This window comes from Eleginops maclovinus, chromosome 13 (assembly GCF_036324505.1).
Source record: "Eleginops maclovinus isolate JMC-PN-2008 ecotype Puerto Natales chromosome 13, JC_Emac_rtc_rv5, whole genome shotgun sequence".
In the NCBI taxonomy this organism is placed as follows: domain Eukaryota; kingdom Metazoa; phylum Chordata; class Actinopteri; order Perciformes; family Eleginopidae; genus Eleginops; species Eleginops maclovinus.
The window spans coordinates 2,557,961-2,674,366 of NC_086361.1; the positions used below are offsets into that span (position 1 = coordinate 2,557,961).

At 41.1% G+C, this 116,406-nt stretch overlaps 7 protein-coding genes, 1 long non-coding RNA gene and 4 other non-coding genes across 17 annotated transcripts in view; 10 read left to right on the forward strand and 2 right to left on the reverse strand.

The window, feature by feature from the left end:
- Nucleotides 1-4,327: 4,327 nt before the first annotated feature.
- sacm1la (SAC1 like phosphatidylinositide phosphatase a) lies at nt 4,328-33,024 on the reverse strand. The gene is made up of 20 exons (XM_063898630.1): nt 32,862-33,024; nt 27,777-27,874; nt 24,031-24,105; nt 23,821-23,948; nt 20,153-20,302; nt 19,152-19,211; nt 19,045-19,078; nt 18,840-18,941; nt 17,240-17,325; nt 17,053-17,139; nt 16,902-16,970; nt 16,399-16,478; nt 15,517-15,615; nt 14,277-14,415; nt 13,426-13,495; nt 13,004-13,076; nt 12,817-12,910; nt 11,691-11,783; nt 11,554-11,611; nt 4,328-7,926 (listed from the first exon to the last, which is right to left on the reverse strand). Exons 1-20 carry the CDS (start codon nt 32,888-32,890, stop codon nt 7,790-7,792), a joined length of 1,761 nt encoding a protein of 586 aa, XP_063754700.1. The 5' UTR covers nt 32,891-33,024; the 3' UTR covers nt 4,328-7,789.
- Nucleotides 31,882-36,971, forward strand: LOC134874579 (uncharacterized). Of its 2 annotated transcripts, XR_010167088.1 has the most exons (9): nt 31,882-31,896; nt 33,508-33,674; nt 34,374-34,468; nt 34,663-34,693; nt 35,085-35,170; nt 35,483-35,571; nt 35,765-35,795; nt 36,436-36,524; nt 36,745-36,971. It is a non-coding gene; the product is annotated as an uncharacterized LOC134874579 (long non-coding RNA). The 2 variants fall into 2 exon arrangements; XR_010167089.1 differs by lacking the exon at nt 31,882-31,896 and having other exon boundaries at nt 33,570-33,674; nt 34,322-34,468.
- LOC134875561 (small nucleolar RNA SNORD52) lies at nt 34,523-34,590 on the forward strand. Its single transcript, XR_010167227.1, has one exon. It is a non-coding gene; the product is annotated as a small nucleolar RNA SNORD52 (small nucleolar RNA).
- LOC134875559 (small nucleolar RNA SNORD52) lies at nt 34,731-34,798 on the forward strand. Its single transcript, XR_010167225.1, has one exon. It is a non-coding gene; the product is annotated as a small nucleolar RNA SNORD52 (small nucleolar RNA).
- Nucleotides 35,625-35,692, forward strand: LOC134875562 (small nucleolar RNA SNORD52). Its single transcript, XR_010167228.1, has one exon. It is a non-coding gene; the product is annotated as a small nucleolar RNA SNORD52 (small nucleolar RNA).
- On the forward strand, nt 35,834-35,901 carry LOC134875560 (small nucleolar RNA SNORD52). The gene has a single exon (XR_010167226.1). It is a non-coding gene; the product is annotated as a small nucleolar RNA SNORD52 (small nucleolar RNA).
- A 1,115-nt stretch (nt 36,972-38,086) lies between the features above and the next one.
- On the forward strand, nt 38,087-44,924 carry c13h6orf47 (chromosome 13 C6orf47 homolog). The gene is made up of 3 exons (XM_063899482.1): nt 38,087-38,359; nt 39,161-40,508; nt 41,724-44,924. Exon 2 carries the CDS (start codon nt 39,611-39,613, stop codon nt 40,499-40,501), a length of 891 nt encoding a protein of 296 aa, XP_063755552.1. The 5' UTR covers nt 38,087-38,359; nt 39,161-39,610; the 3' UTR covers nt 40,502-40,508; nt 41,724-44,924.
- A 1,237-nt stretch (nt 44,925-46,161) lies between these two features.
- Nucleotides 46,162-52,400, reverse strand: ppp1r11 (protein phosphatase 1, regulatory (inhibitor) subunit 11). Its single transcript, XM_063898979.1, has 3 exons — nt 52,083-52,400; nt 50,546-50,654; nt 46,162-49,627 (listed from the first exon to the last, which is right to left on the reverse strand). The coding sequence occupies exons 1-3, from the start codon at nt 52,158-52,160 to the stop codon at nt 49,443-49,445; spliced, it is 372 nt and encodes a 123-aa protein (XP_063755049.1). The 5' UTR covers nt 52,161-52,400; the 3' UTR covers nt 46,162-49,442.
- Nucleotides 52,401-52,622: 222 nt separating this feature from the next.
- vars2 (valyl-tRNA synthetase 2, mitochondrial) lies at nt 52,623-89,009 on the forward strand. The gene is made up of 30 exons (XM_063898978.1): nt 52,623-52,863; nt 52,981-53,167; nt 55,115-55,196; nt 55,274-55,374; nt 59,038-59,159; nt 59,236-59,302; nt 61,997-62,094; nt 62,180-62,261; nt 63,380-63,499; nt 64,129-64,237; nt 64,316-64,404; nt 66,142-66,232; nt 69,722-69,849; nt 69,945-70,048; nt 71,786-71,867; nt 73,246-73,322; nt 73,472-73,559; nt 74,126-74,219; nt 75,274-75,344; nt 75,421-75,546; nt 77,108-77,212; nt 80,742-80,810; nt 80,894-80,972; nt 83,343-83,473; nt 84,179-84,331; nt 85,103-85,345; nt 85,646-85,757; nt 85,858-86,060; nt 87,443-87,592; nt 88,682-89,009. The coding sequence occupies exons 1-30, from the start codon at nt 52,856-52,858 to the stop codon at nt 88,757-88,759; spliced, it is 3,249 nt and encodes a 1,082-aa protein (XP_063755048.1). The 5' UTR covers nt 52,623-52,855; the 3' UTR covers nt 88,760-89,009.
- Nucleotides 89,010-91,695: 2,686 nt separating this feature from the next.
- Nucleotides 91,696-104,731, forward strand: mgat1b (alpha-1,3-mannosyl-glycoprotein 2-beta-N-acetylglucosaminyltransferase b). Of its 4 annotated transcripts, XM_063898750.1 has the most exons (4): nt 91,696-92,191; nt 93,319-93,524; nt 96,017-97,275; nt 101,606-104,731. In XM_063898750.1, exons 3-4 carry the CDS (start codon nt 96,418-96,420, stop codon nt 102,305-102,307), a joined length of 1,560 nt encoding a protein of 519 aa, XP_063754820.1. In that variant the 5' UTR covers nt 91,696-92,191; nt 93,319-93,524; nt 96,017-96,417; the 3' UTR covers nt 102,308-104,731. The 4 variants fall into 4 exon arrangements, with proteins under 4 accessions (XP_063754820.1, XP_063754819.1, XP_063754822.1 ...); XM_063898749.1 differs by lacking the exon at nt 93,319-93,524; XM_063898752.1 differs by lacking the exon at nt 93,319-93,524 and having other exon boundaries at nt 91,696-92,070.
- A 2,621-nt stretch (nt 104,732-107,352) lies between these two features.
- On the forward strand, nt 107,353-112,925 carry polr1h (RNA polymerase I subunit H). The gene is made up of 5 exons (XM_063898756.1): nt 107,353-107,635; nt 107,876-108,018; nt 111,275-111,378; nt 112,244-112,353; nt 112,437-112,925. The coding sequence occupies exons 2-5, from the start codon at nt 107,901-107,903 to the stop codon at nt 112,459-112,461; spliced, it is 357 nt and encodes a 118-aa protein (XP_063754826.1). The 5' UTR covers nt 107,353-107,635; nt 107,876-107,900; the 3' UTR covers nt 112,462-112,925.
- A 1,174-nt stretch (nt 112,926-114,099) lies between these two features.
- Nucleotides 114,100-116,406, forward strand: part of gtf2h4 (general transcription factor IIH, polypeptide 4) — a 13,882-nt gene continuing 11,575 nt past the window's right edge. Inside the window, exons 1-3 of one of the 2 annotated variants that reach the window (XM_063898754.1) lie at nt 114,100-114,249; nt 114,605-114,723; nt 114,829-114,933. In XM_063898754.1, the coding sequence (XP_063754824.1) occupies nt 114,608-114,723; nt 114,829-114,933 (221 nt within the window). In that variant the 5' untranslated portion in view covers nt 114,100-114,249; nt 114,605-114,607. The remainder of the gene's footprint in view (nt 114,250-114,604; nt 114,724-114,828; nt 114,934-116,406) is intronic. The other variant, XM_063898755.1, reaches the window with a different exon arrangement.

Sequence of the window (116,406 nt, forward strand, 5' to 3'; positions counted from 1 at the left end):
TCAAATTGTTGATGATGTTTGCATATAAATGCCTTTTTCATCGTGTTTGCAACACAATATTCATTTTTATTCCTAAAATGATAACATGGTTAGATTTATCTGTATTGTTGTGTGTGCTTAATGTTTATTGTTCAATGTTAAAAGGAAAGAAAGAAAAGTTAGTTGAGCCCCGGTGGCAGAAAAAATATGGAGATTTCCTGCTTCTCAACATTAAGATGAAGCTCCTGTTCATCGATTCATTTATAAAGTAACAGAAATATAAACTCTCCTCTCTTTAATGACACACTCTTATACTCTCGCTTGAGATATTATGGCACCATGACAATATATTTTATACAGCATTATGGAAATATTTAACAACTCTAAAGACTAATGAGTTGTTGCCTTGTGTGCGCCTGTCTCCTTTAATTTAGCGTGCAACTAGTTTTGTACATATAATAAATACGCACATATCTGATTGGGAAATTCCCGATCCATCCATCCATCCATCTTCTCCCGCTTATCCGTCAGGGTCGCGGTGGTAACAGCTCCAGCAGAGAGCCCCAAACTTCTCTTTCCCTGGCCACATCAACCAGCTCTGACTGGGGGATTCCAAAGCGCTCCCAGGCCAGCGAAGAGATATAATCCCTCCACCTGGTCCTAGGTCTACCCCTCGGTCTCTTCCCAGCTGGACGTGCCTGGAACACCTCCCTAGGGAGGCGCCCAGGTGGCATCCTCACTAGGTGTCCGAACCACCTCAACTGGCTCTTTTCAATGCGAATGAGCTGCAGTTCTACTCCGAGTCCCTCCCTGATGACTGAACTTCTCACCTTATCCCTAAGGGAGATACCAGCCACCCTGCGGAGAAATCCCATTTCGGCCGCTTGTATCCGCAATCTCGTTCTTTCGGTCATCACCCATAGGTGAGGGTAGGAACGAAGATGGCCCGGTAGACAGAGAGCTTTGCCTTCTGGCTCAGCTCTCTTTTCGTCACAACGGTGCGGTAAAGCGACTGCAGTACCGCTCCTGCTGCTCCGATTCTCCGGCCCATCTCACGCTCCATTGTTCCCTCACTCGAGAACAAGACCCCGAGATACTTGAACTCCTTCACTTGGAGTAAGGTCTCATTCCCTACCTGGAGTGGACAGTCCATTGGTTTCCTGCTGAGAACCATGGCCTCAGATTTGGAGGTGCTGATCCTCATCCCAGCCGCTTCACACTCAGCCACGAACCGATCCATTGAGTGCTGCAGGTCACAGACCGATGAAGCCATTAGGACCACATCATCTGCAAAAAGCAGTGGTGCAATCCTTAGCCCACCGAACTTCAGACCCCCTCCCCCACGACTACGCCTCGAAATCCTGTCCATGAATATCACAAACAGGATTGGTGACAAAGCGCAGCCCTGGCGGAGGCCAACCCTCACCAGAAATCGGTCCGACGTGCTACCGAGGACCCGGACACAGCTCTCGCTTTGGGAGTACAGGGATTGGATGGCCATGAGTAGAGACCCGCTCACCCCATACTCCCACAGCACCTCCCACAGTATCTCCCCGGTCATACGCCTTCTCCAAATCCACAAAGCACATGTAGACCGGATGAGCGTACTCCCAGGGCCCCTCCAGGATTATTGCGAGAGTAAAAAGCTGGTCCGTCGTTCCACGACCAGGACGAAAACCGCATTGTTCCTCCTCAATCTGAGGTTCGACAATCGGCCAGACCCTCCTTTCCAGCACCTTAGAGTAAACTTTCCCGGGGAGGCTGAGTAATGTGATGCCTCTGTAATTGGCACAAACCCTCTGATCCCCCTTTTTAATAAGGGGAACCACCACCCCGGTCTGCCACTCCTTCGGTACTGTTTCCGACTTCCACGCAATGTTGATGAGACGTGTCAACCATGAGGGTCCTTCAACACCCAGAGCCTTCAGCATTTCTGGGCGGTTCTCATCCACCCCCGGGGCTTTGCCACTGTGGAGTTGTTTGACCACATCAGTGACTTCCCCCCGTGAGATTGGAGTTGATCCCCCTTCATACTCCAGCTCCGCCTCTAACATAGAGTGCGGAGTTGTCAGATTCAGGAGTTCCTCAAAGTGTTCCTTCCACCGCCCTAACACACTATCAGTTGAGGTCAACAGCATCCCTTCCTTACTGTACACAGCTTGGATGGTTCCCTGCTTCCCCCTCCTGAGGTGTCGGACGGTTTTCCAGAACAACTTTGGTGCCGACCGAAAGTCCTTCTCCATGGCTTCTCCGAACTTCTCCCACACCCGCTGCTTTGCCTCGACCACAGCTTAGGCTGCTGCCCTTTGGGCCCGTCGATACCTTGCAACTGCGTCAGGAGTACCCAGGGATAACATATCCCAGAAGGCCTCCTTCTTCAGTCGGACGGCTTCCCTGACCACCGGTGTCCACCAGGAGGTTCGGGGGTTAGCGCCCCTTGATTCCCGATCCTTCACGTTATATCATGGACTCATGAGCCTACAAAGAATCAGAATCAGAATCAGAAGTACTTTATTTATCCCAAACTGGGAAATGTTTTTGTTGCAGCAGCGAAATACAAAAAGGAGCAAAACAAATACAAATAATTAGAACTAAAAAATGAAAATGAATAAAAATGAGAAATATACAAATGTACTAAAGGGCAATAATGTGAATCAGTATAATGTAAATATACAATGTTAAGTGTGAAGGAGTGAATGTTAAGTCCAGTTTACAGAGAGGCTATGGAGCAGTGAGTTGTCTGCAGCCAGAGGGGAATTATTGTACAGAGTTATTGCAGTGGGTAGGAATGTTCTCCTGTACAGCCTCAAAAGGGTCCAGTTAGATGCCGATGACTGAGCCAGCTTTCCTGATCTGTTTATTGATTCTGCTGGTGTCAACGGCTCTGATGCTGCCCCCCCCAGCAGACGGCAGCAAAGAAGAGCACACAAGTAATAACAGACTGGTAGAAGATCTCCAACATCTTGCTGCACACGTTGAAGGATCTCAGCCTCCTCAGGAAATAGAGTCGGCTCATCCCTTCTTGTACACAGCGTCAGTGTTGGCCCTACAGTTCAGTCCATTGTCGAGGTGCACTCCCAAATACTTGTAATCCTCCACCACAGCCACATCCTCTCCCAGAATGCACAGGGGCAGTGGAGACGTCCTCTTCTTCCTGAAGTCAATGACCATCTCTCCGGTCTTGGCGACATTCATAAGCAGATGAATGCACAGTCTCCTGTGGGGCTTCTGTACTACCAACCACCACATCAGACAGGACACTGCCTAGCCAGACATACTATGGCCTGTCTGTGAGGTAGTTGGTAATCCAGGAGATGGTGGACGTGTCTACCCTCATAGCCTGCAGCTTGTAACTCAGTAGCCGTGGCTGGATCGTGTTGAATGCACCGGAGAAATCAAAGAATGTGATTCTCACAGTGCATCCCGACCCCTCCAGGTATGAGTGAGCACGCTGCAGCAGGTAAATAATGGCATCGTCCACCCCCAGGAGAGGCTGGTAGGCAAATTGCAGAGGGTCTAGAAATGATCTCACCTGCGGTCTGAGATGGGACAGGACCAGTCTCTCCAGCACCTTCATCACATGAGATGTGAGAGCTATTGGCGATAGTCATTGAGCGCAGAAGGAGTCGTTTTTTCAGGGACAGCAACAATGCAGGACGTCTTCCACAGCACCGGGATGGTCTCCAGGTGCAGGCTCAGGTTTGAACAGGTGTTGAAGAACTGGAGACAGCTGGCTGGCGCAGGTCTTCAGAACCCTGGGGCTGATGCCTTCTGGGCATGCAGATTTGCCTTGGTGTAGTTTCTCCAGCTGTGTCTTCACCTGGCCTGTGGTTACAGTGAGGCGGAGGAGGGGGTTTGATGTCTCGGGAGCAGGGAGGAACACCAGAGGTGAAGAAGTAGAGTTTAGAGTGCTCAACAGGGTTGATAGTGGCATGGTATGCATTCTTGGTAATAGCATATAAAAGGTCCAGAGTGTTGTTGTCTCTGGTGGGGCATTTTACATACACTTTTCAGTATCACACAATACATTTGAGCATCAAATAAAAAGAAGGCACAGAGTAAAGGTGACATGGAGGTAATGTATGTTTTAACTGGAGTTTATTGACAGTTACAGAAACCAAGGGAAGAAGTGCGTTCTGGAAGCAGATCACTGAAGAGCAGAAACAATAAATCATTTACATGTTGTGACAGAAAGTAAATCAGTGACTCTGATAGCTTTAAAATGATGATTTACAGATATACATCCATGTTCCTTCAGACAGCTGTTCTGCAACACCAACTGTAAGAAATCTGTTAGTGTGAAATATACTTTAAACCTATTCAATAATGATAGAAAGTACGACAGATATTTAAGTTGTTGCAGTTCAAACTGAATATTTTATTTCATTATTTCCTTACATGGAGAACAAACTCCCCAAACATTGCTAAAGATAATCCCAGAAAAAAAACAGAAAGTCACATTAGTGTCCCCTGGTTCCAAATGAATACAACGTGTTGTAGTAATGTTTGCCAGTCATCTCATAAAACACCTTCATGAAGCAGGTTTTATGTCATTGGCCCCATTATATTGTTTACAACATATACAAACCCACAGCAGAAATATAATGATCACATCCAAAAAAACAAATCAATAACATGTGGAACCATCGAAACCTGCAGTAGTGTGATGGACACAAATTCATCGTTAATTTTACCTCATATAATGAAACATGTCCAAACACACTTTATATGTCCAGATAAAACTTTAAATGTACCGGTATTACAAAGATATGCCATGACAGTTTTACCCACACTGCACACGTTACACAGGTTTCAGATCAAGATTAGATGAACTCTTTAAAAGCTAACATGAAGAGTAAATTAAACATTTGACTAGATTAACAATAGTCTGAAGATCACCGTGTAGAGACATAATGTTTGGATCTTAAACATAATCACAAACTAACACCACACAGCTTCTATGTGAAATCATACACAGACTATAAAGGCATGGTGATCAATTCTCTAACTATACAGTCAATCCAGAATGCAAAATATACTGTCTGTCCACTGGCTTGAGATATTTTAATTTTCAAATTGTTTTTTGCCTGTTGAGTGACGCTAATCTGCTAGCCACTTGCATATTTTACCAATATTTGGATGGTAAAGGAAGTTAAAGTAACACCAGAAGCCAAATTGTATTTCTAGAACTCAATTCAAATGTCTTTCCACTGATGGGCAGGTGTGTAAGGCTGGATTTGGGAAACTGAAAAATGAAAACATTAACAAACAAGTGGAGAGCCATGTTGTTGCTAATACGGTTTTAAGTCTGAGATACCAACTTCATTTCTTTTAGCTCGACATAATTAAACATTGAAGTCTCGTTGACAACACTACATCTGATATCTGGAGATAACATTAAAGCCACAAGGTGAAGAATGTTATGTTGCACAGTGATGCATGAGCCATAGATCAACCCAACAACACAGATGAACAGCGAAAGATATTCCACTAAAAACTGCCGCAGTCTCATTTGTTTCCATTAACAAATGAACCTGGTTCCAGACCTTTGACTGACTGCTCACATCAGCCATTTGTTATGACACGCAAACAGGTCTGGTGTGGTCCAGGAATGAGTCCTTAAACCCGGAAATTAGTCAGCATTTTAGCACTTCTACTTGCATCATCTCAAAGTCAATTTTGTTGGATGCATTTTTTGTTACATACCTAAAATAAGGTGTGTGGTTAACACAGGGTGAAGAGATGTTCATGTTTTGTTCCATGACATAAAATACATCAGTAAATACCCCACTGGTGAATTGCTGAAGCTGGACATTAGCCACCTTCAGCGTAGCGGTGTCATATAATTCATTGCTTAGCATTAGCTTTTTTACTTCTGTTGATTTCATGAACATTTTTCAAAAACTACATTTGTGTTAATATGTGGAGATTATCCTGCTTAACAAAACGTGTTGGTATCGTAAATGTGTTTGCTACAGATATACATTTTTGCAATACAAACACTGGTTGTTAACAAGTCTCCAAATGAAGCTACTAAATGTTACAAGGCCAAATATTAGCCGCCTTTAGCTTAGCCTTGGTGATGCGCTGCCACACCACCTTGATTTAGTTTGTTTATAGCCTTAAGTTAGCCATTTACTTCTGGCAATCACATTCACAATTCAAAAATCATAAAGTGGTGATTATCCTGCTGTAACAGGTCTGGCCTACAAAAATACCCCACTGGTGAATTGCTGAAGCTGGACATTAGCTGCCTTTAGCATAGCGATGTCATATTGTTTATTGCTTAGCATTAGCTTTTTAAGTTATGGAGATTTCGTTCCAAAAACTAAATTAGTGTTAATATGTAGATATTATCCTGCTTAACAAAGCGTGTTAGTATCATAAACATGTGTATGCCAAAGCTATACATTTTTACAATCTTCCGAAATCCAATGCTAGGTAGCTTTTGCGATGCTATGTTCTGGTCACCACTGCATTGACAACACTGTATTTAAATGTTTGTGAGTGTCTGGTGGATGTTTTGACATAGCTCTATGCTTCCATAAACACATTGTTGACTGTAATGCGCCTGTGCAGCTGTAGGAAGGCCTCTATAAGCCTCATTCTTAATTTTGCAGAGAGCTATTAAACTGTTTATGCCCCAGTAACAAAAACACCTAAACAAGGACAACACCAGACCTGATTCCATCCTAGAATAAATGGAAAATGTGTGCTGAGATGCAGGCGTCTGGAACAACAACACACATGGAGTACATGTCAAAAGTGCAACATCACGATAAATACTCTCCCAGGTTAGCCTTACAGGAAGACTTATGGTTCACCCCCAGTAACACACATAGTAGCCACACGTTTATACTTCATATGCAAGTTGCTAAGGCTTGTTACATTCAAAACTCTAACAGGCATTCTGGATAGACTCATCAGTTACAAACAACATATACTTTTCAATATGTGCTCAGAGAGGAACTGATTGGGGTTAATTCACATTCATAAATCATTATTGGAGGTCCGTTTTTAGTATCTTTAAAGCACTAATCAATATTAAAGTTGGATCAAATGTGTAATGTGAATTTGTGGTAATGAACACAGAAACTGCAGAGCTTTTTACATTTTTTGTGTCACACTGTTTTAGTTCTATGGTCCAAAACTACGATCTTAATCAACCAATTTCCATGAAACACCTGATATCGGCCCAACACATCATAACAGTGACCGTTCACATGTATTCCAACTTGAATAAACCACTTCTCAGTAACGAGGACAAATTGCTCGGGGGGGGGGGCCATCAGATAACCTGCATCATATTCATTAGCATGTAGAGTTTGCAGACGTTATGTAATTCCAGCATAGCTCAACACACCACTGTACATGTATTTAGAATCACTAAAACACTAACAATGGGTGTCATTATGCAGGATACAAAATGCTTAGTAAGACATTTGTACAGATTTAAACCGAAGAAACGTAAACAAATAGGAAAATTGTGATTAGTGTAAGAAATCATTTGTTTTGGAGTGGACCTGAAGACAGAACTGAAAACCTACGAAAAACAACGTAAAGATCCAGTATGAGGAATGTGAGAGATGTGAGCCGAGTGACGGAGAGAGTCATGTCCGACTGCAGGAGGTGAAACAGGTTGTAGACAAATGGCAGAGAAAGGTTTCTCAAGGAGAAAGTCTGGAGGGCAGTAAGGAGGCAGCAGATCAGGAGACGGTGGAGATTGAGAGCTATGTGAACCTGCTGGGCCCAGATACTCCCCTCACACACACACACACACGCACACACACATGCACACACACATGCACACTCAGTCCAGCTTCTCCTTGTGAACCAGTTTGGGAGAGTCCACAAAGTCTTGGCCATTAAACAGGATGATGGTGGCTGTGATGGCGCTGGCAGCCCCCCAGAACATCACGTAGGCCAGGGTCTCTGTCCATGTGTCACCTAGGAGACAAATAACTCAGTTAGCCTGCTTACCAAAACCACAGAAACTGTCCACTGCATTTCTTAAGATAAAGGCTTTGCTGCAAGACCCTTGGAGGCAATTTTTCATAGAGACCAAAGTGAGCTACTTTGACGGGTGCCTGACTCCAACGCTGTTTCCAGGTCTCTTTATAAACCCATGGTACCGACACTAAAGGTGTTCAAGCATTTTTTAAAATTAAAATAGCTATCCACGCCACATTTAACTTGCTTTTACACGTGTAGCTGTAAGCAGAAGCATCATTTTAGGCACCACCTTCAGTCCTTTTTCTTTTCTTTGACACTCACAACTATAGCAGTGGTCTGTTATGGTGCATTCACACCAGACGCAATTTGATTTTTGGGTACGTCGCAATTACATGTGAAGTCAATATAAAGACGCGAAGTGAAGCCAATTCGCTCAGCCTCCGTCAATCGCGCAAGATAGTTTTTTCAACTTGAGTGTCAAATTCACAGGGCCTGTTCTCGCATTAACAGCGGTGAGGGTCTCAGCCTGCCGTCAGAAAACCAAAACATCAGTCGTTAGCACACAGAGCCCCCAGCTCCTCATATCTGTTCACTAACTGGAGAAAAGTTATACATGTACAAACCACAGACGGTGTATGGCATGGTGAATTCAGTCTGCTTTATTTCTGTCTGCATGATGTTGTTATGAGTGTGGAGGAGCAGCTACAACGTTAGCCTAGCCTGATCGGTGAACTCTCCATCGACTTAAGCTGCACCTGACAATTTCAAATGTATTCAATTCTCACAGGACGCTCCAAAGAGCACATGCGCAGTTTAGCATGTGCTCTTGTAGCTGTGCATCTAATTTTAGCACTACATAAACATGTGCACTTAACTTGTTTCAGTAAATATTTGGTCTGCAGCACATTTTATTCAACATTTAATTAATTCAAGGGTTTTTATTGTCATGTGCACAGTAGCTACAGTAATGAAATAAAAATCTTAGGTCCTGAACGCCTCCAACAACAAAACAAAACAAAACAATATATATATACATATATACATACACATATATATATATATATATGTATATGTATACATATATACATATACATATATATATGTATATGTATATACACACATATATATATATATACACACATATATATATATATATATATGTGTGTATATATATATATACATATACATATACAGTGGGGCAAAAAAGTATTTAGTCAGCCACCAATTGTGCAAGTTCTCCCATTTAAAAAGATGAGAGAGGCCTGTAATTTTTATCATAGGTATACCTCAACTATGAGAGACAGAATGGGGGAAACAATCCAGGAAATCACATTGTAGGATTTTTAATGAATTTATTTCAAATGATTGTGGAAAATAAGTATTTGGTCAATAACAAAAGTTCATCTCAATACTTTGTTATATACCCTTTGTTGGCAATGACAGAGGTCAAACGTTTTCTGTAAGTCTTCACAAGGTTTTCACACACTGTTGCTGGTATTTTGGCCCATTCCTCCATGCAGATCTCCTCTAAAGCAGTGATGTTTTGGGGCTGTCACTGGGCAACACGGACTTTCAACTCCCTCCAAAGATTTTCTATGGGGTTGAGATCTGGAGACTGGCTAGGCCACTCCAGGACCTTGAAATGCTTCTTACGAAGCCACTCCTTCGTTGCCCTGGCGGTGTGTTTGGGATCATTGTCATGCTGAAAGACCCAGCCACGCTTCATCTTCAGTGCCCTTGCTGATGGAAGGAGGTTTTCACTCAAAATCTCACGATACATGGCCCCATTCATTCTTTCCTTTACACGGATCAGTCGTCCTGGTCCCTTTGCAGAAAAACAGCCCCAAAGCATGATGTTTCCACCCCCATGCTTCACAGTAGGTATGGTGTTCTTTGGATGCAACTCTGCATTCTTTCTCCTCCAAACACGACGAGTTGAGTTTTTACCAAAAAGTTCTATTTTGGTTTCATCTGACCATATGACATTCTCCCAATCCTCTTCTGGATCATCCAAATGCCCTCTAGCAAACTTCAGACGGGCCTGGACATGTACTGGCTTAAGCAGGGGGACACGTCTGGAACTGCAGGATTTAAGTCCCTGGCGGCGTAGTGTGTTACTGATGGGAGCCTCTGTTACTTTGGTCCCAGCTCTCTGCAGGTCATTCACTAGGTCCCCCCGTGTGGTTCTGGGATTTTTGCTCACCGTTCTTGTGATCATTTTGACCCCACGGGGTGAGATCTTGCGTGGAGCCCCAGATGGAGGGAGATTAGCAGTGGTCTTGTATGTCTTCCATTTTCTAATAATTGCTCCCACAGTTGATTTCTTCACACCAAGCTGCTTACCTATTGCAGATTCAGTTTTCCCAGCCTGGTGCAGGCGTACCATTTTGTCTCTGGTCTCCTTTGACAGCTCTTTGGTCTTGGCCATAGTGGAGTTTGGAGTATGACTGTTTGAGGTTGTGGTCAGGTGTCTTTTATACTGATAACGAGTTCAAAAAGGTGCCATTAATACAGGTAACGAGTGGAGGACAGAGGAGCCTCTTTAAGAAGAAGTTACAGGTCTGTGAGAGCCAGAAATCTTGCTTGTTTGTAGGTGACCAAATCCTTATTTTACCGAGGAATTTACCAATGAATTCATTAAAAATCCTACAATGTAATTTCCTGGATTTTTTTTTCTCATTCTGTCTCTCATAGTTGAAGTGTACCTATGATGAAAATTACAGACCTCTCTAATCTTTTTAAATGGGAGAACTTGCACAATTGGTGGCTGACTAAATACTTTTTTGCCCCACTGTATATATATACACATTCATATATATATATACATATTCATATATATATATATGAATATGTATATATATATATATGAATATGTATACATATATATGAATCTGGCCCCCGGGCTTTACATGCGCCACTGAGCAACTCTGTCGCTGTATCCACTTCCAGTTCTCCATGCATGGTACTACCATGTAAAAAAATTGCCAAGGCCAGGTTGTAAAGCAATCCACATTCACTAGTTATTTTTGCACAAAGACTTTGACCTGCATCTGTATACATAACTGGAAATATATTTAATGATCCAGACACAAAATATATGTTCATTTAAATCCTTAAGTCCTTTTTTGTTTTAACAGCTACTTACCTGTACATCATTTTAATTTGAATGTAATCTTATTTCATTATCCTGTGGGAAACCACACTGTCCTGTTTTTCCTTCTCACTCTGTTGCTGCTATAACTCCTGAATTTCCCCACAGGGATTAATAAAAAGGTACATCTTATCTTAAGTTACAGTTTTAGTATGTGTGGACACAGGGAGTGTGTTGTAGGAGAGAGAATGAAGGTGGATGTGCTCCAGAGTAGTTGCTTAGTGGTAGTTAATGTAGAAGGGAAGTTTCAGTTTGCCCAGGGATAAAAGCTGAGGCAGAAATGGTTATGATATTCACAGTTTGCATTTTGTGTGATTTATTACCTAGATTGAGATTAATCTGTGAGATTGATATTTAGGTGAATAAATTAATGTTCACTGCAGGCCTTGAAGTTAAAAATACTAATATTCTACTGTCCTTTCTTTAAAAATAACAGACTTCCTGTAGCTCTATTGAGTGAGAGAACTTACCCGCCATGAGCAGACAGACAATGCACATGGAGAAGGCCACCAGCATGACGATGGGCAGCTGTAAGAGAGAAGGGATCAGAGGATCAGAGTCACAGTCACATTTACTGCTGGAGACAGAGACACTCTGGTATACTGACCGTGAGGAACTTCCAGTCCTTCTGCACACGGAGAGGAGTGGGTCCATCAGACTCATCCACAGCAAAGTTACCCAGAAACAGGTCAATGGAGTCCTGGAAGCAAAAACACCATGATGAGAGGACTGATCAACACACCAGCTTCATCGAAATGTCAGAGGGGTAACGCTTGCTATGTGTGTGTTCGAGCTCTTCGTGGGGTAGGAACAGAACATGGAGAAGCACTGAAGGGTTCTGTTGAACTCTATGCGCATCTTAATTTACACCAAACTACAATGGAACATCTCACCACAATCTTGTTAAAGAGTCTACATGTGTTTAGTTTATTAAAGAGGCTCTGTTATGCTTTTTAGGATTTTCCATTTCCTGCAGTGTAGTTTTCTTTACATGTCTGGTCTGCAAAGGTTACAATCCCAAATTCACTGACTGACCCAGAGCAGACTGGGCTCTGGTATCAGACAGAAGGTGAAAATAAAAAGCTTTTTGAACATTAAAGCATGGAGACATGTCACAGTAGAGACACAGAATACAAATATAAAACCTGAAAATGAGCAGAATATCTCCCGTAATTAAATGGATAACATTTCTATTGTGCTTTCCCTGTCTTTACCACATTTATACAGAGGCAGAGACTGCGATACAAGGTACCACCTGCTCAAGAGACTAACATTCACACAGTATCTTGGCCAAGGAAACATGTTGACTGCAAGCTCCGGAGCCACAGCTAGCCCATAGTGTGCAGTTATTATATTACACATTTATTGAAACTGTTTATTATTATGACTCTACCATTATATATATATATTATATTATACTACACCAGTATATGTGTATTTATATGTTTCTAGTTATTGTGCTTCTTATCTTGTTTTTAATCATTGTTTTATTATTTAACTTGTAGCTTGTACAGCACTTTATTCAACTGAGGTTGTTTTAAAATGCGCTATATAGATAAATAAAGACTGAAATACTGTAGATATGTATGTATGTATTGTTTATAGTTTTTTATTTGATAAACTTTATTAATTTGAGTATTTCCACTTATTCCCACATATTAGTTTGGTGTACTCCCTGCTGTGTGTGGCTGGACTTTATGATTCCATCAGTTGAGCTTTCATAGACTTCACACCTGTCTGAATCCATCAGAGAAGTTGTTCTTGTAGTAGCGGATCATGGAGTTCCAGCCGTCCATCAGCAGCCCCAGCCTGGTCCTCTTCCCCGTCCTGATGGGAGAAATTACATTAGATTCAGCCGCAGTCATGACAGGCTGGTGTCCCCCCCCACATGTTAGTGAGCAGCTGCAGGAGGTACTGTACCTGGTGAAGTCTGTTTTCAAAGCTCCGGTCCCTGCGTACTGTACAGCGCATGCATTGGCATTGTCAGCCCATGCTGGTTAGAGAGCACATACACAGAGAACAGTGAGGACACACTCATCAGGCTTCAGATCCATCCACACACACACACACACACACACACACACACACACACACACACACACACACACACACACACACACACACACACACACACACACACACACACACACACACACACACACACACACACACACACACACACACACACACACACACACACACACACACACACACACACACACACACACACACACACACACACACACACACACACACACACACACACACACACACACACACACACACACACACACACACACACACACACACACACACACACACACACACACACAAGAAATTACCGTTCTTGTAGATCTTCTCAAACTCAGCCTGCTCCTCAATCCGCTGACCCACATTCAGGACGCCCATCCTCTGCACACATACACAAAACACACACGGGTCAATACAAACCATCTTACCAAAATGACATGAGTGTGTATATGGAAAGAGGTACATTTACCCCCAGATTTAAACTTATATAAAATCTGTACAATATGACTAATACAGGCTCGTGTTCCATAATCAGGAAACAAAAAAAGCAATGGTATTCTCTTGCAGATACATAAAAAATATGTTATCAGATTACTTTTACATTTCTAGAAATTGTGGATTACTCGCAGGATTACAGAATTAGTAAAACCTAAAAAGATCATCTAGTGTTTTTTGTTGTAAAGGATCAGATGTTCTGTCTCCTCTGTCAACTGTTCTGTTCTGCAGGCTAATACTGTAAGAGTAAATCTATACCTCTACTGCCTGAATCTGCTTCATGGTTTCTCTTTCTTTGGTTCATTAGTTCTGTTTTTAATTCAGCAGGAGAGCCTACAGACAGTAATCAGGTTACATTACTTTTATATTGGTATACTCAGATTAGATTTTTTTCAGTAACTGTAATGGATTCCACTTTTAAGTCCCCCTCCCAACCCTGACTGGTACTTAATTTTTCCCATTGTGTATATATCTTTTTATTCCCTTTTAACCCGTGTCTGCCTTTTAATAAAATATTTAAATCTACTCTTCCTACTTCTTTCTGCACTGTACCTTGACTTTCTGCTGTAATGTTGTAAACTTCCCCAACAGCGGGACAAATAAAGCATTTCTGATTGTGATTCTGAATAATTGAGTTGATTATCTATCAGTGTGGGGGAAGACCCACCTGCAGCTGGGACTGCAGCGAACGGCGGGCCAGCAGACTCTGGATCACGTTGGTCCGGTCCAGGCAGTCCATGCAGTTACTGCGAAACACTCCCCTCTGCTGCGCCACCGTCTTCCCCTCCGAGGTCACCATGAAGTAACTGCGCACATACACAGTGGAATATAACTACGCAGTATACGAGAAGAATCATCGGGCCGGAGCTGCTGCTGTGCAGCTACACCAACATGCAATAATACAATAAACGAGACTGTAGGCCGATTATCCAGAACAGAAGGTTCAAAAGCCACTTAGCCTGCGAGGCGAGTGCTTTATTCCAAAGTTCCATTAACCCACTACAGTCTTGCAACTTTTGCACTGCATTTAAAGGTCCCCTATTATGCAAAATGCACTTTTTGATGTCTTTTATACATCAATATGTGTCCCCGGTGTGTAAGGAGACTCACAAAGTGTCAGAAAATACAACCCTCTCTCTTTAACTCCTTACCCACATCTCTAAAAACGGGGGTACAAACAACCTGTTCCAGATTTGACGTCATAACCAAAATATGTACTGGCTTTACGTTAAACTCCTGGCAATGTCCTGCCCACGAGACACTTATCAACCTATCATCCGCAATATAGTTGGGAGCTGAATCCCCTCCGCAGCACCTCTGTGTGTGTGTATGTGTGTGTATTCAGCAGGATGTCTACAGGAGGGACTTAGAGTTGTTGTTTATATAATACATATAATGTCTCTGTTCTAGTGGTAAACTCTGAGAAGTGTTTCAGAAATAATGCTGGATGTGGTTTGGAACATAATATGGGGTTTAATCACAGCAGCGTTTAGCTGAGTTTCTCGTTAGAAACTTCTCTCTTCAGACAGAGAGCTGCATGATGCTCCAAAGAGGCGTGGCCAGCTTCAGCTCAGCTCAAATTTAAAGCGACAGTCACAGAATATACAAATACAAACAAAGAACAACAGGCATGCGGACGTGTGCGGTCAAAGACTACTAGTTCAAAAACAGACTTCCTGCTGTGTCACACTGGCAGCATCATTTATACTATCACACCACTGTTGTGCAATAACACGTATGTGCAATTTGTAGACTAGTAGAATCTACTTCAAATGTAACTTGTAGTAATAACTTTATTTATTTGTTATTGTTTGTGCATTCCCTTTTATCTAATAGTGTTTGTGGGTTTTTGTCTCTATCTTCACTTTAGCCGCAACAGTGTTAATATATTCTGATTCAAATCCTACCTGTATTCATCTTGCGTCTCAGCGACGAGGTCCACTAGGATCTGCAGACGCTCCCACCTCATGGCGCTGCACTCCTTGTGGAAGTCGAAGGCTATGTAGCTGAGGACAGAGGAGAGAGGGTCAGAGTGCTGTCTTCAGGTCAGAACCGGACGTCTAAACAGACTGTGTTTGATCAAAGTTACAGAGGTGGCAGAAATAGATGCAGTTCCCAAGCAGAGCTAAATGTTGATAGAGACATTTTTTAATTGTGCATAACATGATTAATATTGTTAAGATTATTTGTCTTACGTTTTAACATTATTATTACATATGTGTATGACAATTTGATACTATGTATTTAAGTCTTTCTGCTGTCAACAATATGCACTGTGGCTTCAATGAGGCAGGATATGACATGGGGACACAGCAGATGATGGATGGGAAGCGGTAACGTTTTTTGACCCCAAGCTCTTGTGGTTACTTTTTGAAAGGAGAACATTTATGTTGATCCTTTATGTTTGTATGCAGCCCTTCTGGATCGCAACATTTTATTTTAGAAAAGGACAAAGTGCCACAACAGATTTAAAATGAAATGTCTACAAAAGGAACTGCTTTTCAGACAGCTCTCTGCACTGACTTCTGTCCTCAGGGGGAATTACCAGTGAAAAAGGCGGATGAAAGGAGACATAAGTCAATGGAATTAAAACTGAAACAAACACAAAGTTGCCTCCCAAATAATCTTAATAAGTCTGATAAGATTTAGTATTGTTAAATGTATAGAGGAAAGGATCTGCTGTCCGTGAGTGTCAGCACAAAGAAGAACAGCAGTACAAAGTGCACTTCCTGACCTGCTGCATGTATATACAGATACACAGGACATAATAACTTACTGGTGACACTTACTTGAGCATACCGTTGTTCATGCCAGACACCATCTTATCGAAAGCCTGTTCTAGTGGCTTCTCTGAGCCCTTCTGATTCACCTGCAAAAAACAAGGAAGCACAAATTGGCATTCATTTGAAACCGCACAATAATGTTATGCCAGCTTGTCACAAAGAAGGCTGAATATCGCAAGGTATTAGCGTGGGAACCAAGCCCCCAGGAAGTGCTCCGGACTCTGAGGAAAATATTTGTAGTGGCCAAACGGCGGTACTACAATGATAAGAGCGGCTGTGGGCTCTACGATAATTATAGCCTCATGACATTTTACAGCCACAAACTACAGCCTGCAGGCATTCAGGGGATGTGAAGGTTTTACTAGATTTGACGACAAAAAGGGTTTTCAGAACCGAAGTTCTCACTACAGCATGTGACTTTCTTTTATTCTACTAGAGATCTGTAATGAAGAGGGATGGAGTCAAGCGCTTGAACAAAAAATGAATAGAGGTTAATAAGGTAACCTCACCAGGTTCAGAAGGGTTTGCTTCCCATAGATGAGCAGCTGAGAGTCGAAATGCCTCTGGAAACCATCCATCTGTACAAAGTGTTCAAGAGGTTAGGATTGGTTTTTCCCGCCCCACCATTTAGAAAGCACACATGGAAACGGCTGCTCTTACGTGATTGGTGGTTTTGCTGATTATAGGTTTAGGTTTGTATTTCAGGTTGGGCCTCTGACTCCAGTAGAAGGGCATGGAGCCTCGAGTCTGGAGAGGAAGAAACAATGTTAGCGATGAAAGTCATTCTGAAATCTTGTCCACTTTAAATATTTAAACAACCGCTGCACAGCAGCATGTGTGTACTTGCCTGTATAAATGAAGCCTTTGCTCCCTCATACAAAACGATTTGCTCCGTCTCCACAAAGTTAGCAGCGTGGCCCTCAGAGTCGATGCCTGTGAGAGCAGCATAGAAAACCTCCATGAGCAGGCAGTAGTCTCAGTACTGTGAGGTGTGTAGCCTTACCTTATATATATCTCAATTCCAATCCAGCCCCTACACCCTCTCCTGTCTCCCTATTACTATGTTTACACATTAGGTTCCATTCAAAACAAACTAGTGGGGCAGTGGGAGTTATTACAAAACCCTCAAACCCCCAGGGAGAGGTTAATAAACTCTCCAACAGGAAGTTATAAAATCCTCCATCAGGAAGTAAGTAAACCCTCCGACAAGAAGTTAGTAAACCGTCAAACCCCCCAATATGGAAGTTAATAAGCTATCCAACAGGAAGTTATAACACCCTCCAACAGGAAGTTAATAAGTCTAACAGGAAGTTATAACACCCTCCAACAGGAAGTAAGTAAATCCTCCAACATGAAGTTAATAAACCCTACAGGAAGTTATTAAACCCTACAGGAAGTTATTGACCCTACATCAGGAAGTTATTAAACCCTACAGGAAGTTATTGACCCTACATCAGGAAGTTATTAAACCCTACAGGAAGTTATTAAACCCTACAACAGGAAGTTATTAAACCCTACAGGAAGTTATTGACCCTACAACAGGAAGTTATTAAACCCAACAGGAAGTTATTAAACCCAACAGGAAGTTATTAAACCCAGCAGGAAGTTATTAAACCCAACAACAGGAAGTTATTAAACCCTACAACAGGAAGTTATTAAACCCAACAGGAAGTTATTAAGCCCAACAGGAAGTTATTAAACCCAGCAGGAAGTTATTAAACCCTACAGGAAGTTATTAAACCCAACAGGAAGTTATTAAACCCAACAGGAAGTTATTAAACCCAACAGGAAGTTATTAAACCCTACAGGAAGTCTGCATTGGTCCTGACTTAACCAGTAGAAAATGGTAGACGTTTATTGTAGTAAGTTTTCTACATTTACAGGAACTGTTGCAAACAAGACGCAGCTCATAAACATCAGATTTAAGAACGAGTAGAGGTATACATCAAAAAGAAACGGCACTTAAGATTAAATTATTAAATTTCATCCGAGAAACGCTGATTTAAAATTACGGGTATGAAAATATATCACCGTATCTGTTTCCTTGTGGCTGTATTACACCCTCCATCTTAAAGAAGGGGCTTCATGCAGCTGAGAATGAGACTAAGGACTGAGATGACCCTCAGGATGGATTGGAGGCCCCGGCTGTGGCGCAACTGGCTGGGGCACCTGCACCGTACGCCGGCAACCCGGGTTCGATTCCCGACCCGTGGTCATTTCCGAATCCCACCCCGACTCTCTCTCGCACTTTCCTGTCACTCTCCACTGTCCTATTCGATTAAAGGCAGAAAGCCCCCAAAAAATATCTTAAAAAAAAAAAAAGGATGGATTGGAACTGGGCTTGTGCCTTCATACTGCTAATGAAATTGTGTTGGCAGCTGTTACTTTGCACTCTATAATGGTCAATAAGTAAGGCCACAACGCTTGGTGCAGACAGACATGTTCACCTCTGACGTAGTATCTGACGCCGGCCCGGAAGCAGCTTCTCCTGGATATGAGGATCCACTCGAAGATCTTCCCATTGATGCGACACGGCTTCATGACAATGACTGGAGCAGGAGGGTTAAGGAAAGGCTTGGCTCAGGAATGTGTCTGATCTTATCTGCAGTCACGCTCTATCAGAACATGTTCAACGCTCAGTGAAAAGGATACATCCATGGACAACAGGAAGTGCAAACTTGTGAAGCTGTGGAGAAGTGGGTATGATTATTATCATTGCATTGAACGAGTACAAAAACAGTGATAGTGTAATGTGGTACCTCAGGCTGCGCAGCCAGCTCTCTCAGGAGGTTCCCGTTCCACACAAACCTCTGATCTGCCTGAGAAACACAACATCATCAATTAGCTGCAAGAATGTAAAATCCTTTATATAATTCAATACTATATATAACAAATATATTTTCCCATATATTTTTCTAAAACATTCCTCCTCAATATGACCTTCTACAATTGTTCTAAACTAAAAAAACATTATTCCATCATATCGCTAGAAAATACAAAAAAAACAAGTTAGACAATTGTGAAATATTTTTCTCATTTAATCTTTAATGCAAAATTAGCACAACAGTTTCAAGTGAAATTAAAGATAAGAATTACTGAGTAATAACATTAAGAGAATATTTTATTTTAAAGGGCCCTTTATGCTTATCTTCAGGTTCATATTTTTATTTATTCTCTCTCCTGGGACATGTCTCCATGCTTTAATGTTCAGAAAGCTCTTTATTTTTCTCATACTGTCTGTGCTGCAGCACCTCTTTTCACCCTCTGTCTGAAACCAGAGCCCAGTCTGCTCTGATTGGTTAGCTGGCTGGCTCTGTTGTGATTGGTCAACCACTTAGAGGTGTCCCGCCCCTTATTCTATCACGTACAATATGTTGGAGCGCTAACCAATAGAAGCGGGAATGCTCCAAAGTGATGTACTATGTTCTGGAAGTAAACAAAGGAGGTTGATTGGGAGAGAAACTCCCTCAGGACGGAAAAACAGGGATTTTAGCCTTTGCAGACCATTTACATGCACAAAAACCTATAGAACACACTACAGGGAAGGGGAAAATCCTAAAAGTATAATAGCGACCCTTTAACTGGAGTCCATCCTGTTAATGCCATTGAGGTGAGAGGTCATGTACAGTCAATAATAGAAAGGAACTAAAGTACATATACTCAAGTATAATACCAAGTCCTTTTTTAAAATATAGGTCTTTGTGACTTATTTCATGAATATAGTGTTGTTGTCTGTGAGGGGGCGTGTTGTGTGTCTCACCCTCTCCAGCAGACTCATCTCCTGGAAGTCAGGGCTGGTGTTGGAGAGCCTCTGGAGTGTGTGTGTCAGGTCGTAGTCGGTGCAGAAGTAGAAGCCGTCTGTAGTCAGCACATTGTTAATCATGGACAGGAAGGTCTTGTTCTCCTGAGACTGGAGGAGGAAAAGGAAACAGACTTTTAGCTTTCAGGAAAACTGCTGCTGTGTGTCCCAGCACCTCTAGCCAAGGCCGATACCAGCTTTCTCTTTTACGCACAATAAAATTTGTAGACCTCAATGCATTGGACCAGCTGCAGCAGTTAACAGGAAGCCTAGGACTGCGTGGCACAATAATAATAATAATAATAATAATAATAATAATAATAATAATAATAATATACATTTTATTTCTATAGTACACTTTAAAAACAACGTCATCTCAAGGTGCTTCACAATGCTATGAGGAAGAAAAACTAACATGAAATGAAATGTTACAATGGAACAAAAACTTGGGAGCTGAGTTTTAAAAAGATAAAAGAAAAAGGTTAAGAGCATAATAGCTTCAAATATAAAGTAAAGGACAGTCAGTAAAACGCGCTGAGGAACAGGTGGGTCTGGAAGCTTTTATTAAAACCTGTAGTGATAAATAACCTGATTACTGACAGATAAAACATAACGTACTGTAGAGGGATGAACCTGTAAAGTGTGGGTGCCACTAGAAGAGAAGCCATGAGTTTGTCAGAATGGGTAGCAGCCTGAGCAGAGGGAATTTTCTCAGCAAACATGAGCTTATGCAAAGTGTGCAGTGATTGTCAGGCATAAAGCAACCAAGGCCAGATGTTGATGTGAAAATGCAAAACATGATATGCATAAGTTCCACACCTATTTCAGAACAAAATTAAACACATTCATATTTACTTTTCTGTCAGTGCCTCTTGTCAGCAGTGGAGTAGCTATGCTTCATACAGTAAGATGATATTTGGCTTCAGTGACTATTAGTAGACGAGGTAGAGATAAACAGATTCTTTTTTTACATGGACACAAAATCATTGTGGTATATTTATTTTTAAGTATTTTCTTCTGCTGCTGATTCACTCGCATCGTGTATCTCTCAATGGACACAGACTTCAGTAGTCATAATTCTGACAGTTCAAAGGAAGCGATACAGCTCCTCAGGGGTTGTCCATCAGCACACTTTTTTTTCACGTTTAAAAATGTATAAGTATGACTCGACTGGAAACGTTAAGAAGTAAGCTGGAAACTCTTTATATCCTTTATTATTCTCCCATATCTTTATCATTTTCTGTTATTTATTATGTTACTCAAAGTGAATTTGCTGTATTCCTGTTATTTGTGATTTTAGGTATATTTATTTTATTGCTATCATTTTTATTTTATTTATTTTATCATCTATTTATTTGTATGTTGTATTGCTTCCTATATACTGTGACCAAGACCTAATGTGGTAGGGGTGGGGGATAGGGGATTGGGTTTTTTAATTTTCTGTTAACAGACAAATTGTTCTATACTTTGTTTAATGTGCTGAAAGTGCCATGTCTGCAAAAAGACAAAGAAAAAAAAATTGAAAAAGAAAAAAGTTGCAGCTGACATCCAGCGACTGGTTTCGACACAGAGGCAGGTTGGCAATTAGAAAGGAGAAGCTGCTGTTGACCGCCGTGTCAAATCAAAGTACAGTTGTTTCAAATATACCAAAATTCAGCATATTACCACTGCGTTTATTTTAGATACCTGCGTTTAAAGAGGTTCCAAGTTGTTCTAAAACATAAAATACTTCAGTTAATACCCCACTGGTGAACGTCTGAACCTTCTATGAGTCATAACAATAGTGGATAAATGAGACGACCAAACCTTTAGCTGAGCAGAGTGTAATTTATAGCTTAACGTTGACTTTTTACTTCTGGAGAAGCGTTTAATTTGTAAGTATCACAGCATTTTGTTTGATACAGATCTTATTTTCAGCATCCTCCAAAATCCAATATAGAAATCCTGTTGCTTTTTGTCGGGGGAGCCCTTGTGATGCTAACTTACAAAAGCAGCTCCTCACTGCACCACTCTGTTAGATTGGAGATCAGACCGGGGCAGCAGCGAGGGGCTCAGTGAGGGTTCACTCAGGTGTTCTATTACAATTTTAAACTATTGATGGATCGTGCTCCTGGGGAGGCTCCAGCGTAACCCCCCCACAGTCCCACTCATAAAGAGAAGGCGCATCAGAGCTGACTTTTATTCTTTTCTAGCTTTCTGCATCTCTGCCTGGCTAATAGGATTCAACTAAGCCAGTTAGCACGTCTCCCTCCCCCTGCTTCCATACATTCCTCTCACCAGAGCAGCTGTTATACAGTGATTTATACTAGTTTGAACTTGCTACTTTAATCTACTACCACCAACAGCCCAGTGTTTGCCATTATGAGCTTTACACTGCATACAGGGTTTTATCGGGAGAGCTAGAAAGCTTTCAATAAACCAAGATTAGAAGCAGCAGCAGATTAATAATGCACTGACATACGATAGCACAGTGTGAGTCCAGACAGCAAAGAATAACCTGGAACACAAGGTCTCACAGAGAGAGTCTGAGAGAGGCTATTCCACTATCAAACAGTACCTGTAACAGTGATGATGTCATACAGTCACAGGATATAGTTAGGTTGTTTAAGAACCAGTATGGTCACTAAATAGCAATTTCTAAATCTGTCAGAAAAGAGTCAGAAGAGCAAAGTATAGGCATCGGTTTTAGCTTTAGATTCAGGTTAAGCTACATATGTATTAGCATTGGCTTTCAAAAAATAGCTGAAAGTAATGTGCGATGTAGCGAGGCAACCCAGTCCCACAGCATTTCGTGTGATAGTTCACCAACGCAATTTTCCCATATTTTCCGCGTCACACAGAATGTTTTTGAAAACAATGTATTTCTATTGGTAGTATGTTTTGTGCCTGCTCCACGTCTTTTAGTCCGGTCGGGTCTTAGGAGACCGGAAGCTGTGTGGTTTATCGATGTTTGTATTCCTCGATATCAAGCCACAATTATTATTTTAAATTGTATAATGTCAGACTTCTTTCCCATCACTGAGGAAAAGAAATAGGGCTCAGAATACTGAAATCTGTATTTTTTTCCCCCTCCTAACGACACATCTAGTGGGTGACTAATCACAACAAAGGCATCCAGCTCACCAATCAGAGCAGCTCTGGTTTCAGACAGAGGGTGAAAAGAGGTGCTGCAGCACAGGCAGTATGAGAAAAATAAAGAGCTTTTTGAACATTGAAGCATGGAGACATGTCTTACTCAATATCAAGCCACAATTATTGTTTTTCATTTTAAATGTTATAATGTCGACCCGTCCGTGAGGAAAAAATATATGGGGCTCAGAATACTGAAATCCATATATTTTTTCTCTTCCTAATTTGTTATTATTTTCTAAACCACACACTGTTATTTACTCAACAATAACACACTGTGGGAAAATCCTGTTGGTGAACACGAATCACTAGATTACATTTTGTGTCTATACCATGAAATGCCGTGAGACTGGGTTGAGTGAGGTTAATGTGCTCATTTACATATATAGAGAATGTTTCCTATCAGTAAAGCTCAAAACCAACATTAAATCCAAAGGGAATGTGAGCTAACGTCTTTTCTAAAGGATAGTTGTGAGGTGCTGGGGGACAGTCCTGCTGACCTGGATCTCTGAGAGATGCAGCACCGTCTTCTTATAGGAGATCACGTCAAAGTCCACAGCCTTCCACACAGCGTGGCCCAGCAGGCTGCCCACATTCTTCTTCCTGGTGATGACGATCAGATACATCCCTGGTGGAGGGGAGGGGTGGGTCACTGGTTAGCTGTTCCGGCTTCAGAATCAACACAAATGCTGCATCACTGTGGTACCTACCTGCTACCAGACGGATGGTTCCCATGATGCCACATATAGGCCGGGTGACCGCAGAAGGGGGGACATCCTTTTTACCTGGGAAAGCAGCACAGTGGGAGGAAAGTTAGATGGCTTTTATTATATTCTCAAAGAGGCCATATTCTACTTTTTGGTGGTTTTTAATGCATGTAAATGGTCTGCAGAGGCTAATATCCCTGTGTTCCCTCCAGAGGGAGTTTCTCTCCCACATACTAGCATGAAACGCTTCCACTGGACTCCTTTGTTTACTTCCATAACATAATGACATCATCACGTAACAATTGCAAATGGGCTAGTGCTCCAGCACATTGTATGTGATAGGCTATAAGCGGTTGACCAATCACAACAGAGCCGGCCAGCTAACCAATCAGAGCAGACTGGGCTCTGGTTTCAGACAGAGGGTGAAAACAGGCAGTAGGAGAAAAATAAAGAGCTTTCTGAACATTAAAGCATGGAGACATGTCCCAGTGGAGGTACTAAGTAAAAATATGAACCTGGAAATTAGCAGAATATGTCCTCTTTAACTACAAGGACATACTTCCAGAGCCAGAGAGAATTCAGGCTGAATCCGAGTATTTCAAAAGGTTTTACATGTCCTCTCTAACTTCCTGGTATGTGGTCCTGGTACACTTCCTTTGTTTTTTTGTTTATGTTCATAAATAGTTAGAAATCTTTTGGTTGAATCTACGGTCAAGCTTCATGAAAATATTGAATAAAAGAAGCTGCTCAAAGATCCTATTTCACAAATAGCAAATATCTACTGAAGTTCCCAGCAGCCCGCTGACATGACTGGGCCAGAGCCTATGACTGCACGATGACAGGCTGATGTTGAGTTGTCCTCTAAAAACACCCGGGGACAGATACGCCAGGACAGGATACTGATATGTTGAGGTTTTGCAGAATAGAGCTATTTTCTGGATTAACACATTAGTTTTATAAAGTGTTTTCTCTCCTCAAACTTTATGATTGGTCCAAGACTCCAAGATATTCATTTGACTGTCCAACCAGAAACCAGAAGATAAAGATATTTTAAATGACTTGCTCTTAAAGAATTACTCAAACTGATTTATTGATTATCAAAATAATAGTTTGAGATTCTTTTAGGAGTTAACAAAGAATCTCTCTCGAGTATAATTCTGTTTTTGATCAATCAGCTTTGTTTCCTTTCAGACTACCAGCTAACATGTTGACAGTACTAAGCCTCAGCGTGTCCCATCAGTCTGGTTCTTAAGTCCCTGACACTACTCTGTACTCACACACATATTCCCTACTCAGTGGCGTCAAACTCATTTTAGTTCAGGGGCCACATACAGCCTGATTGGATCTCAAGTGGGCCAGACCAATCAAATCACAGCATAATAAGCTATAAATAACAAACTCCAAATTGTTCCCTTTGTTTAAGTACTTTCTTAAAATGTTCACATTGAATTAACTTTCTTTTTAACAAAACATTATGAACAACCTGAAATTTCTTAGGAAAAATAAGTGCAATTTCAAGAATTTTACGCCTGAGTTTATCATTTACACATGTGCATTACACCCTACAGATCACAGTGTGTCTACAAAAACATTTAGTGACTTGTCTGGAAGTGAACAATACAGTATTTTACTTTTTGATCAAAACAAATTCAGAATCAGAAGTCAACATCTGTGTAGTAATCCTGAAACACCACAGTACAAACTAAATTGAGGTTATTAAGGAAGAAGGTAAAGTTATCCCCCTGCCTTGTAAATAAAATGTTTACATAAAAAATACGTCAAAGTTGTGGCAGTGTTTGAGCAATAGGGTTCCACCAAACAAACTCTTGGACTCAAGCTGCCGACTTACATTTTATTGCACAATTACATTTTAACACTTTGCGAAGTCCTCCCGCGGGCCGGTATTGGGCCCCGGGCCTATGTTTGACCTACAAAAAAGTATTTAGTCAGCCACCAATTGTGCAAGTTCTCCCATTTAAAAAGATGAGAGATGCCTGTAATTTTCATCATAGGTATACCTCAACTACGAGAGACAGAATGAGAAAACAAAATCCAGGAAATCACATTGTAGGATTTTTAATGAATTAATTGGTAAATTCCTCGGTAAAATAAGTATTTGGTCACCTACAAACAAGCAAGATTTCTGGCTCTCACAGACCTGTAACTTCTTCTTTAAGAGGCTCCTCTGTCCTCCACTCGTTACCTGTATTAATGGCACCTTTTTGAACTCGTTATCAGTATAAAAGACACCTGTCCACAACCTCAAACAGTCATACTCCAAACTCCACTATGGCCAAGACCAAAGAGCTGTCAAAGGAGACCAGAGACAAAATTGTAGACCTGCACCAGGCTGGGAAAACTGAATCTGCAATAGGTAAGCAGCTTGGTGTGAAGAAATCAACTGTGGGAGCAATTATTAGAAAATGGAAGACATACAAGACCACTGCTAATCTCCCTCCATCTGGGGCTCCACGCAAGATCTCACCCCGTGGGGTCAAAATGATCACAAGAACGGTGAGCAAAAATCCCAGAACCAAACGGGGGGACCTAATGAATGACCTGCAGAGAGCTGGGACCAAAGTAACAGAGGCTACCATCAGTAACACACTACGCCGCCAGGGACTTCAATCCTGCAGTTCCAGACGTGTCCCCCTGCTTAAGCCAGTACATGTCCAGGCCCGTCTGAAGTTTGCTAGAGGGCATTTGGATGATCCAGAAGAGGATTGGGAGAATGTCATATGGTCAGATGAAACCAAAATAGAACTTTTTGGTAAAAACTCAACTCGTCGTGTTTGGAGGAGAAAGAATGCAGAGTTGCATCCAAAGAACACCATACCTACTGTGAAGCATGGGGGAGGAAACATCATGCTTTGGGGCTGTTTTTCTGCAAAGGGACCCGGACGACTGATCCGTGTAAAGGAAAGAATGAATGGGGCCATGTATCGTGAGCTTTTGAGTGAAAACCTCCTTCCATCAGCAAGGGCACTGAAGATGAAGCGTGGCTGGGTCTTTCAGCATGACAATGATCCCAAACACACCGCCAGGGCAACGAAGGAGTGGCTTCATAAGAAGCATTTCAAGGTCCTGGAGTGGCCTAGCCAGTCTCCAGATCTCAACCCCATAGAAAATCTTGGAGGGAGTTGAAAGTCCGTGTTGCCCAGCGACAGCCCCAAAACATCACTGCTTTAGAGGAGATCTGCATGGAGGAATGGGCCAAAATACCAGCAACAGTGTGTGAAACCTTGTGAAGACTTACAGAAAACGTTTGACCTCTGTCATTGCCAACAAAGGGTATATAACAAAGTATTGAGAGGAACTTTTGTTATTGACCAAATACTTATTTTCCACAATCATTTGAAAATAAATTCTTTAAAAATCCTACAATGTGATTTTCTGGATTTTTTTTCTCATTCTGTCTCTCATAGTTGAGGTATACCTATGATAAAAATTACAGGCCTCTCTCATCTTTTTAAATGGGAGAACTTGCACAATTGGTGGCTGACTAAATACTTTTTTGCCCCACTGTATCTGTGGAAAACCTCAATTTGAAACTTCCAAATTAGTACAAAAAAGGTACAATTTTCTGATGTATTTTTGAGAAAAACTAAAAACTATGGCATGCCTAGCAAACACGTTTAGAGAGAGAAAACCAACAGCCTCAAAAGGTGGCGAGAGCTCTGAATCTCTGCTCGTGTTTCAGCATTTTTGTGTTTGTAGTGACAGTAAAGCACGATCATTAAACGTCCAACCTGTGAGGGTCATCTCATTGGAGACCCTGTCGATGGCCAGCACAGCGTCAGCCCCCTCATCACAGGCCTCGATGAAGAACTTCTCTGGGGTCGTGTGCCTGGGAGAGAGTGGGAGAGAAAAGTTTAGGTTTTTCCTCCCCAGAGGTGATACTGCAGCCGGTCAGGTTCACCAGCAGCAGATAAAGCTCTAGGGCGCTAATGTACTCGTGCTTCAAAACAGATGAAAGACGCATGACTCTTCTGCATTAATAAATATGAAATCAAAGACCAGAATGTCCTGGGAAATGTCTTACAGAAGAGGCCGATTCGAACATCGTGGTTTTAAAACTCAAGTGCAGAAGGAACTTTCTTTAATTTTCACGTTCTTACACTCGCTCATAGCTTTCCTATTTTCTTCTTTTACTTTGTCTTAATACATGTGTATGCTTTGATGGTACAAAAACAGAGACAGATTATTTATAACTCTGATAAAAATAAAAATCTTTAAAAAAAAAAATTATATTTCAAATTATTATGTCAAATATCAGTACCAAGGTGTTTATTTGACAGTAACTTAGCAGTAGTAAAAATACACATGCCAAGCGGAATTGAATAAACATGACTAATTATGACTATTTTCTGATATGAATTGAGTACAGGTATTTCTACTTTATTAATCACAAGCCTATGGTTCACAAATGTTAGGGAGGCAGTGAGTGAAGGAGCAGAGACTGCTGTGAACAACAGGATTAACCTCCATCCTCCTACATCACATCCACCGAGCTGAGATGGTGTGGAGCATGGAACTGAGTAGTTTTTTTTTTTTAAAGGAAGGAAGGATCCTAACAGAGGGAAGTTAATTGGAAACAAGGTGTTTCCATCAAGGTCAAGTAGTATGAAATTATAAGTTATATTATTTTTGGGAAAATTGGATACCGTCTGAATTCCCAATGGCTCTGGAAGTATAGCCTTGTACTTAAAAGGTCTCCTATTATACTATAATTGAACAATATATTGTAGGGCAATTCTAAAACATGTCTGTGAAGTGTTTTGCTCAAAATACCAAACAGATCCCCCATTGTAGCATGCCTCATCCCCCTCTATTTCGGCCACGCCCCTTTAGAGCTGCTGCTGGACACGCCCTTTGGAGCTGCTGCTGGCCACGCCCCTTTTGATCTGCTGCTGGTCACGCCCCCTTTCAACCGGGAGAAACTCAGCTAAACGCTGCCGTGATTAAACTCCATATTATGTTCCAAACCACATCCAGCATTATTTCTGAAACAGTCTGGAGCTCAAACGTTTCTCTCTCGGTTTACCACAAGGACAGGACCTTTATATTACACACAGTCTCTCCAGTACAGCGTTAGCTCTGAGTGTTAGCCATACTTGCTAATGCAAACATAGACCATAATACTTCCAGAACAGAGGGGATTCAGCTCGCCGACTATAGGGTACGATAGGTTGGGAGGTGTCACTTGGGCGGGACGTTGCCAGGAGTTCAATGTAAGGCCAGCCCATATTTCGGTTATGACGTCACATTGTCAGCAAATCTGGATCAGCTAGTTTTTACCCCCATTTTTAGAGATGTGGGTAAGGAGGAAAAAAGGGAGGGTGGTATTTGCTGACACTTTGTGAGTCTCCTTACACACCAGGGGCACATATTGATGTATAAAAGACAGCAAAAAGAACATTTTGTATAATAGGGGACCTTTAATGGTTTTCCTAGAGGGGAAACATTGCATATGAAACTCACACCAGACTATGAAAACTCCAGAAATTATCTCTCCGCCAAGCTCTCTGAGATGACCTTTACAGTCCCAGTATAATTCCAGCTTTTAATGCTATCCTCTTAAGTTCCTGTCTGTTTCTACTGTCAAAACAAAAGAACAGAAACCATGAGTGACCCAAAGAAAAAACTGCTTTCCTCTGAAGTACTCATTGTGTTAAAGGGGCCAGAGGTCATAGTGACTGCTTGAGTAACACACAGTGTTAAACCCCTGCAGCAGGAGAATGTGAGCTGTAGTGCTGACGCAAACACACAAACACCCCCATTGTTGGCCTCCCGTCATTAAGACCACAGAAAACATGGCTGCTTTACACTAACACTAAGTACTGAAACAGTGGCCATTTACATTTACTACAGATCATGTGGACTTGAAATTACTTCCAAATGAAGCTGAAGTCTTCTGGTTTTAAGGATGGGTTATTCTTCATTTCCAAGACAGTACTGGTTTTCAATCATTTCAGTACTACATAAAAAGGTATCTACAGAGACTTCAAACCTTTCATGAGTTGGGTAATCCCTCATTGTCAACTTTCTGGATGCATTGTTGTTGATGGAGAATTATTTAACTAGTCTGCTTCAATTAATTCTTCACTTCTGTTGATTTAGGTTATCTGTCTGTACAGGCAGCAGTTATTTGGCCTTGGAGCTTGGGCAGCGTATTGTATGACAACAAGCTGAGCGGCGACCTCCTTCTTACTTATGAATAGAGTGGTGCAGGGATGAAGTTTTTTTGTAGGCTGACCCGGAAGTAAGCTGCGCATGGGTTCCCTCGACAAAAAAGCAATATGATTTCTCCATAGGATTTTGGAATATTGTAAAAAATAAGATCTGTGGAAAACGTTTTTCTTTTATCATTTTCAAATCATAAATCTAATCGCCTGAAGCAAAATGTTAACGTTATGCTATGAACAAACTAAAGACAATACAGCAGGGGGGGTCACTGCTGATGTATTTAATGTTGTAGAACAAAACGTGATCCGTCTCTTAAATTTGTGTTAACCAGACCTTATTTCGAGCTATTTTCCAAAATCCTACGGAGAAATCCCACTGACTCTGAGACGAGGGTACTGGAAGAGGTAAAATACTAACTCACTTCCGGGTTTTAGGACTCATTCCTGTGCAACTCTATGTGTATACAGCAAGGTTGTTAACATTCTGTTCTTCAGATAGTGATAGGACAAATCATGCTATGTGTCAGAGAGTAAACATCATCTGAGCCACAACTTCTGGAGCACGCTTTGCTGCAAGAGAGTGGAAAAGGTTCGATTATCCACTTTCTATGGGGAAAGGAGCAGTTGCGGGGACAGAATGCGAGAGTTGGACGGGCAGACGCTGCGTCTCAGCAAATGTTATTTCCAAGTCTCCAGCCTTAACTTCCAATAAATCTTCAGTGTCTGACGTCAGTTGGAAGCTCTCCAGTGTATCCTGCTCTGATTCTTTGCTCCAAGAATGACATCATAGTTGTGGAAGTGCGGATTAATTTTCAAACGCTGCATTGCATCACCATGTAATAATAAAGTCTAAGTAGTTATTTCACTTTTTATTACCTCACTTAGATAAGGGAGTCGTTCAGAGAAAATATAAGGGTGGATAAATTGGACAAATATAAAATTCATGTCTTTTAACCTACATTAGGGCTTAGAAAGGAGACTAAAACAACTCATCATGCATATCTGTATTTTATGCAACTAGGACAGAAATATGAAGCATTATAGACTCCCAGCTCCCCAGCAACAAACTGGTCTCAGACAAACTGCAGCATCCAGACAGTTTACGGGGGTAAGACTGCTGAACACCTGAGCATGTCCTTTGAAGAATGTTGATCTGTTTATATTCCTCACATCTACATTATATTGCAGGATATAGTATTTAATTTGACAGATTTTTCTTATTGCTGCAACATACTTGAATATTGCACTTTTATTTTATTTTATTGCATTTTTTAAAGTATTTTAGTTTTATGTTAAGTATACGTTGCATTGTTGGAAGAGCCTGATATTTTAGATTTTCATTTCCAAAACTATATATGCATATGTCAAACAAAGCCTTTGAATAATGTAAAACTGTGATTCTTATGTTCAAGGGTTCATTGTGGCTGAGGAATGATCCTAAGCAGGTAACCAATGAAGGGAACACTTGCAGGAGCCAGTGCGTAGAGACAGACAGGTTGGACCGGGCAGTACACTGAACAATCAGGTGGTTTGTTTGAACAAGGGTGTGTCTGGAAAAGTACAACCAGTTCTGTCCACTTTAGGGTGTAAAGTATTTAAGTAGATTTACTCAAGTACTGAACTTAAGTACCATTTTTGAGGCGTTTTTTGCTATTTTGTACTCCTACCCCACTACAATTCAGAGGTAAATGGTGTACTTTTACTCCACTACATTTATTTAACCGATGTTGATTAATAATGTGAAATGTAATCAAGACTTAAATCAGACGTTATTTGCACCAGCATTTACCAGCTTTGAAAATCACTTTAATGCATCAATAATAATAATAATAATAATAATAATAATAATAATAATAATAATAATAATAATAATAACAACAACTTATATAGCGCCTTTCATGGTACCCAAGGTCGCTTTACAAATAGGGAGGTGATAAAAACACATCATATATATTATTCTGAAATGGACCAATCTGCATCATTTTACTTTTGGTAGTTAAAGTATATTTTGATTCTAATACTTTTGTACTTTTACTTGAGTACCATTTTGAATGCAGGACTTTAACTCCTACACTTAGTGAGTTCTACTTTACTCAATCACAAGATGGGAGTACTTATTCCACCTGTGTAGATAGGAAATAGCTAACGTTAATTCATACATTGTTTAGTGTTAGGTTCACAGACAGTTGAATGAGGTCATTACAGAGTAAAAAACCTTACGTTGCAAAGGAATGTGTCGTAAACATCACATAACCACCTCTGAATGCAACTGACAATATAGATTTCAAATGAACGAGAAGCCGAAACACCTTCTGCTGCTAGCTAGGTTAACTAACTTTCTTCCGCACTGTTAATTTGCACTGAACAACAAACCCTCTCCCCTATTTTATGAAAATGAACGAGGGGGATAATGTTCTTCATAATGAATGAAGCTTCCCCGGTTCCTCTTCTAACCTAACCCCGGGTTCTAACGTTACCAGCCGAGCCTGTCAACGAACTTCAGCCGCCGTGTCATCTGACCTAGCGCTATGGCGGTTACTGAATCCCAGCTCCTGCTTTACCTCACCCATAAGATGTGCCGCTTGTTTGTCTTCTATAACACGCAGAAATAAGAAAAGACGTTATAAAAACTATATTATATGTACTTACAAATTGTATCTCTCGTAGGCGGTCGCCATCTTCACTCCGTCTACCTGACCTCAGTGACGACAGCAGTGAGAGTGGATACTGTGTGTTGCCAGATAGAATTTGTAGAACCCATAGATGGCGCATGCTTTAAACGCCCTTTTCCTTTGCAGTTCGAGAGAACCTGGCATCCCCTAAATTCGAGGCGATGGGTGGTGGGACGTGTAGTTCTTATGTAATTGTATAAACAAATAGCCCATTTTGTACCTCAAATTTTAACTGTAAAAATATGAATCACGTTTAAAAACGGATTAAATAGATGTATACTGATCAAGAGATAAAGTAGAGTAAGATGTGTCCAATGTATAACATACAAAAATGTTATACTTACGCATTTCTAACTCAGTAACGTTACTCTATCAGATATAACATGTACATGTACAGCTAAGTTAACATGAGCTGATTGGCTATTGGCTCCATTTAATGTTAGACGAAATAGAAATAGAAATTAAAATGGCACAATGTTTACTTTAAGATGTCTTAGTAAGTTACCCAAAAAAGGAAAATGTGTATGTCCATAGCAATTATTAAATACTGACTGTGTTAAAAGTTGTTCTAGTACTTTCTCTTATTTCGGAATTTACATTTCATTCATGGTATTTATGAACAGGCATACTTGGGACACCAAAAGCATGAGGGTGCTGAGAAGGACCAGGATCTGCATATATAAACCACGGCCGGACTTCCTTTCAATCTCTCTCTGGCGACTCTCAGTCGGAGGTGGATGTTATTCTAGCCGGAATTTCTAGGTGGAACTATACCTCAAATGACACAAGGGTACGTTAATGTGATGCAGTTATGTTATACTTGTGCTTTTAAGGCTTATGTCATAAACTGTTGATATATAAAGGCTTTTGCTACATGAATCGGCCAAAAAAGACCAGCAGCGTGTGCAGAAGCTCTGCCATGAGCACATGGTAGCTGTAATGGAGGGTGACTTGACTGCAACTTGTGCTCGTTTGACCAGGGATATGAACCAATGGTGATATAAGCTTCCCTATTTTATACAAACTTCTGTTTGTATATGGAAGGCATTTAATTTGAAGGAATTCTAAAACAAGTGAAACCATGTAGTTGCAAATAACTACTACTACTGGTTTCATGGTGGGAAAAGATTGTAATGGCACCCTCTGCAGGGCTTTAGCCCTAAGTGCATCCCAGCGCCGTAGTTAAATGTTACTTTTGCATAGAAAAATGCATAGTCTTTTAAAACTCTGAATTCACTGTGGCATTACTGTTTAAATGACTGAAAATGCATGTAAAAGGTGTATTTGAAATTGTAAAAACCCTTTTTGATTCTTTAAATGCATATTTAATAAAAAAAAGAAATGAGATGCAGGCTCATTTGTTTCATTAGTAACTACAGTCGCAAACGTCTGTCTGTATACAGTTTTAACTTTAAGAACTTTGCATGCCTTGTCTAGGAATCTGGAAAAATGAACAATTTAATTGAAGTCACCCTTCGTGCTGTTTCAGGATCACACTGACTCAAGATGGATTCTCTGGAAGATCACCCCCCCCCCCCCCATGTTTTCTACAGGGCTGGGAAGGTCTGCCGCCATGAGCAAATGGTGAGTGTTGGGTTGGGAGCCAGCACAATGGTGTGCCATGAAAACCAAAAATGCTACAATGATGATCTACTAGACTAGAGTCTCTGATAAATCATGAAGATTTCTTCACAGTGCACTGAGTATGCAAAATATGAATTGTTAACAAAGTGCAAACATTAGAACGTGTTCTAATACACTTCTCTGCTCATCACCAGGTGTCTGAAGATGCTGGAGATTGTCTTTTAGGTAAGTCTGCCTTTAAAAATGTTTTCCTCTACTCATGTGGGATGATGATTTCATAGACTAGAGTCTCTGACAAAAGATGAAGATGTCTTCACAGTGCACTGACCACATAACCACACCAGAATGTTAATCCCAGTTACTGCTTATCATGTAGCAATCTACTCATCCAATGAATTCTAAATAACAAAAAGTGATTGCTTATAGGTGAGCTAATGATTGTGTCTGATTAATGAACAGATGTCATCAGGACTAAAAATAAGATGTAACAGCTCGTAAAATTCCTCCTAATGACCTGTTTGAGGTGTGACCGCAGTAAATGGGCTTAACATCATCAGGTGTGTTCTCTAAAGGTCTCGTTGTTTTGGGCTGGTACTAATGTCACTTTGCCTTGCAGCTCGTCCACACTGAAAAGAGATGGTGTGACATTTCCACACCTGCAACCACAAACCTGGATGCTGACTTCAAGGATGGATTATAAGGGTGAGTGTAATAATGCAGTTCTGTTGCTGGTCTTTGTTTATAAAGGGTTAAATCTGGAAACGGCACTGGCTATATAAATGAGCTTTGGTCTGAGGTGGTCGATGATGATTCAGTTTTTTGGTTCAACTGATGCAAACTGAAGTTTACTCGCAGCGCACTGAGACACTCAGACTGGTCAGCTCCCTCCTGTTGAGACTGTGGAAGCCAAACACGGTCCCTAACTGTTTCTCTTTGACGGGAGACGTGTGCATGCCTTTTCTAGGAATCTGAAAAATTACAATTTAATTTAAATGACCCTTCCTGCTGTTTTAGGGTCGCACTGACTAAAGATGGATGCCCTGAAAGATCATTTGACCCCATGCTTTCTACAGCACTGGGAAGTCTACAACCAGGAGCACATGGTGAGTGTTGTGTTGGGAGCCAGCACAATGTTGTGCCATGAGAACCAAAATGCAACAATGATGATCTACTAGACTAGAGTCTCTGATAAATCATGAAGATTTCTTCACAGTGCACTGAGTATGCAAAATATGAATTGTTAACAAAGTGTAAACATTAGAACATGTTCTAATACACTTCTCTGCTCATCACCAGGTATCTGAAGATGCTGGGGACTGTCTCTTAGGTAAGTCTGCCTTTAAAAATGTCCTGTACTCTCTAATGTGGGATGATGATTTCATAGACTAGAGTCTCTGACAAAAGATGAAGATGTCTTCACAGTGCACTGACCACATAACCACACCAGAATGTTAAACCCAGTTACTGCTTATCATGTAGACCTTTTAAAACTGGACTTATTTTATTTTTTATTTCCCCATCTACACAACCAATGAGTGATTCCAAATTGCAGGGACATAGGCCTGAAGTTTTGGACATTTCTTAGATGAATCTTTTAATGAATGCGGCCTTATTGGACTGCTGTCACACTTAAGAAGCCTCGGGCTGTAGTTTGTTCTGCATAATTTCCGTGCAACTTAAACAGTGGCAGACATTTACTGGAAACCTGAGGTTTGCCTCACCCGAATTACAAACATTTATCCAACTTGTCCTTAGCCTTGTAATTGGATTCATACGGTGAGCTAATGACTGCTTCTGATTAATGAACAGATGTCGTAGGGACTTTAAAATAAGTCATAACAGCTGGTAAAATTCCACCTAATGACCTGTTTGAGGAGTGACTGCAGTAAATGGGCTTAACATCATCAGGTGTGTTCTCTAAATGCCTCATTGTTTTGTGCTGGTACTAATGTCATTTTGCCTTGCAGCTTGTCCACACTCTGGAAAGAGTTGCTGACACTTCCACATCTGCAACCACAAACCTGGATGCTGACTCCAAGGATGCATTATAATAAAGGTGAGTGTAATAATGCAGTATTGTTGCTGGGGTTAAATCTGGTACTGCACTGGCTCATCGTAAATGAGCTTTGGTCTGAGGTGGTCGATGATGATTCAGTTTTTTGGTTCAACTGATGCAAACTGAAGTTTACTCGCAGCGCACTGAGACACTCAGACTGGTCGGCTCTTGTTGAGACTGTGGAAGCCAAACACGATCACTAACTGTTTCTCTTTGGCAGGTGTGACTGGAGACCCAATCCGGAGGACATGTAGACTCATGAACAGCCTGGTTGGAACGTTTTACTGGACTTTGAAGGGGAATGGCATGGAGTCATCCAGAAGTAAAGCTCGGACAGTCGCTCCTGTCATGACCCGTCTTGTTGTCAGAGGCTATTCCACTGAACTGTTCTCTACTTTGACATGAACTTGTTTTTGAAGATTTTTCAAATAAATGTTTGACAAAGAATTGAAAAGGCCTTTTCTTGTAATTACAACATAATGAACTGTAACAGCTGGAATGCTGTTTTGTTACATGTCGTGATATGCGTTGAGGAAAATTGGCACAGGTAAAATGTGGGGGAAAGTGACTGACCCTGCATGCACAGTTGTAGCTGAATTTCAGATTTTAATGCAAAACATCACCACAGTTGCATTACGGCAAATTAATCGTTGTCAATTCTATGCCAGCTTTTGAGGCAGTTGTAACATTTCTACATTATCATAATGCTGCTATCACCAGAAATGCATGCAAATGTTGGGAGTCTAAAATGAGCCTCTTCACGTGGCCAGCGTCAGTGAGCCGATCGTGTGTGCAATTCTGGGTTTGAGACCGCACCCAAGCATACAGCCATAAATCTAGATACTTTCTCCTCAGCAGTTCTTCCTCAGAGGGGCACTTTTCTCAAAGTTAACAAAAGGCCCCTGACAAAGTGTCGTGGATTTATTTATTTTGTATCAATGCATACAAGTACAGCCAAATCTGTATAATTAACAAAAGGTGAATGCAGTAACTAGGCTGTAGAAATTTGGATGCAGGTTTTTTCAGTATTTCATCAGATATTACTTATCATTCTGAAAGCATATTGCAACTTGTGTGGATGTCTTGACTGTGCCTTTTTCGTGGGAGATCTTATGCTATAATCCAAACGTTAAAACATGTATTCGAACTGAATTAAAGGAATTCATATATGGTCACTTCAAACTAAAATGCAAAACATAATGAAAGGGAGATAATTTGACAAATTTAACTCAGGTTGACCCTGCCCAACATGTATCAACATGTCCCAACTTGAGGGGCCGTATTGTTTATAATATATATGTTTTATACCTCACACAAAATGTGCTTATGTTATTGTTTACTGGTTTCTATTTGGTTGCTTTGGCAACACTGACTAACCTGAAACTTACATGCCAATAAAGCATTGTTGAATTGAATAAAATTGTCCTAAAGTACACGGACTACGGCAACATTTCAACACTCTGAAAAGTATTAGTTATCTTTGTAAAATGTGTATGGAAATGATAATTCCTAACAATAGCCTCAACTAGGGAAGGAAGCATAGTTTTATTTTGAAGTTTGGTGGAACCGGTAGTCCATGTTCTTTGTTCTCGTAATGAGCTAGGTAACCGTGTCAGTGTCCTGTCTCTCTCCCGCTGTCAGGACCCCCAGACTCCTGCCGCTGTACCGGTCGGCAGGTAGCTCTGTCTGGACTTCGTATACACACCAACACAAACACGTCGGTTTGTTGACAGCTCGGTGTCCCGCAGTTTAGGAGCTCACGGTCTGTCGACTTCTGATGCTAACAAGGAGGCTAGCTGACGGTCTGACACAAACTAAGGCTAACGTTGCTGAAGGTGAGCACGTATCTGTTGTCATGCTGGCTAACGTTACAGTACGTTAAAAACACTAATATGGTTTACTGAAATGAGTTAATAAACATTCAACTAGCTGTCATTAGATGCTAACCAATGTAATTGTTCTAGTAAACCATGCAGGTTAGCGAAGACTAAACTAAGAAACAGTGTAACATTAGCTAACCCGCATTGATGTGGACGTGGAATTGAAAGTAGTTGTTGTAACTAGGTACATTTACTCAAAACTGTATTTAAATGACTGTACTTAAGTACAGTTTTGAGGGACATGTACTTAACTTGAGTATTTAACTTGTTTGCTACTTGGTACTTCTAACCCAACTACAAATTAGAAATATTTGAAAGTGTACTTTTACTCCACTACATTTATGTAATCCCTTTAGTTTCTTTACAGATCTGGATTAATGATGGTAAATATAATCAGCCCTTAAATCAGACTTTAGTTCACCTGCAGTAAATCCAGCAGCTACCCTGCAGTATACAGAGCCATTCAAACTAGCTGCACCTTTACCAGCTCTGAGAACACTTTAATGATCAATCATTATAAAACATATCAGAGATATTATTCTGAAATGGACCAATCAAACAATGACTACTTTTACTGTCGCTACTTTAAGTATATTTCGATGCTTACACTTTTGTACTTTTACATAAGTAACATTTACAGAGTATTCCTACACTCTATTAGTTCTACTTTTATTTAAGTACAAGATCTGAGAACTTCTTCCATCTTTGGATTTAGCTCATGCTTAAATCAACTGTCTGTCTTTTTGTTTTTTGCAGATCCGAAGAGTGAATCAATGTGTTTTTGGAGTCTTTCAGAAGTTTGTCAAGCAATGATTTTATTCTGAAACGGAAATTTGGCCAACTCAACCTACTCACGTGTACTAGCCGGTGCTAACAAGCTCATTAAGCACATTTGAAGGTAATGCTCCTGAACGCAACCTTTGCAGATCCAAAGGTTGCCAGGTTAAACCAAAGACATGTAGAGGAGAGGCCCGACTTCTAAATGGCAGCAGGGGTCACCCATGGTATTCAGCTGATCTATTCCAGCACACCCACAGGTGTGTCTATGGCCTGAGGACCTATCGGCCTGAATCATTGTGAACAAGTATTACGGCTTCAGCACACAGCTGGCAGTACATGCATGCTTTCACAATAAGAGCGTGACAGTCTGATGAGCTGAGAGTCTCTGCCGTCTTAATTCAACTCCGACAAGCTCTGTGAGGAAGCATGGCAGCTGTGGTGAGCAGAACGTGGGGGTGGGTGCGTTCCTGGGTGGGCAACAGTGCTGTGTCAGAGAATAACGCAGAGGTGAGAGCCAGGGGCCAGGAGCAAGGGGTCAGCAAACAGGGCCAGAAGGGTTGGACCTCTTGGATCTGGGGAGGGTGGAGAAGCGAGAAAAGTAGTCCGGTGGAGGAGTTCTGGGAGGCGCAGGAGAAGATTCAGCCGAGAGAAATCGAAGTCCTTGGCACTACGCAACAGGAGACAAATCCAGAGTCCAGATGGTGGAATAAGTATCTCCCAACTTCCTACATTTCATGGCCAGGAATAAGCGAGCCAAGCGGACTAAGACGGAGGAAACGGGATGTAGTTTTGTGCGAAGGTGACGGGGACTTTTCCGACTATGGAACGCCTCCTCCCTCTCCCACACCTCCTTCCTCATCTCCTTTTCGACTGTTTGCTAACAGCTGGAAGGTGGACATCCTCCCAGAGCACTACGACATCTGCTTCAACTTCCTGCGCCACCTGTTCGATCTGTTCGTGGTGGGCTTCCTATGGACGGTGTCCCCCCCCACCAAGCTGATCCTGGAGGTGTTCGGGGTGCAGGGGGCGCTGAGGCTATGGCTGCACGGCATGGCCATGTTTTTCGTCTCTTCTGTCGGGATGGCGGGGTTGCTCTGGCTGATTCAGGAGTACCTCCCTCAGTTCGCCTTGATCTACGGCATCATCCAGGCCGTGGTGATCTCCGTCAGCGTGCGGCAGAGCGTGATACTTGGCGGGGAGGAGGAAGAAGAAAAAGAAGAACATGAGGAGGAGGACAAGGACACAGAGGAGCAGAAGGACACTCTGGAATGTAAAGAAAAGCTTGTGTCTGTTAAAGACAAGGTGAAAACAAGTTAAATGTGAGGTGAGGCCCCCACTTCCTGCTTCTGTTACACTTAACCATCTTGTTCTTCCTTTTCTCTGATGCTTTGCTTTATGAATGCATTTTAAAATAAGGTGATATTCCAAAAACTCTGAAATTATAAACCTCTTAATAACCATCAACCGCTGAAGCTGTGACTTTGTCCCTGCAGGTACTTTAGCTCAGGTCAGTTTCCAAGTTGACATTGACCCCATATCTTCATCCTGACTTTAGCCAGGCCAGGCGGAGCTCTGGAGGCTCTCACTCCAGTTGGGTGGACCTCACACCTCCAGGTTTTATAGAATCAAAATACCTTTATTCGTCCCACAGAGGGAACATTTACAAGCCGGTTGATCACAGGCAGCCATAGTGAACATTTCTGGACCCATAGTGACCATGATAAACAACATTTGTTTGTTTTTTGTATATATTTTTGATATCCCTTTTTTGTCAGATCATTTCCTCTATAAGGGGTCTTAATGAAAATGTGAATGGATTTTAGATTGAATATAATATATTCTTTATGGTTTATTAGAGTGCAATATTTAGGAACTTGTACTTTAGTTTCCGTTTCACCATTTAGATTTTTTTTTCACTCATTGAACATATAAATTGATGAAATATTTAACTAATAAAGTGTTGATTTGACATCTACACTTTGACTACGGCAGAGGATTAGCACTTTTTTTTGTTAGATCTGACCAAAAGTGAATTTCAAGTTAAAATTCTGACTTTTTTTGTGGCACTGATCCTCTTCCATAGTCAAACTAAGGAATAACAAATACATTTTTTCTATTATTTTATAACTGCCAGGTATATTCTATTTATCTACTTTTTGTTTATCTTAGATACCAAAATCAGTGTTTGGCCTTACAAATCCAGTATCAGTCAGGGGCTGTAACACTAACCGTAACCCTACAGATACCAGATAGAAAAACATCTCTAAACGGTAGACCAATCACAACAGAGCCGGCCAACTAACCAATCAGAGCAGACTGGGCTCTGGTTTCAGACAGAGGGTGAAAAGAGGTGCTGCAGCACAGGCAGTATGAGAAAAATAAAGAGCTTTTTGAACATTAAAGCATGGAGACATGTCACAGGAGAGGATTGGTACTTTCTGCTGTAGCTTATTCGAGTAATGAGTTCATATTTGACTTATGTTGATTTGATCATAGTGCAGGGATTACTGTTATTAAGAGAGCTGTGTTTCCTCCACAGGCGGAGGAGCTGCTGTGTGTCAGCTGATGAGGACCTCCAGCGGGACCACGCGCACACACACACACTGCTTCACCGGCTTAACAACAGTATTTGCACCTTCATTACACTCCTACAAGTTCTGCTCTTTTCACTTTATGTTTAACACTAATGAACTGCATTTCTAGATGTCTGTCCTCACCTGATGTTGATGCTGTCTCCAGAATATGGACATCACCAGGTTGAGTAACTACTACTACAGTGCCATGGATGTTGAAGGAGTAAATGTTAAGTCAAGAAGAGAAAGCATATTGAAGTGCTGCGTTTTACTCTGCTAACATTTCATTTCCTGACTTAGGGGACTACTTTTTTTATGATCTACCCTGAGACAGTTTGGGACCAGGTTATTGCCTTTGATGCATTCTGTGAAGAAATGAACATATTAAAATCCCCAAACACAGGCTAAATGTTTCAGGGAGGAGGACAGAAATGTGAATCAAGGAGCAGAATTCTGAAGGTTTTTAGTACGGCAGATATAAATCTCTTCAGCTTCAGTGAGGTAAACATTAAGAGTTGTCCATATAAAGTGAATTTGGAATCATAAGGCTCTATCCAGTCGAAGTGCACTTTAAAGCATGAGTTTCTCTTCCATCTCGGCACAAAATTGAAAGCAGGTATGAGATTGATTTGTACAAAAACTTCTAAACTACAAACCACAATATTACTTTGTGTACAGTCTGTGATTACCCTGTTCAATATGTATTTATAAGCCATCAGACCTGTGACATCACATCCCTTTTTGTGGGCGGAGCTTATTTAACAGAATGCTAACATCCAAATATGGAGACGCTCTGTGAGGAAGTAGTAACTACACCGTATCCAAGCAATGAGAAATGTTGTCTCTTAAAAATAAAAGATATCTATTTTCACATCGAAGACTATTTGAATGGAATACAATGGAGTCTTTTTCTAGGAACTAGCGTCTAACAGCCATAGATGGAGCGCTCAGCTGAGAGGGCTTTATCTTCCATATAAGTCAGCTCCGGATCCGGGTTGGTGGAAAAGCGCTAATTGAGTGCTGTTGTAAATCCGGAAATGTTGAATACCCCAAAGTTTTTTGATATAAATGTATAGTAGGGGTCCCCAGTACACAGGCTGGATGCTAACTTGCATTATGTTGGGCTGTATTGCACAATTAGCGTAAGTTGCGATAATTAGCATAAAATGTGATAATTTGCATTAATTAGCGTTATAGCATATGCAGATAATAGTTCAAATGGCTTTGCCGATTTGGACAATGTTGGGAGTGGTTTTGGGGGGTTATTGAGGATGTTGAATCAATTTCTGACAATTTTAGGATAAAAAATTGCAGTTTTAACCGTAAGATGGCCATATTTGTCCTCTTGATGTACTGATTTTGATACATTTTGGGTACATTTTAGCTGTTTTGAGTCCCCTAAAACTAGGGGACTCAAAACAGCCATTTAAAAATAAAAAAAACATAAGAAATTAATTCAACATCCTCATTAGCCACACCAAAGGTGTCCAAATCAGCCAAACCGTTTTTTTAGCTATTGTCTGCATATGCTAGTTAACGCAACTTATGCTAATTGTGCAAATTGCCCAACAAATGCAAGTTAGCATCCGGCAGTTTCTATGTGCTGGGGACCACTACTATACATTTCTATTATTAAACTTCGAGGTGCTCAACATTTCTGGGTTCACAGTGCTGGAAAGTAGACTATATAAATCATTTGTGCTGGTAAATGTGTTTTGTACTTTATATTTGTTCATATGGAAGACGTTTCTGGAAGACTTTACCACGTTCAGTGCATGATTTACTTTACATTGAGTCATATGGTCGTTGCTTGTACCATGAATCTGTTCAGAGATGTGACACTAACAATAATACCAGCAGCATATCAATGTGTCATGCTAGTTTGTTGCCTTTGGTTATGACCTGTGCCATGATGTTTGTTCAAACTTGACTTATTCCTACCAGTACGTGATTTCTGGACTTTAGTTGATGTCATGCTTTAGAGTTAAAGGTACAGCAGTGAAATAGCATGTTTTTCCTACACGTTGTATTTTAACATATTTGACTTGTATTACACATTCTCTCTACAGCATGTGTATATCATGTGTTATCTGAAGAGCTTTGTTTGTTGGCGGTATCACAGCAGATGGAAGCATTTGTGTGCACATTGTTCTTATATACAATACTAGTGTGAAAATCCAATTTTAATCAATATCAGAACCACTACATTTAAAAAAACGTATTTTGCAAGTGATTTTCAGTGTATTCCAGCGCGTAACTCTGCCATAGCAACATCAAAGTGAATATGACTCCCTTTTTTTGTTTTAAAAAGCATCCTAAACGTGGAAAAGAAATAGAATCTTAAATATTTTAAACAATCGGTCAACAGAATAAATATTTTGAAATTATAACTGTTTGAGTCTTTTTTTTATAGATAAGGGCGCTGAAATCAATGAAGACAATAATAGTTGCTGCCCTTTATTCAATTGAATGATATTGTTATTTGGACATAAAATGAAGGATTTAATGATGACACATTTTATAGAAGAAGCCTCTCTTGCACTTATTCCACTAACAAGCTGAACTCAGGTGTTCCAGTGGCACATTTTCGGCAACAATTTAATAAAAACGTCCATTTTGCTTTACATTTGATTGTAATTATGGCAGTGCTTTGCCAAAGAGAGTACACTATAAATCATTAGCACTATTCTTTTTTCATTATTGAAGTATTCATCTTTTTTGGAGAGGTTTGGGGCCACATTTGAATTTTTTTAGATAAGTGAAATTCGATTTTTGAGTTCTGAAATTAATCTCATAATTCTGACTTTAAAGTCTGAACTCAACATTTATTTAAATGTGCTTGGATCTCAGAAAGAATTCCACATGTGACCCTAAAGCGCCTCCATATTTTACAAACAATACAATATGATTTCCAAGTTGTATTTGCTAAATAACCTCATGACATTGACATTGACCTCATGTTAATTTAAGTCCCAAGAGGACTTGTGTACATCTGTGTTGCCTTTAATCATAACATATTGCAGTGACATGAACACGGATAGTCTTTGGTAAGGAAAGCTATTTTTATAAGAGCGGCGGACACACTGACTGCTGGATCTCTGCTTCTGGTATCTGTGAACTAGCTGTACTACGGTAACTGAGGCTCAATAAATGTTCTCTTTATTAAACTGTCTGATGTTCTTCATTTCCTACACACTTATGAAACACAGTATGGCATTAAAGGGCTTGAGGAGTAACGGATAAAATTATCAGGATACAGACCAGGTAACTATTCCCTTACAGTGACCTAAGAAAAAACGTTTTCAGATTACTGTTATATTTCTCAGATTTTTGGATTACTCGCAAGAATACAATGTAAACCCTAATAAACTCATTTAGTGTGTCTCTCTCTGTCAGCTGTTCTGTTCTTTTATTTAATACTGTAAGAGTGAATCTACTGCCTGAATCTGCTTCATGGTTTCTCTTTCTTTGGTTCATTTGTTCTGTTTTTAATTCAGCAGGTGAACCTATATGTTGATAAAATAGTGTGTGTGAGCTTAACTGTGTGTGTTAAACTGAAACGGAGCATTTCCTGTCAGCTCAGGTTTTATTTCTCTTCTTTAAGCTGTAGTATGTGCTCATGTGTTTCAGTGTTGGTGTGTAGGCTGCTGCTGAATCTGCTTCATGAAAGGCAGCTTTTCCTATCATACAATCACTTTGATCCTAAATATCTTGCTTTCTCCTTTTCTAAGGTCACATTGATCTGCTGTCTCACATAATACACTTAAGTTAACCCTTTAAAGCCCAAATAAAGAAAAACTTTAGCAATGTTTTTAGACTTTTCAGGTGTTGCATTTTTTTTTCCTTTTTGTAAGTTTGTATTGGGAAATGTTGTAATATTGCAAAGTCAAATTAAACAAAATAAATCTAAATAAAATGTGATGAATGTATTCCACAATAACTAAATATGTACATGTTCTAGACATTGTTATATTACAAAAACAAGTATTTGAGGCATTTTACATCAGACAAATCCTAAAACAAAGAGGTGTTGCTTGACTGAAGATTTGGAAGATGTGTGAATATATGGCCAGACGGCGGGGACCTATAAACACATTTAATACCCAATAGCATGAGGCTGAACAAAAGGACCGTTTGTCTAAGTAAATGTAGTCTTTAAAAATAAAACATTACTGACTTTTTCAGGACAACTTAAAGTGTACAACCGGGGGCCTTACGGGGTCTTATTGATATTTACTTTATTTATATGCCTTGAATTAGATATCGAGATCATCCAAAAGTAACAGAAAGTAATCAGGTTACATTACTTTTATATTTTCATACTCAGAATAGGTTAAAACTTACTGGGGAGTTCTTTTATTAAAGGTAACCCTCCCAACCCTGTATTAAACACACACGAGCCAGCTGAATCACAGATAAACTTTATTTCACATTAAGTCTGCTCTCATTATGCTAACAGTATATACAGAAAGGTGCATCACCATTACAAGAACAATGTACATATGTAACAATGTGATAGATAGCAGAGGCGGCCGAGCGGAACTCATGCTGTCACATATCTGAACCAGGACCAGAAAGATGAAGATGAAGATGAAGATGATGATGATGATGATGATGATGATGATGATGATGATGATGATGATGATGATGATGATGGAGCCTGCCTCAGGTGACTTTTGGTCATAGCTAAGACATGAGTACAGAGCCAGCACCGTCACCTGTCTGACATGTTAGTACCATTATAATAAAACTTGATGAAACACGAGGCCTGCAGAGCTCAGAGAGTCAGAGTGGACATGTAGCAGCGGGATCTAAAGGGGACTAATGGCGGCTTTGAAAAGGAAATCATTATTTGTCCACACAAATTATTTATGTTATTCACAACTCAGGACGATTAAGGGTGTCTAATCTCTGACAACAATTTTTCAGATGCCAACACGTCATTATTTCTAGGATTGTCAAGTGGATTTATCTCACCATCAATTGAGCAGAAAGATTTATAAATGTTAAAAATACAATCACTCTGTGAGGTCTCATGGAATCTAATTTAAATGAAGAAATAACACATTCAGAGTGATCTGCAAACAGTCATTACAAAAATCAACCAAATGGGTTTTTAGTTTATATTTCACACAACTTGAAGTCCTTGATGTGTCGTTTAACTGATCCAGGTTTACACGATGTTAGCCAGATAAAGTAATCCAGTTCTCCCAACACACGCCAAGACTATATTGATCAATCAGATATTTTATACTAACAGTAAACTAATGAAAGCAACGTGGTTTCAAACATGACTGGGCGATAAGTCACTGCATTTTTTATCAAACGCCCACTTTAATTTTGCAACGATGTTGTTCATTCTATTAGCGCAATGAGATTTTTGATGAGCCATCATCAGTCAAGGGGAAATAATGACTAAGTGATAACCAACACTTTACTGTAACCAAGACTTTAAACTAGATAGAGACAATCTTTTGCCTTTTTACATTTGAATATAAGACCATAGGCATATCAGGATTTGGATTTGATGGTTTTTTTTAGGTTAGGTTATCGAGGTTAATAGTGAAGGTATCTTTAGTTCTAAAAAAGTGTAGTTGTGTTAATGGTTCTTATTAAATAAGATTAATAAGATTGTAATTAAATCTCCTTATAGCTTGTTCTTAATTGATGCCATGTGTTGTAATTATTGTAATTATTGACATTGTTTTATTTATATTTGGGATTATGTCATTACTGTAAAACACCTAACAGAATCCGTTGGAAGAACTGAAAAACCCGGTGTCGTGTCAAATCATTGAGAAGTGATCATGAAGAGTGATGGTGCTGAAGCGTGTGGAGTAGGATGTTCTTCTAACAATCGTCACAATTAAAGTGAGATATACTGCTAGTATCTGCATGTTGGAATGAAACCACCATATGAATAAATGAAATGTGCTGTGAGGAGGATAACACACTCAGTCCTCACTGAGGCTGCCCTCAGACAGGAAGTACCCCTGCAGCTGGGGACACAGCTTCCTGTTTCTAACCCTCTGAGCTTTTCAGCTTTTTCTCCACGAAAAACCACAAACACTTCCTGCTGAGGAACATTTCCCAAAGGGTGACGGAGATTTAATAGGCAGTATGAAAGTGTGACAGGTGTTGGCGTGGTGATATGATGTTAAAGGGTTACAGCGGCTGCCATGCTTAGCGCTGAGTCAGCACAACATCAGCTGTACAGGAGAATCCCAAATGATCCACATCACTTCACACCCAACAGTTTTTTTCTTTGACATATTTCAGTTTATTTTGGCTATGACATCATGTTTACACGACTGCCGACCATTTTCCAAAGCTCAAAGCTCATCTCTGTGAAGGCTTGTTTTCTTCTACTGAACATTGGGCGGTGATTACATATATTTACATTTATACATAAAACTGTGAAGCCAATTTGTTGTTATTAAATGTTTCTGGACTACACAAACCATTTAATAAAGAGAATGTGTCAACCCTGACCCTACATTCTCACTAAATGATTAATAAATAAACTAAGAAACAGGAATTTTCAATAAAGCTGAACTGATTTGAAGAGGATTACAGCCACATGAGAAAGGTTTTGGGATGTGACCAAAAGTAAACCAATGTGGAGTTCTGGCTTTTTTCTCTGAATTCTCGACTTAAATCTCAGAGTTCTGACTTTTTCCTGATGTGGCCAAAAGTAAGAAACAAATTTGAGTTGTGATATATGACAATATAAACGGACAGTGTCTTTAACCAACGAGGGGACGTCTTCCTCTCTTTACAAACAAACAGGAAGTATTTTCAAATGTCTTCTTCAGGTCATCAAGACGATTTTATCTTAAACTTCAGGGGAAACTGCACTTTTGGAAGGACACTCTTTATTTGTATGGACAAAAACAAAGTCAACTGATATTACAAGGTATAAATAACCAACCAATAGACCAATGCTGTCTGTTCGTCCCATAATTCTGAGAAAGCAAACTTTTGGCCACATCCTAACAACTTTTTTTCTCATGTTCAAATATGGCCATGATCCTCTTCCTTGGATTCACTTGTAGAGAAAATCAATCATCAACTATTTAGATGATTTCATTCTGCTCATGTGTTCAGTCTCTGCAGTGTGTTAGGAAGAAGTGTGTTCTCTTTGTCATACAAACTGCATATCTGAATAATGTTCGTCACCTTGAGTCGTGGAGAGCGTGAGAGACGTTCTTCCCTTTCTTCCCATGTTATGTACAAATATTACTGCTAATAATTAAGACAATACTCAGCAAAAGAAGAAAACAGTTGCAGCGCTCTGACAGAGACAGAGCCAGCATGGCGTTCCTATGGTGATCACACACCTCAGAGTTTACTGTCAGCAGAGTGAAGTGAATGGATGTCAATGGAAATCTTTTCAAATATACCGGCATGCTTTGGAAAATGCTCAGCAGTGAGAGTGATCTGCAGTAAAGGAGATAAAACATGCAGAAAGACTGGCCTTTATCCTTCTATACACATTTAACATGTATTCCGTGTGATGCATGTCACTGTGCATGCTTTTTTGGGGGGGAGCAGGGTGTGTGATTATGCTGACTCAGTGATCCCTGTCTGTGCTGCTTCCTCTGCAGCTCAGTGATGGACTAAACTAAAAAAAAAAGAAGAGTGCAGTTTGTACGTGTCATTGCCGTGGCGAGACCCCCCCCACATTAGTGGCTGTGTGACCCCCCAGAGTTTGGAGGCACCGTTGCCCCCCCGCCCCCCGTCTGTCCGTTATCTCTCCTGCCGTGGCCAAGGATGCAGTGAGCGCTGCCGCATCCTTCGTCGTCGTCCTCTCCCTCGCTCTCGGAGGACGACTCTCCGAACTGTCGGGGCTTCTCGTAGATACAGCAGCCTGCGACACACACACACACACACACACACACACACACACACACACACACACACACACACACACACACACACACACACACACACACACACACACACACACACACACACACACAATCAATACACAGCATGTTCAAACACTTCCATCACAAATAGAAACTAAAGTGAGTGTGTGGTAAAAATAGCTATCAGCACTTTGATGTGATGAATCCAGCAGAGCAGCAGGAAGAGGACATTTAAACTCTGTAATACCCGTGTGTGGAGGAGGGAAACATGTGTTTGAGTTCAAATATTAATTGCAATCTGAAGTAAAAGTCAGTAATAAAAGGATTTTGAGATTTTTCCACGTAATCCTAATCCACCACACCATTTAATCATTTTTAACTCTAATCTGTTTGTCAGTTGTCCCTCACTAAATGTTTTAGCTCCTTCATGCATGTGATATGTTGTTATTTTAAAGGTTAAAGTAATCATCATTTGGCAGGTAAACTGTAGGCTACTGTGCATGTGCTAGGACAGTATTTAAGATTGATTTTATTTTGGAATATGGCAGAAAATAGGCTCTTGGGCAAACACAATTTATGTTTAACAGGTGTCGTTCAGCAGCATAATCTCCACATATTAACACCACTTTATGATTTTTGAAGCACAAATGCAATCACCAGCAGCAGAAAGCTAACGTTAGGCTATAAGGGAACTACAGCACGGTCACATGACCTCAGGTCCCCACTGCTAAGCTAAAGGCGGCTAATGTTGGACCAAAAAGGAACTACAGCACTGTCACGATATTACCAACACTAAGCTAAATGTGGATCATGTTGGGTGTGATGACGTGTCGTTTTCTCTTTTAGACACTTGTTAGCAACCACTGTTTTGAAGACACGCATTATCTCCATATCAGTTTGTGCTGATGAGGACTCACATTTGGAGGACCTTCTTCCGAGGTGCTCATTGTCGACGGTGTCACTGGACCACTCCACCTTCTTCTCTGTCTTCCTCTTCCTCAGCTTGATTGTCAGGCTGCGTCCCTCCTGTAACACATGACAGGTCTGCTTATAGCGAAGAAAAACAGGGATTTCATGACGTGGCATCATCGAGAAACTAGCTCCGAACTCAAAACATTCACTGATTTTCACATGGCATTAGGGTGTAAATGCAAAATTAGAATAAAGGTTTGAAAAAAATCTAAAGTAAGCTATCAACAGGGGACATTCAAGATGACTCTTCTGTTCCCTTTAAGCAAATTGTCTGGTGCTCAACTGTAGTTGTAAGAACCAGAAATCCTTTATCCATCCAATAGCTAAAAAAAGCATTTAAAAAGTAAGTCAACATCGATGTCTAATATGTATATATTGCAGTGTTACTTCACAGCAGTGTTGTTCCAGACTTAAGTAGGGAAGTAGCAGCTAGAAGCAACAATATTCACTTCTAAAAAATGAATATAATGTATATTACACATGAGCAGTGTCATTACCTAACAGTATAGTTACAGTGTGTGTGTGTGTGTGTGTGTGTGTGTGTGTGTGTGTGTGTGTGTGTGTGTGTGTGTGTGTGTGGTGGTCTACCAGGGGTCATATTGAATTAAGATGATCAGCATTTAATCAACACCTGCTGGTGGACCTAGGTATGATTGAAAAGATGTGAGGCAAATAAAAGCTCAGCAGTGGTTCGGCTTGGGAACCAATTGGTCTCTGGTGAAGGTCCCAGTACAGGCCAGTTCACCTTCGGGGGCCCTGACACCAGACCCCAAACTGGTCCAGGACGGCCCCTTTTGCTCTGACCCCTTTGTGCATATGCGTTTTACAAGCCTTATCTGTATAGGTCCTGTTTGCATGTGTGTAATTAGACAGTAAATGTGTAATAAAGAGTAAAGGTTCAGCTGAACACTCATGTCTCATCATCTTCTTATCTAAAATATAACTATAAACTGAGGCAATACAATCTCAAGTAATTGGAAATAAGGACCATGACCAAACTGGAACAGACCCAGGCCCAGGCAGAAGCACATGATTACTACATATATAACACATTATTATTGAAGTGATGACCACAATAATGTACAAATCATTTTTATAAAATTAATACAATTATTTTAAAATATCTTGTGATTAAAATGGACATTGGACTATGAAAATGTGTAACAAGAGTAATAACTGAACTGAACACTTGTCATGTATGTCATCTTCTTATCTTAAACACATGTATTACCTGAGGCAATACAATCTCCAGTCATTGGAACTAAGGACCAAAGAGCAAGCCAGAAACAACAGACCTCAACAGACTTCACGCTCACTGTCACACCCTGAACTCGCGCTGTCATTTTACAGGAGATGAACACATTAGGCCCGGTAGCTTCATCAGGCAGACATACAGGCGTACTATAGAGAGACAGAGTGCCTGCTAATAGCTTCAAACAGAGCTAGCTGCTAGCCACTGTTAGCTAGAAGAATTCCCGGTACCTGCTGGGGCGGCGGCGGTGTGCTCGTCTGAACAGTCTCGGTTATCGTCTCACTCGATGTCCCGGGAACCTCCGCCATCCCTGGAGCTGCTCTGCTAACGCAACCGTTAGCTAGCTATAAAATACCAAGAACCGGAGTGGACTGTCAGTGATAGACAGCGTTTGTAATGTGACGTTAACGGCTATAATAGCACACTGTGGTTTTTAAAATCCCAAAGTGAATTAAGCTTGTTGACTAGAAAATTATGAGGCGTTCAACAGTGCGCTGAGATTTTGCTAACACAGAGTCAAGCTGCAGGAGGTGCTGGTTAGAATGTAACCGGAAGTTGAAGTGTTCAGGTCAAAACTATTATCAGCTATTAGTCACATAAATAAAAATCAACCCCAAATCCCTGTGGGATGTCATAATAGTTTGTATTCAATTAACCACCTTTATAAAAATAATATTGCATTCTTTGGTGGACATAATTAAAACATGACATTTTATTTTCTAAAGTAAACAGGATGCTCCGTGCAGTAGTAGTGTTGAGGGGAAGATATTTACAGACGGACAGCGGTCACTTCCGGGTGCACCGTGAAGTTTAACAGTCCGTCCACAAACAGCATCCACATGCTGAGAATGATAGCAAAACATTATTAACACAAAGTGATATGAAATGACAATTATTATACGAGCGTATACAACATTGTAATGTTTATATGTAGTTAGCCACACAATAAAAATGCACTTTCCCGGGATCACAATGACGAAGTGGCTCAGTTAGAAGGTCGTTGATGGCACAGTAAGTCAACCTAAAGCCAGTTTAAATACTATCTGTCATCGCATATAATTATTTTAACTAATAATTTATTAAAAAGGTTCTCGGAATTAAAATGCCATGTCTGTGGTTGTGTTTGAGGATGTGGAGGGCAGGTCGTGTCCTGGCTGTGCGGCTCGGGGGCCGAGGAGCAGCCAGGTTGTGTTCAGGGACCCCCCCTAAACCTCCAGCCTCCTCTGCAGCCTCCCTCCTCTCTTTCCGGCCCCAATCACAGAAACAGAGGCGTAGACGGGAGCGGGAGGAGGCCATACTGACAGGTCAACACAGTGTAAGTAGAAAATAACAATGTTAAAAAACCTTCTCATTGTGCCCTGACATTGTAGGAAAGCTAGGCTGGGTTGTGTAATGCAATATCCATTGATGGCCTGTCAAAACTGGAGCATTCGAATGAGTAAAAGCCTGGAGTTCATGTTCAGTCGTATGATAATGTTGGATTTACATGTGGAACTCTTGGTATAGCATTTACAAGCTCTAGGTATTACATCGTACAGTTAAATAAAACCAAATGTGCAGCTTCAACAAAGGTTGTGTTGGACCCAGAAAACAATGTATCCCATATTGCAACATGATATCCTCTTTCCTTAGACGCTTCCTGCTTGGTTTGTATTGAAGGCTCTCATATTCGTAGTCTTTTTGTGCAATTTAAGATTAGTTTAAATATGTCACTATTACATAATCGAAGTTATTTTCTAAATGTAGAGTCGGTCACATAAACAATGCTGATTTTTGTTGTTGTCCTCTGTCAGTGTCTAAACAATGTCAGAATTAGAAAACCTTTATTCATCCCATAAAGGCAAATTTACAGTGTTGCAGCAAAAGTAAAAAGCAAAAAATAGCAAAATATTGATTAAGAGGCATGCATAAAATATTTAAAAAATAACAATAAAAATTACACAAATGACAATTTACAAGATACACATCCAGGTGGACTAAAAAAGAAAAGTATAAAAATAAATAAATAAGTGTTGCATGTATCAGGAGTGCAGGGGTGTCAAACTCAAGTCCCATGGGCCAAATCAAGTGTATCATACATTTAATGCTGCTTTATATGATATATTATAATGCTTGATCTAAAAAAAACAAAAACTTTATTATTCACTTAAAAAATATGTTGATCTCTGATTGACGAGATAAAATGAGGCTAACTTACTCTCATAAATTCATGGGATTTGTGTAATGGTAAGAAAGGGAAATGTAAGTGTGCACCCAAAGACACTTGCTTTCAGGGAGATATTAATTAGGTTATAACTTAAACCAATAATGATCCAATGCAGAGCAATTATGTAATATAATACATTATTTGATATATTAGATATGTATATTTCTAAAGTCTTAAAGGTATAACCGGCCCTTTGAGGGCAATCATAATGCTAATGTTGAGTTTGACACCCCTGAAGTAGTGTGATAGCAGCCAGGTAACGCTAGACGTATATATTGCAGGAGTTGAATCGTTTAACTAAGAGACAGCAGCCAGTAGTAATAATCATTATAAGGCGTAAATAGTTCAACGATTCAACTATATATACATATATATATTTTTTTTTACCGGAGCTGTATATATATATATATATATATATATATATGTATATACAGCTCCGGTAAAAATGAGGAGACCACACTTAAATCTTTATCTCTACATGTATGACTGACATTCCAGTGTCTGTTGAATTCCAACAAGGAGAAAAAATATCAGTAGTTTATAGAATACAATACTACAAAAAATGAAAATGCTGAAGTGGGGCTGTGTATATATATATATATATATATATATATTGCACATCAGGGGTATTTAAGTCTATGTGTGTGGGAGTCTACCAGGGGAGGGGTGGTTGTACAGTCTGACCGCTGCAGGAAGGAAGGACCTGCGGTATCTCTCTGTGAGACACCGCGGGTGCAGCAGCCTGTCACTGAAGGAGCTGCACAGTGCGTACAGGGTTTCCTGGAGGGGGTGGGACACATAGTCCAGCAGGGAGGACAACTTGGCGGCCATTCTCCTGTCTCCCACCACCTCCACAGTGTCCGGAGGACTCCCCAGCACAGAGCTGGCCTTCCTTAATAGTCTGTTCAGTCGCTTCCTGTCAGCAGCCAAGATGCTGCAGCCCCAGCAGGCCACACCATAGAACATTCCAGAGGCCACCACAGAGTCATAGAGGGTCTGCAGGAGGGCCCCCTGCAGGTCTGTACAACTAACACAGCTGTGATGTTTGTGTTCCAGCCTGCTGAAGATGGAGCTCTGAACTGGACTGAGAAGCAGCGGATCGAGTACACTGCTCACACCGCTCCGGGGTCAAAGAAAGGTGAGGCACTAACTGTCACCGCACACGCTTGTCTCCTGTCTCTCTACAGACTTTATAAAGCTGTGTCTTCTCTGCAGACACCAGCCTGCCGTTCCCCTCTTCCTACAGTCCGGAGTACGTGGAGTCCAGCTGGTACCAGTGGTGGGAGAAGGAGGGGTTCTTCAGTCCGGAGCAACATGTGAGGTTTAGAGAACTAACGGCACATCACAGAGGGACGACTGCTGAAACAAGGCTGTCGTCACTAAACCAAAGCTATGGCTCTATTATTAGAACATTTCCTATTCACCCCTCTCCTGAACCACTTGTTTTCTTACTCCTGGGTACTATTGTTTCACTGTACATGGTTATAGTCTTACATTTCTATGCAGATAGTACCCAATTAACTCCTCCCCTTACCCCGAATGACAGTGTTGCATCTTTCTCCAGCCCATTGAGGATATACAGTGGAGGAAATAAGTATTTGATCCCCTGCCGATTTAGTTAGTTTACCCACTTCCAAAGAACTGAACTCTCTATACTTTTAATGGTAGGTTTATTTTAACAGTGAGAGACAGAATATAAAAACAAAATCCAGAGAACCAGCACCTTATCGTGGTGGAGAGGTTTGTGTGCCCCGATGAACCTGGGGGCTGTGTTGTCTGGAACCTTGTGTTCCTGGTAGGGTCTCCCATGGCAAATTGGTCTCAGGTAAGGGGCCAGACTAAGATTGGTCCAAAAGACCTCATGAAAAACACACTTGAAAGCGAGGATACTTGGCCTGGAGGAAGCCCGGGGTCCCCTTCTGGAGCCAGACCCAGAAGGAGGACTCGTCTGTGAACGTCTGGTGGCCGGGTTTGCCACAGAGCCCGAAAAAGCAACGTGGGCAACACCTCCGCTTCCCCGTCCCACGGGCCCACCACCTACGGGAAACAGCGATGGGGTCGGGTGCGCTCAAGGTCTTAGGTGCCTCAAGGGGCGATAACCCTCAAACCTCCTGGTGGACACCGGTGGTCACCGGTGGTCAGGGAAGCCGTCTGACTGAAGAAGGAGGCCTTCCGGGATATGTTATCCCTGGGCACGCCTGACGCAGTTGCAAGGTATCGACAGGACCGAAGGGCAGCAGCCTCAGCCATAGCCGAGGCAAAGCAGCGGGTGTGAGAGAAGTTCGGGGAAGCCATGGAGAAGGACTTTCGGTCGGCACCAAAGTTGTTCTGGAAAACCGTCCGACACCTCAGGAGGGGGAAGCAGGGAACCATCCAAGCTGTGTACAGTAAGGAAGGGACGCTGTTGACCTCAACTGATAAGGTGTTAGGGCGGTGGAAGGAACACTTTGAGGAACTCCTGAATCCGACAACTCCGCCCTCTATGTTAGAGGCGGAGCTGGAGTATGAAGGGGGATCAACTCCAATCTCACAGGGGGAAATCACTGATGTAGTTAAACAGCTCCACAGTGGCAAAGCCCCGGGGGTGGATGAGATCCGGCCAGAAATGCTGAAGGCTCTGGGTGTTGAGGGACCGTCATGGTTGACACGTCTCATCAACATTGCGTGGAAGTCGGAAACCGTACCGAAGGGAGATCAGAGGGTGTGTGCCAATTACAGAGGCATCACATTACTCAGCCTCCCCGGGAAAGTTTACTGTAAGGTGCTGGAAAGGAGGGTCTGGCCGATTGTCGAACCTCAGATTGAGGAGGAACAATGCGGTTTTCGTCCTGGTCGTGGAACGACGGACCAGCTTTTCACTCTCGCAAGAATCCTGGAGGGGCCCTGGGAGTACGCTCATCCGGTCTACATGTGCTTTGTGGATTTGGAGAAGGCGTATGACCGGGTTCCCAGGGAGATACTGTGGGAGGTGCTATGGGAGTATGGGGTGAGGGGGTCTCTACTCAGGGCCATTCAATCTCTGAACTCCCAAAGCGAGAGCTGTGTCCGGGTCCTCGGTAGCACGTCGGACCGATTTCCGGTGAGGGTTGGCCTCCGCCAGGGCTGCGCTTTGTCACCAATCCTGTTTGTGATATTCATGGACAGGATTTCGAGGCGTAGTCGTGGGGGAGGGGGTCTGCAGTTCGGTGGGCTAAGGATTGCACCTCTGCTTTTTGCAGATGATGTGGTCCTAATGGCTTCATCGGTCTGTGACCTTCAGCACTCACTGGATCGGTTCGCAGCCGAGTGTGAAGCGGCTGGGATGAGGATCAGCACCTCCAAATCTGAGGCCATGGTTCTCAGCAGGAAACCGATGGACTGTCCACTCCAGGTAGGGAATGAAGCCTTACCCCAAGTGAAGGAGTTCAAGTATCTCGGGGTCTTGTTCTCGAGTGAGGGAACAATGGAGCGTGAGATGGGCCGGAGAATCGGAGCAGCAGGAGCGGTACTGCAGTCGCTTTACCGCACCATTGTGATGAAAAGAGAGCTGAGTCAGAAGGCAAAGCTCTCTGTCTACCGGGCCATCTTCGTTCCTACTCTCACCTATGGTCATGAAGGATGCGTCATGAACCGAAAGAACCAGCGGCCGAAATGGGATTTCTCCGCAGGGTGGCTGGCATCTCCCTTAGGGATAAGGTGAGATGTTCAGTCATCTGGGAGGGACTCGGAGTAGAACCGCTGCTCCTTCGCGTTGAAAGGAGCCAGTTGAGGTGGTTCGGGCACCTAGTGAGGATGCCACCTGGGCGCCTCCCTAGGGAGGTGTTCCAGGCACGTCCAGCTGGGAAGAGCCCGAGGGGTAGACCTAGGACCAGGTGGAGGGATTATATCTCTTCGCTGGCCTGGGAGCGCCTTGTAATCCCCCAGTCAGAGCTGGTTGATGTGGCCAGGGAAAGAGAAGTTTGGGGCTCTCTGCTGGAGCTGTTACCTCCGCGACCCTGACGGATAAGCAGGAGAAGATGGATGGATGTAAATTTTAAAAAACATATAAATTAATTAGCGTTTAATTGGGGGAAATAAGTATTTGATCCCCTTGCAAAACAGGCCTTAGTTCTTGGTAGAGAAAGCCTTGTTGGACAGCACAGAGGTCAGATGCTTCTTGTAGTTGGTCACCAGGTTTGCTCACATCTCAGGAGGGATTTCGGTCCTCTCCTCTCTGCAGATCCTCTCAAAATCCTTTAGGTTGGGAGGCAGATGCTTGGCAACTGGAAGCTTCAGCTCCCTCCACAGATTTTCTATGGGATGGAGGTCCGGAGACTGGCTAGGCCCCTCCATCACCTTAGTGGGCTTCTTCTGTAGCCACTCCTTAGTTGCTTTGGCCGTACGTTTTGGGTCATTGTCGTGCTGGAAGACCTATCCATGTCCCATTTCCAGTGTCTCACCAAGCTGCTTGCTGGTGGTCTTGTCTTCTATCCCAGCCTTGTGCTGGTCTACAATCTTGTCCCTGATGCCCTTAGACATTAGTTCCACCATGATCATAGACCTGTCTCTGGTCTTGTCCTCGGTGGAGAGGTTGTAATCAGATTTATTGACTGTGGACAGGTGTCTTTTATCCAGGTAAAGACATCAGGAGTACTTTCTTAAAGCAAGAGGACTTATTTAACCGCTCCGTGAGAGACAGAATCCTTGTTGGTGGCAAGGGGATCAAATACTTATTTCCCCCAATTAAACGCTAATTAATTTATATCGTTTTTTTTAATCTACATTTCTGGATTTGTTTTTTATATTCTGTCTCTCACTGTTAAAATAAACCTACCATTAAAAGTATAGACTGTTCATTTCTTTGGAAGTGGGCAAACTTACAAAATCGGCAGGGGATCGAATACTTATTTCACTGTTAAAAAGTGGTCACACATGGCTCATTGATCTCCTCACTTAAATAAACTCTCTAAGTTTGGTTGCAGGGGCTGACCCATGTCATTTTGTGATGTCCCTCCCCTCAGGAGAGGTTACCTCACGCTTTGGATCAAACCTTCTCTCTGTGTATCCCCCCCCCTAACGTGACGGGCAGTCTGCACCTGGGCCACGCTCTGACTGTGGCTGTGGAGGACGCTCTGGTCCGATGGTAAGGCCTCACACACCTGCAGCATGCTGTGTGGAGGGTCATGTTGATGTGCTGACTGAGTGTGTGTGTCCACCAGGCGCAGGATGCAGGGCCACAGAGTGCTGTGGGTCCCGGGGTGTGACCACGCAGGGATCGCAACACAGGTAGGACGACTTCTCTTCCTCCATCACATGGCATTTAAGGGATTGGCTCATATTATCTCAGTGGGAACACTGGTTCAGTCCCTCTGAGGCTTTCTCTTATTGAGCAAAAAAAGGATATAAAGCAACCAGTCATGCCTGTACTGTAACTGTACTATGTACTATTTTACGGACTTGCACTTATATCTTGTCTAATAATTGTTCCTGCAGGTCTCAGCATGCACATCTGCCCTGTTATACTTTATAACCCCCATTTCATGGCATGTCTCAAAGCCTTTTAATCATGACGAATATTAATATTATATTTTTATTGTCAGATGCACCATCGATACAGTGCAGTTATGGCAACACAATCTTAGGTCCTGATCATCCAACAATGCAGCATATTATAAATAAGACATAAGACAATAATAAAATAAAGATAACAGAATGATAAAATAAAACTAAAAATAGTGCAAAATGAAACACAGTAGTTTAAATTAGAGTAAAATAGTGAAGGTGTTTTGTTAGATCAGTCTATAAGTAGTGCAGATATATACGTATATACAGTTTGTCCAAAAAAGAATTTAGTCAGCCACCAATTGTGCAAGTTCTCCCATTTAAAAAGATGAGAGAGGCCTGTAATTTTTATCATAGGTACACTTCAACTATGAGAGACAGAATGGGGGAAACAATCCAGGAAATCACTGTCTGATTTTTAAAGAATTTATTGGTAAATTCCTCGGTAAATTAAGTATTTGGTCACCTACAAACAAGCAAGATTTCTGGCTCTCACAGACCTGTAACTTCTTCTTTAAGAGGCTCCTCTGTCCTCCACTCGTTACCTGTATTAATGGCACCTTTTTGAACTCGTTATCAGTATAAAAGACACCTGTCCACAACCTCAAACAGTCATACTCCAAACTCCACTATGGCCAAGACCAAAGAGCTGTCAAAGGAGACCAGAGACAAAATTGTAGACCTGCACCAGGCTGGGAAAACTGAATCTGCAATAGGTAAGCAGCTTGGTGTGAAGAAATCAACTGTGGGAGCAATTATTAGAAAATGGAAGACATACAAGACCACTGCTAATCTCCCTCGATCTGGGGCTCCACGCAAGATCTCACCCCGTGGGGTCAAAATGATCACAAGAACGGTGAGCAAAAATCCCAGAACCACACGGGGGGACCTAGTGAATGACCTGCAGAGAGCTGGGACCAAAGTAACAGAGGCTACCATCAGTAACACACTACGCCGCCAGGGACTTAAATCCTGCAGTTCCAGACGTCTCCCCCTGCTTAAGCCAGTACATGTCCAGGCCCGTCTGAAGTTTGCTAGAGGGCATTTGGATGATCCAGAAGAGGATTGGGAGAATGTCATATGGTCAGATGAAACCAAAATAGAACTTTTTGGTAAAAACTCAACTCGTCGTGTTTGGAGGAGAAAGAATGCAGAGTTGCATCCAAAGAACACCATACCTACTGTGAAGCATGGGGGTGGAAACATCAGGCTTTGGGGCTGTTTCTCTGCAAAGGGACCAGGACGACTGATCCGTGTAAAGGAAAGAATGAATGGGGCCATGTATCGTGAGATTTTGAGTGAAAACCTCCTTCCATCAGCAAGGGCACTGAAGATGAAGCGTGGCTGGGTCTTTCAGCATGACAATGATCCCAAACACACCGCCAGGGCAACGAAGGAGTGGCTTCGTAAGAAGCATTTCAAGGTCCTGGAGTGGCCTAGCCAGTCTCCAGATCTCAACCCCATACAAAATCTTTGGAGGGAGTTGAAAGTCTGTGTTGCCCAGCGACAGCCCCAAAACATCACTGCTTTAGAGGAGATCTGCATGGAGGAATGGGCCAAAATACCAGCAACAGTGTGTGGAAACCTTGTGAAGACTTACAGAAAACGTTTGACCTCTGTCATTGCCAACAAAGGGTATATAACAAAGTATTGAGATGAACTTTTGTTATTGACCAAATACTTATTTTCCACAATCATTTGAAATTAATTCTTTAAAAATCCTACAATGTGATTTCTGGATTGTTTCCTCATTCTGTCTCTCATAGTTGAGGTATACCTATGATGAAAATTACAGGCCTCTCTCATCTTTTTAAATGGGAGAACTTGCACAATTGGTGGCTGACTAAATTCTTTTTTGCCCCACTGTATCTGTCCGAAAAATTAATACACAATATAAGCTAAAATAAGACAAATATAAAGTCATCTTATTATCAGTTTAAGGATACATCAAGGATTAAAGGTCCAAACTAAACATGGAGGAGCTACGTTCAGTTTGTATGCTCTAAATATCTGGAGCAAACTACCAGAAACCTGCAGGTCAGCTGCTACTCTCACATATTTTAGGTAAATGCTGGAGTCTTTTCCTTCCTGTTGCTGCCTTTAAATCAAAAAACGATTCTTGTGTTACGCTGGACTTACTTTTATAGTTGCATTATATTGTTCTTTTTCAGCTTGTTTTTGTCTTTTTATATTGCTAATGCTAATGCTTGTACGAGAATGAGTCACTCAACCAGATTTTGTGTGTGTGTGTGTGTGTGTGTGTGTGTGTGTGTGTGTGTGTGTGTGTGTGTGTGTGTGTGTGTGTGTGTGTGTGTGTGTGTGTGTGTGTGTGTGTGTGTGTGTGTGTGTGTGTGTGTGTGTGTGTGTGTGTGTGTGTGTGTGTGTGTGTGTGTGTGTGTGTGTGTGTGTGTGTGTCAGACAGTGGTGGAGCGGAGGCTGCTGAGGCTGGCAGGGAAGCGCAGGCAGGACTTCACCAGGCAGGAGTTCCTGAGAGAGGTGTGGAAATGGAAGAACGAGTGAGTCTCCCCCTCCACCATCACTCCTCACCCCCCTGTGTGTCTCCATGTTGTCTTCACTGAGTGTGTATGTGTGTGTGTGCAGGAGAGGAGAGGAGATCTACCAGCAGCTGAGGAGTCTGGGAGCCTCTCTGGACTGGAGCAGAGCCTGCTTCACCATGGACCCAGTAAGAGGGCTCATATATAAATGTCTTTACACCGCCTGAGTGGGATATATGTGTGTTTTAATTTGAATGTGATGTTCCAAATAATGATATATTCCTATACGTACATTGATTGTATTAACTGTAAATAATAATACAAATTGATATAGCTCCTTTCATGCTTGCCGCAGCCCAAAGCGCTTTACAGAGTATGACAGAAAATGACAATAAAAAGTGAGGAACATAATTTAAAACAAGGTATAAACAAACAGAAAGAGTTATATCACAGAGCAATAAAACATAACAGTGATACTTCAAAAATGACACTGATTAAAGATAGGTCTTTACTTTACTTTTAAAAACATGCTGCATTACTATCTTTCCCTTTTAAAAAAAGCTCTGAATCACATATTCAGGTATGGTTATACACTCTTACTAACTACATCTCAGTTATGCATCTGTGTGAATCCACTTTATGAAAATATTTCTAGCCTATCATAAGTATGTTAAAGTCAGACACTTTAAAATCCTTTGCATCCTACACAGGGGTGTGAGACGGGTCTCGTAAGTAGATTTTATATATAGTGATTTATCGAAGAAGAAAAAAGACATGTATTAAATAATTACATTCTGTTGCACGGTGTTGGTATGTAGAATATAAACTTTTCAGATTTTATTCGATTCATCTTTATGGCATTGCACAGTACTGACAAAAGGAAATGCAGTTAGAAATTAAGTGCAAAGAAGCAGGCAAGTGCAGAGTTACAGTATGTTAAGTATATTATATATTAGGAAAAGCGCCATATAAATCTGTATTACAATATACATTAAAACAGATATAAAACAAAGGGAAATTAGTCAAAGTAAACAGTATATCGGTATAAATACCATTAAGATGGATGGATATAGACAGTATAAATAGGAATACACTATAAACCATATTTACACATATAAATAATATGAATAAATATGAGTATGCTAAAGAAAATATAGCCATTTTGACGGTTTATAATTATAAAAAATATTTCCTTTAATGTTTCTGTGTATTGACACATTCCATTGGACATAAGGAGTGATGATTAGGCTTTTAGAATGATGTTAAATATATCTGAGGAGTGATCTGAGGTTCTCTGCCCCCTCAGACGTTCAGCAGGGCGGTGACCGAGGCCTTCGTCAGGTTGGGTGACTCGGGCAGGATCTATCGCTCCGAGGCTCTGGTCAACTGGAGCTGTGCTCTGGAGTCTGCCATCTCAGACATAGAGGTGATCAGCTTCACCTGGACATACAGTCAATACAACAGGTGGACAAAATAATGGAGACACACATGGGAAGAAAACTTTACGTTTGTACTGGGGCTCGTCCCCATGCAGAGGACACAGGGGTCAGATCCGGCCCTGGACCATTTGCCGCTTGTCATCCCTGCTCTACAACACTGTCTCTTCACCAGTGGCACAATTTTTTAAATGATATGGTTATAGCATACATAACGAAACAAAATAACTCAGAAAAATAGATAAAAAAGAGAATATTTGAAGGAATACTAAAATATGCATCTATAAAGTATATTAATCGGCATGAATTGATGTGCACAGTCATAGATTTTTTAATGAGAGCCAGGTTTCATAATAAAACAAATAATAAAATAGTTTTAATATATCTTTGGGCCAGAGTGCCTTTATTAGAGATACAATGATGAAGGTGAGACAGAGGGGATACTTTGCCTGAAATTGTCACTGTCTAACTGTTACTTCCTAAAAATATCATATTTAAACTTTGATGCACATCTATAGCATGTCTCTTGTTGCTTCCAGCTGTTGTAAGGTTTTTAGAACAATTATTTTATTAGGTATTTCCTTCATTTATTTACAAAAGATTGTGTGTGTGTTGTCAGGTTGATTCCAAGGATCTGAGTGGCCCCACCCTGCTGTCTGTCCCTGGGTATGACAACAGGGTGGAGTTTGGAACGATGCTCACCTTTGCTTACGCCATAGAAGGCCACGGTGAGTCGTCGTGACTGCTGACTCATGTTGGGCTCATTCTGTTTTATCATGTCATATAATGATGTCCCTGTGTTTCAGACGGAGAGGTGGCCGTGTCCACCACCCGTCCTGAGACCATGCTGGGGGATGTGGCGGTAGCTGTTCACCCCGACGATCCTCGCTATCAGGCTAGTACCAGTTTAACGGAAGTTTTAATGAGGCTGAGCAGGATTTTGGCTATAATCAAACTACATCACAGTCAAAAGTGGTACAATTCTGATTCATTTACAAGTTCTGGGACTCATTCCTGCACCACTTAACTGGGTATGAATACTTATTATGAGGCAATGTAAGGGGAACATTTTGCGCATCAGACTTTCCCTACCCAAATAATAATATTAATAATAAAGCTTTATTTATAAAGCACTTTTCATACAGCACGTGCAGCTCGAAGTGCTTTACAAAATGGCACACATTCCAAGTTTAAAAGAAACAACAATAAATTCCCCTCAGATCAGATGATGAGACATTGTCAGACATGCAGCATAGCAACAAAATCTTAACGTTTTAACAGGAAAGATTCCTCTCTGAAAAACAAGACATAAGACTAACAAAATCAATGCAATGATATAAAATGAAACCAAACGCGTGGACAATAAAATGTAAAAGGATGATAGTAATAAAACCTTCATAATTATAATAAAGGATACAAATATTAAAAGACCAACTTAAAAGGAAATGTTGCTATTAAAGCTATCAAATAAATAATAAAAGTTAAAGCCGTTTAACATCAATAAAATCAATCAATCAATATAAAAGTAGGTAAATTAAAAAGACTAAAACACCATTTAAAGGAGGGTGTCGCTAATAAAAAGCGAATCTAAAAAGGTGCGTTTAGCTGTAGTTGAAAAATGTCCACTGAGTTGGCCGCTCTGATATATCCTGGCAGGATGTTCCACGGTTTTGGAGCGTAGTGATAAAAGTGCCCTCACCCATTTTGTTTTGGGGGACTTTAGGAATATTTAAAAAGCCAGCTGAGGAAGACCTCAGAGCTCGACTAGGTACATGAAATGATAGTGACTCTGTGAGGTACCTGGGTGCCAAATTCTAAAAGAAAGTGGGATCCAAAGTAGTGCAGCTAAAACAGGATGTGATGTGCTCTGTCTTTCTGGTTTTGGTTAAAAGCCTGGCAGCTGAGTTCTGGATGAGCTGGAAGAGAGTTGCATTAGTCCAACCTACTTGATATGAACACATGAATCAGTATTAAAGAAACCAGATTGTAAAAATGAACAGTCTAAAATGTCTTATTCATGCTGAAACATGTGTTGTGTTGTTAGCTGTAGAAACATTAAAGGTGTTGTGCCTTACACATCATGCCGCTCTGAGACATTGAAGGGCTGATTAAGTGAAGTGTTCACCACTAGGAGGCAGTGTCCTATTTGCAATTTGGCAATGTTTGAAATCTAATGACTCCATTGTACTGATTAAGCATTAGTTTTGATATCTGGGAATTGGGTCAAAGTCAGGTGATCAAAGTTGAAAACAGACTCCAGAAGAATCTGACTGATCGAATCATTTGAAAAAGTGGACAATAGAATGGTTATGTGAACTGTTGTAAGCATACACAACATTAGTCATGTTACACCTTTGACATATTGAGTTTTCTGTACCCGTGTGCTTTAATTAAGGGACCTTTCATCTGTGCTTGTGTTTTTGCTGTCTTTCTGATTGCTCATGTATCTTTCACCTTCCCAGGATGCCTCTGACTTCCTACACCAAGACAAATGATACAAAAAAAATAATTGTATTAAAGCGGAATAATTACCAAAAATAATAAATAAAGTTTGAGCTCTGTTGAAGGCACAATGAAACACCTCTACTTTCAAAACAAAAACAATAAACCTCTCCATGTTGTCACCTTCCAGGCTGCTCATGGGAAGCAGTGCAGACACCCGTTCACCGACAGACTGCTACCCATCATCACCGACCCTCTGGTGGACATGGAGCTGGGAACCGGTGAGAGAAACCCTGCTGTCAGACACAGAAGCACCAAACACGCTGAGCCAGTTCAACACACAGAGTGTGTTCCTGAGGGCCATCCCTAAAGAGGGTTGAATGTGCAAAGAAACACAATATCGATATATTTTAAGATCTTTGTTTAATGCTTGTAAGTATGATGCCGGTAGAAAACTCTCCTCAGAGGAGAGATCATGACGCTCCAAAGGGGCGTGGCCAGCAGCAGCTAGTTCATTTAAAGCAGGGGTGGGGAACCTTTTTGACTTCAAGGGCCGTATCAAATTTGGACTTGTTTCGGGGGCCGCACTTTTTTTAGGCCTATACCAATAGCTCATATGTCATACAAAATAGTCTGTCTGTCTGTCTGTTTAATAAAGATTCATTAGGACAAGCAGAGGACAAACTCATCCTGAAAACTTGAAATAAACTGCCTGTGCAGCGCAGTATTTCGGCTGTTTGACTCATGAATCGGTTCATTTATATGAGCAGTCTTTCTCGCTTCTGCAGAAAAATTATTGAAAAAAAATTAATGAAGGTCATTTCCCTCGCAAAAGGCCTGAGTATGTGTACAAAAACATAGCCTGCATTAGGAATAAATGTGTGCCAAAGCGCAGACTCAAGCGGAGCTGATCAAGGTATAGCCAAAACTGGTTTATTCTAACATCAGCAAAAGAGGAACAGAACATCAAACAGACGTATAAAATATCAATACTTGGCTATCATAATACTACGACTTTATAATAGTATTAATAACATTATTAATAACATTATTATTAATAACATTATTAATAATAATGTTATTAATAATGTTATTGTTATTATTATTATTATTAATAATAATAATAATAATAACATTCATTTTATTAATAATAATAATAATAATAATAATAACATTCATTTATTAATAATAATAATAATAATAATAATAATATTGAAATAGTTATTTAGAGGAAATGTTTTTTTGGGGTGCATGAACTGCCCCACTTGCATGGACGGCCCAGCTGCTCAGTGAGATGGCTGCAACTGCTTCTCTTTCACTTGGCTTCTGATGTCGGATGATGATGATGATGATGATGATGAAGCTACCTGCAGTTGATTTTCCAGGTTTTGGTCTGTTAATCTTGAGCGGAACCGAGATTTTGCCAGTTTTGAGAAGAATTGCTCACAGCAGTAGGTTGTGCCAAATACAGACGCAAATCTCAGTGCATGTCTCCTGAGAACAGGACATCTTCAGCAGGCACATAGTTTATAGAGCTCAAGCAGAGGGAGGTTGTTGTACTTTGCTTTGAGCTCGTCATTGCTTTGCAGCTCAATGATTTCGAGTTGCAGTTTGTCAGGCACGTCAGCTGGTTCCACATGAAATGGAGTTGCAGAAATGTTGAGTTTGTTCATCTTACTTTTAATGTCCTGAAACCTCTCACCAAAAGCATGAAGGAGTTTTGCGCACTGTGCTGCATATTCAGATGTCATAGCAGGCTTCTGATCTTGCAAAGTAGGAAAGTGCACGCTGTTGCCCTTTACCAGTTGCATTTGCCACAGCTTTAATTTCACTTCAAATGACTTCACATGGGAGACCAGAGCACTGAGAAGCTGGTTGGGACCTTGGAGCTTGACGTTCAGCTCAGAAAGGTGTTTGGTGATGTCCACCATGAATGCCAAATCACACAGCCACTTGCTATCACTGAGTTCATCGACAGGCTTGCCCTTCATTTCCATGAATTGTTTTACTTCTTCCCTCAATTTGTAAAACCGTGCGAGCATATCCCCTCGACTCAGCCATCGCACCTCACAATGGCACACCATATCTCCGTATTCTGACTCAAGCTCACTTAGAATTTCCTTAAACTGGCGGCTATTCAGTCCTCTGCTTTTTATGAAATTGATGGTGGAAACGACAGTTGACATCACATTACTGAGCTTCAGGGAATGTGCGCATAAATTCTCCTGATGTATGATACAGTGGCATACTACTAACTCACTCGGATCTAGGTTTTGACGGCTCATTTATTTTCTGATCAATGCGGTCAATGCCTTTTGCCTGCCGACCATGGATGGGGCCCCATCTGTCGCAAGGCCACTTAACTTTTCGAATTGAAGTTGAAACTGCTTCATAGCTGACATAACTTGCCCAAATAAATCTGCACCTTTGGTCGTGCCACGCATTGCTTGCAGTGAAAGCAATTCCTCCGTTACATCGAACTCTGCAGTAATCCCACGCACAAAAATGGCTAATTGGGCCGTATTCATGATGTCTGTTGTCTCATCACAGGCTAGTGAAATTCTGTGATGTGTCCTTCAATGATTGTCCAATATTCATTGCCATATCCATAATCCGATCGGCGACAGTTCTTCGCGATAAACTTACTCTTTGGAACAATTTGACTTTGTCAGGTGCAAGCAGTTCTGCTGTAGCGACAAGAGACTCCTTCACAAATTCCCCATCTGAATGAAGTTTCAGCTTCTTGGCGATTAACATACTCACCGCATAACTTGCACAACGTTTTCTCTCTCCCAATTTGGCCTGGTGAAAGCTGCTTGTTGGGCACCCAAACTTCGCTTAAGTGCATCTATTTTGTCCTTGCGTGACTGGCCCTGCAATTCACTTAGCATCTTTCGTACTGCAATGACGTTCCAGGTTGGTCTTTTTCATTACAGCGAGCGATTCTCCACACACAAGGCAAACTGGCCTGCCTCTTACTTCAACAAAAAAGTAATCCTCAGTCCATTTTTCTTGGAAAACACGACATTCATTGTCAACCTTTCGTTTCTAGGTGGAAGCCATGTTAGCCGTCAACGGTTAGATTTAGAAATGACACTGCGACTTGTTTAGGCTACGTCAGCGTGACCCTCAACCTTCAAAAGTAAACAAAGACAAAATGTAACTTTTTCTCCTTCCATCCTGCTTCTCCTTCAACTTTTCCTCCACTTATGCTTGTAATTTATCAACATTTATTTAAATATTATTTAATAAATTAATAGATAGAGGGGTATGAGGCATGCTGCAATGGGGGATCTGTTTGGTATTTTGAGCAAAACACTTCCCAGAGAAGTTTTGACAATATATTGTTAAAATATAGCATAATAGGAGACCTTTAAACATTCCATAAAGTGTACAACAATGATGTAAAAGGCTTTATTCAATCTGTTTTATCTCTACTAAATATATTTTCATTTGCAGCGTTAGGTTTAATACCAGTTCAAAGCGGCATGACAGTAACAGGAAATATTGTTGCCAAAGCATAAAATACATGCCAACTATAGTCATATGAATATAATATCTATTATTATCTTCTTATGTTATTTAAATACAATTTTTTAGATTTTACTGTTACATTTTTCCTGACATCTCCTTTAATTGGAGTACATTTCGCACAAACGTATTTGATTGGTGCACCATGAGCCAATCACGGTGTTCCACATCATCTAAAGGTGACTGCTGCTCTTATCTTCAATACTTGAACCAACTGGACTTCCCTGTGTGTGATGTAGGTGCGGTGAAGGTGACCCCCGCTCATGACCACACTGACTTCCTGTTGTCCCAGAGACACTCGCTGCCACGCCTCACTGTGATTGGAGGAGACGGGAACATGACAGCGGCCTGCGGACAGTGGCTGCAGGTGCATGTGTTGAAAATAAAGGATTCATGTGTGTATGTCAGCTGTCTCAGGGTCCTGTTGAACACTGTTTGTTGTGTCACCTGGTCTCCTCTCAGGGGGTGAAGCGCTTCGATGCCAGGCAGATGGTGGTGGACGCTCTGGTGGAGAGGAAGCTGTTCAGAGGAAAGAGGAACCACGCCATGACTTTACCCATCTGCAGGTAGAGGAACTCACAAAGTCTTACTTTACAGATGTTTTTCATCTGATAGCACAAAAAAAGAAGGACCGTACACGTCATTTTCAGGGACCAGCAGGGAGCTAACAAATACACATGGGTCAGCAATGATTCATTTAACCCAAAAAACATTAGAAACCAAGAACCTCACACACGAGGCCTATAAAAGATGCCAACATGCAATAACTCTAATCAACATAACAACAACCAAATAGATTTAACTGAACAAACCGACCTGCCACAAGGATACGTAAGGGAATACATGCAGTGGCTTGGCCAAACCAAATAGCAAACACGGGGTAAATAAGATGGACACAAGATATAAAGGAAACATATTAAGCCCACACCCTCGACATGGCGGCGCATGGTTTGGCCCAAGTGATTGCTTCGAGTGAATAGGACTAAAATCAGCTCCTAGCTGCTATTACTTAACATGCGTGAAACGTCACGGGGTTAAGGAATGGTGGATAGGAGAATTCAAAAGGACTTAGGAAAAGACGACTGGGCTTCAAGACATCCGACTGCACTTACACTATCCGATGTATTTATGATGTGCTAACGCAGGTTATTTATGTGCGTCTGCTGTGGGGAACTACAGTATTCTGTACAGGACTACTGAAAGTGCATCTACTCTGCACTGTGCTCTCTGATGATGCTGTTTTATGCTTTATGAACGACGACAACAGAGAGCCATATATTCTTCATTACCAAGGTTGAAATTGAAATAAAAAAGGCTAGTGAAACTTATGCTTTCTCCTTTCCTTTGGTAAAGGAAGGTCCAGTGTTTCCTAAGCTAAAGGAGGTTAAAAAGGAAGTTTCCTTTCCTATCAGCTAGAGAATTCCAACAGCTCTTATCATGATCTGCCACTGAGGTACTTCCGGGTCATTTCGCTCCTTGAGGAACCTTCCTAAGATAAACTGACTATTCGACCGTACCCCTTGAGTAGTCCTCAGCCCTCAGCATCACCTTTCAGGAGAGAACTTCCCCATCCACTACAGTAACTCAAAAGCAAAATAAATCATTAATATAAACATTTGTACCTGTGTTAACAGTGCTTAAATGTGTGCATCGTAAATAATAATGCCAGGTTGAAAACAAATGAACAGTTAACCATTCAAATCGAGTGTGTGGTGTGTATTGTTGCTGTGGTTGACTGGCATGAGGTACAATCTGACGGAGGCGAGTTTGCATTCTTATTTATAGACACATGCATCCTGGACTACCTATGTTGCAAATGTATTATCTCTTTAATTTACACACAATATCTACTGCACGTCTGCCCATCCTGGGAGAGGATCCCTCTTCTGTAGCTCTCCTCAAGGTTTCTTCAATGGGTTTCTTAGGAAGGTTTTCCTTGTCCGATGTGAGGGTCCAAGGACAGAGGGTTCCTATTCTGTACAAAGTCAAATGTAAATGTGTGATATTGGGCTATAAAAATACACATTGATTGATTGATTGACTGATTGATGTGTGGCTGTGGCCATCACAGTAATTGAAAAGAAGAAAATTCTTTCCATGCACAAAAAAATAGGATTGCTATTCCCTTTAAACAACACTGCCAATGCAGTGTGTAAGTGTGCAGCCTCTTTTCTATTAATAGCAACTAAGCAGCCTGAGCATCCTACACACACTCTGGAGGGGTCATAGATTCCACCCTGCATACACACTGCATACAGAAATATCTTACTTCTCTCCTTCTCCCCTCCTTCCTCCTGTCGCAGCCGCTCAGGAGACATCATTGAACCTCTTCTGAAGAAGCAGTGGTTTATCAGCTGTGATGAAATGGCTAAAAAGGCTATCCAGGTGAGCGGCTGGAAATGCTTCTTGTTGTATCTTTTGTTATGGTAAATTGCAGTTTACACTTTATTTACCTTTTTACATAATATATACATTTAGACAATTTAACATCCTTTATGGATATCTTTTTATCACTCAGACAAAATCATAAAAATAAAATAGCACCTCCGCCAAAACCTTATAATGAATAACCAATGAACAAGAAAAACATACAAAATGTAAACAAATTAAACAAATAATATGAGAAGAAATAATGTCCATATGCTCAGAGTGAGGTCAAACTTTATGAAACAAACATTTTTAAAATACGCATCACAGATTTTCATGTCATCCCATCGTTTTCAACCCTGAGAGATTGTCACGTGGAAAATTGTCCAATTTCACTTAATTGGTTGAAAACAATATTATTTAGTTGCTGCAAAAAGTGTGCCATGGTTGAGCATCTGGGTCTGACATGTAGAGACTGAAACAATGAAATGCTCTTCCCTGCCAGTGGGTGGCAGTAGGTAGCGCAATAGGACATTGTTTATTAAGACAGTAAGTGATGTGAAGGACAGGTTGTGGTGACAAGACGAATAGCAAGGATAAATATTTGAAAAGACTGTCATTACCCGATCCGTACCGGAAACCCGAGCGGTTCTACGCATGTGCGAATAAGCAGCTACTTCCCATGATGCTCACTGAAGTATGTTGAAGCAATTCACGGCAGTTTCTGGGATTTCAATAAACTGATGTTATCTGTGGTTAGATTAGTTATAAAATACAAGAGTTAAATTGGTACTTGGTCTCGTTTTGCTGACAAATGTTTAAAATATGGAGCCCATTTTGTCATGTATTAACAAAGAAAAGCTAGTCAAATGTTTGCATAGCTCAAATAAAGTCATTGTTAAAGTCATTCAACGATGAACAATGAAATATATCAAGGTACTAAATGTATTCAGCTTTGGAAGAAGTTATCAGATCCTTTTCTTCATTAAAGGTACTCATTAGGAAAAATGTTCTAAAGATGCAAGACCGTGATCTCAAAAGGATTTCCTAAACAAATAAATGTTGTATCTTTTTTTAAATGATTCATTTCCCTTTCTTTTTCTTTGTCTTTAGTGCCTTCAGTTCGATAGTATTTTATTTGTTGGTTGTTTGTGTTGAAACAGTTGTTCAATAAAGTTTTCAAAAACATCGACAAGTGGGTAGGGACCTTCAACAAAATTCTAACCCAGAAATAGAGCCTAGTATACTGTAAGAGGTGTTTAAAAAGAAAGAAAGAACGTAAATGTGTCATTTAGTATCTTCTTTGGTTGAAAAAAGGTTTTAAAACACTGGTGTTGATATAGGAATATGGGATCTCGTCCTTAAACCCTTTGGAAACATTGGTGTCCCCTGTCAGGCTGTGGAGGACCGACAGCTGCAGATCGTCCCTCACTACTACAGCAAGACCTGGAGGAACTGGCTGTCCAACATCAGGTACTGACCTTTGACCTTTTGACTGCAAATCCATGTGTTAGCACAGGACAATGGCGGTGTGTTTGCCGGGATGTGTGTGTGAGATGACTCCACCGTGCTGGGGAATGAGCTCTTTGGCTAACAACAATGTTGCTCTGTTTGCTGCGCAGTGATTGGTGCATCTCCAGGCAGCTCTGGTGGGGTCATCAGATCCCCGCCTACCAAGTGCAGCTCCCTGACTCCACACACATTCAGGAGGTGGGTGTGTGTATGATTTAACGAGTGGGGGACAGTAACTAAGTACATTTGTTCACTTTAAAGGTAGTTTACTTGAGTATTTCCATTTCCTGCTACGTTATACTTTAATACAAATCAAAGCTAGATGTTGTACTTTTTACCGTAGTACATTTATTTGAGAGACTTTAATGATATGAAATATATTCAACACATTAATTCAATTATAGTTGGAGAAAATTCACCATTATCTATAAAGTAATATGTATCTCCTCCTTTACCAGTTACACCAAATAATATAATAAAACTCAAGCAGTAATCAAATATATAAAATATGCTATGTTGGAATTAAACATTTGCGTAAACGTTTTCTTTTTGTACTTGAGTAACATTTTGAATACTTGTAGCAGATCTTTTTTTCTATACTGTGGTATTTCTCTGTGTTCTTTTCCCCCCACTGAATGATTGCTTCATATTGGACAGGGTTCTTAGAGAATTTATTTTATATATATAACGCAGCCCCTCGTGTGTGTGTGTGTGTGTGTGTGTGTGTGTGTGTGTGTGTGTGTGTGTGTGTGTTATTGTGCCAGGAGCGGTGGGTTTGGGGACGGAGCGAGGACGAGGCCCGACAAAGAGCTGCTGTGAAATATGGAGTGAAGCCAGAGGACATGACTCTGACTCAGGGTGACGCCCCCCCCACGTCTTACCCCCTTAACTCTCTGCTGTTCCTGCTGTACATTAACCATCACACACACACCCAGTGTTTCACATTTCCTATTTTACATTACATACCATATCATTTAGCTGATGTTGTTTATACAAAACATATACTCCTATAGCGTAGACGCTATTTTATGGTTGAGTATCCTTACCAAGCACACTTCGACATGTTGACTTCAGAGGGTGGGGATCGAACCCTCTGATCAATAAATGCCCATTTCACCTCTGAGCCACAGCCTGCTCTAAGCTGCGACTGCTAATATATACTGTATCTTATATTATATACTATATTAGCTTTAACTATTGCTATCTTATTCTACTACAGCTGCTGTACTGCAACTATTTCTACCATACTGTACACAGACTCATTGATTTGTTTGCAGTTACTACAGATATTATATCTTTTAGTTATTTAGTTTTAGAAAATAATCAAGAAAGGTATATGAAAACAAAGTCATTTGAAGCGGGAAGGCACAAGGTAAAGGTTATACAAATTAATAATATCCCCTCCTTGAGTTATTCTAATGCTTCGATTTTAGTCAAAGAGCTCAAAACCTATGGCGAAATGACTATAATCTAAATATATATAAATATGTACAATAAAAAAATCAAGATTTAAGGAGGTCATGTACAAGGGCTGAAATGATAATTATTTTAAAGATGAACCAAAAACCATGACGGTGTGTTCATTGTTAAATATTATCGATTGACTGAACTAATGAGACAATATTAGAATTGGCCGTTAACCTACATTTGTGTAATCAGTTAGTAAATATTCTTAATTCCTCCTAATTCTTAATTTCCTGTTTCTCCTACCAATGCATCCTGCCTTACAGTAGTCCTCTATTAATCTTCCCGGGGTGTTTCCCAATCAATGGAGACAAAACCACTTTATAATATAGAACTAAAAACGAGTTTCAGGCCTCCCACTGCATTTAGAGTCCAGCTGTTCTGATATGACCTTTATGATAACATACAGATGTTTTTCTCTGTCGCTCACATCTGGATTCTCTGTCAGACCCTGATGTTCTGGACACCTGGTTCTCCTCGGGGCTGTTCCCCTTCGCCATGCTCGGCTGGCCTGAGCAGGTACTGCACTCCCTCTCAGCAGATCATAATCCTCAATATACAGCCCTATGCTTCTTATTCTAACCCCCCCTGACAGACCCCTGACCTGCAGCGCTTCTACCCCAACTCCCTCCTGGAGACGGGCAGTGACCTCATCTTCTTCTGGGTGGCCAGGATGGTGATGCTGGGCACTGAGCTGACTGGACAGCTGCCGTTTGAACAGGTACAGAGGAGGGGGGACCCAGAAATACAGATTTTATACAAACAGTATTGTTATTAACCATCCTGCTGGTGGTCCCACGCCGGAGCGTATAGAGAAAGAGGGAGCACATTATGTTTTAGCTGCACTACATTGTTTCCTTATGTCTTAAAATTACTTTACTGGTTTGTAAAGCTCTTAATGGTTTGGCACCCACGCACCTCCCCGAGTGACTATCATTTTATGCCCCTAGTCGAGCCCTTTGGTCCTCCTCAGCTGGCTTTTTAAATATTCCGGTACCACTTTACAATAAGACTACCCTTAAGGATTCCTAAAGGGTTTATAATTAAGTTATTAATTAGGTTGTAAACACTTTATTAATCATGAAGAACCATTTATAAACCAGTTCTAACATAGTGTTCATACATCAACACAGGCTCACTATTTGGCAGGATGACTTATATTGGCTGCCTAGCTTACTTCCTCTTCTTCATCAGCCAGCATCCTTGGTATCTGTCTTTCACTGATCTGATTCCCCCCCCCACCCCATCCATCTAGATGTTTTGTTTATCTTGTGTCTTATAAAAGCTTATTAATGATTTATAAAGTGTTCACAACCTAATTAATAAATGATTTACAAACTATTCTAAACCTTTTATAACGGTAGTCTTATTGTGAAGGAACCAATATTCCTAAAGTCCCCCAAAATAAAACGGGTGAGGCCACTTATCCACTACCATCCAAAACGTTTTGTTCTTTGTTTTAAAACCGTTACTTATCTGTATATCAGTTTTATTATTTTTATTTTTATTTCACATCCCTGTGAGAATCTGTATTGTTTTGTCTCTTAAGCTGTTGCTGCATAAACGCTTAAATCTCCCCACAGGGATTAATAAAGGTACATCTTCTCTTATCTTAACTGTGGAAGCCAGGAAATATCAGAAAGGCCGACTCAGTGGACATTTTTAAATGACAGCTAAACACATCTTTTTAGATAGCGACACCCTCCTTTAAATGGTCTTTTAGTCTTTATAATTTACCTACTTTTGCATTGTTTTATTTATTGTATTGGTCTTAAACGGTTTTAACTTTTATTATTTATTCAACAGTTTTAACAGCGACATTTCCCTTTAATAATCTTACCCTTTGTTATAATTATGAAGCTTTTATTTCTATCATCCGTTTACATTTTATTGTCCACGTTTGCTTTTATTTTATAGGGTTTTATGTCTTTGCATTGATTTACTTATTCTTGTGTCTTGTTTTTCCGAGAGGGATCATGATTTATTTTATTGTATTTTATTTTTATTACCATACCTTTTACTTCAATGTGTCTCATTTCCTGTTGTTTGTTTTAAACTTGTGATGTGTGCCATTTTGTAAAGCACTTTGAGCTGCACGTGCTGTATGAAAAGTGCTTTATAAATAAAGCTTTATTATTATAATTGTTATTATAGCATTTCACTTTTTCTTCCAAAAAAATGCTCTTTTTTCTAAACCTAACCAAATGGTTGCTTTGCCTGAACCTAAGAATATTTATTTTCCCTCCTCTGATTCTCTTTCCTGTTCCCATCATGCCTTTCAGGTTCTCTTCCACTCTATGGTGAGGGATAAGCATGGCAGGAAGATGAGTAAATCTCTGGGAAATGTCATCGACCCTTTAGATGTGATACATGGAGTCTCTCTGGAGGTAGGTGGGCGGGTCCAGATCACTGTGTTCCTGTTTATTATTTAATGAAATCTATCACACTGAGCGAAGGGCCGGGAAGTGGAAATGTTGTGTTAGTTATCCCCATGTCACTATACAGAACAACTTTAAGATTTAAAGGTTGATGGTAATATATTCAGTGCTTTTGACCCTTTCACCCTCGTACATCCACCTGCCTTCTTCCTGTTTCTGAAAGGAACAAAAACGATGTCATTTCTTCAACCATCAGACTTGAAGGGAACTGAAAGCGGTTTCTGTGCAAGTTTAAGAAACACCACCCTCTTCCTCGCTTCAAAACTACTTAGAATGTTAAATGATAATACAATACAATATAGCTTTATTCATAAAGCACTTTCAAAGAGCTGATGCAGTGCTGTGCAAAGTTTTCAAACCGGATTGGAAAACCTCAAGTATATTGTCCTCTTCCAGAAAAAACATGATTTGACGATAGACATCTTCTCCAGGATTTTTGACATAAAATCAGTTTAGAAAGGGGCCTAATATTTGCCAGAACTGTGGGATCCAGACTGGGTTTTTTAATTCGAGGTTAAACATTGGCGAAAACCTCTTTAAAAGTCGAGGAGGGACAGGGTCATCTCCTGTACGAAAGACAGAGCTACAGGCTTAAAATAGTCAAAGACAGCAAAGCAGGGTGCAGGAAATGAGGGGTCGTTTGCAGGAGCAGAGATTTGAGTTCTAATGAATTTGCCTTATCAATAAAAAAAAAAAGTAAATCTTCACAGGCAGTAGAGGTCTCCATACAGGTAGTCTGGGGGGCATTAAGGACCAAATCAATTATCTGAAACGGAACGGGAGGCTTGTGACGGTTTGACAGAAAGAAAGAAGATGCTTGCTCTTTCACAGTTATCTGATATCTGATAGACACGCCAACATGAAACTTGCAGTTTGGTGACATGGTATATTGGCATCTGTTGGAGCTGGGGCACCGTTCATTCCTATGAAAGTTGCTCAGTGGCGCATGAAGCCCAAAATGGACTGCCTAGATTAAAGAAGTACCCGGATCATCCAGGCCCACAGTGAATGTAAACTTCAATTGTCCTTAAGCCCCGCCTCCAATTCGGATGAATGCAGAAATATATTTCTGCATTCATCCGATCATTCATTTTTACATTTTATAAAATGTAAAAATTCATATCCTTTCACAGGAAGTATCACCCAGCCAAATCCTTCCTTTACTTTTCCAGCACATCCCAACAGTGTTGGGCAAGTTACTTCCAAACAGCATACAGTACAAATGACTTATTACTGTCTTCTTAAAGTAATAAGTTACATTACATTATTACTGTCTCTGAACTGTAATGCGTTACACTACTTTTGCGTTACTTTGAGTTACTTTCACCAAAATAACCTCTAAAGTATGGCTTTAAATGCTAAAATGTGGTTTATTGCAGCTCATTAATTAAAGCTATCTATCTATCTGCTGAACATTAGGGAAAGAGCTAGAATTTAAACTCATGCTCCGTTTAAGTGGGCTGAATAATATGTGATACCGGTAACATGACGTCTCTGTGTGTTATTAACAACATGTTAGTGGAGCCTCTGCACGGCCCTGTAACCTGTTGTATATGAACAAATCTCTGTGGCAACATTAGCTCACCGCAGTGAGTCTCTGAACTTCTCGGGGTTCAAGAGGCAGACCCAGAGAAAGTTACCTTCTGTTGCTTTGGCCTGCGCGCTCTCCTGTCTTATTCTTTTGCTTTCCCCGAGCCTGCAGCTCTGCATTGTGAGCCTGCAGCTCTGCATTGTGAATCTGTTTCTGCAGCCCTCTAAACCAATAGTAAACAGGCTTACTGAGTTACTATTCTACCTGCACAATTATTTCTCTGGTGTCGGAATGTCTCTCGATGTTTGTGAATTCTTAGAAACAAAACACCACATCATTTCGGGTTAAAATGTGTTGTAACTGCGTTACTGAGGATTCTAACATATATTATGTTACCCACATTTCAGAAGTAATGTGTTATATTACTGCGTTACAGCAAAAAGTAATACATTACTGTAACTCTGTTACACCCAACACTGATCCCCAAGTCATTCGTTTTTAGGCAATGCACATTAACAGTGGACAATTAAGGCGTTTGATCCTCCAGGGGACAATCCTCCGCAACCATGAGGTTCACTTTCACTGCTATGCCGACGACACACAGGTCTACATTTCCTCCGAACCCACCACTGCCCTGCCCACCTGCCTTGAGGATATCAGGAGCTGGATGAGCAGGAATTTCCAGAAGCTCAATGGTAGCAAAACGGAGGCCCTGCTAATCGGCTCCAAATCCACCCTCACCAAGTCAAAAAACACCCCAGCTCCAAACATCATATTCGACGGCTTCCCCATACCATTCTCTGCCCAAGTGAAAAGTCTCTGTGTCATTCTGAATGGCTCCCTCTCATTTGCACCACACATTAAAGACATCACCCGCATTGCCTTCTTCCATCTTCGGAACATCTCCAGACTCCGCTCATCTCTGTCCCAACCCAGCACTGGAATCCTGGTCCACTCATTCGTTACATCCCGGATTGATTACTGCATTGCACTCCTGACTGGCCTTCCCACCAAACTCCTCAATAGACTGCAGATAATTCAGAACTCTGCTGCCCGGATCATCACCCGCACCATCTCATCTGACCACATCACCCCCATTCTCATTCAACTACACTGGCTTCGTGTATGCTACCGTATTGACTACAAAAACATTCTACTAAAATATAAAGCTCTCCATAACCTAGCCCCCATCTACATCACTGACCTCCTTCAGGAGTACACCCATTCCCGCACCCTCCGCTCTTCATCCATTGGACTACTGTCCATCCCCAGCTCTCACCTCAGCACCATAGGTGCACAAGCTTTCAGCTGCTCGGCACCCAGACTCTGGAACTCCCTGCCACTACATATCCGACAGTCTGATTCCACAACAACATTCAAAACTCAACTCAAAGCCCACCTATTCAAACTGGCATTCTCACTATAAACTGTACCCTATGTCTCTTTGTAGTCCATTTCCATTTCCTGTTTGTCTTGTTTTATCCCGGCTGTCCACTGTTTTAAGTCTCCCTATATTAACCTATGCCCTGTAAGGTGTCCGTGGGTGCTATGAAAGGCACCCTCCACATTTAAAAAAACATTATTATTACTAAAAACAAGAGTTTTCTTGCGGTTTCTACTTTCCAAACCTCAATAAATCTATTTAAGTTCCCCCCTCTATTGATGGAGATGTGTTTGCTGTATAATAACAGCTTGAGTAAGTCTCACACTGAGGCTTTGACACGTTGTGTTGCATCGGCTGCATTAATTGTGCAACCCTGTGGAGCAGAATGCGAACAACTGATCCTTGAAATTCCCAGTTTGGCAGAGTGTAATCTCTGGGATGTGAGAAGATTAATCCTTTCCTGTGGTGAGGTGACAGGACAGCTGTAAGCAGGAATCCCCCCGCTGAGTCAGCCGTCTGTTCAGACTCCCTCTGAAGACATTTGCTTGTTTGTTTCCTCGCAGAGACTTCAAGAGAAAGTGCAGGAGGGAAACCTGGAGCCCCGCGAGCATCTGGTTTCCATGGAAGCGCAGGTCAGCTATCTGTTCTTTTGTGGCTGACTGAGCACACTCATTACTTCCTCTCTTATCTGTCTCTCCCATCTGCTTCCCCACAGAGAAAAGACTTCCCCAAAGGGATCCCTCAGTGTGGGACCGATGCTCTGAGATTCGCTCTCTGCTCTCACAAGATGCAGGGTGAGTGACTCTGCACACTTTATCTGACGGGGTGGAGGGGGTGAGTGTGTGGAGCTGTGTGACTGAGCACGTTTTTGCTTAGAAGGAAGATATGATGGGCTGGGAGGGTAACCACTCACTGGTTGCCCGTCCTTTTAAACTTCAATTACAGAACCCCTTGGTAGCAGAGTGATTACAGTGTGTGTCATATAACTGCAATGTCACAGGTTAGGTTTTCATGTCATTCTCTCTCCCTTCGTAATGTCCTTACACACTTTTACCCACATAACTTACAATAACTGCAATAAACCATTAAGATTCAAACTCAAAATGCATGAATTAGCCGGTACATTGGCTTTGAATAAGCCAATCCAAAAGACGCTATGTCACTGCCGGGCAAAATGTTGGCCCTGCCCCCTTTCTAATGAAACAAATCGTAAATAGTGTCTCATCATGACTGATAGGTCATATTCTGATCATGTTCAGGTTCATATTTATATGTAGTGTCTCTCCTGGGACATGTCTCCATGCTTTAATGCAGCACCTTTTTTCACCGCCTGTCTGAAACAGAGCCCAGTCTGCTCTGATTGGTTAGCTCGCCGACTCTGTTGCGATTTGTCAACCACTAAGAGATGTCCCGCCCCTTAGTCTATCACGTACAATGTGTTGAATTGCTAGCCAATCGAAGTCCCAGTGTTTCATAGTGATGTGACTATGTAACTGTAACAAAGGAGTCCAATGGAGGCGTTTCAGGCGGGGATTTTAACCTTTAGCCAACCATTTACATGCACAGAAACCTATATACTGTAACACACTACAGGAGAGGGAAACCCCCCAAAAGCAGAATAGGGCATCTATAAAGCTCCAGTGAAGTGTATTGCACATTAAACAACAAAAAAGCTCCAGAATTAGGTTTGCCGTTTCTTCAAAATCTTAAATTATGATGCTAATGTAGTTAATGGTAAAAGTGAAAGTAATGTTAAAAGTCAAGGTAATGAATGTAGCTGCTGAAATGAAATATATAACACTGACAAGGAGATCCCAATTTAAGTCGTAGCCATTTATTAGACTGAAAGGGCATTGATCCTCTACTGCTTCTAATTTCACCATCGTAGCTGTTCATAGATCTCCAATGACATGATGTAATGGATGGCCTGACTGTCCATTGTATTCAGGCTCAATGAAGATAAACAACTGCACCGTTTGCTTAAATTTGGATTGGATTGGATTGGCAAACACCGCAGAATCTGTATTTACTGCTGGTCAAATGACAGCGAATGTTTTTGCCAAAAAGGGGCGCGGCCAAGATGAAAAGTGAAAGTACCCTTATGCTTCATGAATCTAAGTCCTTCTGCATAGGGCTCAGTTAAGCCAAACATTTCAAGTGCTAGGTACAGAGGGGTTTTTTATTGGCCAAGTGGAAACAGGTGGGTTTTTGTCTGTGACAGAAGATGTGTAGACTCTTTGCAGCCCTGATATTACACCATGATAGCCAGGAGAGCAAACATGTAGGTTGTTGTTGAGGTGTACCTGGTTCCACATGCTAGAGTGTATGGTTCAACCATGTCCTGGATGTAGGAAGAGCCTGATCCCTTGACAGTGTTTCTGCCATATGTCTCTGGTCCTCTCTCCTGTGCCTGGTGGATTTCCCCCCCATGGGACAATGAGTGTGTCATTTGATGTAATTGTAGACATGGCCTGGGAATGAAATGTTAGCACTTTGTCAGTACCTACCATTGCTGTATCTGTTCCTTGTTTTGTTCTCGAGAACGTGATATCTGAGAAACGCATCGAGGGAATTTAAGAACTGATTACATTCTCTGTCGTCTCACATACATCCCATTGTTGTTAATGAATAGTTCAGTAACGCCTTGGGACTGTTTTTACAAATTTGACATTCTGGTGGTCAGATGTCACTGTGACAACACCTCTGTTCCAGCTAGCTGAATGCTACATCTCAGGAACGCCTCGAGGGAATTTCTTCAAATTTAGCACAAGTCACCCTAGACCCAAGGAGGATGTAATTAGATATTAGTGTTCATATGTCAATGGGCTCTTACGTCCATCCATCCCGTTCCTTTTGAACTCACAATACATGTATCTGGCTGTGGATTCAGCTTGTGCCGCCTTCAAATATTAAGAAATATGCTTTTTTTTACTTAGTTTTTATTTCAGTTTTAGTTTCATTATACAGACATGTTAACATTTTGGACCACAGTTTTTTCGGTTTTCATTTAGCTGTATCAGAAATGTACTTTTTAATGAACGTTGGCTTTGTGTTTCTCTAATTCCAAAAACTGATATTCTTGTATTAGTCCTCAAGTCCTCGATATGGACCGTATCTTTACCTTCTCCCTCTGTTTATGACTTTTTTTCACGCTTCTTCCTCAGGAGAGGACATCAGCCTGTCCATATCTCAGGTCCTGAGCTGCCGACACTTCTGTAACAAAATGTGGCAGACGCTGAGGTTCACACTGGGAGTGCTGGAGGACAACACAACACCCGTGATGACACTGGAACAGGTATAGCAGCTGGATTCCATTTTTATTCTTACCTTTACACGCATACTGTATATAGTTGTGCTGTTGTTGGAAAAAGGCTAAGCTTGTCTTTATGTTAATAAGATTTTCAAACACTCATTTAAGTGTATGTAGTTGAAAAAAAAAAATCAAGTGTCTCAAACGCAGGACATGACTGTTTGAAGGATTTTGTAAAATAAATATATGGAATGGAAAAAATAACGGGAATTATATTAGTTCATTAGAAATCAAGTTCATATCTTGATGGGAAAGATGGTTTACAACACAATACATAACTAAGACTCTCAGGTTGAATATGACAATTGATGATGTCTTTGTTTTCTGTTAACTATATCATACAAATATGTTTTTCCTTCTTTATTAATTTGTGTCTTGTCATTTTAAGCATTTCATTTTAACTGCATCTAATTTTGTTCTATAAATAATACACAGCTGCAGTCAAAATGAAGAGACCACTCTTAAATCTCAATCTCTACATGTATGGCAGCCATTCCATTTCAGTGTCTTTTGAATTCCAACACAGATAAATGTTGTCAGTAGTTCATAGAATTAAAAACACTTTACTCAAATACATACCTATAAATATTAAAAACAGAGAAACTGATAATGCTGAAGTGGTCTCTTCATTTTTTCCAGAGCTGTATATATTAGGATATTATATAAATGTATTCCCTTTCCCATCTTCAGACGGTAGCTGTGGGCAGCATGGAGCGCTGGATCTGTTCCCGGCTGTACAGCACGGTGCTGCAGTGTGAGCAGGCCCTCCAGGCCTACGAGCTGCACACTGCCACCTCCGCCCTGTACTCCTTCTGGGTGCACAGCCTGTGTGACGTCTACATGGTGAGGAGCAGAACCTCCACAACTCACACAGTGGTGCAGGGATGACGCTTTATGATATGCACACGGTAGATTTAGGTAGGGTAAATGCAATAGCCAGGAATAAAAATCTGCATTAAGATATAAAGGAAGTAGCTTTGTCTGTAGGGACTAGTGGGATGCTGGTTGAAGTCCCGATCGGACCAAAATACAAAGTGGGACTGGTAGTTGGAGACTTGAAAAGAGGCCTCCTGGGCACTGCTAATGTGCCCCCGAGCAAGGCACTGCACCTCAGCTTCTTCTGGACGCCAGAACACTGACAGCCCTTGCTCTGACACTCTCCATTAAGTTGTGTATGTGTGTATTTATGAAAACACCATAACGAAGAACTATTTTTTCCTTGTTACAGTGAATTTTAGATTAACACTAATATAACTTTTATTTATAATCTAAAATTCATGGTCACATGATTTCATATCACACACAGGGGAGGATATACACGTACAAACACAATCACACATGCAGGAGAGGTGGCAGAGCAGGGAGGCTGCCAGGTACCCGGTGCCAGGGAGCAGTTTCAAGGTTCGATGCCTTGCTCAAGGGCACCTCGGCAGGTGCTCAGGAGGAGTACTGGCACCTCTCCAGCTACCAGCTCACTCCATTTTTTTGGTCCAATGAACAGGCGACCCTTTGGACTCAAGTCCAAGCCTCATTTCCCTTGTTTAATGACCCATTTTTTCTCCTGTAATGTGAGCATGATATGTTAATCTGAGTGTTTGTGTGTGTGTGCTGCAGGAGTGTGTGAAGCCTGTTCTGGCGCTGCAGCCAGACACAAAGCAGAGTGTGAGAGCTCAGCAGGAGGCCAGCAGCGTCCTCTACCACTGTGTGTCCATGTCTCTCGCCCTGCTCTCCCCCTTCATGCCCTTCATCACTGAGGAGCTGTGGCAGAGGCTCCAACCCTTCTCACCTGTTGCTACTGCTGCTGCTGCTGCCCCCCCCACCCTGTGTCTACAGCCCTATCCCAACTCCTCCCAGCTGGTAGGAACACAAAGCATCACATTTCTGATTCACAGAAGGACAGTTATTTACATTTGTGTGAAATTGTCATGGTTAGCATATGAATTATTTGAGTAAAAATGTGTTTTCTAAGGTCTCTTAAGCCTTTGACCTCCAAAACGTAGCATACTTGAGTCCAAGAGAACATTCGTGCCCCATTCCTATGATGAAGTTCCAGAAATCACTTGACTTTGCTTTGTGTTCTGATGTTTTTGGCTGGATTTTCCACTTTCTGTGTGTTTTTGCTGACGTGTTCGTTTCTCTAAACTCTCATCCTGCCAGGCACACTGGCACTTCCCTGACGAGGAAAGAGACTTCCTGTTGGTGCAGGAAGTGATCCGAGCGGCCCGATCACTACGAGCCCAGTGTGGCTTGACCAAAGAAAAACCTGCCAGTAAGTAATTTCAACAAAAACACTCTGGGTATAAATCCAGTTACATACAGGTAAATCTGTTTACATTTGGAGGCTGATATCTGTCCTTGTTGCGTGTCAGTGTGGGCGGTGAGCTCCCCCAGCCAGGCTCAGGTCCTGCTGCACTTCGGATCAGCGGTCTGGACCTTAAGCCGCATCTCCAACCTCCATATCTACTGTCCTGATGGAGCAGACATCCACCCCACTGTCCTCTCCACCCCTCCACCTAAAGGCAGCCTCGTCGCTGTGGTGGACCACACCTGTCAGCTGCACCTCCACATCCAGGTGTGATTAGCCTCCTGCTGCTCTGTCATTTTGAAGCTCACAGCTGCCAGCAAACAGAAGAAATTATGTAAATCAGCTCACTGATTAGTGGAGGACAAAAAGATGAACCGTCTGAATTTAAAATTTCAGATATTTATTTAGTAAAAGTCAAACAATAAAACAGTTTCCTGTTCCCCCCTCTTCCATCAATCATCAATCATATATCAAGCCTAAATCAAATCAATCCATCATAGATTGATTTGTAATTGATGTACATTGATCATTAGTTAATGAATCTATCATTCCAAGATCAATTATCGATTAATCATTTATTTTTGACCACACCACCAGTAATGTCAGTAGCGTCAATAATAGACAGCAGCATCTCTAGACACAGTATCATTAATAAGAATCAAGTTTATTGCCAGGTAAGTTTACACATACAAGGAATTTGATTGGTTTTCTGGTGAAATTCCTATTTAATTAACTTGTTTCTTATTCTAAACTGTACAGAAAGATTTGGCGCTCAAAACTTGATCAAATGGAAAACCTATTGTGTAGTTGACGGAATAAATATCTAGGTTGATAATCAAATGCATCATTTCTGGTCTTAATTAAATCAGGATAATGTGCAGCGAGGCGGGGGTTAATGATTTATTTTTATCATTAATGACCACCACGCTGCACATTATCCTGCTTATTACACAACTAAATAATAAATACATCAACCACTAGACTCACAATATTGATTTAAAAATACTCCTATTGCAGCTTCAAACGTCTCCTTTCTCTGATGTCCAGCGGTCTGTCTTTAACCTCTTTCCTTCTCGTGTTCTCTTTCTTTTCTTTACTGGAGACAATTTATAAATCATGAATCCAAAGTGTCATGCTCTCAACACATATAAAAATGTATATCCCGAAAATTATTCCAACAAACTAAAGTTTGATGTCCACAGCTGACGTGAAACTAACCAAACTTCTTTCTGTGGATTGATATGGCTGCACATAGCCCTTTTTTCGCTAAATAGCATACTTCTGAAAAATGGTCTGTTCTCCTTAGCAGCAAACTGTTAGCAGCGATTGTTAGCAGCGAACTGTGAGCAGTGAACTGTTAGCGATAATTGACGACCTCTGCAATGTCAAAGTTCACCAGTCAGAATATAGTATAAATCTAAGCCATGTAATAGTCGACAACATTGACGATTAATGTCCAGTGCACTCCCAAGTCATAATTGGACTGCCATAATCATCCTACAATTTAAATGTGACATTGATTCTGCCTTTCCCTCACAAAGTGTGACCTGAACTTCAAATCAAAGTGCAAACCAGAATGAGATGAATGTTAACACTTGCTGACATGAGTGTTGCCATGGTGATATGTAACATACAGTTCCTCCTCTCAGAGTGGTGTGGACGTGAACAGACAGGTGGAGCATCTGTCCCTGCGAAGAGACAAGCTACTCCCAAAGCTGGAGAAGCTGCTCCACAGACAGCAGGCGCCTGACTACCAGAGCAAGGTTCCTGCTCATGTGAGGGAGCAGACGGACACCAAGGTGAGACCTGGGCGGATTATATTTGGTTTATAATTTTATATTGTTCTGAACAAGTGGAAGAGTTAATGGATTGTGTCAGAGTGTTGGTTGCAATGCTACTACTGGAAGAAATACAACAGAGTGATGCAGTGATGGTGTATTTTTCTAGGCTGACCCGGAAGTCAGCATCACAATGGCTCCCTGGACAAAAAGCTTTGGGATTTTTTTCATTGGATTTTAGAATATAGCAGAAAATAACATCTATAACAAACACAGATTCATGAGAACAGATATTAGGGATCTTCTGTTCAATAATCGAGCTGCATTCATCTGCACTTCATTTGTGAATGAATGTGTCATTTCTATATAGTTGTGATGAGAGTTTCTGTATTGTTAGGTGAGGTATTATTTTCCCCAGTGGACAATAAACTCCAAATTATATATTTGCAGACCGTTAAATCAAATTTACAAAAGTTAAAAAGTAAGACATAATAATGAGCGGTTCAATACAGTGGAATGTTGTTTTTTATTGGACATCCTATTCTTTTATTTGCAATCTTTACATCAAAAGTCCAGTTCATCAAATATAAAACAAAGTTTATTATTTGTCCTGTTTCAACTTAACTCATCAGTTATGTGTTCCTTTGTTTGACTGTTTTTTATCATTATTAATATGTTATATTATTCATGAATCAAGTTATTAGAAAATAATAATTAATTGTTAAATGTAATGTTATTCATATTTGTGTTCCTCCCTGTGTTCCTCCTTGCCTCTCCTTGTATTCCTCCGTGCTCCTCCCTGCTTGTCTTTGTGTTCCTCCCTGCTCCTTCTTGTATTCCTCTCTGTGTTCCTCCTGCTCTTCCCTGTATTCCTCCCTGTGCTCCTCCCTGTATTCCTCCCTGCTCCTCATTGTGTGCCTCTCTGCTCCTTGTGTTACTCCCTGCTCCTCATTGTGTGCCTCCATACTCCTCCTTGAATCCTTCACTGCTCCTCATTGTGTTACTCCCTGCTCCTCGTTGTGTGCCTCCATACTCCTCCTTGAATCCTTCACTGTTCCTCATTGTGTTCCTCCCTGCTCCTCATTGTGTGCCTCCCTGCTCCTCCCTCAGATGTCGGCCCTGCAGCAGGAGGTGAACACCATCGAGGAGCAGCTGAAGCTCCTGCAGGAGACGCAGACAGCAGAATAGCAGGATCTATGGACTCACAGCTGATGGAGATGCATTTTTTATAACGTCTGCTGGATCACATGGTGTTGGGCCATAATGCAGCACTGCACTGTTACTAAGGACTCACCTACAGGAGGTGTGCTGGATACTATGGAGGGGTTTCTGCTGTGTGGCTTGTGTCAGAGCCTTGCATTGTGATCACAAACTTTACTTCCTGTATACAGTCCTTCATTTTGATCATTGTTTTTCAAATGAATTCCTCTTTTCTCAATCTTGACTAAATGTGTTTCACTGTTGTGAATGTCAGAATGTTGACACCTGGGTTTTATGGTTCAACACATCAGGACGCATGATGCATGAATACAGACCAAGTTATCAGCCAGGTGGGAACTACTTACAGTATGTTGTATAGGCTGTTTCCAAGGCAACAGCTTGGACCTGGATGTAGGAACAGCTGCAGCAAATATGGCATCTGACACATCAATGCTAAGGTAATAGTAGTTTAAAATGTATAATTCATATTCAAATAAGTATACAAGGAGACATGGAAAAGAGACTCAATGTATTAACACAAATAGGTCTGGGCGGTATTTCTACATTTTAAAAGGGCCATTTTATGGCAATTTTTCAGGTTCATATTAGTATTTAGTGTCCCTAATGGGACATGTCTCCAGGCTTTAATGTTCAGAAAGCTCTTTATTTTTCTCATACTGTCTGTGCTGCAGCACCTCTTTTCACCCTCTGTCTGAAACCAGAGCCCAGTCTGCTCTGATTGGTTAGCTGGCTCTGTTGTTATTGCTCAACCGATGAGAGATGTCCCGCCCCTTAGCCTATCATGCACAATGTGTTGGAGCGCTAGCCAATAGTCATTATGTTACTGAAGTAAAACAAGGAGTCCAGTGGAGAGTCATGTTTTCTCCTTCAGTGGGAATGCTTGTATATCTTTAACCCTTTACTGCACATTTATGCAGTATACATTTTGTTTGTATTCAGGACAAGCTAATCTTATCAGAATATACAGTATAGGCTACAGGGATGTCACATGAATTTACAAATAGTTATAAGAGCAAAAACACGAAAGAATACTAAAGAGAAATCTTTTCTTAGATTGATTAGAAAACGCCTGTATATGATACTGTGACCTTCATCCCTCACTCCTCTCACACCAACTAAAAAGATAACATTTTAAACTTTTACCAGTTAAAGCAAGATGAGACAATACCGTTATATCGATTGAGATACTAGCTTAAACTATTTCAATTGTCACTGCTTCCCTTAGGTCACCTTCTTCAGTCTCACATAGAAAACACAACAGTGCTTCTGTGTGTTGATCCTGCTTCTACCACCTTTATCTCTAGTAGCTGCTAGGGTTGATCTTTTTTTTTTGTTCGGCATGTGTAACTTATTGAACAAGAGCTCTTGTGATATTGTGCCTTGGTTTATTTTAAGGTTTATACTATCTTTAGGTATTCACCTAAAATGGTTATGGTCGGCATCATTGCTCAAACATTTGATTTGCAAAACGTTATGGTTAGAAAAGGTAATCGGCAAGCGAGTCTCACAAGAGTTTTACAAGTTTTCAAAATCTATGACGAAGGTTATTCTTTCAATTAAATTGATAAAAAGGTTGAATTATTTGAAGTACATGACACTAAAATGAGGACTTCCTGGGCACATGACCATAGATTTTGCTACATGTTTGACATACACTCCGACTTTGGAAAAGACATCACAAAGATTGGATTCGGTGCAGCAGGTTTTGAAATGATCACCTATTTTATCTCTTCAACAAACAGTCTCAGTCTCCTCAGCGGATGTGAAAAGAATCCTTCTGAATGAATACAAGTAGAGCTGCTGGGCCAGATAACATTCCTGGTTGTGTATCAAGAACATGTGCTAACCAGCCAGCTGATGTCATCACTGTTTATCACTGCTACAAATATCCACCATCTGATGAGGTGATTTTAGAAACTGGTTCTTCACCACAAAAACATCTGGAGGAATAACAGTTTCACAGGGGAGGCTGCTTCCACTGCCATCCACTCAGCCCGTCTGTGACAAATATGTCTCATACGTACTTGTATAGTTATTATTAATACCATTAGCATAACTATTATTATTATTATTATTATAAATGTATCAGCAGAGGTGGGAAGTAACTACGTACATTTACTCAAGTGCTGTAATTAGTATCCTACCCCACTACAAATCAGACGCAAGTTGTGTACTTTTATTTAATACCTGAAGTTACTTTACAGATTTGGATTACTGATGGTAAATATAATCAGCCCTTAAATCAGACTTTAGTTCACCTGGAGTAAATCCAGCAGCTACCCTGCAGTATACAAAGCCATTCAAACTAGCTGCACCTTTACCAGCTCTGTGAACACTTTAATGATCAATCATTATAAAACATATCAGAGGTATTATTCTGAAATGGACCAATCAAACAATGACTACTTTTACTGTCGCTACTTTAAGTACATTTAGATGAGAGTACTTTCTACTTTCACTGGAGGAACATTTAGAATACTTTTACTGTGACAGAGTATTCCTACACTCTGGTACTTCTACTTTACTCAAGTACAAGATCTGAGTACTTCTCCCACCTCTGTTGGAGTAAAAGATTAAAAGAGTACACTTTTAGGGGGGGTTAATGAGATTACTATTGGTTGCATTATGGGAAGTGTGGTTTTGGCTCTATAAACAACATTAAGAAATTAAAGTCATGATATTTCGACCTCTGTTGCTACCATTTGGACTATTCTTCTTTTTACAGAATTTATATATGGAAAATATATTATGCCGTTATGTGGCCGTTTTGTGTAATTTGTTCATGGGGGTATAGATGGTAAAGGGAAATTATTCGGAATAAGACCTTTCTCGGGTCGGTCAACTCGAAACTAAACGAGTCAATAATCCGGAAGTGGAGTTAAGTGTAGTCATCACACATCAGAGGATGCAGCCTGGGTAAAGCCAAGTGGAGTATGAGAACCTGAACCACGGCAGAGGAAATGACTTCCAGCAACAACATGTCACTGTGGACACATGGGCTGCTGCCAGTGTAACGTGTGTAGCAAAGACTGCTAACATTAGCAGCTGCCGGTGGTGATATCTGCAGTGCCGGGGGAATGATGGGAACCAGAGGTGGAGGTGCCGGCTAGCAACACAGAGATGCACCGTGGATTTGACAGAAGGAAATACAGCGGCGGCTCGACTAGCAAACATTAGCTAGCTAGCCAGCTAGCCGGTTGGTGCTGCAGCTCGATGTTAGCTTCATTTCCTTTCACGGTGCGAGCCGTATCGACTCGGTTGAGAGCGGCATGTGAGAGGTGAGTGCCAGGCTTCAGCTGTCCGGGGCTTCATGGCCAGGACGGCTCATGAATGAAAACCCTTCACTGCTGCTGCTCGGCGTTAGCCAGCTAACTAGCTATCAGCACGTCAGCATAACGGGTAAGCTTGCCATAAGACGCAGTGTATGTCCCAATGTAAAGAAGACACCCTGCTGTATGTAACACACTGTGCACTGTTTTCACTTAGCTAGCCGGCAGCTTGTTTAAGCGACCTTATTAGCTTCATAAGAAGAGTGTGAAACAGCCTGGTTTCATCTCAACAGAGCAGACTGACGCTCTGTTTGCAGTGGTGCAAAGTAACTAAGTACATTTACTCAAGTACTGTACGTCAGTTTAATTTTGTTCTTGTATTGTTTTTCAGTATTTGCATTATCTGCTACTTTATACTTCAACTCCATTACATTTCAGAGGGAAATGTACTTCGACTGCACTACTTTCATTTGACACTTGTAGTTACTTTTAACATAAAAGTGTTTATATGCTATATACATTAACTACTTATTTATGCTATTATATTATCACACTTTCATTAGAGGCCTTCTGCACTATGAGTACTTTTACTTCTGATACTTGAGTACATTTAGCTGATAATACTTCTGTACCTAGGAACCGACTCAGGACTTTTACTTGTAATGGAGTGTTTTAATACTGCGGTATTAGGAAGTTATTAAGTACATACACTAGTATTGTACTTAAGTCCTTATCACATATGTGTGCTTTACTTTAATATTTCCATTTAATGCTCATTTATCCTTCTTCTCCACTTCATTTCAGGCACATATTGTGCTTTTCACAGTTACTAGTTACTTTGTACATATAATAACATGACATGCTGATATGATATAATGCAGTACTGTACTACTAATGTTCATATTATTTATAGTACCTACATTTGGTCCACATTCACACTACAAAACTTGAATGTTATTGCATGTATAAAAACAGCACAAGGTAACCATAACAATAAAACACTATGAAAAGATCGATTCTGCAGAACTAGTGCTTTGACTTTGATGCTCGAAGTACATTCAGCTCATAATACTATGGTACATTCTAAAAATGGGCCATTGTGCATAATGAGTATTTTTTGTACATTAAATACATTTTTGATGCTAATACTTTTGTAATTTACTCAAGTAACATTTTGAAATCAGTACTTTTATTTAATTAAAGGGTCTGAGTCCTTCTTCTCCCACTGTCTGAAGCCTGGGTATTTTCCTGCCGCAGGCTCCTCTCTGATCCTACCAGTCAGTTCCACGTTGTGTGACGGCAAGAGAGGGAGGGGGGGTTTACAAAAGAATAGAGTTTCAGCTGGTATAATTTGTAAGAAGAGCAACAGTTCCCTCCCTCTGCCCATCCTCCTCTCCGGTCATAGTCTCTAAAGATTAACAGTTTGAAAGGGAGGCATGACAGATCTGCTGCTCCGAGGTCAGGTACGCTCAGCTTTGTATTATTAACTCTTGTTTGGCATATCGTGTCTTTAAACTTCTGATTTCCTTAATGACATTTCCCTACTTACTGCAAGAGACTGACTCTTCCTTTCCCAAATAGCATTACTTCTCTGAACTCCTCTCGTGGGTTACTTTAAGGCACCCTTTTTTGCCAGTCAGCTTCAAAGTGTACATATTGGTCCTTCTGTTGTCAAGTTGATCATTTAGATAATTGAAATTCCCCAGAATGAGTAGTGCAGGAAGAAGAAAATCCTGTTTGACCTGCCCCGTATCTTGTTTTACCTGCTGCATAAGACAAAGTAATACATAACACAGTTGTAAAAGGCGGCTAAAACTAGTGCAATGGTTCTAGAGTTCACCTTATCTTCTTGGAGGTTCTGTTTCTGTTGTTGTTCAACTTTATGGTGATTTTTATGATGTAATTTTGGTTGCTTGTGAACCGTATTGCATCATAAACAGAGGTGTTTCTGTTAAAAATCAAGCACAACTATGAAGGTTACACTTTAGGGTCTTCATTTTAAAGTAAGTGCCTGACACGAGTGTGACATTACTGCTGAGAGCATTTTAGATATGTTTAAGACCAGATTCTTTATCCTCATTATTTGTCTATGAAACATAATAGGAGTTCAGGTATATAACTGCAGACTAAGTTATCTGATCGAGCTTCTCAATCATCTCCTGTGTCAGTATGTGGGACAAATGTTGAGTAATGGAGGCAGGGTTCTCTGTAAGGTGGCGGTAATACAGAGATAATCAGTTTCGACATGTAAAGAGCTGGGCGAGCTGTGAAGCACGGACACAATCCATTACTGATCAGAGGCCTGCTCCTTGTAGTCAAACACCCATCCTTACAAGATTACTGAACACCTACATTTATCAGCTTTAATTGGCTTAGGCTTTCCTAACGCTGAGCAGCTTCTGTGGAGGGTTCAGTGTGACCTTCATCTCTCACTCCTCACTCACACCAGTGTACAACTAAAAAGGAAACATTGACAGTCACATCCACACTGCTGACGTTTGATGTTGACATGTGCACTGTTTGTTCACGGGGAGATGGACTTTGAGAAGCTACATCCTTGAACATAACATTACATTTTTGCACTTTACATTGTACATTTATACTTTATTTAATATTCCATTCATTGCACTATTATATATATAATATCCTGCTTTATATTTTGTTCATGTCAATAGTGTTTACTTGTCTGACCGTTTATAGACTATTGATCTTCAAAGTCGACTGTATATTTATCTTTTCTCTAATGCCAGCTCACTTTCATTTTCATTTGTATTTCTATTTCTTCTTTGAGATGTCTACACTTGAGCATTGTTTATTTCTTCTTTAATTTCTCATAATTTTCTGTGCCTTGTATTGTTTTATGCTGCTGCAACACAAACACTTCCCAGTTTGGGATTAATAAAGTAATTCTTATCTTAAATCTCAGGTGTAGTCAAACACTGAAGAAAGGACTATTCGTCCCAAATGAGTTTTATGAAGACCGATGATCCTATTTATTGAGCAGGGTGACACGTCTATGAAGCTGATATATTATTGTTGTTGTGGGGTTTTTCGGGAGGAAGGTTTGTTTTTGTCTGATAAAATGCAACCATTTAATAATTATACACAAACAAAAGTTACATTTTTTTTCAGAGGTGAGTTAATGCCATTACCAGTCCTACGATTCTCTATATAGCCTTCTTCAACATACACTCCTTTTCAAATACAATTTGTATTCCTCTGAAAACTCTTTCAAACCACTATTTCTTCTAACTTCTAATATTACATTTGAAAGGTTTGCACTGCATTGTCTCTGTTTGCCTTAGTATACCTGCCCTCTGTCTGTAATGCAATCCTTTTCATTTTAAAATCAATGGACCTTTTAATTAGTAATAGGCCAATTCATCTGTGGGGTGACTTGAAGTTTAATAAAATAATATTAGAAAACTTGTTTTCCTCTGTTTATGTTGTGATTAATATTGTAACAAATATATCTTGTTTATACAGCCCCGGAAAAAAGTAGGAGACCACTTCAGCATTATCAGTTTCTCTTGTTTTATTTTTTATAGGTCCAGTTATAGGTATAGTCTTTTGAGTTAAATGTTTTATTTTTATTTTATTGTATTCTCTACACTGCTGGCAATTTTTCTCTGTGTTGGAATTCAACTCACACTGGAATGGCGGCCATAGCTACATGTAGAGATAAAGATTTAAGAAAGAATTGGAGTGGTCTCTTAATTTTTTAAGGTGCTGTATATGCCAATACAGATCTGTAGTGTTATTTATAGGACATAATAATATTATAGTAGCATTATTATTTGCACATATTCATACTTGAAAACATGATTATCTTGTGGGTGCGTTTCACCTCAGTGTCACTTCTTCTTGCATGCGTGGGAGGGGCTTCTGTTTCTTTATTTAAAGTTCATATGAGCTGTGTTCATCCTGCTGATCATTTGTTCTGCTCTGTTCTCAGGATGATGGCTGAAGGGTAATTTCCAAAGAGTCTCGTTCCCTCAACCCAAAGGGATCCCACTTCCCCTTTTTTTACTCTCATCTGCAGTTTTGCAACCCCTCCCTCGGCTGTCCTTGCGTGTCCTATCTTCGCTAATTTCCCTTGTCTCTATGGGACTTCATGGAATGCTTGCATTCCACAGTAGGATCATGTGAATTCATTTTGAATTGGACAATTTTCCTGACACGCTCCTGACTGAAAGACAGAATAACTTTCACATTTGAAAAACTGACAATGTGATCAGAGATCAACTTCCTGCCCATCTGAGATCGCCTTCACGGTCTCACTTCGGTTCCGTCACTTTGGTTCCCTACCTGCAGCCTTTTCCACAACCCCATCCCTTTTTCGAGTGTCATTGGGCCATGGTTCGCAAGAAAGGTTCTCTTATACTATGCGGTGCTTTCCTGTTTGTCGCCTGGAATGCTCTGCTTCTGCTCTATCTTTGGGGTCGTCCTCCCATCGGTGGTCTCGGAGAAGGTGGTGGAGCCGAACCAGGAGGAAAAGAGGAGTGGGGCATGGGGAAAGGAGGCGGGGTTAACCTGGCAGGGGAGGTGATCCGGCTGGCAGAGGAGGTGGAAGTCCAGCTCGATACCCAGAAAAAGCTACTGAAGCAGATTGAAAGTCACAGAGCATTGTGGGCCAGGCAGAAAGATGTCGGGAAAAGAGAAATGGAGGACAGAAAAGAAGTCAAAGAAGAGGTTGTCCACCAGCCACAGAAGCTTCAGCCTATCAAGGATAACGTGGATGATACGGAGCAAGCTCAAGTGAAACAAACACAGAGGCCTGTTCACACAGAAGCTTCAGACACTGACTTGGATCATCCCCAGGTCAATGAGCCAAAGGAAGGTATTGGCGAGAACAAACCGCCGACTTCCCCTGCCACCCCAGAAGTCGTCATTCCCATCCTGGTTATCGCCTGTGACCGTGTGACGGTGAAGCGCAGCCTGGACAGACTGATACAGTACCGCCCCTCTCCACAACTTCATCCAATCATCGTCAGCCAGGACTGCGGCCATACTGAGACGGCTCGGGTGATTGGCTCGTACGGAGATCAAGTGACGCACATCCGCCAACCAGACCTGTCTGACATCAGAGTGCGGCCGGAGCATAGGAAATTCCAGGGCTACTACAAGATCGCCCGGCATTACCACTGGGCCCTCCAGCAAGTGTTCAACACGCTCTCCCATTCAACTGTGGTCATCGTGGAGGACGACCTGGAGGTGAGTCCACTCTTTGTCTTTTTCTCATAACATTGCAACTGCCTTGTCCTCCTCAATAGCTCACTTTTTTTCTCTGCATTTAGATTTTTGTTGGTTTGATGATTGAGATAGAAGAGGTTTGTCCGCTGGTTGATACGATGGGTCTATAATAAGAGCTGGATCTAGCGTTGGAGGCGGGGCCTCGTTCATTCCTATGAGAGCTGCTCATTGGCTCGTGAAGACAAAATGCCCTGAGATTCTCGAGTAAAACGCCACAAATTACCCATCATGCCTGGCTGTCAAGAGCATAGAGCATGCGCAGTTGAGTTTCCCCTTAAAGGGATAATCCGGTGGAAATTGACCCCAGGGTCTTTTTCTGCATGAAAACGGATCAAGTAAGCCCTCCAGAGAGTTTTGTTCGTTCATCAACCAGTATTGAGCTTGCCCGGAAAAACCAGGAGCAGCGCTAATAGCCAAAATGGCTTACAGTGCATTCGATCGGGGCAGTGCGCAGAACACTTCAAAACGGCATTTTTTTAACCACTAACATTGCTCGAAATAGCACCAAACCTCTGCAGTAGCATGACTAGGGTCCCTACACATAAAACGGAGCACCAACAACGTAGTTTGCAAACCCAAAGTTTATTAAAAAGAACTGTCTTACAAGACTCACCAACTAACCCCCATTCCAGCTCCTCTCCAAAGAAAGTCGACATGAGTCGATTATCGCCGGTTGACGTCACCGACTGATACGGAAGTTGTAGTACCGCCATTTGGCCACTATGAATATTTTCTCAAAGTCCGGAGCACTTCCTGGGGGATTGGTTGATACAGGCAACGCGATGTGGACAGTCGAGTTTGACTGGGACAGAAAAAACATTTGAGACTCATCCATCTGTCAACATAGAGGTGAGACGTTGTCCCTATCGATGTCCATATCCATACTACATTTATTTGCCAATTAGTGTTGATAGACGGCACTGTCTGACATTTAAATGCAAATAAAATGTATATGCTGCTCTGAACTGGTAAAAAATAAACCAATTTAACAGTGGCGAGACAGCTTTAGAACTGCTCTCTTTTCCTAAGTTTCAATGTTTGAAATTGGAAGTAACCTACTTAATGGAAGTGGATGCAACAAACACAAACTGTTGTTTGGGAGATGGAGCAAGAACGAAATCATGTGGCCAATGGAACAGTCAGTCTTTTGTGCTATAGGAACTAATATGTATCCTTTATTTAACCAGGTAACAGTCTCATTGAGATTAAAACCTCTTTTGCAAGAGCGACCTGGCCAAGAAAGTAGCATGAACAATGTTACAACAAACACAAACAATACAGGCAGCCGAATACAGCTGTCGCAAAACACAAAGGAAATGGTACAATAACCAGTCAGTATGCAAATAAAAGAAACTGTTAAAAGCATGAAACTGGCACAATAAGTAGCACTTATGAGTATAATTAGATTAAAGCCGGTACGAATCCTTTGGAGTGGGAATTTTAAAACCGGTTTCTCGATGCCCTGAACTAGTGGGGACTCTGGACTCTCTCACTGCACCAGCTGTTTGTCAAGATATTTTTCCAGCATGTAAATTGCAATATAAGCACATATTGTTATACATTTCGGTTTGTGTTGGTGCTGTTGCCAGTAGTATGCTGCTATAAAACCAGCTTCTGACTCGAAGCAGCTTTAAAGTTAGCAAAAACATTTGTATCCACACACTGACAGTACACTATTTGTTCCATTCCATGTTATGAAGCTGACGTTTAATCCAAAGCCACTCACAATCACTCCATTCTATTATTCGCTGCAGCTGCATCACGTTGAGTAAAAGACCCCGTGCTTTTATGTCTTCACCATTTCATGAAATGAAAATATTGCTTTTCACATGAACTCATTTCACATATTATCTCCACTGAATCCAGACATATTTACCAACTTCTGGACCTCTAGCACAATGAAACAATAAGAGCAGTGAACGTCTGAGGGGTTAAACGAGTTTGTGATTATGCTTCCCCTGGTAGGTCTGCAGATTTAAAGAGCTTGGATAGCTTTTCCACTGTGAAAGTGTAATTACATGTTGCTTCTAGACAAATGTGGGTTAATGATGACTGGAGCAGCTCCCTATGGTCCCACATGTGTCTCAAATATTCATCAGTGAAACTCTAACAGGAGCTTTTAGGACTTTGTGATATCTCTACACTCTAACCAGTACCCGTCACAAGGCCGTTGCACAGCATTATCATAAGCTAATATCAATTATTCTAAATCAGAGTTGCACATTCAGCTGATATTTGGGTATATGTGCTGGCACTTAACAGAGAAGTTGCCAATGAATTGCAAAAAGATCCTCCTAGCAGCTTCTATAGGAAGATTAGAAAAAACAGTAAAGTGGTGCCTAGTAAAAAGGGCCTCAGCAGCAGGAAATATGTTACAGGAAATTTAACTTTGACTTCAACCAGCAGCTCTGGGCAGAAACTGCCTTGGAAATCAGCAATTATTTTGCCAATGAGCAGGAAAATCTGGCTCCACTTATGTTTCTGCTCTCCACTGGCTTCCTTTTTTGGACTCCTGACAACTCAGGCACCAACTCCCTGTTTGTTTTGGCTAATCTCGATGTGAGTTGACGGAGTTAAAGTTCATTTTACCTCTTCAAACCTGCTGCACCCCGCTCACTTCACATGTACAGCCAACAATTGTTCAAAAACACATTCATTTTGTAGTTTTTTTATCATGCATTTTAGTTTTTTTGATAGCTTGCAGTAGAGAGGAAAGGAAATGAGGGCAGAGAGAGATGGGGGTGCAACTGAACAAAGTTGGGATGTTGCAATGACTAATAATGTTTTCTTCTCTGAGTTAAGGGTTTAAAGATGGACCCTGTTGCACGGGCTGCAGTGATGGAAAATAACATTTAACAAAGTGCTGTGCTAAATATTTCCACGTTTAGTAATCTTTTTAAATAAATACGGGAAATGTTTAACTTTCTGCATATTCTTTTTTTGACAGTTAAAGTTACTTAAGTCAGATTAATAAGATAAGCTTCTTAAACAGATAGCTTTGGTAAATAAAGCAGCAGTGTGACTCCTGACAAAGAGCTGTCTGTAGGTGGGGCTTTGAATTGTTAGCAGCTCCACTCAAGAGTCATAGAGCAGCGCAGGGATGAGGTATTTTTGTGGGCCGACCCGGAAGTAAGCTGCGCCTGGGTTCCCTCGACAAAAAAGCAATGCGATTTCTCCATAGGATTTTGGAATATTGTAAAAATTACACTACACACATGGTTTCATTTCCACTTAGAGGATGGTGCAAAAATGACATGTGTGGATTAAAAACGTACCTTTTCTCCCACTCTTTCCTACCTACGTTTGGAACCACTGGACCATAAGTAAATATGCTTTACCTTAAGTAAAGTAAAATGCATCAGTATTAAATCTACTGTTAATATATGATGTCCCAGGGAAATTGTCTGTAGGTTGAATCGCTTTTCTTAGAATACTTTTTAGAAGATTATTTGCTGTACTTGTAATTCTAGTTGCAGGGTTAGGGTAAGCGCCCTTTGAGAGAAATGTGTGTTGTTAAGCTTTATAAATAAAACTGACTATATTGTAGTCATGATGAGAACCTTAAACAAATAGGCTAAGAGTAATCTGAAGAATCCGGTTAGCAGTGTGTACACAGGGAGGTGGAGGGCACTGTCAAATGTTTCCTCCCCTTTGGATCAATACGTGTCCTCAGTGGTAACAATAACTGAGCAGACCTACGGGTTTCTCCAACTGAAGTTATTTTTCAAGGCTTTAAACACAAAACAATCCATACATACAGAAACAAATCTAGTTTCCTATGTATTTACTGATTGTATTTTATGTTGTAGAACAAAACCTAAAACAAATCTCTTTTCAAAAACCATTGACTTGGTTTGAATTAGTAAAAGTCTTCCTCTGGTTTTAAGACTCATTACTGCACCACTCTGAATCCGTTCAATCCTAAATGTACACAGCGAGTTGAAAGCTGGAATGTTCTGTCATCACTGAGAGGATGTGGGGTGAACAAACCCAAGAGGTCTTACCATCTGATTGGATGGAGACACAGCTACCGGTCCAACAGACCACATCCCTCTTCAACTATGACCTGCTGTACTTACCGTCTTTGTGCATGTTCCCATAGCTCTGCTTTTTACTTGGAGACTTTCATATTATTTGGAGTAAAAGAATGGCCAAAACAATGAAAATAAATCCAATTGTTCTGTAAAGTCTTTAGCTTCCTTTGTAAGCTGAGACAACTGAAATGATTCCAAATGTTTCTGCTGTTGAACATTCCTTTCAGTGACACTGTGCCTCTCGCTCCTCTCTTAAGGTGGCCCCGGATTTCTTTGAGTATTTCCGAGCACTGTACCCGATCCTGCGCGACGACCCCACCCTGTGGTGTGTTTCTGCGTGGAACGATAACGGCAGGGACGCCCTGGTGGACCCCTCCAAAGCCGAGCTGCTCTACAGGACAGACTTCTTCCCCGGGCTGGGCTGGATGCTGCTCAAAGACATGTGGGACGAACTGGAACCCAAGTGGCCCTCGGCCTTCTGGGATGACTGGATGCGTCAGCCGGAGCAACGTAAGGAGCGCTCCTGCATCCGGCCTGAGATCTCCCGGACTATTACCTTTGGCCGCAAAGGCGTCAGCTTAGGTCAGTTCTTCGACCAGTACCTGCGCTACATCAAGCTTAACACTGAATCTGTGCCTTTCACCAAACTGGATCTGTCTTATTTGCTTAAAGAGAAGTACGATGAGAGTCTTATAAAAGAGATCTACAGCGCCCCCCTGGTGAAGATGGAGGAGCTGCAGCAAGGGGGCACCCTGAGGGGACCGGGGCCCTTCAGGGTGCAGTACTCGAGCCGCGACACTTTCAAAGTCTTTGCTCGAAATCTGGGAGTAATGGACGACTTGAAATCCGGAGTTCCTCGAACAGGTTACAGGGGCGTAGTGAACTTCCTGTACCGCGGTCGCAGGGTGTTCCTGGCCCCGCCTGAGGGCTGGACGCATTACGACGTGAGCTGGAGCTGAGGAGCCGATCCACTCTGAACTAATGTGAACGGTGATGAAGAGGGGAGGCAGCCTTACCCAGAGGAACACCCTCTCAGACCAAAGAGTATCAGAGCAGTGGTTCATGAAGGAGTCCACCCAGCCTGTGTGTGTGAGGGAAACAAGACGCTCAGCAAGTGCAGCGGCCACACGCACGTTTCATAACAGCTGCTGGCAACGTGCCTTGCTTTCTGTGCCCATGTATTTGGTATATTTTTTGCTCCTATGAAAAACCGGCCAAATGTAGACTCTGCATCACACGCAGGCGTTTGGGGAATTTGGTAGCAGGAAGTCATTTGAATTGTCAACAGAAGAACAGGTTTCCAGTGTTGAATTTTTTTACAGAGGCTATTGAAAAGACCTTTCAAATCGTTTAAGGCGCCTAACAAATGCCATATCCTGTGCTGAAGGCCTCCTATGAAGTGCTGATGGTCTACATTAAAGAGAAAGAGAGGAGGACGAAGCTGAGACATCCACTTTCCAAATGAGCACGATCCATCAGTTTGTTGAGCAGCTCATCAAATCTGCTAGAGAATATAAAAAGTAACAGATGTAAGGTGGGAGAAAATAAAATGCCAGGTAGAAATAAAATAACCACCAACAGGATTTGATCAGATGAAACATGGAGTCAGTACAGACCATGTAGGATTTCTGTTTCATGTAGCTTACATATCCATCTTCCAGTGGCAGCAGCTCCACTCGGCGAGACGGAGAGACATCCCCCAGATTGTTTGACTTCACGGTGTATGTATTGATTTTAATGAACGAGACCTCTTTGGTGGAAGTAAAAAAAAAAGTGTTGTTACCTTACACACCCCTGTTGATGGATCAGCACACCTACACTTCCACATGACGAAAGCATCGATGCTGCTCCGTGCCACTGTGTTATGAATGTATAAAGAAGACATTGCTTTCCCCATCCAACAAGTCATATCAGGTCTAGCTTGGGTAAAAACGATACGGAACACTAAATTTGATCAATTTAGTGTTAATCAGACCACGAAGAATGAGCTCCCTGCATATACCCACGGCCCCTCCCCCTCGAGGGACTTAACTTCACTGGGGGGATGATGGTGCAGCTCCGGGGCCGTGTAGAAACCTACATTATGTTGCTAAATGTTACAGCATTCCTGGGCAAACAGAATATTTAATATAACCTGAGCGTTGGAGAGTAACAAAGTACATAGGCTCAAGTACTGTACCAATGTACAAAATGTGACGAGCAAAAAAACCAAGATAAACGAGCGACTAGGCTACAGATTGTTTGCTTGTTTATTCTCCTCACATCCATTGTGAATTAGTATTTCATATTATGAAGCTTGAACATCACCTCAGCTCTTCATAACTATCATCGTCGGTCATTTAAAAAGCACTATTTTCATCAATCTACTGTAACAAACATGCTCTACGAAGCGACTTCGCTGTCATATTCAAACTTGGCGGAAGGAAAACAGTGCGGGTGATGCTGCGTCGATTATTTGGACATGTGGAAGTGGCCGTGTTTAAATCTAAACTCGGTTGGAAAAACAAAAGCATCGACTTCGACTGTATATCATTCTTAGTGTGACACATTTCATGAGCTGCTCATCAGAATCAGCTTTTTTGGCACAGGGCATTGTGGGTAAACATGTAAGGACATGTGTCTGGGTTTAGGTTGCTCTCAAGGTACCTACACACTAGCAGTAGACAAATATAGGTTGAAACAAACATTAATGATGATTAATTATTAATAATTAATAATAAATAAAGAGTTCTGGGTGGGCAGGTAGGTGGAACCTCAGTGGCTGAGTTGATATGAAGTGGGTGGGACCCCAGAGCTCCCTGTGCCCTGCTGTCAGGAGCCCTCACCCCCTGCTGCTGCTCTCTGGGGGCTCTAATGTGTGATGTATTTAATGTTTCAGCCCGGTTCAGACCCAGCAATGTGACGGCTGCAGAGTATTGGCATCTGCATCTCACTTTCTATAAGGGAGTGTGTAAATGTGTTGAAGGAAAGGGTAAATATGAAGGATGAGAGTTTAATAGTAAGGATATTTTTGAAAATATTTAATGTTCTTAAACTTTTTAACAAGTTTGCAAAAACGAAAAAAATGAGATGTACATGTCACTGATTTCCTGATGACACCCCCCGCCCTCCCCCTGCAGCCCTGACCCAGGGTCAGCTGTAATCACATGACATCCAAACAGAGGTTTGGGCAGCTTAGGTTTGTTACAGAACCACTGATTGTTGGACAGGTGTTATTTGTTTGTGCTACATGAAGGCTGTGGAGGAGAGGAGTATCACTGTACTGTAAACGCTTCGGGAGATTATCCACCTGACTGATGGAGCCCATGTCTGTATGGTGATGTGTAAAACCACTGCCTGTGTTTATAACTTTAATACAGTACAAATAAAATCAACTATTTTGATATCTGCCCACACGCTGAACTAGTTCTTCATTCATCTTTCCGTTTCCATTTTGAACTATAATTTTAGCCGCAAGCCTGTTTTAAATTTCAAGGGATGCATGAAGGATTGCACATATGAAAGTAGACAAAATAAAAAAACACAAAAATGAATAGCAATATTTAGCCATGGATCCTCAAGGTGTCTTGCTTGGTAATGTTGGGTTGAGAGGAGACACAATGCCTCTCCTGCTTTAAGATTGAGATTCCATTCTTCACTGAGTTATGAGTAATGACACACATAGGCCGAAATACACACATGCACAGACAGAACCTTTAGTATGGAGGCTGACAGTTATGCAAAAAAAAAGTAAATGAAACACAAATGTGCCAAATCAATGCAAATAAATTAACATCTTGATCAACTTGACAACAAATGCAGCATTTGGAAAACACACACCAACACATGCGCAACAAAGGAGCTGCATAGAACACTGCAAGAAGCCCAAAACACTACAGGGATACTAGAGTGTTGCACACAGCTGGGACAGGAGCGCTTTCGGGGATTCTAAAGCTGTCTGTTGTTGGAAATTTACCTAAAATGTTTTATGGGCTTATTTTTAACAATGTGGGACGTGTGCTGTGTCAGCAGATATCTGTTGGCTTCCTCTCCACATCCTGTTGATCCCTGCTCTACTTCCTGTTTCACAGAAGACGGTAACTTCTGGAGCTAAAATGGTGGGAATCATTCACTTCCAAGCCATATTCTTCAGACTAATATTAATGATGTTACAGTGTCAAAGCACACATTTTGTTTTTCACCAGTGGTGGTGGTGGTGTTTATGGCCCTGCTGCCCCAAATACTCACTACTTCACCAAATGTCTAATAAACATCCATGGAAAATAGTCCCCAACAAACTCACTATTCCCTATGCCTGGGAAACATTTCCTTCAAGTAACAGTGAACAGTTCTTTTAAGTAAAGCCCTCAGAAAGGCTTCAAGGCCTCCGGCTAACCGACTCTGCTGTCTCCACCAGGGGCATCAGAGGGATTAAATGCCTTCTCCCCCGCTCTGACTCCAGCTGTAACAGGATGGAGCACCCGGGGGTTTAGTTATCCTCTCCATTAATCCACAACCTGTCTGTGAACTTGTTGGCAACACCATGAAAAAAAAACAATAAATGTTACAACTCTTAGCGGTGGTAACAGTTGTATATACATATTTATACATATTTATGCACTGTATATATATATATATATATATATATATATATATATATATATATATATATATATATATATATATATATATATATATATATTTGTGGCATTTTCTAAGATTTACATGAAATCTAAAAACATGTAGTCAAGATCTTCATCGGACATTGCTGTTTTTGGTACATTTGTTCACAAGAGCATATAATAAAACCTGTTATCCTTCATAAAACAACTCAATATTAGAAAAATATATCCTCTAACAAATACTTTAATAAAACTAATGAAGAATACTGGAATAAAACTAATAAAGTATGTCTTCTCCCCCTGCAGAGGGAGCTTTGCCATCAATGTAGGCTTCTACAAAGTGACTGAGGGCCCCCTGAGAGCCTCCTGATCCTGTATGCTGCAGGAAGGCACAGGGGGAGGTTTAGTGGAGGGGAAACTTGAGATCAATTGAAAGAATGAGGGAGAAATTTCTGCAGGAGATGTGCATCTCGTCCTGCAGCTTTCTGATGTTAACATCCCAGCGGTCGACGGGGGTCTTTTATAATCATGTGGGCTTTCTTCCTGAGCTGCTGGGAGTAGAGGTCCTCCATGGATGGCAGCTCTGTCCTGGTGATGTGCTGTGCTGTTTTCACCACCCTCTGTACTTAGTCGGTCAGGATGCTCTCTATAGTGCACCTGTAGAAGTTGGAGTCCATCTTAAATGAAAGATTTGGACAGGAATAGACTGAAGCCCTAGTTTTATATCCTCATCACCACTAAAGCAAATTGGTTAATTTGGTTAAACAAAAGCCGAGCTGCTGTCACCTCAACAGCTAAAACTTATTATCACACCTATAAACCAGTTCGTGGTTGTCTATTTAACAAAAAGCATGCTTATTCTGTAGGTTTTGATTACTTTTAACATTCAAAACCTGGTCTACGTTTAACTGATCAATTTAAATTGTTTCTTTTTTGTTCCCTTTACTCAAGAAAATAAAAGGTGATTCACATTCAAATAAACAACACAATACATTTAAATTGACTCTTTTTTTTTTCCCGCTGCCATATTGCTGTAGTTCTTGGTGTAGAAACTTGGTCTGAAGTCAGTCCATCTCTTCTTTCATGAGGAATTTTACCATGAATAAAATGATTCAATAAAAGTATCACCTTCAAATAGGGTGACCAGACGTCCCGGGGACAGTCCCGAAATCTAAGCTGTTATTCCGAATCCCGAATCCAGCGCTAATTGTCCCAAAATTATACTAAATCAGAATCTTGAGTAGTTATTGTCTGATAAACCATTAAATATGTCCGTAGAGCTTGAGTCGTCCAGCAGCCAGTCGCGCGCCGCATGCTTATTGGCTGTGGCAGCCCCTAATGTATCTATTTTGAGACAGTGCGGCGCGAATTTAGATAGTATTACTACAGTCTATGTCGCTTAATGGGCCGCCGTGCGCCGCGGACATGTTTTAACATGTTTTCTTAGTAATGTCAAATTAATAAAATATATTGATGCAAATGTATAACATTTAAAAACAAACGCTAACGTCGGCGCACATGTATGACGTCACAACATGCGACTGAGTTAACCGACCCCGCAGTGTGGAGCATGCTGGATGTAAACACACCGCAGACTGACGTTAACATTACAGACAGTTATTCTTCTTCTCTCCGCTTTAAACTGCGTATTGCCTTTGGCTGGTGACGTCGTTTACACTTCCACAGGTGAGTAGTTACTATCAGATCTGAAGACTAAATATGAGCTTAGCTGCTCTTTGGTGTTTTGAATTCTTCCAAGCAATTCTATGTCAATATTCTAAATGGAGTTTTACTTTGAAGTTAAGTCTTAAATGTTTAGGACTTCAAAAATAACTTCAAACACAATCCAGTAAACAGACTTTAGACACAGAAACGAAAAAACGGCTAATATGGCACTTATGCTGCTGTGATTGTCTTCCCCTACAGTTCCCTTCCTGTTCTCCACACAGAGATGTCTTGTTTTGGAGGAAATCCAAACTTCTGTCCGGAGTGTGGGAATGTCCTTCCTCTGCCGGGGATCCCGGACACGGTGCGCTGCCCCCGCTGCTCCTTCTGCATCCCTGTAGCAGGTACAGCTGATCACTGGACATGTGCATTGATGCTTCTTAAAGCGAATGACTCATTTCTAGATGTTTTGCGTGCACTTTAAATCATGTGTTTATAAGAGAGAAAACCTGCAAACATGGCCTCTCAATTGTCCCATTATTTGATAGTAAAGGCTTGGGAATAACTGTAAACAATGACAAACATGGACGTTAAGGCTAGTTTTTTGTAGTGGCCAAGCCATAGGATTACTTCTGGGTGGACTGTCGTCAAAGCTTCTATGAACAGAGGCTCAGTCTGTTCAAAATAACAATACAAATACAAATAATGCTCCTCATGTAACCAACGGTACGGATAGAATTGTATTCACCATCTTTGTCTGAATCTGTCCAAGCATCTCCTGTGATTTGGCAAACGCATAATCTACCAAAGAGCTTGTGTTGATATTTATTTTTCGAACATGAATTAATTTCATTCTGATTGCTCAGTTTTAACATTTCAGTGGTTTGTTATTGTTTGCTAACAGGCTGCCCGTTGTCAAGGGGAGCAGACCATTGCTAAGCAGAACCCTCTGATTAAGGGACTACAGTATGTGCAATCATATCAATCTGCTGAAAGCAGTCCGGTCAATTTAACGTCAACACTCGTTTTCCATCAGAAAAAAACATGGAATACTTTTTGGAGTATTCATTTTCATATTTGTAGAGAGCACACATCAATGGTTTCAGGATGGCTAAACTGTTCCCAGGAAAGAAAAGAAAAAGAGAAGAAAGAACTTAAAGGATAACGGGAGAAATCAGTAGAAGACAGACAGGAAGTAAACACTAAAGGGAACAGCAGGAGGAGACAGACAGGAAGTAAACACTAAAGGGAACAGCAGGAGGAGACAGACAGGAAGTAAACACTAAAGGGAACAGCAGGAGGAGACAGACAGAAAGTAAACGCTAGGGGACAGCAGAAGAAGACAGACACGAAGTAAACACTAAAGGGGACAGCAGAAGAAGACAGACAGGAAGTAAACACTAAAGGGGACAGCAGAAGAAGACAGACAGGAAGTAAACACTAAAGGGAACAGCAGGAGGAGACAGACAGGAAGTAAACGCTAGGGGACAGCAGGAGGAGACATACAGGAAGTAAACGCTAGGGGACAGCAGAAGAAGACAGACAGGAAGTAAACACTTAAGGGGACAGCAGAAGAAGACAGACAGGAAGTAAACACTAAAGGGAACAGCAGGAGGAGACAGACAGGAAGTAAACGCTAGGGGACAGCAGAAGAAGACAGACAGGAAGTAAACACTAAAGGGGACAGCAGAAGAAGACAGACAGGAAGTAAACACTAAAGGGGACAGCAGAAGAAGACAGACAGGAAGTAAACTAACTAACAGATTTACTTTCTGAATGGAAGCAATATGATCATTTGTAAATCAATAAATGGTGATTTAAGGTGTTGTTCTTTTTTCATCAATGACCACCTCGCTGCACATCATCCCTTACAAATAAACCCTCTTCTCAAAGTGCCTTTCAAAACAAAGACCCTGTAACACTGAATAGTCCACACAGCTCACTGGGAACAGCTTTGATAAACGGCTCATATGTAATCTGTGTGTAACATACAGTGGGGCAAAAAAGTATTTAGTCAGCCACCAATTGTGCAAGTTCTCCCATTTAAAAAGATGAGAGAGGCCTGTAATTTTAATCATAGGTATACCTCAACTATGAGAGACAGAATGGGGGAAACAATCCAGGAAATCACATTGTAGGATTTTTAATGAATTAATTGGTAAATTCCTCGGTAAAATAAGTATTTGGTCACCTACAAACAAGCAAGATTTCTGGCTCTCGCAGACCTGTAACTTCTTCTTTAAGAGGCTCCTCTGTCCTCCACTCGTTACCTGTATTAATGGCACCTTTTTGAACTCGTTATCAGTATAAAAGACACCTGTCCACAACCTCAAACAGTCATACTCCAAACTCCACTATGGCCAAGACCAAAGAGCTGTCAAAGGAGACCAGAGACACAATTGTAGACCTGCACCAGGCTGGGAAAAGTGAATCTGCAATAGGTAAGCAGCTTGGTGTGAAGAAATCAACTGTGGGAGCAATTATTAGAAAATGGAAGACATACAAGACCACTGCTAATCTCCCTCGATCTGGGGCTCCACGCAAGATCTCACCCCGTGGGGTCAAAATGATCACAAGAACGGTGAGCAAAAATCCCAGAACCACACGGGGGGACCTAGTGAATGACCTGCAGAGAGCTGGGACCAAAGTAACAGAGGCTACCATCAGTAACACACTACGCCGCCAGGGACTTAAATCCTGCAGTTCCAGACGTGTCCCCCTGCTTAAGCCAGTACATGTCCAGGCCCGTCTGAAGTTTGCTAGAGGGCATTTGGATGATCCAGAAGAGGACTGGGAGAATGTCATATGGTCAGATGAAACCAAAATAGAACTTTTTGGTAAAACTCAAACTCAACAAAACTCAAGTCGTGTTTGGAGGAGAAAGAATGCAGAGTTGCGTCCAAAGAACACCATACCTACTGTGAAGCATGGGGGTGGAAACATCATGCTTTGGGGCTGTTTTTCTGCAAAGGGACCAGGACGACTGATCCGTGTAAAGGAAAGAATGAATGGGGCCATGTATCGTGAGATCTTGAGTGAAAACCTCCTTCCATCAGCAAGGGCACTGAAGATGAAGCGTGGCTGGGTCTTTCAGCATGACAATGATCCCAAACACACCGCCAGGGCAACGAAGGAGTGGCTTCGTAAGAAGCATTTCAAGGTCCTGGAGTGGCCTAGCCAGTCTCCAGATCTCAACCCCATAGAAAATCTTTGGAGGGAGTTGAAAGTCCGTGTTGCCCAGCGACAGCCCCAAAACATCACTGCTTTAGAGGAGATCTGCATGGAGGAATGGGCCAAAATACCAGCAACAGTGTGTGAAAACCTTGTGAAGACTTACAGAAAACGTTTGACCTCTGTCATTGCCAACAAAGGGTATATAACAAAGTATTGAGATGAACTTTTGTTATTGACCAAATACTTATTTTCCACAATCATTTGAAAATAAATTCTTTAAAAATCCTACAATGTGATTTCCTGGATTTATTTTCTCATTCTGTCTCTCATAGTTGAGGTATACCTATGATAAAAATTACAGGCCTCTCTCATCTTTTTAAATGGGAGAACTTGCACAATTGGTGGCTGACTAAATACTTTTTTGCCCCCACTGTATGTGTATCAATGTTGTTGATCGTCCCTTCACACTCCTGTGTTTCCATGCAGAGTTCTCCAAGCAGGAGATCCGCTCCTCGGTGGTGTTTAACCCTGTGGAGCAGTCCACGGTGACCCTGAAGAACGAGGACAACTCGGAGCTGAAGGGAGCCGTGGTAAGAACACACACACACACACACACACACACACACACACACACACACACACACACACACACACACACACACACACACACACACACACAAGCACACGCACACACACACTGTCTATCTGACCCAGTGCCCATTGTCTATAAATCCTTAATGAAAATGCATAATTAAGACCATCTGCTGTCATGGAAAGATCACATAGAATATATCTGCAAAAGGACAAAATAATACATTTTCTGCGCCGCCTCGGGTCCTTCTAGGCGAGTAGACACTTTCTTCTGTTTTTACACCGTGGATTCTGACTGTTCTACAGTAATGCAATTCTACATGGTACAGGTGTTTGTCTACCGCTTTAAAATCTGAATATGCTCAAAGATTGTAGGTCAGTCTCTTGAGAGACTCTGAATCAGCTGACCTTAGCAACATATTAACATTGTCTCTGACCCCAGCCATGTCCTGAACATTGAATATGAAATGTTACCGTCAAACCGGAGGTAAAGGGTCACACGATTTTAATAAAGTCAGACTGAAGCTCTGCTTTTTTCACCAGTCTATTGATAGGAACCACAGTTACAAATGCTACAACAGTTTAAAGATACTAGTGATCAGCTTAGTCTCTACTATTGTACATCCATTGACAAGCCATACATACTTCACTTGAAGGCGTACAATATTTAAACCACCTTCATAACTAGAACAGACCAGATAGCCAAAATGTAAGAGTAATGTGCACCAGTCCATCCTAAAATGAAATACCAGATTTAAATCCCAGGTCAAAAGCACTTTAGAGGGAGGGTCTTGAACATGTTGTCTTCAATGATGTTGTGTTAAATGTTTTTCTCCTTGTAATGGCTCTGCCTGCTCATCACAGATCGACAGGCGCTGCTCCCGCTGCAACAAGGAGGGCATGGTGTACCACACCAGGCAGATGAGGTCCGCAGACGAAGGGCAGACGGTCTTCTTCACCTGTATAAACTGCAGGTAATGTCACATGAACTCATCCCTGTAAATGAAAGCTGCTGCTGGGGGATCTGCTGCTGATCTTTTTGATTCTGGTGTTTCAGATATCAAGAGAAGGAGGACTCCTGAGAAGAGGTCCCGCTCTCCGTGCTGCTTCAGATGGATTGTACATATGACAACAGGCCCTCCACCTCTGCTTTATCTAATAATGCTGTCACTCCTCTTGAATTATTAGCATTTTGAAGGAAATTTGACAAAAATAATCTTAACTCAGACTCCACTTGCTTGGACCACTAGCTTTCTTGTCCTGGGTCTTCTGCAGTTCTTAGGTATACTGGAACTCATTGATAATCTCATCCCAGTGAACATTTGTCTTGATCCACTAAAGCTTCCAAGGTTGGAAAAGAACTTTAATGAACAATATCCGTTAACTAAGTTGGATTTTCTTTGCCTTTTGAGCCTCAAACAATCTTTATGTTCAGAAATTAAACTTTATCCATTTTTTATAGGTTAAAATATAGATATTTCTATGTTATCCCCTGTTACTTCAACATGAAACTATAAATCTTCCTAAATAAAGTGTGTACGTGGAATTTGTGTGTATGGTAATGCTGTTTGTTATGTATTTTGTATGACTTGATAAATATATTAAAACTGATTGACCTTAAGGTACTAAAATAAACATTCAATGGGTTCTTTAAAACACTTCCGCATTCAGCGTTAAGGCATTACACAGCTATACTCATGAACTATACATGTCATCACAAAGAGGGTTTTTACAGTGTGCATCACAGTGTAAGAGTGAGGTTGCCTCCATGGACTTAAATGTTTAAAATAATTATGATTTTTCACAAACATTAGGATGTGGAAGAATCTGTAGTTAGCCAAAGGACAGCGATGTTCAAAAGCTACAGGCTAAGTGAGTTAGAGGTTTCATCAACTAAAGTCTGCGTCATGTGACCCAGTGATTTCAAATCAGTAGACTCAAGGTGCTCATTTATATTTTATGTAAAATTTCTTTAGAAAATGTATGATTTATTAAAAAGAACTGAAGATCTGTGTGGTAGTTAAACATTCTTCACATGGCTGTTCCTAACATTAACCTTTAAAAAGTTATGTTTTAAAAAATGATTTTGTTAAGCATTCACCTTGTCCCTAAGTTGTTTGTTCCCCCCCTATATTCAACTATGGATTTTTCCCTCTGTTGCAACATGACTGATAGACGCTGGGATCTACTCATCTTTGCTTTAGGTAGCAGCTGTGTTTAATTCTTTCATTAAAATAAATGTTAAATCAACAGTGATTTTAGAGGGAGACTTGGAATAAAGTTTTCATATTTTAGGTACACAAAGGTACACAATGTCCTGCAGGAAACACCGTCGGTATGACACACAGTAACCCAAACCCAGCCTCCAAACTAACCATGGATCAGTTAAACACAAGGTCAAACAATATGACATTGTTGCCCTCCGATTTGTTGCCGACTGTATTAGACTTTCCGAGGTTTGATAGATGTGCATGTTCAGATATTGCACTTATTACACAGTCTCATTCAAATTCAGTAAAACTGATTATGTTTTTATAATGTGTGTATTTTCCCACAAGGTTCCATAGGACTATAGAGAACATATAGCTGGAATCTAAAATTATAAATGGCGTTTTGTAAGTTAAAAAAAAAATCATACATTCCTATCCTTGCTATTTACACTCAGTCCAGCAGGTGGGAGTACTGCGCCCTATGCCCTTCTAAATAGCCGAAGAAGAATATAGCCAATACGCACGCTCGCATTAAAACCACGTGACCCGAAAACATGGCTACACAGCGTAGAGAAGCCGAGTGACAACAATGCAGTTATTTAGTTCTATAAATTAACTTCATTGCCAGGACTTGGTTGGTATTTTATATCCGTCTTCACGGTAATTAATGCTTGTTACATACATATAATAAGTAGCTTTTTTCAGGGCTATTTTCAAACCGTAGTAGCTTTGTTTGTGAGCATGAATGTAGCACTTCCACACTTAAATTAAACATATACGTTACACATATATGCCTACGTATATCGAATTAAAGGATGTATTAATAGAATAATGACTCCTCTGTCACATGTAGTTAGATCCATATGTACGCTAAGGGATCATCAAAACCACATGAAATGGCTGGATTGAAGGATTACATTAATGTATTTTGTTGCAGCTTTATTATCCTTTGGTTATGAATGACGTAATCAGAGGTGCATTTAATGACCCCCCCCCCCCCTCTCTGTTTGGTCAGATAATGAAGCTGCGGGTCCAGCTGCAGTGTAAGAATCTGCATGAGTACCTGAGGGAGCTGAGCCCTGAGATCCTGGACAGACTGTACAACCACCCGGCTACATGCCTGGCTGTGTACAGGTTTGACGGCTGCAGCATGCTGGACTGATGGTGCTGCTCATCATGTGGACATTAAACCCTTTTGTGTGTGTGTAACCCCTTTGTGTTGTGTCGGATCTCTCACAGGGAACTCCCCTCTCTGGCCAAGAATTATGTGATGCGTATGCTGTTCCTGGATCAGCCCCTTCCACAGGCAGCTCTGGCATTGTGGGTGAAAGTAGACAGTCAGAAGTAAGTTACTTATCTTTAACACCTCGAGCTACTTAATAAGTGGGATGGAATTTTATTAATGATGATGACTTAGAGATGCAACAATCCTACTTTCCCCCCCTGTACTGGTTCTGCTACCTCAGCTCTGACAGGGTACAGACCCTAGATCAGTGCCAAATTTTGCTCAAATTTACAATCTGTCCTCCGCACTGTGTGAATCTTAAGGACTTGTTGCTGTGACGACATTGTAAGACAACTTCAGAGCAGAAAAATACAGGCTTTTTAAATTCAAGACTGCAGTATGAATCACTGTTACTGTGTGTGCTTTGTAAATCTCTTTGGAATGCTGTCAGACAGTGATGGAATCTGTCTATATGTGGGGATAGTGTCTCCAACATAGTTGTATTGTTATTGCTTGAAAAACCCAAATGAATGAAATTGAAAGAAAGCTTCCCCCTTAAAATGATCATTTTATAATATCAATGACTTACTCCTTACTCCTTGTACCTTGAATTCTTGAGGTATCACTGGGTATATACAGTGGTATGCAAAAGTTTGGGCACCCCTTAGGAAAACCACTGCATCAGTTTGTCACTTGCTGAGCTTTTGAAGCAGCAACTTCATTTTAACATATGTTATACCTTATGGTAACAGAAACATCTCAGTAGTGAAATAACTTTTATTGGTCAAACAGAAACATGTTTATGTGCATTCAAACAAAAATAGGCATGTGCATAAATTTGGGCACCCCTAAGAAATAATTCCATTAATATTTAGTATTGCCTCCTTTTGCTGCAATAACGGCCTGTAGACGCCTCCTGTAGCCACAGACAAGTCCCTTAAGCCTGGCAGGTGGTATTTTGGCCCATTCTTCCACACAAAACGTCTCCAGTTCAGTCAGGTTTCTTGGCCTCCGTGCATGGACAGCCTTCTTCAAATAAATCCATACATTTTCAATGATGTTAAGGTCTGGGGACTGGGATGGCCATTCCAGAACATTGTACCTGTGCTTCTGCATGAATTCCTTGGTGGATTTTGATCGGTGCTTAGGATCATTGTCCTGCTGAAAAATCCAACCCCGGCGTAGCTTCAACTTTGTGACTGACTCTAGAACATTCTTGTCAAGAATCTCCTGGTACTGTAAGGAATTCATGTGGCCCTCAACTTTAACAAGTTTTCCAGTACCTGTGCTAGCCACACAGCCCCATAACATGATAGATCCTCCACCAAATTTTACAGTGGGCAACAAGTTCTTTTCATTGAATGCAGTGTGTTTTTTTCGCCATGCATACCTGTTCATGTTATGACCAAATAACTCAATCTTGGTCTCATCTGACCACAGTATTTTGTTCCAAAATGCTTCTGGCTTGTCCAGATGTGCTTTTGCATACCTCATGCGACTCTTCTTGTGATTAACACTCAGGAAAGGCTTTTTGCACATCACCCTTCCAATGAGCTCTTCCTGGTGCAAAGTACGCTGGATTGTGGAACGGT

Bases quoted from the DNA above. Each gene is read 5' to 3' on its own strand.
- sacm1la (XM_063898630.1), bottom strand. From the start codon at position 32,890: ATGGCGACCGCCTACGAGAGATACAATTT. The intron at 16,971-17,052 runs GTAAGAGCAGCC...CACTTTGTACAG, and splicing joins TCAGCAAAACCACCAATCAC to ATGGATGGTTTCCAGAGGCA. The intron at 13,496-14,276 runs GTGGGTCTTCCC...GTATGTGTGCAG, and splicing joins CGCTGCAGTCCCAGCTGCAG to AGGATGGGCGTCCTGAATGT.
- c13h6orf47 (XM_063899482.1), top strand. From the start codon at position 39,611: ATGGCAGCTGTGGTGAGCAGAACGTGGGGGTGGGTGCGTTCCTGGGTG.
- ppp1r11 (XM_063898979.1), bottom strand. From the start codon at position 52,160: ATGGCGGAGGTTCCCGGGACATCGAGTGAGACGATAACCGAGACTGTT. The intron at 50,655-52,082 runs GTACCGGGAATT...CATGTGTTACAG, and splicing joins CACCGCCGCCGCCCCAGCAG to GAGGGACGCAGCCTGACAAT. The intron at 49,628-50,545 runs GTGAGTCCTCAT...TGTGTGTCGCAG, and splicing joins CGGAAGAAGGTCCTCCAAAT to GCTGCTGTATCTACGAGAAG.
- vars2 (XM_063898978.1), top strand. The intron at 55,197-55,273 runs GTGAGGCACTAA...TCTTCTCTGCAG, and splicing joins CGCTCCGGGGTCAAAGAAAG to ACACCAGCCTGCCGTTCCCC. The intron at 70,049-71,785 runs GTAGAGGAACTC...CTCCTGTCGCAG, and splicing joins ATGACTTTACCCATCTGCAG to CCGCTCAGGAGACATCATTG.
- mgat1b (XM_063898750.1), top strand. From the start codon at position 96,418: ATGGTTCGCAAGAAAGGTTCTCTTATACTATGCGGTGCTTTCCTGTTT. The intron at 97,276-101,605 runs GTGAGTCCACTC...TCCTCTCTTAAG, and splicing joins TCGTGGAGGACGACCTGGAG to GTGGCCCCGGATTTCTTTGA.
- polr1h (XM_063898756.1), top strand. From the start codon at position 107,901: ATGTCTTGTTTTGGAGGAAATCCAAACTTCTGTCCGGAGTGTGGGAAT. The intron at 108,019-111,274 runs GTACAGCTGATC...GTTTCCATGCAG, and splicing joins CTTCTGCATCCCTGTAGCAG to AGTTCTCCAAGCAGGAGATC. The intron at 112,354-112,436 runs GTAATGTCACAT...CTGGTGTTTCAG, and splicing joins TTCACCTGTATAAACTGCAG to ATATCAAGAGAAGGAGGACT.